Source organism: Leucopleurus acutus, assembly GCF_964270905.1.
Source record: "Leucopleurus acutus genome assembly, chromosome: 2".
Taxonomy (NCBI): Eukaryota; Metazoa; Chordata; class Mammalia; order Artiodactyla; family Delphinidae; genus Leucopleurus; species Leucopleurus acutus.
The window spans coordinates 98,087,170-98,231,348 of NC_139143.1; the positions used below are offsets into that span (position 1 = coordinate 98,087,170).

General features: G+C 39.3%; 3 protein-coding genes and 1 pseudogene across 4 annotated transcripts in view; 1 reads left to right on the forward strand and 3 right to left on the reverse strand.

Moving 5' to 3' along the window:
* The window catches only part of HENMT1 (HEN methyltransferase 1), a gene marked incomplete at both ends in the record, with an annotated part of 9,585 nt that extends 6,780 nt beyond the window's left edge, over positions 1 to 2,805 (forward strand). The window contains 3 exons of the mRNA XM_082834346.1: positions 825 to 1,004; positions 1,555 to 1,729; positions 2,395 to 2,805. Coding sequence (XP_082690472.1) covers positions 825 to 1,004; positions 1,555 to 1,729; positions 2,395 to 2,805 — 766 coding nt within the window. The remainder of the gene's footprint in view (positions 1 to 824; positions 1,005 to 1,554; positions 1,730 to 2,394) is intronic.
* Positions 2,806 to 4,259: 1,454 nt separating this feature from the next.
* On the reverse strand, positions 4,260 to 5,852 carry LOC309958458 (importin subunit alpha-1-like; the record flags this gene model as incomplete). Its single annotated transcript, XM_082834344.1, is given in 2 exon segments — positions 4,260 to 5,759; positions 5,763 to 5,852. Coding segments are annotated over 2 exon segments (1,590 nt in total).
* An 8,212-nt stretch (positions 5,853 to 14,064) lies between these two features.
* EEIG2 (EEIG family member 2) lies at positions 14,065 to 118,727 on the reverse strand. The gene is made up of 11 exons (XM_082834345.1): positions 118,561 to 118,727; positions 69,796 to 69,916; positions 60,744 to 60,773; positions 55,778 to 55,894; positions 52,593 to 52,639; positions 26,901 to 27,004; positions 23,499 to 23,594; positions 23,184 to 23,373; positions 22,956 to 23,083; positions 22,080 to 22,149; positions 14,065 to 16,005 (listed from the first exon to the last, which is right to left on the reverse strand). Exons 1-11 carry the CDS (start codon positions 118,698 to 118,700, stop codon positions 15,963 to 15,965), a joined length of 1,086 nt encoding a protein of 361 aa, XP_082690471.1. The 5' UTR covers positions 118,701 to 118,727; the 3' UTR covers positions 14,065 to 15,962.
* On the reverse strand, positions 62,413 to 63,481 carry LOC309958101 (pleiotropic regulator 1-like; annotated as a pseudogene). Its single transcript has one exon. The product of its transcript is annotated as a pleiotropic regulator 1-like (transcript).
* Positions 118,728 to 144,179: the final 25,452 nt, after the last annotated feature.

Sequence of the window (144,179 nt, forward strand, 5' to 3'; positions counted from 1 at the left end):
CCCCCCCCCAAATTTCCCTACATTATATGGTGGCAAATGGTTTTTGCAATTTCAGCACTTCTCTATATTTACTAGTCAGTAGCCCTCCCACCTCACTTAATTATCATCAGTATGAACTCATAAATTTCTATTTTTTTAAATGGTTTGTAACTTACTGTATTTTGTTGCTCAGATCTTCCCAAGATTGGTCAGTGGGGGTCCCTTCAGGCTGGCTCCTGTGTCCTTGTGATATGTCTGTCCCTTTTTGAGCACTTTATTTCTGGCGTAGCAAGATGTACCAGGCTGGTTGTCTACTTTTCCTTCCCAGTCTGCCATTTCTGGTTCCTTTTAATGGGAAATGGTATTCAGAAACCAAGATGTCTCTTAATGACCTTTTAATAGTAGTTAAGGGTCTTATTCTGGGGTCAGTTTACCTGGTATTGTGTTCAGATTTCCAGTTTTTAGTAATGTGTCCTCTAGAGCAGAGTGTTTTCCTTTTGTATTTCCTGTTGTCTGGCACGTCGTAGGCGCCTAATGTTTGAAATTACTTATGGAGAACATTAGAGCATTGGTTGAAGAGCCAAGGAGCAATGATACGTGTCATCCGCGTGCAGCCTGGGTCTGAATTTCCTTTTTAAGGCTGAATATTCCATTGTATGTATCACAGTTTGCTTATCCATTCATCCGTTTACAGCCACCTTTTGGCTATTGTGAATAATGCTGAACCATATTTCTCTTATCTGGTCTGAGAGGTCCACGGTTAGAAGTTGTTTTGCTACATCAGTTAGGAAACTACTTGCAAGTGAAGCTAGGTTTACTCATATCTTTCTCACTTACCATTTTAGAATAGAACATTTTGATTCAGAAGATCTGGCGAAGTTTCCTGAAGTCGTATTTGGGTACATGTCTCCAGCCATGATTGTCATGAGCACACCGAACTCTGATTTCAATTCCTTGTTTCCATCTGCAGTCTTCAGAGATTCAGATCACAAATTTGAGTGGAGTAGAATGCAGTTTCAGACCTGGTGAGTTCTTAAGTGTTTTTGTTTTTTTGTGACTGTGCTGGAGTTTTAAACCCTATGAAGTAAATCTTATTATCTACAATTTATTTCTTATTTTATTCCCAAAGTGCAACTTAGCATATAATCATTAAGAAACCACCACATTTGGGCGTTATTTTCTCTGTCAGGTCCCACAGGCAGGCACGTGTGGAAAGGGTGTGTGGGCAGCAGGTACCTTTCACGTGAAGGTATCAGGAGTTACCTCCCAGGAGCACGACAGATGGTCATGTTCTGGCATAATTGCAAACCCAAATAGGAGTTGGGATTATAGCCCTTCTGGTTTCCTTGTCCATCCCTGCATACTGCTCCATATTCTGGTGGTTACTGGGAAACTGACACTGTCATTGCCTTAACGCTCTTAACGGAAATAAGCAAACCCCGTGATATGGCATTAGGTGGTGTTGGAGGAATTGCAGCTTGTTTTTTGTCTTGTAATTTTCATGTCCTATTCTACTGGAAATGGTTGTTTAACAATAGTTTGGAAAAATGATTTTTCTCTTTGTTTTGACTTTAGGGCTTTAGACGTGGCCAATCACTACAGTTACTCTGTGGAGTTTACTGGTGTGGGAGAACCACCAGCAGGAGCTGAGGATGTTGGATGTTGTACCCAGATAGGGGTCTTCCGGAAAATGGCAAAGGCACCTGAATCTGCTGTTTTGGAGCACCATGGCGAACATGTTTATGAAGTTGTGAGTATTCTTTGTGGCTCTGAGAGCAAGTTCATTTATTGGGATGGTGAAATGAGTCCCTACTATAGAGAAGTGTAAATGACCTTTTTTGAGGAGAGTCCCGTGCCCCACAGTGTCTCCAAGCATGTTACAGAGAATGATCTGCTGTTGTCTTAGAAATACTTCCAGGCTGTTTGCTCCAGCAAACCACCCTCCCGCTTTTGTAATCTGTTAGGATTAGCAGTTTCTGGTTTTGGGAGGTATGTATGATGAAGAATATGGTGGGGCTTCCCTGGTGGCGCAGTGGTTGAGAGTCCGCCTGCCGATGCAGGGGACACGGGTTCGTGCCCCAGTCCGGGAAGATCCCACATGCCGTGGAGCAGCTGGGCCCGTGAGCCATGGCCGCTGAGCCTGCGCGTCTGGAGCCTGTGCTCCGCAACGGGAGAGGCCACAACGGTGGGAGGCCCGCGTACAGCAAAAAAAAAAAAAAAAAAAAAGAATATGGTGAAGAGTGTCTATGTCAGTAGTTCTGGACTCCCATTATAATTGTAGCATTCACAAAGGGTAGGGTTTGACATGTACATATGCTTAATCTGTACATAGTTAATTCTAATGTGGTGACAGGTTACTAGTGGTTTTGAAAATTTTCTTCTATTCCCAGTCCTTTGCATTTTTTTTCTCTTCAGATTTATACGACCTCATACCCGAGTTTACAGCAAATGGATTACTGTAGACGTGTAGTGACTTATCTAGTGTACCGAGAGGTGAACAGAATGAAACGGAGATATCAAGTGAGTCTGAGACAGCATGAATTGGAACCTGAGTCTGCAGACACTGGCAACCCAACAAGAAAATTCATCTCAGACCCTCCAGTTCCAGTACTCACAGAGGCAGACAAAGCCATGGAGATGATTCCCCAACCCTTCTGTATTGGAGATAAGTTTTACGTACCCCTGGAGAGAATCATTGCTTATCCCAGGCTGGGGCACATATGTGGTAATGTAGAGAAGCTGAGAGAGTTCCTTGCTGATGTAGTAGAACTGAACTGCGATGGTTCTGCAGTGAAGGTTGACTTGCATGATTGTGGTGACTACTGAGCCTTCTTTATTTCCTGACATTCACGGTCTTAGCAATAATTGGGCTCATTTAGAATTTAAACTTTGTGCAGCCATAATTCAGGTAACTTTTAATTTAAAAATCACCTCACTTTTTTTTTCTTGTGTGTTGAATGTGACATTAAAGAGTTTTTAAAGAAAACTGAATTATCTAGTAGTGTTTAAAAGCTTTTCCTAGGGGTAGAGTAACTTTAAAACTTCTACCTACCCTGGGCTAAATTCTAACCTGTAATACTTAGCCTAAAACACATACAAAACAGGAATGCAGGTATATGAAAGGAACAAAACTTCATAATTAAAACATTGCCTGTGGTCTTTTTTTTTTTTGCGGTACGTGGGCCTCTCACTGTTGTGGCCTCTCCCGTTGTGGAGCACAGGCGCCGGACGCGCAGGTGCAGCGGCCATGGCTCACGGGCCCAGCCGCTCTGTGGCATGTGGGATCCTCCCAGACTGGGGCACGAACCCGTGTCCCCTGCATCGGCAGGCAGATTCTTAACCACTGCACCACCAGGGAAGTCCTGGAAGAAATGTTTTACATAATTTAAAAATCTTTTCATTGATGGAATTTAAAGCAAACTTTGCACCGCACAGCTTGAGGGATCTTAGTTCCCTGACCAGGGACTGAACCCTAGCCCTTGGCAGTGAGAGCGGGGAGTCCTAACCACTGGACCACAGGGAATTCCCTAAACGTTGTAGACTTTAAACTTTTTCCTTAATGCCTGCCATTGGGAACACCACTGAGAACTTCCTGACTCTCAAATTCACTGCTTTTCTTAGAGAGTCCACCATTCCTCATAGAATTCCAGTGGATAAAATATCTATTCGGATATCAATTATTTCACTTATATGGTATTATACATTTTGATGCAGCTTTATCATTAGTAATATATTTTATAAATTCACTTCCAACTATTTGTACTCCATTCTTTTTAATGATTACATCTGCTTTTTTTTTTTTTTTTTTTAGCGGTACGTGGGCCTCTCACTGTTGTGGCCTCTCCCGTTGCGGAGCACAGGCTCCAGACGCGCAGGCTCAGCGGCCATGGCTTATGGGCCCAGCCGCTCCGCGGCACGTGGGATTTTCCCGGACCGGGGCACGAACTTGTGTCCCCTGCATCGGCAGGCGGACTCTCAACTACTGCGCCACCAGGGAAGCCCACATCTGCTTCTTTTTTTGAAGTAAAGAAAAGGGTGGAATTTAATCTTTATTTACAGGGCACTGCAAGATATGAAATTACACATAGAAATAAGAAACCCATTGAGAGGAGAAGCTTCATACAGTATGTACAGTTTAGAACTGTTCAAGTATAGTTTCTTTGTAAAAAGTGCTACAATAACAAACCATGTATAAAAAGAGTTCTTAGTAGAGAAACAGTAAGACAAACTTCTACCAAACACAGTACACAACAAACAACTTAATGCCTCAGGTGTACAGTCTAAAAGTTGAAGGTCCCAGCAGTGCCATCCTGAACTTGGAACGTAAACCCTTCAGAGGTAGTTGCTGGCACAACATTTTGGTCTACCTCTTCCTCCACAGAGAAATACGTCTCAATCAAGTTTAATGAAGCTTTGTACACAGACTCATTTTCATGGTTTTGTAGAGCTTCAATTTTGTCCAAACCTCCACATTCTTCAATCATTATACTAAGTTTCTCAGTTTCACCTAGTTTCTCAGCAGCCTGAAAGATATTTGAAATGGCATCCGAAATAACCAGAATAATCTTGGTGTCTTTCGCAGTTAGGAGGTTCATCAACGGCTCTATTACGCCACAATGAACAAGGTATACGATCTGCTCAACTGTTCCGCCACGTGTATAGTTGGTCACAGCCCATACAGCTTCCTTCTGTGCCTTAAAGTCTGCCTTGGAGAGAACGCCAACAAGGAACGGGACTAATCTATGATGTACAGCTTGTTGTATTTGGTCCTGGCGGCCAGCCATGATGTTTGACATTGTCCACGTAGCTTCCTTCTGAGTATTTGTTTTGGAGTTTGTTTGCAGGCTGGGAAAGATGGCAAGTGCTCCTGCATCTGTTACAACTTGAGTCTGTTCATCTGTCCCAGTGACGATATCGTCTATGGCTCTTTGCGCGGGAGTCACGATTGGCAATTCCGTAGCTCCTAAAAGCTTCACAAGTTGGGGTACAACCCCAGTTTTCACAACCATTTCAATCTGTTCATTTGGACCATCGGTAAGGTAGGAAACAGACCAGCAGGTATCAGCTAAAACTTCTGGATCATCGTGATGCAGGAGACGAACTAAAGTAGGAAGAACTTGCTCAACAGCGTCTAAGGGGGGTTGTGCAGGATTCTTGTTAGGACGAGGATTTGAAAGTGTCCAGGTGAGATTACGTAAGTAACCACGTGCTAAAGATGACAAATCAGGAACCTCCAGGAGTGCCAACAGCGGGTCAACTGCACCATACTTGATAACCAAGTCTCGGAAAACCAAGCCATCACCTGCAATGTTTCCTAGAGCCCATAGAGCTTGTTCACTGATGTGAGCGTGGGGAGATGCCAGCAGAGAAATGAATGCTGGGATAGCACCTCCATCTACCACAGCCTTGGTCTGTTCTGATGTCCCGGAAGCAATGTTAGTGAGGGCCCAAGAAGATTCAAACTGAATGGGACTACAGTCAGTTCTGCCCAAGCAGGACACAAATTTTGGAATCAAACCCGCCCGGATTATGTTGTCTATGGGGGGCTGTTTTTCCCTAGAAAGCAGTTTCCTAGCAGCTTGAGTAGCTTGGAGCTGGCTTTCCAAGTTGTTGCTACTTATGCCTTTGACAGTGTCATCAACAAACCAATTTACAGTGCCCTGGTTGTTGTGGTTTTCCTGCAGTGGAGAAGCAGCATCATCTGGAAAAGAGCTGACATTTCTCCTTTTCAGCATCTGGTCACCCTTCTTAGCTTTCCTGAGCCCCACATTAACTTCTATTCAGCACTGCCTCATTTCTGTACTGTCTTTCCCCTTGTTCTTGAATCTGTTAAGGCGGGCGGCTGGTGAATTAGCATTCTCATTGGTGGACATGGTTATGAGACAAAGGGAGAAAGCTACACAGCCAGTTCAAGCTTCCACAAGAGGCAGCTCGGCTGCCCTCAAAGCATCCACCATGGTCAGCCCTACATCTCCTTTTTAACAAAACGGTAACAGTAATTCAAGTTCATGCTAAAAACCCAGACTGCTCATAAGGATGTAAAGAAGAAATTAAATCTCCCTCAACAGTTTGCCCCCAACCCTTCCGTTTCACTTCCTAGAAAGCTATTAAAGGTTTCTCGTTCCCAGTTAGGTGCAAGTAAATTCCAATTTTGCAAGAACTAGTGGCCTTTTGGGGGGCAGGCTGTTCCATTTTTTTGGAAAACCACCTGAATGGGCCACAGTTTTGTAACTATAAAGGCCTTACGAATAGCGAACTTTGCTCCAAGGAGTTAAAGTGCACTGTATGATGATGAAAAATGTGGTTCTGTAAGGGGGAAGAGTTTTATCTGCAGATTTTTGTGGGAAAATTACCACCACTGGCACCACCATGGCCCACCCACCAGAGCAGGTTGAAATTTGTGTTGCCAGGTATTAGGTGGAACTTCCCTCCCCCTTGTTCTGAGTAAGATTTGCCTGTAATTCCTATTTCCACGGTCTGGGCAATTCCAAAACCCCTTTAAGAATTTCTGAGAAGTTCATAGGACTTCGCTGGTGGCGCAGTGGTTAAGAATCCGCCTGCCAGTGCAGGGGACACGGGTTCGAGCCCTGGTCCGGGAAGATCCCACATGCCGTGGAGCAACTAAACCCGTGTGCCACAACTACGGAGCCTGTGCTCCAGAGCCCATGAGACACAACTATTGAGCCTGCGTGCTGCAACTACTGAAACCCATGTGCCCAGAGCCTGTGCTCTGCAATGAGAAGCTACCACAACGAGGAGCCTGTGCACCACAATGAAGAAAGCCCGAAGACCCAGAACAGCCAAAAATAAATAAATATAAAAAAAGAATTTCTGAGAAGCTCACAGCACTCCTTCTGGTGCAATTGCCACACAACTGAGATGTGAAATCCCTTCAGTGTCTCCACAAGACTCACAGAGCACTTCTACACAGCACCAGTCTCCACATCCTTCCCTTAGCTTCTCACCTCCCCACCCTCTCTTGCCTTTCTAACCCTCCTGTCTACAGCATACCCAGCAGTTCAGCTCTCTTTAAAGTATTGCTCTCAAGCCCCTGGGGCTCATTTCTGTCAGGAAATTATTCCAAATGAAATTAACGCCCTCAGCTAGAGTTTAGGTGCCAACAAAATCACCTCATTACAGCTGGTACTGTGGAGACTGAGCTGAGCAGTTGTAGACTGGAGGTCAGGGACTAAGCACTGCCAGCAGTGCCATGGTGGAATCTTGATTATATGTTCATGGAAGATGCAGGTGTTAACTATGGTCACCATGATTTATCATTGAATACGGTGCACATCTTTGGGGATATCTTGAAATAGGGAACATTTAAGAGTATTGGTGAGATCTAGCAAGCCAGCTTGTAGGAGCTGGAAGTCAAGTTGGTACAGTAAATGTTAATTTCACCTCTTTTGTGACTAGTTTTTGAAGCCAGGGGAAGGCTAGTTATACACCTGTCTTTTGAAAGTTAACTGTCAAGGGCCTATGCCCATTTATCTGTTGGTTTCTAAGTTCCTGTCAAACTGTATGTACTCTGTGCCAGCATGGCTGCAGTTATTGGTACCTACTCCATTTCATCCTGTATGCTGTGACCCTACCTGGAACTAGTCAAATTAAACTCTGGTCATTCTATTCTTACCTGGAAACACCGCATTGCTCCCTACTTTCACACCTCATCCTTGACTCAGATACTTTGCTTTCATTGAATAGGCTGTGTTTTCCCATTGCTATGTCTTTGTCCAGCCCTGCCCCTCTGTCTGGAATCCCTTTATCATGCTGATCACCCAGTCTCTTCTAGGAGGAATCATATCACTGAACTTACAGCATCTTTCATTAATCCCATACTAAAAACAATTTTGCCTTATTTAAGCAAAGTACGCAATGCTTTAAAATCTTTTTAAGTATTTCAAATTTTTAAAATTTAGTACTGAAAAAATATAAAATATGTTTTTCCTTTAGTCTTAATTCCAAAGAATATAGGCGAAAGAAGAGCCAGACACAGGATCATGTGGGAGAGGTAGATTTGAACTGAATCATTGAAGTTCAGTACCAGAAGGTGGCACACTTTTCCCACTTAAATGCATTCATTTGCTTTGAGGACTCCCTGATATAAATAAGATGCAAAAAAAAAAAAAAAAAAAAAAAAAAAAAAATCCTATTTGGGCTTCCCTGGTGGCACAGTGGTTGAGAGTCTGCCTGCCGATGCAGGGGATGCGGGTTCGTGCCCCAGTCTGGGAAGATCCCACATGCCGCGGAGCAGCTGGGCCCGTGAGCCATAGCCGCTGAGCCTGCGCGTCTGAAGCCTGCGCTCTGCAACGGGAGAGGCCACAGCAGTGACAGGCCCGCGTACCACCAAAAAAAAAAAAAAAAAATCCTAGCTATGCCCATTTTCTTTAGAGGTTTGAAACTCTTTGCCAAGCATACGCAGGAAACTCACTGCTGAAATGGTTTAAAGATCTAGCGGTGAAGTCAATTTCTTAAGAGAAATGACTAAGGAGATATCTCAACCTAGCTGAGCTGTAATTGCATAGGAATGGGGTCTAAACTAATTCATACAGGATGGTCTCAGATGTTTCCTTATTAGGTTTGAGATCACTGACTCAGGAAATGTCTAAATTTAAGGCTTTTCTGTATGTTTCCTAAATTTGTGTTACATTTTGTGTAATGTGTGATGGATTAGCTCCATCAAAGATTTCATATCATGCAAATGGAAAGAAAGGTTTCATCTCCTTAAATGTGCAGCAACCAGGTATGTGCCATGTATGTTCAGGAAGGAAAAGGTAAACTAAGGTAAAGGAAGGGAGAGGATGTAGGGAGGAAGGGAGAAAAAACACTAGGTGTTGAAGAAAGATGGGTTAAGTCGTAAGAAGGCTGGGCCTGGGAACCTCATGCCTGAGACGTGGGCAAGGTCTGAGGGGACAGGACACAAACATATGGATTGGAATAATATTGTTAAAATTACCACACTACACAAGGCAATCTTCAGACCCAATGCAATTCCTATCAAAATACCAAGGATAGGGACTTCCCTGTGGTCCAGTGGTTAAGACTCTGTGCTTCCACTACAGGGGGCATGGGTTTGATCCCTGGTCAGGGAACTAAGATCCTGCATGCCATGTGGCACCACCAAAACAAAACAAAACAAAACAATAACCTCCCTCAAAAAAACCCCAAACAACCAACCAAGGACATTAGTCACAGAACTAGAACAAAAATGTAAAAATTTGTATGGAAACACAAAAGACCCAGAATTGCCAAAACAATCCTGAGGAAAAAGAGCAAAGCTGGAGGCATAACCTTTCCAGACTTCAGACTATACTACAAAGCTACAGTAATCAAAATAGTGTGATATTGGCATGAAAACACACAAACAGATTAAGGGAACAGAATACAGAGTCCAGAGATAAACCCACACACCTATGCTCAATTAACCTATGACAAAGGAGGTAAGAATATATGATGGAGAAAAGACAGTCTCTTCAACAAGTGGTGGTGTGAAAGCTGGACAGCTTATCTATCAATCAATGAAATTAGAACTCCCTCACACCATGTACAAAGATAAACTCAAAATGGTTTAAGGATCTAAATATAAGAAACGATGCCATAAAACTCCTAGAAGAGAACATAGGTAAAACATTCTCTGACATAAATCATAGCAATGTTTTCTTAGGTCAGTCTACCAAGGCAATAGAAATAAAAGCAAAAATAAACAAATGGGACCTAATCAAATGTAAAAGCTTATGCACAGCAGAGGAAACCATCAATGAAAGGACAACCTACAAATGGGAGAAAATATTTGCAAATGATATGACTGATAAGGGGTTAATATCCAACATATATAAAGAGCTCATAAAACTCAACATCAAAAAAACCCCAAACAACCTGATTAAAAAATGGACAGAAGACCTGAATAGATGTTTTTCCAAAGAAGATATACAGATGGCCAAGAGGCACATGAAAAGGTGCTCAACGTTGCTAATCATCAGAGAAATGCAAATCAAAACCACAATGAGATACCACCTCACACTTGTCAGAATGGCTATCATCAAGAACACAAATAACAAATACTGGAGGGAATGTATAAAAGGGAACCCTCGTACACTATTGGTGGGAATGTAAATTAGTGCAGCCACAGTGGGAAACAGTATGACAGTTTCTCAAAAAACTAAAAATAGAACTACCATACGACCCAGCAATTCTGCTCTTGGGTATATATATATATGAAAAAAATGAAAACACTAATTTGAAAAGATAAATGCACCCCAATGTTCAAAGCAGCATTATTTACAGTTGCCAAGATATGGAAGCAGCCCAAGTGCCCATCAACGGATGAATGGATAAAAAAGACATGGTATATATATATACACAATGGAATACTACTCAGCCATAAAAAATGAAATCTTGCCATTTGCAACAACATGGATGGACTTGGAGGGTATCATGCTAAGTGAAGTAAGTCAGACAGAGAAAGACAAATACTGTATGATATGACTTATATGTGGAATCTAAAAAATAAACTAGTGAATATAACAAAGAAACAAACTTACAGAGAACAGACTAGTGGTTACCAGAGGGGAGAGGAAGGGGGAGGGGCAAGACAGGGGTAGGGGATTAAAATGTACAAACTATTAAGTATAAAATAAACTACAAGGATATATTGTACAACATAGGGAATATAGCCAATATTTTATAATAACTATAAATGGAGTATAAGCTTTAAAAACTGTGAATCACTATGTTGTACACCTGTAACTTACGTAATATTGTACATCAACTATATTGAAAAGTCTGAGGGGACAGATCAGAGGCTCCTGCTAGGTTCTGCTGTGATCAGCACAAAGTTGTCCCAGATGATCCCGTACAATCCTGTGTACTGGGGAGGAGGTTTGAGGGTTTCCCCTAGAGTGGCCATAACCCCACCCTGCTTCTGCCAGCAAGTGGGGTACTTTCTCCTTAACTTATGTAACCTTTCTTAATCTGCACTGTCCAGGGAAATCATGACAATCTACATAGAAAGATCAGGTTCAAACTCATATTGAACCATAGTTCTTTATTAACTTGAAGTTGCTGCTGTAATTTGAATATCAGCAGAGAGAATTTGTTGGCATTGTTTTTCCGCTCTGTGAGGACATTCTAGTCAAAAGGAAAAGCAGTCTGTACAAGGGTGTGGTGATTATGAATATCATTTAAGTCATGATTTTAACCTCTAATAGTGCCACATTTATTGACCATCTTCCATATGTCTAACACTAGAATTAAGGTATGTATGTAGATGCTACACAAAGACAAATTTTTGGCTTGATCAAACACTTGAGTGCCTATGGCATATTCCTTACATTAGCTTTTGTGTTCTTCATCACAACCCAAAAGAGTTGGTGGTATTATCACCATCTTAGATTAGAAAACAGGTTCAGAGATGAGTTTGAATTCAGACTCAGGTCTGTCTTACTCCAAAGTCCATGCCCACAGGATGGCAGGGGCTGCCTCAGGTCTCAGAGAAAAGTCTTTCACTGGAGGCGTTCAAGCCTGTAAACTGGCTACACTACCTGGTCATAAATAAAGGGAAGCCCTCAGGGAGGAGTTACATGCTGGTCTTTTCCCTTCGGTTTTCTTTCCTTGGCAAGCAACTGACAGATTTCTGACAGAATCTTAACTGAATTTTTTTTTTTTTCGGTACGTGGGCCTCTCATTGTTGTGGCCTCTCCCGTTGCGGAGCGCAGGCTCTGGACACGCAGGCTCAGCGGCCATGGCTCATGGGCCCAGCTGCTCCGCGGCATGTGGGATCCTCCCGGACCGGGGCACGAACCCGTGTTCCCCACAGCGGCAGGTGGACTCCCAACCACTGCGCCACCAGGGAAGCCCCTTAACTGAAAATTTAAAGTACAAACAACATTCTAAAGTTAAAGATATGATTTTTATTGAACATGTATAAGATTCACCTTTACATTACTCAAATATTTTACAATAAAAAAATTTGGCAAAGAAAAGGAAAAAATTTCCTGGATTAATAGCTGGGAGGTTAAAATAAAGAAATATATAAATATGAAGGTCATTCTCCATGTATTAGAGATTAGAATACTAATGGAATCACTTCAATAAAAAATTTTTCATAAACATTTACATGATTACCCACAACTGTATCAATTTCCAGAGGACCAAATAAATGCCTAAGAGGAAGGTGATCCCCCAAGTAAGATGTATTTCCAAAAAAACAAACTGAATATACCGTAAATGTCTTCCTGTATGTGGGATTTGGTCAATGAATATCAGCAAGAGAATTCATTGTTATATGCATAAGAGGAACATAAACATTTGTAAATGTGGAGTTTGTTGTCCACGTAAATAAAAAATTTTGCCAGTTTTGTCATATGGAGAGTAGCTAGAGACCACCCACATGACCATTTAAAATATACTGTGTATATACTATCTTCTGAAAAGTCACATATATAAGGGAATAAGGCCTTTATATCTAAAGCAGTCTTAAAACAGGTTAATATAGGCATGTTTCATCCTTTGTATTTTTAGACTTCATCTTCTTTAACATCTCAGCTATTAAGACTATGTACAGTACCTAAGCCAACACATGGGTAACGGCACAACACAATTTCAACTACAGTACTAGGTTACATTAACATGACATACCATCCAAGAGAACTGACCAAGCATAATTTCTGAACTGCCCCAGTTAAAGGTCTGTTAAAATAAAATGCAACCCTGTCATATAAGCCCAGTATCTTTTAGAGCATTATCATATATAATGGAAGCCTAACACTTCAGAGAATTTCAACGAAGTATTTAATAATACCATCAGCTTGAACTTGTAAGGTAGTCTAGTTAGCATGGAAATCTTAAATTCTAAAAATACTTCTGGATGTTTTAATATATTAAAACTCATTGATACCTGAATGTGTGGGTGACTGGAGGCTAGTAGGAGATTTTTTTCCCTTCTAGCAACAAATGGGCTAAGTGGTGGACCTCTGTGGCTCATGGTTTCCATTTAAAAAACCAAAAAGCACATATACAGAAGAATCTAGTTAGGACATCATTACTCTGATAGTATTTTGCTGAAATGGGTTGGTGGACTTTAGGATTCTTGGCCAAGACTTTCTCAGATTATAAGTACCAGTCCAAATTAGTTGTCTGTATACAGAAGCCTTCACCATCACCATCGCAAAGGGGGAGTCAACCATCAGAGTGTAAACTAATGGCCCAGGGCCTTCTCTGCCCTCTGCTACCCTTCACATCCTCTCTAGTCTTGGTCACCAGCACAAGTCACAGGAAGTGGGCTCCTGACTGGTCTCTGTATTTCCCCCAAACAAGGTATTTAAGACACTTCATTATCTGATCAGAAATACTTAGCTTTAAAAATACCATCAATCTTTTTCTCTAGGGTAAGATTAGAAAAAGAAAATGTTATATATCTGCAAATTCTCCAGGACTAGGTGATTTAAAATTCGACTTTAATATTAAAAAAATAAAATATTTAATATTTGAAAATTTATTAAGATTTAATTTTTCAGATTTATTTTTGAAACTCAAAATGGAACCAAAAGTAGACTTGGTATTTAATAAGCAGATTTTTTTCAATAGCTATATGGTTAAGATATTACTAGTATATACTCTAAGAAAAACTAGAAAGTAAGACACTTAGGTCCTTTAACAAATATTTTCAAGGACTGTAATGAAATCTGATTGCAAAGTATTATGATAGAACACAAAATAGAATAAAATAAATCCAGACTTTCACTGAAGAAAGCGGACACTGTCATCTTTTTTCTTCCTAATGTTTCTACTTATCAAAACATATGTTATACTTACTAGTACCTTAAGCAAGATGTATCTGGTGGCTGCTCAAATGGTAAAGGCACGATTTTCAAAATTTCTCCACATTTTGTTCTTAAAAAATAATGCTATATCATCTTAAATACCAAGGGCCAGTCTTGTATAAAGGTATTGGGCCAAGGGCAGCCAAGGATGAGTAAGATGTGGGCAGTGCCCTAATCACAGCATCTTTTACATATCTGAAAAATGTCCTCACTGAACAATCTAGTTTGTTCAATCTAGTTGAACAATCTTACAATCTAGTTTTTATTATCACTTTCAAAACTGCAAAATCATCTGCAGAAGTGCCAATAAAAAACATAGCTTAGAAATAATACTTTGAAAATAGAAAAATATGTTTTTAAGACATCATAATAAATATCTCTCTAAACAATATCTTCCCATCTCTATTAAAAACTTTGATTGTTTTTTTCTTCCCATGATATATAACGAATGGATCAATTCACCTGTTTATTCGCAGACGGCATGTCTTTACCATTAAGGTAATATTTTCCTTGGTTAGACTAAAATGTTCAGGTCAATTTTTTTTCTTCAAAACAAATCTTAAAAAATAAAAAAGCATGACTAATGAGTCAGAAAATCCTATCTTTCAACATTCAAGATATTCTAAAACGGGGTGTTATCTCTTTAAAAAAATATCAGAATCTATTTATAAAAGTAGTATTGAATTAATTTGGAATACCCAATCCTTGAAATATTAAAAAAAAAACCCTAACATGAACTATTCAAAAATTTTCAAACCTCTAAATCTGGATATTAAAAATAAATTAAACAAAATAATATATTTTTCCCTCTGACTTTGCCAACATGGCAATATTAGACCAAAGTAATTCTAACACAGCACATTTCTTGGACATGGTTTTGAAAGTAAGGACTGGGAATGACTGGTTCTACAGAATCAATATTTTTCTTCAGTGACTGAGTGATTCCAAGAAAATTAAGATCTTTCCATACAGACACTGTCATGTAAGACCAGAAAAACTCTTAAGGTTTATCTGCTGTGCTATTTAACTGGATCCAGATCAGATATTCTTATTTTAAAAGCTCTATCTGATGTATGTTATATTCTATTCTTGCCTCAAAATAACTAATTTCTGATACAGTAAAGAAGAAAACAGAAAACCATGGGTCCATGTCAGTGATGTCAAGTGGCTGTCCCCTGTCCTTTATCCACTACCTCCTTGGAATAATTTTCAGTTTCATGTAAGCCTGAACTTACAGAGAAAAGGCACCTCTGTTTCTGACCATATCACAATTTTCCTCCTGTTGTTCTAAATTTTGACTCCTGAAACCATCAGATATTATTCTGTTAACAGAGCTCTTACATTAGGGTGTCTTATGGCAGCCTAACAATATGGAGTCTTAAACTTCGGTCTCTCATATAGTGCTAGTGGGAGTTCTGTAGCTCATCTAATATTAACAAGTAATGATACATACTGCATAATAATAGCATTATACCCATTCACATATCTCAGACTTAAATAACTCACATTTGTTATTCAATTTATGACTAATACATTTAGAATTAAGCATTTTACATGTTTAAAATGTAGTATAACACCTTCCCAAATCACGAATACCCACATTTTATATCAAATATTGCATCAAAAAGAGTGAATGAACTTAGTACAATACCGTGATAGTATAATATGGAAGATTTCCTTCACAGGAATTATATCTATTCTTGGCAAAGTTTATAGAGTTTAAATTATTTTCACTTATTGTCTCTCAAACATAAAATTAAAAAATTAGAGCCCAAATCAGTCAAGCACTTCTGTCACACGTTTTACACTTCAACATTAAAATTATACTCAGATGTATAGTGCTGTTTTTCCCACTGGATGTTTTGAAAAAAAAGAAGGCTTTTCATTATTATGTGCAGTGACCACAGAAGCTGTGTACCTATAAGCACACGCGGCACACTGCCCTGATACTACCATTCCGATGTTCCCTGTGGGTGGGTGAGAAAGGAGAGTGGTGGGCACCTTCAGAGAAGAAATCAGTGTTGGCTTTCCTCTTGATAGATGAACATGCCGCATTTTTTTTAATAGGTTCACTTTCTCATAAGTGCTTGAATAAAGTGCCTTGACAGCTCAACTGACCACATCTTAAACCCCTAGGGAAGCTTCAGTTCACCAGCTTGATTTCTAGCGTTTGATCACAACTTGTTCATAAGCTCCAGACCCCACCCTAAAAGTAGGGAAAAAACAAAACAAAACTTCAAACTTGTGAGCTGTAGTGTTTGAGATTGTTCCACTTAATTTTGTCCCCAAAGAGATAGTGCATTAGGCATTTTCTGGTTGATTTGATATCCACAAGGTTTATATCAGATATCACAGAGAGAAAGTACTTGAAGTATTGAATGTTTATAATTGATACACTGGGATTAGTCTAGTCCCTGATCACCTCATACTTATTCCCACAGTAATCTAGTAATGTTTCCAAATTCTTAACTATCAACACACTGTGGCAAACATGTTTATATGTAAATCCAGGAGCATATATTGACTCTAGCAGTTCAGGTCTTGCGCTGACTTAATGGATGATAGTTTTTAGTTGCATTAGTATTGTGGCGTCTTAACGTACTTAACAAGGAAGCGCAAAAATTATTTTAGTCAAATGCAAATGTCTTTATAGGTGGTCAGTATTGTAAATTATATCTATGCTAATGCAGATTAAAAGGGAAAATGATCTTGAAGAGGGCTTTATTTCTTCACGAGCATGGTTTGTCAGACTGCTGGCTGTCCTCCCACATCTGCTCTCCCCTTTTCCATGGTTTTAGCTAGGGACAGCCTGCTTGGTTAGAGACCACATTTCCTGAACTCCTTTGTCTACAGGTGTGGCCTTGTGACTAAGTTTCACCCCCAGGGAACGTGAATGGAGATATGCCAACTTCTGCCTCACTTGCTTTAAAGGGACATTGCTTGCCTTGGACTGGTAGCAATTCTGATAACACAGGTAAGGAGGATGGTAAAGGACAAAATGGAGGTACCTGCACCAATGAATCATTTCTGGGGCAAAGCTGTCCCTCCAGGCTGGCCATTTTATTTTTGGGTCTCTTTATTATAGCAGCTTAGCCTTTGCCCTAATATGCCAGGTACTAACTGACCTCTATTAATGAAATATGGAGAATACTAAAAGACTTAAAATTTGCAAGCTTTGTGAATAAAGTACTTAGAAATACTTAAATTAAGTAAAGACCTCAACAATAGGTTTTTTTTTTTCTATTGTTGATTCACCTGGTACCTTGGCCTTACATTATAATGGAATGAACACATGTTCCGTCTATTGTTTCTTGGTCTGGGAGGTTTATCTGGATAAGGTTTTTGTTTTTGTTTTTCTGGTGCTGAAGGAAAGTGCAGCGCTTATTGCAGTACACCATGTAAGGAGTCCAGGGCAGGTAGTGCCCAAAACATCCAAACTGGGAATTTCCTGGCACTCCAGTGGTTAGGACTCTGTGCTTTCACTGCCAAGGGCGCGGGTTCAATTTCAATCCCTGGTTGTGGAACTAATATCCTGCAAGCCTTGCAGCACGGCAAAAAAAACCAACCAAACAAACAAACAAAAAAAACACGAAACCAAACCAAAAAAAAACCCCGAACTCCCCTGATAAAGGTTTTCTATGAGCCTATAAACACAGTGTCTTTTTGAGGGAGCTGGATTTATTTTTGGATGAGGATCATTCTACCCTTTCACTGACCCCTCCTGAGTGATAAGGAGGAAAGCTAAAGTGGTATTGCATAGTGGGAGGGTATTACTGCTTAAAGTTATCACCAGGCGCCTATCTCCTCATTTGTCAAGATGCCAGGGACTACTACCTGACATTTCACTCTGAGTATGCCAGAGATCAGTAAGACCAGAAGCAACCACCATGACTGGTCTCTGCCCTTCATGGAATTTTAAGGGGAAATTCTAAAAAATGGAAGTAAGGTAGTAGTTACTAGTCCACCAGGACTGAACTGGAATTCTCAGTTGATTGCTCAGAGACTTCTGTTCTTACAGATTCATTCTAAAGAAGAAATAGGAACATCCTCAACAGAATACCAGTGAACACTCTTTCACAGCTGCAGATAATCAGAATTTGAAGGAACCTTGGTGAGCACCACTGCACATAGGCTTTTAGATGCCCTAAAATGGTTCTGCTTCAGGCAGTGATGGAGTGACAGGAACCAGACTTTCGCTCCTGCTTCAAATAACTAGAAAACTGGATAGACTATATGAAACAACAGTTTTCACACACTGGACAACAGGCAGCATGGGACTGGCCCTGAGATAAGGGAAAGAAAGAAAGAAAAGCCAGACAAACTGCCTCAGCTTGCTGCCTAAAGCCATCTCCTTCTGGACCCTCCCAGACTACAGCACAGGGAGGGAGGACCCAGATACAGCTAGGTGGTCTCTGTCAGTGGAGGACTCAGGTCAGAGCTCAGGGATGCAGGAGCTACAATTTGTAAGTCCGGGGTACCAGAAGGAGTGGAGAAAAATAATGGCTGCAGAATTTCCAATTTTGATGAAAATTTTAAACCCACAGATTCAAGAAAAGCTCAATGAACCCTAAGCAGAATAAACACAAAGAAAAACACGCCAAGGCACATCATAAGCAAACTGCTAAAAACCAGAGATAAAGAGAAAAGCTTAAAAGCAGTCAGAAATGAAAGATAAATCACAGAGGAATAAAAGTAGAAATGAAAGCAGACTACTTGTCAGAAATTAAATGTCCCAAAGGCAAGCAAGGAGGTACATGCAGGGTTCTGTAAGCAGCCCTGAGCTGGCCAGGCTGTATCCACTAGACTTAAAATGGATTACTGCAAACAGTCCTCCCCAAGTCTCTATCACTTGTTGCCCTGTTCTCTTCAATCTCACAGGTTCCCTTTTGGAACTGTGGTTCTTGTGCCTCTTCTGTGCCCTAGGTAAATGATTCTGGTTTCATCCTGTGCTACTAGTTTATCTTACATAATGGATCTAACACTAACACATTAGCTTCTCTGATGAATACCCACTATTTATGGAGGGCCTACGTGTACAAGTACTTGCTGGACAGTTCAAATTAACTGCCATAAGAACTCTGAAAGACAGACCTTTAATTAGTATATATAAAGTACTTGAGTGTTTACTGCATACCAGATTTTGTCCTAAGCATTACCATGTCTTCCCTCGTTTAATTTTAACACTATTAACTCTTATGAGGTGGGTTCTATTAGCATCACTATTTTACAGGTGAGGACACTGAGGCAGAGAGAAGTGAAGTAACTTACCAAAGACACACAGCTAATAAATGGTGGAGCTTGGGACTGAACACAGGCAGCCCACTCCAGAGCGTGTGTTGTTCTCCCAGGGATGCATCTGTCTTTTTGGTAGCAAGTGAGAGATGCAGTATGTCAAGATCATGGCTAAGCTGGGTAATTATGGCTAAGCCAGGAACAGAACCCATATCTGACTCCATGGCCCATCCTCCTTTCACCATGACACATTGTTTCTGACATTCTTCAGCATGTAATATGAATCTACTTCAACCCCTAATTGTCCCTTTAGGCTTTCACGTATTGGGTGATTTTTTTTAACATTCATTTGGAAGGAGGACGGGAGCCAGAATTCTTAACTACATAAATGCCCTTATATCCTAGGTTCTAGATTCTCTCTCAACTAGAAATTATCTTTCTTTTCTCTGAGTAACAACACAAATAGCTAGCATATATTGAGAACCTTTTATGTGCCAGGTACTGTGCTAAGTAACTTTACATAAGTGATCTAAACCTAACCCTCACAAAAATCCTATGAGTTACATAACTTATTTACCATTCCCATTTTACAGGTGAGGAAAATGAGGCTTACAGAGAGCTTACTAACACTGTAAAGTCAATAGTGGAAGAGCTATGACTGGACCCTGAGTAGTCTAATGAGATAGCCCATGTGTTTATTATTTTGGTTCCTTTTGGTTGGAACTGTAGCTTTTGCTGTTTCTCCACCTAAAATAATAATAGCTAGGGCTTACTGAGTATATCATGTCATTTATACTTTATAACAACTCCAGGAAGTAGGCATATGATCACATTTTTAATAGAGTTCAGTTCAACTGAAGTTAAATGATTTATTCCCAAAGTGGTCTGGTTAAGATGTGAACCTGTCTCTTTAGCTCAAAAATACATTTTCTCTACCATACATGTCATTGTCCTTATAAATGTCATTCTTCTACCTAGTTCCCTGCTACTAGTCTTTCCCTGCTCCCATCTACCCTCAAAATTATGGCCAGTTACTTTTCTAAAATGCCAATCTGATAGGTCAGTTCCCTGCTGAAGAATGACCAATGGCTCCCCAGTGTACACAAGAAGGGTAAACATTTTGTTATGGGGACGGAGGCTCTTTACAACCTGTCTTCAAGATACTTCCCAGCCTCATGTCCCACAACTCCATTTCACATGCCCCGCCTCCTTAGAAAAACCTGTTTATGGGCATTCTCTAAGTAGGTGGTATTATTCATAAACCAGTAAGATAAAATGATTACAATGAATGGGCTTTAGACTCAAGAGACATGGGTATGACCTTGGTTTTAACACTTACTAGCTTTAAGGCCTTCCTTGGGTAAACTTCCTTAACCTCTTTTTATCTTTGCTTCCTCTTTTAAAAAACTAATAATAGTGTTGAAAGGGGTGAGAATTGAATGAAACATACACATGGTGCTCAGCACATAACTAATAAAAGTTCAATAAGTATTGCCTATAATTATTATATATTCACTACTATATAATTATATATTATAATTATTATGCCTGTTAAGTTCCTTCTATTTGTCCCTACTACCAGGAATATCTGTCTTCCACATACCCCTTCGTAACCGCTCACTTATCTTTTATTCTCCCAAAGACCCTCTTCAAGTGTCAACTTTTCTCTGTCTGAGTAAGGTGCCATCTCAGTTTCCTCTACTTCTCTATGTTATAGAATTTATCATACTACTATAAAATTTAGTCTATCTCACCTGCTAGAAAGGGTCAGATAACAAATATCTTAGGAGGGCCACATAGTCTCTGTTATACTGCTCATGGCTCCTAGTGTAGCACAAAGCAGCCAATTCAGACAATATGTGTAGACAATACGTAAACAGGTGGGCTGTATTCCAATAAAACTTTGTTTACAGAAATAGGCAGTGAGCCAACAGGGCCCACGGGCTGTAGTTTTCCAAACTCACATGCTAGACTATAATCTAGCTGAGGGTAAGAGCTGGGTCTTTCTTCTTTGCACCCTTAACCACAAGTTGGCCCAATAAATTGTTACTGAATTTAATAAGTGCATAAGTAAATGAGAGTTACAAAAGGTCTAAATTGTGTGACTCCTCTATCCTCCACAGCACAGTTTTATTCCCACTTATCACATCTGAACGTAGTTAGTTGCTGATGTAGGTGTTTGCTCCTTTGGGCTCTGCAATGTGATGGACGCATAGGAGGTACTCAATAAAATGAGTATTGGTAGAAGAAATGAATTAAACATTCTTTCTGGTTTTGAGCATTAGAGAATAAAATAACTGTCTTGGACCAAGGGGGCTCCCTCCCCCTGCAACTCTGACTTAGACTGTCGTTGTGCTGGAATTCTACATAAATACTCCACAGAAATACTGGGTACTGGGTGCACAGGGATCAGGCTGCGGGCAAGCAGTGGAGTGATCAGAATTTCTACGGTGTCCTCAGCATCTGTGCTCACTATCATCTGCTGCAGTGCTGGGAACCAGAATGCGAAGTTTGGCAGGTGCCTTTTCTTCATCTGAATCTAAATAACTACCAACATGAAAATTAGCTTTCCAAACTTATTTTTCTTAATATGTATGTTAGGCTCTAGTGGGGCGCAGAAAAGAGAGTACAGAAAAGATTAATATCAGTGTCTGCTACTGAGTGGTTGTGTAACTGCTCATAACAGATCACTGATTGAAGATATGATTTTGCTTTGCTGTAAGATATCAGACTAAGAACTCTTTTCTAAATGTCCTTTGTATACTGCAGCTTGCCCAGTGCTCTACCAGTTCTCTACTAACACATTCTAAAAATACATCTAAGGAAATCAACAAATAAACTTATAAAATACAATTTCAAACATACTCAGGATAAGGAAAACTAAGAGCTACACTAAGAGCTGCAATTCTTCTCATGGAACTACTAATATTGTGCTTTCTAGCCTCAATCTAATACAAACTTTGTAACCTTCATCTTCTACTCACGAGCATTTAAAAGAAAAAGTCAGTCTATTCTTTATTTTAGTGAGATACTCTTTGGACTACATACCTGTTTGGAAGATGATGACTGCCAAAGGTTGTACTTCCCCCAGGACCCACAAATAACCTCAGTCCTTCTTCTGCAATACACATTTACAATATTTGTTACAGGTACAATTATTAGATTGTCAAATAATATTCATATTATAATAAATTCACATTTTACATTCAGTTTTGTTAAAGAAATAAAAACTTAAAAAAAGAACTACATACATGTTTTAAAACAGGCAGTTTAAAAGATATCCTAATAGTTACTTCTTGTTAACTTTCTTAAAGCTATTTTCCTTAAAGCCCAGTAAAGAAGACAGCTGTTCCTACAAACTTCCTCAAGCAGGGTTTAATTATTTTTCTTTACAACCAGTTACATAATGAAACTAAGTCCATTGTTAACTGCTCTCTATCCACACCAGCATGAATAATTATAACTTTCAAATTGGTGGCACGTAAATTTTCAGTTTCAGTGAAAATGCTAAAGAGGGAATGAGGCATTCTGTTACTCACTATCATTTTAAGATCACCACCTAACCTTCCAAATTGCAATAGTGACTTGAGGTACTCATGCCCAGTTATGACAAAGCAGATGTAGATATCTGTCATAAGGTATATAATCATGGCAGACATTGATGCATAGTTAAAAAATACAATAAAAGCTTTCTTTAAAATTGATATTTTTAAACTAAAGTTAATTCTTTTCCAAATTTAATATCCATTAAACTAAACTATCCAAGAACTAAAAAGTTATCTTCAGATTTTTATGGGTGTGAAATTTATTTTACAAATACCGAACACTCAGTATCATAATGTACTGACTCTTTACTGCTGACCACATTGATTATACAAACCCGGGTCACATACATCCATATATACTTAATGGTTATCTACACACCTTCTGCACTGGAATCTAGGCTGAAGTCTTGACTTTGTAATATTTTCTCCACAATATCATCTGCATCCACTCTGGTGTCATCAACTCGCTTCAGCTGAGATTCTACAGAATCTTGTTTCACTGGGCATCTTTGAAAATAATTTTTAAAAATTTCCTTTTTTATTATGTTATGAAAAAAAAGTGGTTTTTTTTTTCTTTTTTCCATTTAAACTGAGACCAAAATGATACCTGTTGAGTGTTTCCGAAGCTGTATCTTCTTTATCAGCTGTATCAAGACTTGGTCCAGCTATCTTTTGCTCAATTTCATCACATGGCTCTAGAATACTTTCAATTCCTGTTGATGTACTTCCCACTGAGGTATTTCTCCTGTGGCAGAACTCAGAGAAACTAGATGACCGGGAGTGGCAAGAGCTATACCCTGTCAGAGAAAATCACTCTGGATGTAACACTAGTATCAAACACACTGCAACCAAACATTCTCCTCCCGCACCATAGCAATTCCAAGACCCTTCAGAGCAATTCAACTTCACTCTTAGCCTCTACCTGATACTTTTGACTGCTGGCTTGCATAGCTTGATGTTCTAGAATGTCCACAGGCACCAAGTTCATCTGGAACAGAGGCACTCTTTGCTGAGAGATCTGCAATATGTCATAACATAATGTTACTATTACTGTCAACAAGTCAATGGTCAATTTGTATTCTAATCTACGTATTTTAGAAACTAAGTTCATTATCAAGTTACAGAGTGAAAGAAATCCCTTTAAATCAGTACAATGTAAACAACTGTGCTGCAAGAAATACTGTGCAAAGAACTTAAATACCTCAGTTTACTGAAGTGCTATAGTACTTTTCATAAGATTTAATAGCACTCTATCTTAAATAAAACTATTTCAGTTTTTATATTTAGTATTTCTCTTATAAAAAGGAGTCAGATGGATTTTTATAAATTCTCACAAAATTGCCAGGTTTTTGGGTGGTTTTTGAGGAAATCTTTCCCCAGATCCATCACGACAGTAGACACTTTGTTACTTTTGTGTTAGTGATGCTGGTGCTAGGCTATAATTTGGACAAATGTCTGTGGTTTAAATCAACACAGCGTGTGATGTAGCACTGAGAATAAGGTTCTTCAGAAATTGACTATAGTATTCAGTTTCAAAGTCAATGTACAAAAAAAGCAGTGTCAAAGCTATTTCTATTATTTTCCTAATAATGTGCATATTCCAGATGCCAATTATGTATTTCCAGAACTAGGCTTCTTCCACAGAATGCAGAAGGGTGACCATTTTCATTAGGGTGAAATATTTGGAAACTAGAACTGTTTTTCACTTAGAGGCAAAAGGAAACCAACTGAGTAACACAGCAATTATAGCAGCAGTTCTATAAATGATATTGAACACAGATGGGCCAACGAATGCTGCCAAATAAGTAAGCTACTGGAGCGACCTGGCCCTTCTGCAAAGGGTTTCTCATTTCTGGACAGACTGTAAGGTACAAATCCAAACCAGCATCCCTAGTCCTGCTTGACAGTGGTCCTAAGCCCAAATGTTTGGCTACAGCAAATTCTGAACTAAAAGAGTTGGTTCATATCAAGAGTTATATACTTTACTCCTAGCATTGGCTCAGATCTTAATTCATCCATTTATTTATTGGTTTTCAAAATGTATTCATTCAATAAATATTTATTAAGCTCTTACCAGGTCAGTGCCCAATACTGTACAAGATATAGGGGTACAAAATAAATAAGATAAAATATATGCTTCACAGTTTAGAGTAGAAGCAGTTATAATACAACGTGGCAAGTACCAAAATACAAGCACCAAAAAGAAGCTATCAAGAGCTCCAAAGGACAAATGCATTGAACACTACTTGGTAATGAAGGAACAACCTCATAGAGGAGGTTAACTCCAGGTCTTTAACAATGCATAGGAATTTCTCGGCTAGACTAGGCAGGGAAAAGCATGCCTTGCCTGTAGGAAAGCAAACAGTCTGGTAAAGTTGGCATATAGGGTAGTGGTGTAGATGACTGAAGGAAAGAGAGCGATGAGCAGATGCCTGCTAATGAAGGACCTTCTCCTATGGGTTTAAGGAAGGAAATAATTCAATGGCTTTAAGAAAGGGTGTGGCTTGACCAGACTGACATTTTGGGAAGATCACTTTGGCAGCAGAATGAACAGGGGGTGAAGGAGTGAAGATTTTCATAATAATTCAGCTGAGATATGTTGAGCAGACACAAATGACAGTACTTAATTACTAACTAGAAGTGTGTGCCAGGATAACTGCAACAGAAAATACAGGGGGAAGAGTTAGGAAGACGACGTGCTGAGTATGTGGAATCTGAGACGCCTGAGGACACCCATTCACTATTCATGGAATTTCTACTGTGTCCCTGGCCATTATGCTGTTGATACAAAGAAAAATTAAGACCTGATCACGAAGAACTTAGAAGCTTGCTGAGAAAAAAAGATAAACAGATGAGTTTCAGTCTAATGTGACATAAAGTGGACCTTTCCAAAAAGCATTTGGAAATAATGTGCCTGTGGTCAGGACGGAGGCCTGGAGGCAACATGAATTTGTAAATCAAACATATTAACTCATATTTACATGATCACATTTACATTTATGTGATAGTTAAATCCCAGGTACAGATGCCGTCACCCAGGGAAAGTGAGTGGAGGGAACCAAATCCTGGCCAGTATCGATATTTTAACAGGAAGGTGGAAGAAGATAAAGAAGCCTCTGAGAGGCCAGAGAAAAGAGGTGGGAGCCAAGGCAAGAGAAAGAATAAATGGCCAATTTATTCAGATGAGAGCAGAAAAAATGCCCACAGGATTTGACAGTCATGTTCTGGGAGACATCATCAGGAGAGGGCAGAATGTAGAAGCCAGACCACACATGAGTTTAGGAATAAATGGGCAGTATATTCTTCCTAGAATTTTGGCTATAACTTGCTCCCCTGAGTCTGAGAGAAAGAGGGTGGGGGATGGTGGGGGAAGGAGAGTGCGAGCCTATGGGAGAGCAGTACATGGAGAAGGATGTAGGGCTAATGAGTGTTTGGTTTCCAACATGAGAAAGAATTCATAATATTTAAATACTGAAGACAAGGAGCTAATGCAAGAGTTAAAAGTACACAAAGGATTCACTGATCCCAAATCAGGAAATTTGAGAATCCTTATTACGCATAAGAAATCTTATCTTTGCAATCTGAAAAGTGGTGAAAATGTTAACCACATCACTACACCTTTCTTTTCATTCTTTCAAATAATAACCCTGGTCACATGGCGTGGGAGAAAAAAGGAAGCTCATAAATGCTTTTTCCCCAGCCAACTTGACATTCCCCCACCTGCTTTTAGCTCGGGGAGCAGCCTATGACTGGGTGTTTGCCTGGAGAAGTGGCCCCCAAGGTGTGGCCTGGGCCCAGCAGCAGGAACAGCAGCATCACCTGGGAACTTAGTCATGCAGCTTTCAGGCCCCAACCTAGATGTACTTAATCAAAACCTCTGGCTGCAGTGTCAGCAATCTATGGTTTAACAAGCCACCAGGCGATTCTGATGTGCACTAATGTTTGGGAACCAATGAAAGAGGGTATGTGATTCATGGAAGAGAAGCACCACCTGAGAGATGACTGGCAGAAGCTGCTGGGCATGTGGAACGGGAACAATCCTGTCGTGTCCTGTCATTTCTGTGGGGAGTAGAGGCATACAATGGTGGGGGTGGGAGTGTCACTGCAACATTTAGCTTTTAATTGGTCAGAGGATAACACACCCTTTAGACAAAATGAAGCATTGGCTTAAACAAAAATTGCATAATTGAAACTGCTGATAATTATTGGCCCATTTCAAGTTATATATACCCACAGAATTTTAAATCTGGGAGGGACTTTGGGATACTTTTAGGGTAGTACTGTTTCTTACAAACTGAAAAACCAGTAAGCGACACATCCATACCTGCTATCCCAAGATGAATTTTGAGAGTCTCTCCACCTTTTCTATCTTCTTCCAGAGATTCAGATTCACCAGCAATTGGTATAGACGTTGATGTAGAAGGAGGCCTGTAAATAAACATTTCTAAGGGTCAGAACTTGATTTCTGGTGAATCTGAAAGTTCGAAATATTGTTAAGAGATTGGTTGCGTAGTTACTACACAGCCTTAGTAAGGTGCCAGGTGATGTTGCCTCCTTGAGGATGAAAGTGACAAAAATCAACAATGTATGAACATCCTCAAAACCTGAATAACATTCACTGGGGAAAAATGGGTTTTTACACAACAAAAAAAGTGAGACCAGAAAGGGCACTGCTTTGGGAAAAGAGAGGAGGTATTGTTCTCAGCAGTGTCGGTGGAGGGCGCTTTGTCAGCTCTACTCTCAGGCCAGGCAGGGATGTTTCTGTGAGACGGAGATGGCGGCACAAGCCCCTTGGCAGCTGAGGCTGGAGCGGATACCTCATGCCTCCGGCTCCGGTGCCTAAGATCTCTTGTTGGCTCCATTAACTTAAATTATCCATGATTTTATCTTCTTCCTTCTTCCCTGTAAACAGTCCACTTGCCCCAGGGAGAGTCTATAAAGAGCCCCAGTTGTTTAGATTTGATATTTTGGGCTGGATTCTCTGGGAGTAGATGATGGATAGATTTTCACTGGCTCATTCAAGGCTCCCATCTCCACGTAGAAGGTGTGAAGCAGGGAGGGGCAAGATTGAGTTCTAAGAACTTCTTTTTTTTTTTTTTAAGAGGACATCCTTAATCTTTTGAGTTGGTTACTGAGAGGAAAAATCACATCTTCCTAGAGACTATCCCTTGGTCACCTGAAATAAAACAGGAAGGCGATTGAAGGGGGATCATGAAGTTGATCCATTATGCGGCAATTCTTAAAATCTTACTGTATTAGTTCAATTCAGGCTAGTCAGGTCCTTGGGAATATAGACATTTAAGACTGCCATTAAACCTATTTAATTGATAGATTATTCCTATCCCAGGGTCTCCTAAATTTCAAAACTACATATCCTACTGGAATATGCAGGATATTTATCCTGCAAGTTTTTGTCCAACTAAACTCATACTCTTTCCCCAAATCTGTTTTCTTCCTATATTCCTCTTCTCTATGAATGCCATTATAATCCAAAAGTCACCAAAACTAGAATCCTAGATATTGCCTCTGTCTCCACACAAAAACTATTAGAACAAATAATTGAATTCAAAGGTAGCAGGATACAAGATTAATATACAGAAATCAGTTGCATTTCTTTACACTAACAATGAAATACAGGAAAGAGAAGGTGAAAAAAAATCCTGTTTAAAACTGGCTAAAAAGAAAAACAATAAAAACAACCCTAGGAATAAATTTAACCAAAGAGGTGAACGACTTACATGCTGAAAACTATAAACACTGATAAAGGAAACTGAAGATGATTCAAAGAAATGGAAAGACATCCCATGCCCTTGGATTGGAAGAATATTGTTAAGATGGCCATACTACCCAAAGCGATCTACAGATTTAAAGCAATCCCTATCAAAATACCCATGAGATTTTCTTTCTTTTTTTAAATGGATTTTTTAAAAAGTTAATTAATTTTTTTGAATTTTATTTTATTTATTTTATACAGTAGGTTCTTATTAGTTATCTATTTTATACATATTAGTGTATATATGTCAATCCCAATTTCCCATTTCATCCCACCACCACCCACCCTGCTTTCCCCGCTTGGTGTCCATATGTCTGTTCTCTACATCTGTGTCTCTATTTCTGCCTTGCAAACCAGTTCATCTGTGACATTTTTTCTAGATTCCACATATATGCGTTAATATATATTTGTTTTTCTCTTTCTGACTTACTTCACTTTGTATGAGTCTCTAGGTCCATCCATGTCTCTACAAATGACCCAATTTCGTTCCTTTTTATGGCTGAGTAATATTCCACTGTATATATGTACCACATCTTCTTTATCCATTTGTCTGTCGATGGACATTTAGTTTGCTTCCATGACCTGGCTATTGCAAATAGTGCTGCAATGAACATTGGGGTGCATGTGTCTTTTTGAATTATGAGTTTCTCTGGGTATATGCCCAGTAGTGGGATTGCTGGGTCATATGGCAGTTCTATTTTTAGTTTTTTAAGGAACCTCCATACTGTTCTCCATAGTGGCTGTATCAATTTATATTCCCACCAACAGTGCAAGAGGGTTCCCTTTTCTGCATTGGGTCTTCGTTGCTGTGCACAGGCTTTCTGTAGTTGTGGTGAGCAGGGGCTACTCTTTGTTGCGGTGTGCAGGCTTCTCATTGCGGTGGCTTCTCTTGTTGCAGAGCATGGGCTCTAGGTGTGTCTTCAGTAGTTGTGGCACAGGCTCAGCAGTTGTGGCTTGCAGGCTCTAGAGCACAGGCTCAGTGGCTGTGCTGCATGGGCTTAGTTGCTCTGCAGCATGTGGGATATTCCTGGACCAGGGTTAGAACCTATGTCCCGTGCATTGGAAAGCAGATTCTTAACCACTGCACCACCAGGGAAGTCCCGCCCATGACATTTTCCACAGAACCAGAACAAATGCTCCTAAAATTTATATGGAACCACAAAGACCCAGAATTGCCAAAGTGATCCTGTGAAAAAAGAACAAAGGTGGAGGCATAACTCTTCCAGACTTCAGACTATACTACAAAGCTACAGTAATCAAAACAGTGTGGTACTGTCACAAAAACAGATATACAGATTTAATGGAACAGAATGGAGAGCCCAGAAATAAACCCACACACTTATAGTCAATTAACCTGTGACAAAGGAGACAACAACATATGATGGAAAAAAGGCAGTCCCTTCAACAAGTGGTGTTGGGAAAGCTGGACAGCTACATGTAATCAATGAAATTAGAATACTGCCTCACACCATACACAAAAATAAACTCAAAATGGTTTAAAGACCTAAATATAAGACATGATGCCATAAAACTTCTAGAAGAGAACATAGGCAAAACATTCTCTGACTTAATAAGCACCCCAAAGTTCATAGCAACACTATTCACAATAGCCAAGACATGGGAACAACCCAAGTGCCCATCAACAGATGACTGGCTTAAGAAGACGTGGTGTACATATACATATACATACACACCTATATATATATATATATATATATATATATATATATATATATATATATATATATATATATAAAATGGAAAATTACTCAGCCATAAAAATGAAATACTGCCATATGCAGCAACATGGATGAACTTGGAGAATATTACACTTAGTGAAGTAAGTCAGACAAAGACTAACATTATATCATTTAAATGTGGAGTCAAAAAAATAATATAATGAATCTATATACAAAACAGAAAGAGACTCACAGACATAGAAAACAAATCTATGGTTACCAAAGGGGAAAGGGAGGGATAAATTAGGAGTATGGGATTAACAGACACAAACTACTATACATTAAATAGATAAGCATCAAGAATTTATTGTATAGCACAGGGAATTATATACAATACCTAATAATAACCTATAATGGAAAATAATATGAAAAAATATACATAACTGAAGCACTCTGCTGTATACCTGAAACTAACACAGTATTGTGAATCAATTATACTTCAATTAAAAAAAAAAGGAGTTCCCTGGTGGCCTAGTGGTTAGGATTTCACGCTTTCACTGCCATGGCCCTGCAAGCCGCATGGTATGGACCACAAAAAAAAAAAAAAGTCACCAAAACTAGAATTCTAGATATTGCCTCTGTCTCCTTCCTATTCACTTTTCTTCATATCCAAACAATTTCCACACCCAGCAGATTCTCTCTTAACATTTTTTTTTTTCTTTTTGCGGTACGCAGGCCTCTCACTGTTGTGGCCTCTCCCGTTGCGGAGCACAGGCTCTGGACGCGCAGGCTCAGCGGCCATGGCTCACGGGCCCAGCCGCTCCACGGCATGTGGGATCATCCCGGACCGGGGTACGAACCCGTGTCCCCTGCATCGGCAGGCGGACTCTCAACCACTGTGCGAAGCCCTCTCTCTTAATATTTTTCCTATTCATGATCTCTTCTCTGCCTCCACCAATTAATTGAGTTTGGCCTTTGTACCTGGATGAGTGCAAGTGTCTCCTAGCTAGTCTGCCTACCTCTATTCCATGCTACTCTTACTGTGGTCTTTCTGAATGTGCATATGAACATATTACTGTCTGATTTAAAACACTTCAATAGTAGGGGACCTTAAAGATGGCAGAGGAGTAAGACATGGAGATCACCTTCCTCCCCACAAATACATCAGAAATACATCTACATGTGGAACAACTCCTACAGAACACCTACCGAAGGCTGGCAGAAGACCTCAGACCTCCCAAAAGGCAAGAAACTCCCCACGTACTGGGTAGGGCAAAAGAAAAAAGAAAAAACAGAGACAAAAGAATAGGGACGGGACCTGCACCAGTGGGAAGGAGCTGTGAAGGAAGAAAAGTTTCCACACACTAGGAAGCCCCTTCGCGGGTGGAGACTGCGGGTGGCAGAGGGGGAAAGCTTCAGCGCCACGGAGGAGAGCGCAGCAACAGGGGTGCGGAGGGCACAGCGGAGAGATTCCCGCACAGAGGACCGGTGCCGACCAGCACTCACCAGCCTGAGAGGCTTGTCTGCTCACCTGCTGGGGCGGGAAGGGGCTGGGAGCTGAGGCTTGGGCTTTGGAGGTCAGATCCCAGGGAGAGGACTGGGGTTGGCTGCGTGAACACAGCCTGAAGGGGGCTAGTGCACCACAGCTAGCCGGGAGGGAGTCTGGGAAAAAGTCTGGACCTGCAGAAGAGGCAAGAGACCATTGTTTCAGGGTGCACGAGGAGAGAGGATTCCTTCCCTGTCTGCCCACAGAAGGCAGAACACCGCCTAAATGAGCTTCAGAGACGGGCGTAAGCCACGGCTATCAGCTCGGACACCAGAGACAAGCATGAAATGCTGCTGCTGCTGCTGCAGCCACCAAGAAGCCTGTGTGCAAGCGCAGGTCACTATCCACCCCACCCCACCCCACCCACCCCCCCGCCCCAGGAGCCTGTGCAACACGCCACTGCCAGGAACCTGTGATCCAGGGACAAGTTCCCTGGGAGAACACAAGGCGCACCTCAGGCTGCTGAAACATCATACCCGCCTCTGCCTCCACAAGCTCGCCCCGCATTCCAATTATAACTACCATAAGCCTCCCTCCCCCCAGCATGAGTGAGCCAGAGCCCCCTAATCAGCTGCTCCTTTAACCCCATCCTGTCTGGGCTGGAACAGATGCCCGAGGGCGGCCTACACACAGAGGTGGGGCCAAAACCAAAGCTGAACCCCAGGAGCTGTGTGAACAAAGAAGAGAAGGGGAAATCTCCCCCAGCAGCCTCAGGAGCAGCGGATTAAATCCCCACAATCAACTTGATGCACCCTGCATCAAGCCTTAATAGACAACGAACCATCCCAAAATTGAGGCAGTGGACTTAGGGAGCAACTGTAGACTTGGGTCTGCTGTCTGCGACTGATTTTTATGTTTATCTTACTACAGTTTTCAGTGTTTGTTATCATTGGTGGATTTGTTTATTGGTTTGGTTGCTCTTTTTTTTCATTATTATTATTTTAAAAATACTTTTATTTTAATAATTTTCTTTTCTTTCTTTTTTTCTCCCTTTCTTCTGAGCCGTGTGGCTGACACGGTCTTGGTGTTCCGCCTTGGTGTCAGGCCTGAGTCTCTGAGGTGGGAGAGCCGAGTTCAGGATATTGGAACACCAGAGACCTCCCAGCCCCATGTAATATCAATCAGTGAGAGCTCTCCCAAAGATCTCTGTCTCAATGCTAAGACCCAGCTCCACCCAATGGCCGGCAAGTTCCCGTGCTGGATGTCCCATGCAAATCAACTAGCAAGACAGGAACACAACCCCACCCATTAGCAGAGAGGCTGCCTAAAATCATACTAAGTTCACAGACATCAGAAAACACACCACCAGACGTGGCCCTGCCTACCAGAAAGACAAGATACAGACCCACCTACCAGAATACAGGCACCAGTCCCCTCCACCAGGAAGCTTACACAACTCACTGAATCAACCTCACCCACTGGGGGCAGAGACCAAAAACAAAAGGAACTACGAACCTACAGCCTGCGAAAAGGAAACCCCAAACACAGTAAGGTAAAGAAAATGAGAAGACAGAAAAACACACAGCAGATGAAGGAGCAAGATAAAAACCCACCAGACCAAACAAATGAAGAGGAAATAGGCAGTCTACCTGGAAAAGAATTCAGAGTAATGATAGTAAAGATGATCCAAAATCTTGGAAATAGAATAAACACCAGAAACGTTTAACAAGGACCTAGAAGAACTAAAGAGCAAACAAACAGTGATGAACAATGCAATAAATGAAATTAAAAATTCACTAGAAGGAATCAATAGCAGAATAACTGAGGCAGCAGAACGGAAAAGTGACCTGGAAGATAAAATAGTGGAAATAACTACCGCACAGCAGAATAAAGGAAAAAGAATGAAAAGAACTGAGGACACTCTCAGAGACCACTGGGACAAATTAAATGCACCAACATTTTACTTATAGGTGTCCCAGAAGAACAAGAGAAAAAGAAAAGGTCTGAGAAACTATTTGAAGAGATTATAGTTGAAAATTTCCCTAACATAGGAAAGGAAATAGTCAATCAAGTCCAGGACGTGCAGAGAGTTCCATACAGGATAACTGCAAGGAGAAACATGCCAAGACATACAATAATTAAACTATCAAAAATTAAATACAAAGAAAAAATATTAAAAGCAGCAAGGGAAAAGCAACAAATAACATACAAGGGAATCCCCATAAGGTTAACAGCTGATCTTTCAGCAGAAACTCTGCAAGCCAGAAGGGAATGGCAGGACACATTTAAAGTGATGAAAGGGCACTATGAGGAACAGTATGGAGGTTCCTTAGAAATCTAACAATAAAACTACCATACGACCCAGCAATCCCACTACTGGGCATATACTCTGAGAAAATCATAATTCAAAAGGAGTCATGACCCACAACGTTCACTGCAGCTCTATTTATAATAGTCAGGACATGGAAGCAACCTAAGTGTCCATCGACAGACGAATGGATAAATCAGATCTGGCACATATATACAATGGAATATTACTCAGCCATAAAAAGAAACGAAATTGAGTTATTTGTAGTGAGGTGGATGGACGTAGAGACTGTCATAGAGAGTGAAGTAAGTCAGAAAGAGAAAAACAAATACCGAAGGTTAACACATATATATGGAATCTAAAAAAAAAAAAGGGTTCTGAAGAACCTAGGGGCAGGACAGAAATAAAGACACAGACTTAGAGAATGGACCTGAGGACACGGGGAAGGGGAAAGGTAAGCTGGGACGAAGTGAGAGAGTGGCATGGACATATATACACTACCAAATGTAAAACAGATAGCTAGTGGGAAGCAGCTGCATAGCACAAGGAGATCAGCTCGGTTCTTTGTGTCCACCTAGAGGGGTAGAATAGGGAGGGTGGGAGGGAGACATATGAGGGAGGGGATATGGGGATATATGTATATGTACAGCTGATTCACTTTGTTATATAGCAGAAACTAACACACCATTGTAAAGCAATTACAGTTCAATAAAGATGTTAAAAAAATAAAGTGATGAAACCAAGATTACCCAGCAAGGATCTCATTCAGATTCAACAGAAAAATTAAAACCTTTACAGACAAGCAAAAGTTAAGAGAATTCAGCACCACCAAACCAGCTTTACAACAAATGCTAAAGGAACTTCTCTAGGCAGGAAACACAAGAGAAGGAAAAGACCTACAATAACAAACCCCAAACAATTAAGAAATGGATATAGGAACATACATATTGATAACTACCTTAAATGTAAATGGATTAAATGCTCCAACCAAAAGACACAGACTGGTGGAATGGATACAAAAACAAGACCAATATATATGCTGTCTAAAAGAGTCCCACTTCAGACCTAGGGACACATACAGACTGAAAGTGAGGGGATGGAAAAAGATATTCTATGCAAATAGAAATCAAAAGAAAGCTGGAGTAGCAACTTTCATATCAGACAAAATAGACTTTAAAATAAAGACTATTACAAGAGACAAAGAAGGACACTACATAATGATCAAGGGAATCAATCCAAGAAGAAGATATAACAATTGTAAATATTTATGCACCCAACATAGGAACACCTCAATACAGAAGGCAAATGCTAACAGCTATAAAAGGGGAAATCGACAGTAACATAATAATAGTGGGAACTTTAACACCCCACTATCATCAATGGACAGAACATCAAAATGAAAATAAATAAGGAAACACAAGCTTTAAATGACACATTAAACAAGATGGACTTCATTGATATTTATAGGACATTACATCCAAAAACAACAGAATACACTTTCTTCTCAAGTGCTCATGAACATTCTCCAGGATAGATCAAATCCTGAGTCACAAATCAAACCTCAGTAAATTTAAGAAAACTGAAATCATATCAAGTAACTTTTCCAACCACAACACTATGAGACTGGACACTAGATATCAATTACAAGAAAAAAAATGTAAAAAATTACAAACACATGGAGGCTAAATAATATGCTACTAAATAACCAAGAGATTACTGAAGAAATCAAAGAGGAAACCAAAAAATACCTAAAAAAAAAAATGACAATGGAAACACAACAACCCAAAAACCTATGGGATGCAGCAATAGCAGTCTTAAGAGGGAAATTTAGAGCGAAAAAATCCTACTCCAAGAAACAACACAAATCTCAAATAAACAACCTAACCTTACACCTAAAGAAATTAGAGAGAGAAGAACAAGAAAACTCCAATGTTAGCAGAAGGGAAGAAATCATAAAGATCAGATGAGAAATAAATGAAAAAGATATGAAGGAAAAAATAGCAAACATCAATAAAACTGAAAGATTGTTCTTTGAGAAGATAGACAAAAATAATAAACCATTAGCCAGACTCATCAAGAAAAAAACGGGAGAAGATGCAAATCAATAGAACTAGAAATGGAAAAGGAGAAGTAACAACTGAGACTGCAGAAATACAAAGGATCATGAGAGATTACTACAAGCAACTATATGCCAATAAAATGGACAACCTGGAAGAAATGGACAAATTCTTAGAAAAGTCCAACCTTCTGAGACTGAACCAGGAAGAAACAGAAAATATTAAAAGACCAATCACAAGCACTGAAATTGAAACTGTGATTAAAAATCTTCCGACAAACAAAAGCCCAGGACCAGATGGCTTCACAGGCAAATTCTATCAAACACTTAGAGAAGAGCTAACACCTTTCCTTCTCAAACTCTTCCAAAATACAGCAGAGGGAGGAACAGTCCCAAACTCATTCTATGAGACCACGATCACCCTGATACCCAAACCAGACAAAGATGTCACAAAAAAAGAAAATTCCAGGCCAGTATCACTGATGAACACAGATGCAAAAATCCTCAACAAAATACTAGCAAACAGAATCCAACAGCACATTAAAAGGATCATACACCATGATCAAGTGGGATTTATCCCAGGGATGCAAGGATTCTTCAATATATGCAAAGCAATCAATACACCATATTAACAAACTGAAGGATAAAAAACATATGATAATCTCAATTGATTCAGGAAAAGCTTTTGACAAAATTCAACACTCATTTATGATAAAAACTCTCCAGAAAGTAGGCATAGAGGGAACCTACCTCAACATAATAAAGGCCATATATGACAAACCCACAGCCAACATTGTTCTCAATGGTGAAAAACTGAAACCATTTCATCTAAGATCAGGAACAAGACAAGGCTGCCTACTCTCACCACTATTATTCAACATGGTTTTGCAAGTTTTGGCCATAGCAATCAGAGAAGAAAAAGAAATAAAAGGAATCCAAATCGGAGAATAAGAAGTAAAACTGTCTCTGTTTGCAGATGACGTAATACTATACATAGAGAATGCTGAAGATGATACCAGAAAACTACTAGAGCTAATCAATGAATTTGGTAAAGTAGCAGGATACAAAATTAATGCACAGAAATCTCTTGCATTCCTATACATGAATGATGAAAAATCTGAAAGAGAAATTAAGGAAACACTCCCATTTACCACTGCAACAAAAAGAATAAAATACCTAGGAATAAACCTACCTAAGGAGACAAAAGACCTGCATGTAGAAAACTATAAGATACTGATGAAAGAAATTAAAGATGATACAAACAGATGGAGAGATATACTATGTTCTTGGACTGGAAGAATAAACATTGTGAAAAACACTATACTACCCAAAGCAATCTAAAGATTCAATGCAATCCCTATCAAACTACCAATGGCATTTTTCACAGAACTAGAACAAAAACTTGCACAATTTGTATGGAAATACTAAGGACCCCAAATAGCCAAAGCAATCCTGAGAAAGAAAAACGGAGCTGGAGGAATCAAGCTCCCTGATTTCAGACTATACTACAAAGCTAGAGTAATCAAGACAGTATGGTACTGGCACAAAAACAGAAATATAGATCAGTGGAACAGAATAGAAAGCCCAGAGATAAACTCATGCACATATGGTCACCTTATCTTTGATAAAGGAGGCAAGAATACACAATGGAGAAAAGACAACCGCTTCAGTAAGTGGTAATGGGAAAACTGGACAGCTAAATGTAAAAGAATGAAATTAGAACACTCGCTAACACCATACACAAAAATGAACTCAAAATGGATGAAAGACCTAAATGTAAGGCCAGACACTATAAAACTCTTAGAGGAAAACATAGGCAGAACACTCTATGACATAAATCACAGCAAGATCCTTTTTGACCCACCTCCTAGACAAATGGAAACAAAAACAAAAATAAACAACTGGGACCTAATACAACCTAAAAGCTTTTGCACAGCAAAGGAAAACATAAACAAGACGAAAAGACAACCCTCAGAATGGGAGAAAATATTTGTAAATGAAGTAACTGATAAAGTATTAATCTCCAAAATATACAAGCAGCTTATCCAGCTCAATATCCAAAAAACAAATAACCCAATCCAAAAATGGGCAGAAGACCTAAATAGACATTCCTCCAAAGAAGATATACAGATTGCCAACAAACACATGAAAGGATGCTCAACATCACTGATCGTTAGAGAAATGCTAATGAAAACCACAATGAGGTATCAACTCACATCAGTCAGAATGGCCATCATCAAAAAATCTACAAACAGTAAATGCTGTAGAGGGTGTGGAGGAAAGGGAACCCTACTGCACTGTTGGTGGGAATGTAAATTGATACAGCCACTATGGAGAAGAGTAGGGAGGTTCCTTAAAAAACTTAAAATACAACTACCATATGACCCAGCAATCCCACTACTGGGCATATACCCTGAGAAAACCATAATTCAAAGAGAGACATGTACCACAATGTTCACTGCAGCACTACTTACAATAGCCAGGACATGGGAGCAACCTAAGTGTCCATCGACAGATGAATGGATAAAGAAGATGTGGCACATATATACAATGGAATATTACTCAGCCATAAAGAGAAATGAAATTGAACTATTTGTAGTGAGGTGGATGGACCTAGAGTCTGTCATAGAGAGTGAAGAAAGAAAGAGAAAGACAAATACCGTATGCTAACACATATATATGGAATCTTAAAAAAAATAAAAAAAGGTTCTGATGAACCTAGGGGCAGGACAGGAATAAAGACGCAGACTTAGAGAATGGACCTGAGGACACAGGGATGGGGAAGGGTAAGCTGGGACGAAGTGAGAGAGTGGCATGGACATATATACACTACCACATGTAAAATAGATAGCTAGTGGGAAGCAGCCGCATAGCACAGGGAGATCAGCTCGGTGCTTTGTGACTACCTAGAGGGGAGGGATAGGGAGGGTGGGAGGGAAACATAAGAGGTAGGGGATATGGGGATATATGTATACATATAGCTGATTTACTTTGTTATATAGCAGAAACTAACACAACATTGTAAAGCAATTATGCTCCAATAAAGATGTCAAAAAACAAACAAACAAACAAAAAAATGCTTCAATAGCTTCCTATGGGATAAAGCTCAAAGTCCTCAGAATGGCAATACAAGGCCCTTTTCAGTCTGGCCTAGACCTACCTCTTCAATTACCAAAATGCATATTTTTAAACAATGTCAAACAGCTTGGTGAAAAACCTCCTGCATTCAATATTCTATAAGAAATACTAACATGTAAAGGAAATACACTTACAAAGAATGGAGTCTGTAGTCACAGTCACTAATCACTGATGGCGATGCATTCCTGCCTGTCTAAATTCTTATTTTTAGTTTTTTGGCCATGCCGCATGGCTTGTGGGATCTTAGTTCTGTGACCAGGGATTGAAGCCAGGGCCACAGTAGTGAAAGCACCCAGTTCTAACCACTGGACGGCCAGGGAACCTCCCTACTTATCTTTCTAATGCCACTACCTTTTGTTTTTCCTTTCACAGCTGGCCTGATTACAGTGTCTCCAACCATCTACCTCTTAGACCTGTTTTCCAGCCCTTCAGAACTCCCCCCCGTGTGGCCTCTTCCCTTTCTCCCTCTCCATCAGTCTCCCTCTGGCTCCGCTCTTCCCTGTCCAGCCTGACTTCACAGCCATATCACTTTGAGCAATACCTTCAGTTTGGAGCTACTCATTCTGCAGTCTCAAAAAATCTGAAGAACCCCAATCCTTGATAATTTCAGCCATCTGTACAAACTGATCTAACACTGGGGCAACTAAGCATTATGGAGAAAATTCATTAACCACAGGGACTGATATTAAGGCAAATTTAGGATCTAAAATTTTAGCAAATTTAGAATTTGAAATCTCCTAACATCTATTAGGAAATATCTCCTAACAGCTATTAGGAGAAATCTCCTAATCTCCTAACAGCTATTAGGAGAAATCTCCTAACAGCTACTAGGAGAATTTCAAATTGTTGAATAAATAATCACTGAGTGCCTATCACGTGCCACTTTTTTATACTATTATCCCTTTTGTTCTGAAAATGTTTTTATATCTCTTATCAGAAATTGTTTAATGTAGTTCAATTTCAGAATGAAAGGGATGGGATTATTTTAATTTCATGTACTGTTAAGAGTATGTGAAAAATGACCTCCTAAAATGACACTACTACCTACTTGGTATTTCATAAATAGTCTCTCCATGCCCTGTAACAATGCTATAAACTTGTGCAAGCTGTTTTCTCTTCCTGGAATGTCTCTACCCACCTCCCCTGCTTAGTGATTTCCTATTCATCCTTTAAAACTTAGCTCAGTGTCACCCCCTCAGTGAAGACTTTCCTGGCTTTCAAGGAAGAGTAGTTAAGGACTCTCCTCTATGCCTCAATAACATCATATGTTGTGCCTCTGTCTCCCATATAAATAGTGAATCCTTCAGAGCAGGGGGTTGGTCTTATTGAGTTTGGTAAATGTTAGCAAAGGGTAGGCGATCTATGCACATGTACTGAATGAGAGAATACTGGGGAGTTGGACAAATTAGTTCTGTAACCTCTGAGCCTCAATGTTCTCACACCACAGAGTTGTTTCAAGAATTAAATTGGGACACAGTAATATTCATTAAATCATTTTGACAAGTGGTAATTTCCTCCTTTCTAGAATATGAATGCTCCAGAATCCTAGCTATTCAAGAGAGTATATCATCCCTAGATCTGCTTTACCACAAAATCATTAAATGCCAGTACATATAATTTCTCCTTTAAAATATCCCTTTCATAGGCATTAGTGGTTGGCTTTCTCTTCAGAGTCAGCTTCATTCTTTTTGAGAGCTGCTGGGTATTTGACAAATTGTAGAGAACTATAAAGCGGAGTTTAGGGCAAGTGGTTAGAGGCTGACTTACCAGTTGTCTTCTTCATAAGTACGGGCTTTAGTATAAAATTTGTGTTTCTGAAAAATTGTTCGATTTAAGTCACAGATCTGTTCATAGAATATCAAAACTAGAATTTAACTCAGAGTGCTAAGAATCTGCTACACTCTTGTCTGTTTCTCTGGAAGGTTTTTGAAAACTTGTATCATGAAAAATTAAAAGACAGACAAAAGCAGAGAGAAGAGTACAATGACCCTCTCCAGCAGTTATTTACATCCTTGTCTTACAGACAAATACTCAGTCAAGTCCCTCAATTGCTCTGTGCTTTAGGGTCCTCATCAGTAAAAAGTGAACTTGCATTATACCCATACCTTAAAAACTGGCTTCATTAGGGACTTCATTAGTCCCTTAGGGACTTCAGGGGTAGTAGGGTACTACACCTTTTTTCTCCCTCAATAGACAAATATTATATACAGGATTCATAATGTATTTGTGCAAAGGGATTCTGTGGCTAAATATTCTGGGAAAGAAAGTCACCAGACTAGACAACTTCCAACTTTCAGCTCTTAAGTACTGTGATTTTTTTTTTGGGCCACGCCACTCGGCTTGCAGGATCTTAGCTCTCTGACCAGTGATCAAACCTGGACCCTTGGCAGTGAAAGTATGGAGTTCTAACCACTGGACCGCCAGGGAATTCCCAAGTACTGTGATTTTACGTATTTGATATACACTGAAATACAACCTGGTAAAAAGAATTTACTTTTCACATCGGCAGTTCAAACATTTTTCTATTCAATCCATACTCAGTAAGTACATGGATGTTAGAGCTGTCCCTTTTCTACTGACAGTTGCACAATTTCAGATACTCAAAGAAAAGAGGAAACAGATATTGGGAGTTTGATTCTCCTGAGAAATACTTTCACGTTTCTGGGGATGAGGTAAAGTTCGTTTATTTTAATGAGTTAATGAAAGTCTTTCTCTAGCCACCCCGCTGTGTGTGAGTGGGCTGTGCTGGGGATTCTTAGCTCTGATGCAGGGGGTTTGCTTATTCCTTTGAGCCCCCTGAGGAGAGGTGACATGGAGAGCCGATAATCAGCATGCAGCACTGAGATGAGCTGCATATGGGATAGATGATAAAACGGCACAGGACAGACCTTCAAGATGGCGCAGGAGTAAGACGTGGAGATCACCTTCCTCCCACAAATACATCAGAAATACATCTACATGTGGAACAACTCCTACAGAACACCTACTGAAGGCTGGCAGAAGACCTCAGACTTCCCAAAAGGCAAGAAACTCCCCACGTACCTGGGTAGGGCAAAAGTAAAAATAATAAACAGAGACAAAAGGATAGGGACGGGACCTGCACCAATGGGAGGGAGCTGTGAAGGAGGAAAGGTTTCCACACGTTAGGAAGCCCCTTCGCGGGCGGAGACTGCGGGTGGCGGAGGGGGGAAGCTTCAGAGCCGCGGAGGAGGGAAGCTTCAGAGCCGCGGAGGAGAGCGCAGCAACAGGGGTGCGGAGGGCAAAGCAGAGAGATTCCCGCACAGAGGATCGGTGCCGACCGGCACTCACCAGCCTGAGAGGCTTGTCTGCTCACCCGCTGGGGCGGGCGGGTCTGGGAGCTGAGGCTCGGGCTTCGGAGGTTGGATCCCAGGGAGAGGACTGGGGTTGGCAGCGTGAACACAGCCTGAAGGGGGCTAGTGCGCCACAGCTAGCCGGGAGGAAGTCCGGGAAAAAGTCTGGAGCTGCCAAAGAGGCAAGAGACCATTGTTTCGGGGTGCGCGAGGAGAGGGGATTCAGAGCACTGTCTAAATGAGTTCTATAGATGCGCACAAGCCACGGCTATCAGCGCGGCCACCAGAGACAGGCATGAGACGCTAAGGCTGCTGCTGCAGCCACCAAGAAGCCTGTGTGCGAGCACAGGTCACTATCTACACCTCTCCTCCCGGGAGCCTGTGCAGCCTGCCACTGCCAGGGTCCCGTGATCCAGGGACAACGTTCCTGGGAGAACACATGGTGCACCTAAGGCTGGTGCAACGTCACACTGATCTCTGCCGCCACAGGCTCACCCTGCATTCCGTACCCCTCCCTCCCCCGGGCCTGAGGGAGCCAGAGCCCCCTAATCAGCTGCTCCTTTAACCCCATCCTGTCTGAGCGAAGAACAGACGCTCTCAGGTGACCTACACGCAGAGGCAGGGCCAAATCCAAAGCGGAATCCCAGGAGCTGTGCGAACGAAGAAGAGAAAGGGAAATCTCTCCCAGCAGCCTCAGGAGCAGAGGATTAAATCTCCACAATGAACTTGATGTACCCTGCATCTGCGGAATACCTGAATAGACAATGAGTCATCCCAAAATAGAGGCAGTGGACTTTGGGAGCAACGATATATATATATTTTTCCCTTTTTCTCTTTTTGGGAGTGTGTATGTGTTTGCTTCTTTGTGTGTTGTCTGTATAGCTTTGCTTTTACCATTTGTCCTAGGGTTCTGTCTTTCCTTTTTTTTTTTTTTTTTAAGTATAGTTTTTAGCGCTTGTTATCATTGATGGATTTGTTTTTTGGTTTGGTTGCTCTCTTCTTTCATTATTTTCTTTATTACTTTAAAATTATTTTTAAATAAATTTTTATTTTTTTTATTTTAATAACTTTATTTTATTTTATTTTTTCTTTCTTTCTTTCTTTTCTTCTCCCTTGTCTTCTGAGCGATGCGGCTGACAGGGTCTTGTTGCTCTGGCTGGGTGTCTGGCCTGTGTCTCTTGAGGTCGGAGAGCCAAGTTCAGGACATTGGTCCACCAGAGACCTCTCAGCTCCACATAATATCAAATGGCGAAAGCTCTCCCAGAGATCTCCATATCAACGCTAAGACCCAGCTCCGCTCAACGGCCAGCAAGCTACAGTGCTGGACACCCTATGACAAACAACTAGCAAGACAGGAACACAACCCCACCCATTAGCAGAGAGGCTGCCTAAAAGCATAATAAGGTAACAGACACCCCAGAACACACCACTGGACGTGGTCCTGCCCACCAGAAAGACAAGATCCAGCCTCATCCACCAGAACACAGGCACTAGTCCTCTCCCCCAGGAAGCCTACACAACCCACTGAACCAACCTTAGCCACTGGGGGCAGACACCTAAAACAACGAGAACTATGAACCTGCAGCCTGCAAAAAGGAGACCCCAAACACAGTAAGTTAAGCAAAATGAGAGATGGAGAAACACAGAGCAGATGAAGGAGCAAGGTAAAAACGCAACAGACCAAACAAATGAAGAGGAAATAGGCAGTCTACCTGGAAAAGAAATCAGAGTAATGATAGTAAAGATGATCCAAAATCTTGGAAAAAGAATAGAGAAAATACAAGAAATGTTTAACAAGGACCTAGAAGAACTAAACAGCAAACAAACAATGATGAACAACACAATAAATGAAATTTAAAATTCTCTAGAAGGGATCAATAGCAGAATAACTGAGGCAGAAGAACAGATAAGTGACCTGGAAGATAAAATAGTGGAAGTAACTACCACAGAGCAGAATAAAGAAAAGAGAATGAAAAGAATTGAGGACAGTCTCAGAGACCTCTGGGACAAAATTAAACCCACGAACATTTGAATTAAAGGGGTCCCAGAAGAAGAAGAGAAAAACAAAGGGACTGAGAAAATATTTGAAGAGATTATAGTTGAAAACTTCCCTAATATGGGAAAGGAAATAGTCAATCAAGTCCAGGAAGCGTAGAGAGTCCCATATAGGATAAATCCAAGGAGAATCACGCCAAGACAAGTATTAATCAAACTATCAAAAATTAAATACAAAGAAAAACTATTAAAAGCAGCAAGGGAAAAGCAACAAATAACATACAAGGGAATGCCCATAAGGTTAACAGCTGATCTTTCAGCAGAAACTCTGCAAGCCAGAAAGGAATGGCAGGACATATTTAAAGTGATGAAAGGGAAAAACCTACAACTAAGATTACTCTACACAGCAAGGATCTCATTCAGATTCGATGGAGAAATTAAAACCTTCACAGACAAGCAAAAGCTAAGAGAATTCAGCACCACCAAACCAGCTTTACAACAAATGCTAAAGGAACTTCTCTAGGCAGGAAACACAAGAGAAGGAAAAGAGCTACAATAACAAACCCAAAGCAATTAAGAAAATGTATATAGGAGCATACATATTGATAACTACCTTAAATGTAAATGGATTAAATGCTCCAACCAAAAGACATAGACTGGCTGAATGGATACAAAAACAAGACCCATATATATGCTGTCTACAAGAGACCCACTTCAGACCTAGGGACACATACAGACTGAAAGTGAGGGGATGGAAAAAGATATTCCATGCAAATGGAAATCAAAAGAAAGCTGGAGTAGCAATTCTCATATTAGACAATATAGACTTTAAAATAAAGACAAGAGACAAAGAAGGACACTACATAATGATCAAGGGATCAATCCAAGAAGAAGATATAACAATTGTTATTATTTATGTACCCAACATTGGAGCACCTCAACACATAAGGCAAATGCTAACAGCCATAAAAGGGGAAAACAACAGTAACACAATAATAGTAGGGGACTTAAACACCCCACTTTCACCAATGGACAGATCATCCAAAAGGAAAATAAATAAGGAAATACAAGCTTGAAATGACACATTAAACAAGATGGACTTCATTGATATTTATAGGACATTCCATCCAAAAACAACAGAATATACTTTCTTCTCAAGTGCTCATGGAGCATTCTCCAGGACAGATCTTTTCTTGGGTCACAAATCAAGCCGTGGTAAATTTAAGAAAACTGAAATGGTATCAAGTATGTTTTCCAACCACAACGCTATGAGACTAGATATCAATTATAGGAAAAAAATCTGTAAAAAATACAAACACATGGAGGCTAAACAATACACTACTAAATAACCAAGAGATCACTGAAGAAATCAAAGAGGAAATCAAAAAATACCTAGAAACAAAAGACAATGAAAACATGACAACCCAAAACCTATGGGATGCAGCAAAAAGTTCTAAGAGGGTAGTTTATAGCAATACAATCCTACCTCAGGAAACAAGAAACACCTCAAAAAAACAACCTAACCTTACATCTAAAGCAATCAGAGAAAGAAGAACAAGAAAACTCCAAAGTTAGTAGAAGGAAAGAAATCATAAAGAGCAGATCAGAAATAAATGAAAAAGGAATGAAGGAAACAATAGCAAAGATCAGTAAAACTAAAAGCTGGTTCTCTGAGAAGATAAACAAAATTGATAAACCATTAGCAGACTCATCAAGAAAAAAGGGAGAAGACTCAAATCAATAGAATTACAAATGAAAAAGGAGAAGTAACAACTGAGACTGCAGAAATACAAAGGATCATGAGAGATTACTACAAGCAACTATATGCCAATAAAATGGACAACCTGGAAGAAACGGACAAATTCTTAGAAAAGTACAACCTTCTGAGACTGAACCAGGAAGAAATAGAAAATATAAACAGACCAATCACAAGCACTGAAATTGAAACTGTGATTAAAACTCTTCCAACAAACAAACAAAAGCCCAGGACCAGATGGCTTCACAGGCGATTTCTATTAAACATTTAGGGAAGAGCTAATACCTATCCTTCTCAAATTCTTCCAAAATACAGCAGAGGGAGGAACACTTCCAAACTCATTCTACGAGGCCACCATCACCCTGATATGAAAACCAGACAAAGATGTCACAAAAAAAGAAATCTCCAGGCCAATATCACTGATGAACATAGATGAAAAAATCCTCAACAAAATACTAGCAAACAGAATCCAACAGCACATTAAAAGGATCATACACCATGAACAAGTGGTGTTTATCCCAGGAATGCAAGGATCATTCAATATATGCAAATCAATGTGATAAACCATATTAATAAATTGAAGGAGATATTCTCAATAGAGAATTTCTCAATATGATATTCTCAATAGATGCAGAAAAAGCTTTTGACAAAATTCAACATCCATTTATGATAAAAAACCTCCAGAAAGTAGGCACAGAGGGAACCTACCTCAACATAATAAAGGCCATATACTACAAACCCACAGCCAACATTGTTCTCTATGGTGAAAAACTGAAACCATTTCCTCTAAGATCAGGAACAAGACAAGGTTGCCCACTCTCACCACTATTATTTAACATAGTTTTGTAAGTTTTAGCCACAGGAATCAGAGAAGAAAAAGAAATAAAAGGAATCCAAATCGGAAAAGAAGAAGTAAAACTGTCACTGTTTGCAGATGACGTGATACTATATATAGAGAATCGTAAAGATGGTACCAGAAAACTACTAGAGTTAATCAATGAATTTGGTAAAGTAGCAGGATAAAATATTAATGCACAGAAATCTCTTGCATTCCTATACACTAAGGATGAAAAATCTGAAAGAGAAATTAAGGAAACACTCCCATTTACCATTGCAACAAAAGGAATAAAATACCTAGGAATAAACCTACCTAAGGAGACAAAAGACCTATATGCAGAGAACTATAAGACACTGATGAAAGAAATTAAAGATGATTCAAACAGATGGAGAGATATACCACGTTCTTGGATTGGAAGAATCAACATTGTGAAAATGACTCTACTACCCAAAGAAATCTACAGATTCAATGCAATCCCTATCAAACTACCAAAGGCATTTTTCACACAACTATAACAAAAAATTTCAAAATTTGTATGGAAACACAAAAGACCCCAAATAGCCAAAGCAATCTTGAGAAAGAAAAAAGGAGCTGGAGGAATCAAGCTCCCTGACTTCAGACTATACTACAAAGCTACAATAATCAAGACAGTATGGTACTGGCACAAAAACAGAAAGATAGATCAATGGAACAGAATAGAAAGCCCAAAGATAAACCCACACACATATGGTCACCTTATCTTTGATAAAGGTGGCAGGAATGTACAGTGGAGAAAGGACAGCCTCCTCAATAAGTGGTGCTGGGAAAACTGGACAGGTACATGTAAAAGTATGAGATTAGATCATTCCCTAACACCATACACAAAAATAAGCTCAAAATGGATTAAAGACCTAAATGTAAGGCCAGAAACTATCAAACTCTTAGAGGAAAACATAGGCAGAACACTCTATGACATAAATCACAGCAAGATCCTTTTTGACCCACCTCCTAGACAAATGGAAATAAAAACAAACATAAACAAATGGGACCTAATGAAACTTCAAAGCTTTTGTACAGCAAAGGAAACCATAAAGATGACCACAAGACAGCCCTCAGAATGGGAGAAAAGATTTGCAAATGAAGCGACTGACAAAGGATTAATCTCCAAAATTTATACGCAGCTCATGCAGCTCAATAACAAAAAAACAAAGAACCCAATCCAAAACCGGGCAGAAGATAGACATTTCTCCAAAGAAGATATACAGACTGCCAACAAACACATGAAAGAATGCTCAAAATCATTAATCATTAGAGAAATGCAAATCAAAACTACAATGAGATATCATCTCACACCAGTCAGAATGGCCATCATCAAAAAATCTAGAAACAATAAATGCTGGAGAGGGTGTGGAGAAAAGGGAACCCTCGTGCACTGTTGGTGGGAATGTAAATTGATACAGCCACTGTGGAGAACAGTATGGAGGTTCCTTAAAAAACTATAAATAGAACTACCATATGACTCAGCAATCCCACTACTGGGCATATACCCTGAGAAAACCATAATTCAAAAAGAGTCATGTACCACAATGTTCACTGTAGCTCTATTTACAATAGCCAGGACATGGAAGCAACCTAAGTGTCCATCAACAGATGAATGGATAAAGAAGATGTAGCACATATATAGAATGTAATACTACTCAGCCATAAAAATAAATAAAATTGAGTTATTTGTAGTGAGGTGGATGTACCTAGAGTCTGTCATACAGAGTGAAGTAAGTCAGAAAGAGGAAAACAAATATCATATGCTAACACATATATATCGAATCTAAAAAAAAAAAAAAAAAAGAAAATGGTTCTGAAGAACCTAGGAGCAGGACAGGAATAAAGACATATATGTAGAGAATGGACTTGAGGGCATGGGGAGGGGGAAGGGTAAGCTGGGACGAAATGAGAGAGTGGCAAGGACATATACTACCAAATGTTAAATAGATAGCTAGTTGGAAGCACCCACATAGCACAGGGAGATCAGCTCAGTGCTTTGTGACCACCTAGAGGGGTGGGATAGGGAGGGTGAGAGGGCAACACAAGAGGGAGGAGATATGGGGATATATGTATATGTCTAGCTGATTCACTTTGTTATAAAGCAGAAACTAACACCATTGTAAAGCAGTTATACTCCAATAAAGATGTTTAAAAAAAACCCAAAATGGCACAGTCCTAAAGGAAAGGAAGGGATGGGTAATATGTTATATGAACATATTCTGATATACGTGCATGTCTAGGAAAGGAAAAGGCTAATATGTGATATCCTGTTTGTTAAAAGTAATAAAAATAGCAAAGTTTACCCAAAAAAATGTCTTTCTCTATAACTATAATCTCTAAATTATCAGAATCACATTTGTGGAGATAATACAGGACATAAGAGAATCTACTTTTTGAGCTCTTCAGTATTTGAGTTTCACAGATAGAGAGAGAAAATGGCAGAGAAAGGGCCAGAAAGCGAACATTCATAAAAAGCTCCTAAGAAGGAATGATGAATACATTTTCTTCTACTAAATTTTAATGCTCATTTTCTCATTTCACCCTAAACATAATCCACTAGGAAAACATATTGTTACCTAAGAAACCAAAAATTGTTTACTCTCAAAAGAGCAGGAAATAAATAAAGCAGCCAGGAAATTATGGTTTGAGAGAAAACAGCACAGGAAGGCTAAGTTTTACGAAAATGCATAATTTTAATCAAGAATTGATTTGTGTTAAATATATATATTTTCATCTTTATAAAGTAGTATGTAAATAGAGAACTACATGGATGTTGCTACATGGAAGTTGATGCTTAGGGAATTAATTGTTTTCTTTTCTAGATGTGTTTTTTTCTCAGATATTTAAATGATATCTGATTAACTATTTTTTGGTATAAACTTATTTATTTTTGGCTGCGTTGGGTCTTCGTTGTTGCGCGTGGGCTTTCTCTAGTTGTGGTGAGCGGGGGCTACTCTTCTTTGCGGTGCGCGGGCTTCTCATTGTTGTGGCTTCTCTTGTTGCGGATCACGGGCTCTAGGTGCACGGACTTCAGTAGTTGTGGCACGCAGGCTCAGTAGCTGTGGCTCGTGGGCTCTAGAGCACAGGCTCAGTAGTTGTGGCGCACGGGCTTAGTTGCTCCGTGGCATGTGGGATATTCCCGGACCTAACCCGTGTCCCCTGCACTGGCAGGCGGATTCTTAGCCACTGTGCCAACAGGGAAGTCCCTAACTTTCATTTTTAACTATTAAGTGTCTTCAAGATTGCTGACAGGCATCCTATTGCCTTTTCCCATTCAGCTCACTCTCTTGCTCTCTGAGAAGACTTTTACACATTTTTTCCTCTTTGCTCAAACCCCCACCTCCATCTTTCCCATCCTCGCTCTTCAATGATTAGCTCATTTCCTGTATCACTAAGAAAAGGAGCAATTTGAAAATAACTTCTATATGTTTCCACTTCTCATATATATGCATCTGTATCCACACTCTCCGTCTTCATCCCTCTTGACAATCCAAGGACACTGTTCTAGCAATTGGCCCTTTTGTCTTCTGCACCACATTTCTCCTTGTCTACTGGACCATTCATATCAGGATACAAGTATGCTGTGCTATCTCCCATTTAAAAAAAAAAAGATAAAATCTGCCCTTAACCCCACATCCTCTTTTTATTTATGACCCCGTTTTTCTGTTCCTTTTTTGTAGCAAAATTCCCCCTAAGAATTGTTTACACTCACTGTCTCCAATTTTCCTCCTCCAAAACTTTCTTTAATCCACTCCAATGTGGCCGTAGTCTAAAAGCATTCCACCAGTGCTTGTCAGAGTCACCAATGGTCTCTATACCGCAAAATCCATAGGTCAATTCTCAGCCCACGTCTTCCGTAGTGTGTGGCACAGCTGATTACTCCGTCCTTTTTGAAACACACTCTTTACCTGGTTTCAGGACAGTAGTCTCCTTTGGTTCCTTCCTCCTATCTCACTGATTGCTCCTTTGCTGGTTCTTCCCTATCTCACCGACCTCTAACATGCAGGAGTGTCCCACACCTCAGCCTGTGGTCCTTCTCTTTATTTATACTCATTCCCTGTAGGTCATTTAATCAAAGCTCATGGCTTTAACCAGTACCTATGTGCTGATGATGTCATGATTTCCAAATTTGTATCTCCAGTCTGGGCCTCCCCACTGAACCCTATAGTGATATATCCAGCTGCCTACTCAAAATGCCTGGCTGGGTGTTAAATAGACATCTCAAACTTAACATGTCTGATACCCAAGCTCCCAACCTGTTCCTCTTGTAGGCTTTCTCATTTCAATAAATTTACACCATTCTTTACTCAGGCCCAAAACCTTGGATTACAAAACAGCCTCCTAACTCATCTACCTATTTCTGCCCTTGGCCCCTTCACTGCTCCCACAAATTGTCTATTCTCTACCTAGCAGCCAGAAGTTTGATAATCTTACATTGTACTCCTCTGTTTTAAAGCCTCCAGTACCTTTTTTTTTTGGCTGCGCCGTGCAGCACACGGGATCTTAGTTCCCTGACCCGGGATCCAAGCCGGGCCCCGGCAGTGGAAGCATGGAGTCCTAACCACCGGACTGTCAGGGAATTCCCAACACTCCAGTAGCTTTTTACCTCACTCAGATTATAAGTGGCCTATGAGACTATTACTATAATGGCCTACAAGATCCTTTCTCATCTGGTCTCATCTCTTATCACCCTCCTCCTCACCCACTCTGCTCTAGACACACTGGTCTCCTGGCAGTTACTTGCACATGCCAAACACCCACCTCTCTCAAGGCCTTTGTCCTTGTTACCGCTGCCTCAAATGCTCTTTCCCCAAATATCTGCATGGCTTTCTTCCTACCTCCCTCAGGTCTCTGCTCAAATATCAGCTTTACCAGGAAGGACTTCCTTGACTATATAAAATAGTAACACTTCTCGCACCATGCCTCTCCTACCCTGCTTTATTTTTCTCCAAAGCATTCATAACTATCTCTATAGTATATATTTACTTGTTAGCTTGTTGTTCATTTTCCTCTTAGAGTATAAACTCCAAGATGTCAGGGACTTGATCTATTTTTTTCACTGCTGTTTCTCTAGTGCAGCGGTCCCCTACCTTTCTGGCACCAGGGACCTGTTTCCCGGAAGACAATTTTTCCATGGATGGGGGTGGGAGGGTGGGGGGGTTCAGGTGGTAATGCGAGCGATGGGGAGCGATGGGGAGCGGCAGATGAAGTTTCTCTGGCTTGTCCGCCCCTCACCTCCTGCTGTGCGGCCCAGTTCCTAACAGGCTGCTGACCGGTACTGGTCTGCGGCCCGGGGGTTGGGGACCCCTGCTCTAGTGTCTATAGATTAGGGCCAAGCACATGGCACTTAATAGGTATTTATTGAAGAAATGACAAATCTACAGAGATCAAATTAAAAAGTTAAATTTGTATAATTTCACCCAAAACCTGAAGATGACAAAAGACCCATGGCTTAAATAATTTAGAGCATGGAGAGTTTGTTTGGTAATAAGTAATAGTAACTTCTGTGAGGGTCAGTTCAGTCTCCTAAAAGAGGAACTATTCCTTCACTGGTATTAGCCTACAAACACTACATAATATGAATGTGAAAATTTAAACAAATAAATCACTATTAAACTTTCAGACAAATAACTCATTTGCTGAGCATCAACTTACGTTTTAAAACATGGGTCACCAGACATCAGTTGCATACTGATTAAAACCTAAACATAAGAAAAAGAAATATTGTAATTATAAAAATCTTGAGAGGAAAAGCCATATTCTGCTAATCTATGCACCTTCCACATCACCTAGTCCAGTATTTCCTATTTATAAATAAAATGATTACTGAATTGAGTTATATCCAATATTGAATTGCTGCTTTATACAGACATAGGTGAAAAATCATTTTCAACATTAACAACTCTGTCACTGCAAAAATAAGAGTGGAAAAGATGGAAACAAAAAGCAAGGGCTTCATCAGTAACAATCTTCTGGGTGTGTGCTGTTCTGGTCTATTTTATCTGTCTTTCCTCCCAGACTCCTGTGGTGTTTAAGTGTCTGGAATGTTTTCCTCCAACATGCTTGCCATAATGATGCTTTCAGGGGTGCCTGCTGGTGGCCTGTAAGAGTAGAATGCTTCTGGCCTTTGCTCTAGCTTTGGACAAGAATGAATGAATGTAGTTTTTAATCATTCATGATTTTATTCATTCATGAAGCAATTATAATATTTTGTAAAGATCAGGCTTAGAAATATCTGATCTTCCTGACACCCCGAGCTATTCAAGACCTCTCACCCACAGTAAGAGGCATTTCCTCTGGAGGATCTCTATATGTGTTTATCCTGAAGACTAAATGCTTAATTCAAGTCTCCACATACCTATTAGCAGCATCTGAAATATGAAATGCACAGGGTTATCTCTGCAGTTCCCCATTCTAAGAAGCTAAAGAACAAAAGGACCCGATATTTGGAGAAATGTGAACTCTCATACACTCTGCTAATGGGAATGTAAAATGTTTCAGCCACTTGAAAACCAGTCCGGTAGCTCTGCCAAAGGTTAAAAGCAGAGTTACCATGTGACCCAAGAATTCTGCTCCTAGAGTACTTACTCTTGGATACATGCCCAAGAGAAAAGAAAATATATGCCCACAAAGAAACTTGTATATGAATGTCCATAGCAGCATTGTTCATAATAGCTAAAAAGTGAAAACAACAAGCCAAATGACCATTAACTGATGAATAAATAAAATGTGGTATAGCCATACAATGGAATATTACTTAGCCACAAAAAGGAGTGTAGTACTGGCACATGCTACAACATGGATGAACCTTGAAAACATTATGCTAAGTTTAGAGAAGCCAGACACAAAACATTACATATTCTATAATCCCATTTATATGAAATGTTCGGAATAGGTAACTCCATAGACAGAGTAGATTAGTGGTTGTTTAGTCTGGGGGGAAGGGAGGAGAGCTGGGGCAAAGTGGGAAGTGACTGCTATTGGGCACATACGAGGTTTCTTTTTTGGGGTGATGAAGATGTTCTAAAATTGATTATGGCAATAGTCGGACACACCTATGAATATACTAAAAACCATTCAACTGTGTACTTTGAGTGAAATGTATGGTAAGTGAATCATAGCTCAATAAAGCTATAAAAAATTTAGAAGTACTCAATGTCCTTCTCTACCTACCAAATGCATCAGCTTCTCTCTCAAGGTACTTACTATGTGACTTTAATGTTCTTGCCACCTTCTAGAAAGAAGGAGTTAGCATCTGTAGAACATCCACCCTACCCCAGAGTATACTAGGCTCTGTGAGGACACTACTGCAAACACATTCTGGGAAACCTACCAGGCCAAGACCTTTTAGAGAAGGTCTCTGGAAACAGCCTCCCCCGCCTCCCAGATTCTGCTGACGTCATCACAAGCCAATGCCACTTAGCAGCTGAAGTTCTAGGGAGGGCAGGGAAGCTGTGAGTAACCACAGGAAGTTGGTCTACAGACAGAATGATAATGCAGAGAGGCAAGAACAGTCCCTGAGAGGCCTAGAAAGCTCCTTTAGCTCCTGGGAGTTCAGGTCTGGTTGTCACTTCCCACCCTAGGGCTCTATGAAATGTCCCTGTGTTTGAACTAAAGTTCTCTTCTACATGAGCTAACCTGAGAGATTTCTATTCCATACAACTAGTGTTGGCAAAATCACATACAGTAACTCATTTAGGCCTCAAGAACAGGTCCCTGGGGTAAGTACTGCAATTCCCCTTTTACAGAGGAGGAAACAGTTGGGCTGAGGTGAAGTGCTTACACAGGGCTCCAGAGATCTAAGAACAAACACAGAGCCCTGATGCCATAATCCACGCTCCTGCCACGTGGCTGGGGTTATGCTCCTTAAGCTCCCTAAACCTCTGGCTACTCAAAAAATTCTAGTTGAATGAATGAATACCTAGAGTACTATTATTCAGAAATGGTATATTTTTGTTGGACCAGAATTTAAAGCTTTGCTAATGTTTTCTGAAATGCTGCTATTCTCTAGGTACTGATTGCCTTTTAAGAATCAGCCATAGGAGCTTATTGTGTTCTGGGAATAATAATGATAATGGTAATAGTAACAAAAACCTTAACAGTAGTCATGAATTAAGAATCTATTAAGTGCCAGGCATAAACTAAGTGGGTTTGAAAACTGTTAGATATAGGGTAATTCTTTTGTCCACTAACTTCTGACCATTCAGTTTTTATTCAGGATTATTTTCCTTTCTTATCATGAGATAACTTACCATAATGGGGTAAGCCTAACTAAAACACAGCAAAAGGTTTATCCAGTGAGTTTTACCAGATGCAAGGTACCTTACAAACATTTTCTCTACTGGTTTCATTTAATACTCCAGCTCTCTGAAGTGTGTATTCCCTCTGGGTTCACCAGAATACATGGCTCCTGAAGGTACTTGGAAACAGTAGGGCAGATGCCCAAAGTGAGTTTCACTTGTTGCGAGAGAACCCAGTGACTTCTATGTGCCCACCATAGCTGCTTTGGAAATCACCTCTTGGGAGCTACAAGCATATTGTAAGGTATTCATTTACGATGCTCCTTCCCTTCCACTCATCGAGCCCTTATGCTGTAGTGGTTGTGTGTACTCTTCCCTGAACGCTTACAGCACCATGTGATCGTGAAGGTGAACATTTGTTACTTTTCAGTGCTTCTGTGATTTGGATAGTTTTTTCTTCTACATGGTGAGTATTTCAGTGGTATGTTCAGCTCATGATTTCAATACTGATTCCCATCTTGCCCTTGACAGTATATACCTATGATTATTTAAAGGCAGAGAATCTCATTTGTTGACATGTAAATCTAGAAACGTGCTTACTTTAAGAATGGAATTATCCTGTCTTGTATTTTTGGTATCATAGCCTTCCAGTAAACAGCGACGAGTGGTATTTCCTGATCCAGCAAACTCTGCCAGGTTTAGATCTGCAAAGCCCAGCTGTGAAAAGAAAGATAATTATATTAATAGAATATCTACTAGGCTTCTATCATATTATCTTTAAAATAAACATTCAATCCATGCTCTAGCCAAGTGGTCTCAAACTTTAGTTATTTGCAGTTTTTGCCAACTTAACAACACCTGTTCTATTCTTTGCTTAATATTGGGTTGGCCAAAAAGTTTCTTTGATTAATGAATATGTTGTTCAATCAAGTTCTTGGTGAAAATGAAAAATGTGTCTTTTTACTTAAAACCGAACGAACTTTTTGGCCACCCCAAATGTTTGTTAAAAAATTGGCTCCCTTTTTGCAAAAATGTACCACCTATTCTACTCTTGTCTTAAGCAATATGATCTCTGAAATCACATATTTGATTGCTAAATGTATTTTTCTGCACACATTAAAATATATAACGTAACGTAAAAATAATGCATATTAAACAACTGAAATCGCTGCAAGTTAGCAGTGGTGCTCACACCGCTCTATGGGAAATACTAGCAGACCAATCATGGTCATTTGCACACACATAGAGAAAACCAATCAGACTCTCCTCTCCCTGTTCTGGTCTGGCTCTATTCCCAGTTAACCACTGGTGACTGCAGATAGTTAGTTGCAGGTTACTAAGTTCTCACTGCCCACCCAAGAGCGAAATGATTTAAGTGTATCACATACTTCCTTTGGTACCAGCTCCTCCTCCTTTACCACCTTCCACAACAATTGCCTTGCTGGTCCCCCATGAGCTGAATCTCTCTTTATGAAGCCTTCTTCCTTCCTTCCCCACACCAACCTTCTCTGCTGTTACCCAGAAGCTCAGCTCAAACGCATTCCTCCCTCTTATTACTACTCGGGTTTGGTCCCCATTTTCTGCAGCTACCAAAGATTACCCTATGGTCTTTCCTCTGATGCTGCTCAACCCTATTTCTCATTTCCAAGTGGTACAAAAAATCACTCCTTTATATCATTATTTTTTGAACAGTCTATTCTATATGACTAAGTGTATACAGTCTTTTATTAACAAAAAAATGTGTTGAGCTTGCAAGTACATCTCCTTGAATATATAATAAAAAGTATTATACACGTCAAACCCTGCTTGATTTTAAGTTGAGTGCTGTGATTTTAAGTTGCCTGCTTTAATGCTTTAAAACATGCAGTGAAGAACATATGAATGGCATTTAAGATGAAGATTTTTATTGCAGGATGGAGCATTATTTTAGTGGTTTTTAATTGGTATAAGAAGAATAAGAACTTAAGAGACCAGCTGAAGGACCACAAGCTCCAAAAGCAGTAAGTGAGGAACATATCAAGCCACAGGTAACATCTACCTAATCTTCACACGATTACTCTGGTCTTACTGCCTCTTTTAGGGGTCCAAGAGATCAGCAAAAAGCCTGGATATGTCCAGGGCAAAGCCACATCCAAATGAACATGGGAAGACTCCTGTGGCTGTGTGATCACACATCATCCACATGCCTTATTTCGTACATTATCCTTTCTCTTTGAACCTCCAATACCTTTTCCATCCACACTCTTTGCTGATGCCTTGCTTCCTATTTCACTCAGAAATAAAAGCAATCAAAAGAGCATTCAACTTCCACAAGCTCTTATCACCAGCCACATCTACTCGCCTACCTGAATCTGTGCCCACATGTTTACCTTCCCACTTACTGTAAGTGAGCTGGCTGTGCTCCCATCCAAGGCCAACCACTCTCCTCTCGCCTATTCAAGTTCATCGCTTCAGGGATTCTTCCCTCTCTATGGATCACTCCCAGAACACAAACATGCTGGATTTTCTCCCATCTTAATGAATAAAAGAAAACAAAACCTCATGCCATACCTCTCTCCAGTCTACTGTAATATTCTTCTGCTCCCCTTTGGAGCAAGACTCCTCAAAAGACTTGTCTATATTGACTGTCTCTGATTCCTCTGTCCATGGCCACCTCGTCTACTTCATTTCCCCCTCTCCTCCTCATCCACTCTTCCAGCCACAAGGTCCTCTTCCTTGAAAAATGCCAAGATCACCTCAAGGCCTTTAGCACTTACTGTTCTTTTGCCTGATACATTCTATCTTAGATCTTCTCACAGCTTTCTTCCTCACTGCATTAGGGTCTATGTTCAAATGTCATCTCTCTACAGGGGCCTCCCCTGACCATTCTAGAACATGCCTGGCTCCCCCCTCCCCTCCCCTGTAGCTGTCACTACAGCTTATCTGCTTTATTTTTCTTAGTAGCTATCATCACATCATGTATATACACATTTCATATTTATTTTATTGTCTGTCCGCCTCCCTCAATCCCCCATTAGAATGTAAGCTCCCCAAAGTCAGGGATTTTTGTCTGTTTTGTTTACTGCTGTATCTCTAATACTTAAAATAGTGGCAGGAACAATGCTTGGCACATGGTAAGCAGTTAACATGTATTTTTTGAATAAAAAACAGCCCTTTGGCTCACGATCCACTGTTGGAATGCTGGTATTACAGTCACTAAGCATAAAGCAAGTTTTTTTAAAAAAAGAATCTGGTCAGTCCCCATTAAGAAAGCATGCTAAGGTCAACATTTACTGAGCACTTTTTATGTGCCAGGCCCTGCTTTAAATACTGGAAAACAGTGATGAACAGGACAGATAAGAACCGTCTTGCAAGAGCTTACATTGTAATGAGGTACAAGAGTCCATATTTCCTTATGATTTTCTCTTTGGTTTCACTGAGATAACTGTCTCAGTAAAATGGCATATATATATATATATATATATATAAAATATAAATTGTAGGTATAACTGTGGTAGAGCTTCCTTCAATTGGCAAATAATTTTGAGCATCTTCATTCCAGATAATGTTAGGTATTAGGAATGTATATTATTCCTATTCTCAAGGAACTCATAGTTTAATAAGGGAAGATAGAAAAGGAGATAAATTCCTATAAAAAAGTATAAGTGCTGTGATAAAGGAAGGCACAATTACAAGAAAGAGAGGAAAAGAAAATTTCTCAGTGGGGAGGGATGACTAAGTTGAGTTTTTAATGATACATGAGTCTACAGAAGCACATGCATGGCAGGGAAAACATCAAGTCACAAGGCAACAAGGCTAAAACAGCACGGCACACTCCAGGAATGTTCTCTGGGCAGTATGTCTGAAGCATAAGGATGACTGAGTGAGTGGGTGAGTATGCAGATAGATGATCTGCAAACCAAGATGGGTCCAATATGCTAGGTTAAAGACTTTTCATTTCATTTTCCTTTACAGGCAATAGAGAGCTGCTGAAGGACTAAAAGTAGGGGAAGGATATGATCATCTTTGAATTTCAGAACAATCCCTCTGGCAATAATATAGAGGATGAACTGGTGGGAGATGACAGAGGCACAGAAAAGATAGGAGGCCAATGCAGGTTTTAAATAAGAAATAATGAAGGCATAACCTAGGGCAGTGGTCTTGGGACTGGAGAGAAGAGATGGTTTCAAAAGCTTTTTAGAAGGGAGAAATCAAGATCTGTCAGTCAAAGCAGACTGTTTTTTGCCTACCCATCATTCAATGCCCTGATATTCCTTGCTAGCAAGTCCTGATTTTATTCAAGTGTCCACTCCTAGCTCATCCATGTACACAAGGAAAGTAACCCAACCTCTAGCTGACTGTAAAATTATGATTAGTCTAAGCTAACCATGGCAATCCATTCCTACTGCCCATGACTAGTTGAGGAGTGGGCATATGATCCAGTTGTGTACAATCAAAGGTACAGGGAAATCCTCTGGGGGCCATGTAGGAAAAGTTTTCTCACTTGAAAAAGTCATAAGTGGGGAAACAGCTGAGCTTTGTCATATGTGAATGTGTTGACTAAAACTTGAGCAGCTAGCCACCTCCTGACCATGAAGGGAGCTAGCCAAGGACAAAGCCATCACATAGAGAATGTAAGAAAAAAAGAGAAACGTAACATGGATTCTTGATGATGTTCTTCAGTCAGTGGATTAACCAATCCTGGAGCAGCTCTATCTCACATCTATAGCTCTATCTCATATCTACCTGTTTTGTGAGATTAAAAAAATCTCTAGGTGAGGAGGGTTTCCTGTTACTTGTACCAAAGAGCATCCTAACTGATACTGTAGCCAACTAGTTTTAGAGGGGTTAGGTAGATTTGATAGTTGAAACTAGTGCCCTGGTTCTTGGCTCAGATGCTTAGATGACTAGACTGATGGAGCTACCATCACAGAGAAATACAAGAGGAGTATGTGGGGAGTTCCCTGGTGGCCTAGTGGTTAGGATTCCGGGCTTTCACTACCGTGGCCCAGGTTCAATCCCTGGTCAGGGAACTCAGATCCTGCAAGTGACACAGCGTGGCCAAAAAAAAAAAAAAAAAAGTGGTTTAGAGATTAAAGAGGTTTAGAAATAAGAGTTGGGTTTCTGGTAGTATTATTAATTACTAATTCCTTCTATCCAGCAAAAAAAAGTCAGCACATTCATTAGTAATTCCATATAGCTAGTAAAAGTATAAAGGACAGTAGTGATCATGTATACAGAGTGCTAAGAGAGCACAGAGGGGGAGTCCTATTCCACTGGGGGCTGGGTGGGACTGAGAATACTTCCCAAGGGAAACTGAATTAACAGTTGCTATTGCTTAATGCAAACCAGAGACTGTTTCCTAGTAAGGAAACTGAAACTTAAGAATAACATCCCATAATCAACATTTAGAAAGAATATGCCTATAATTTAATGTTGGATCCAACTATTCAACCTCTGAGTTGCTTTATTTAAAAACAGCCAAGCTTAAACAGCAATTAGAAAAGCAAACCATTTAATTTTTAAGCTTATAAATAGCAATGAATGATATTACAAATTCCAAAGGTGTTAAAGAACACCAACTTACCTTTGCATAAGCTTTTCCACCTTTTAATTCCTGCCAAAGATAAAAAACACTATAAGGATATCATATGACTAAAGATTTAAAATTAAATATATGTCAAATAATTTTGAGGTAGATATTTACAGGCTAGCAAATACAGAGTAAAATTCTGATGATCTTAAATCCAACTTAAATCCAAAAATTCTGAAAATAACCAGAATTTTTATTTAGAATTTAATTTAAATCTGAAGGAGACAAATGGTGAGAAGACAAGCTAATATTTAATCTATTTGCTGAAGAAGAAACTGCCAAAAATGTCCTGGACACATTGCAAGAACATGAATCACCAAAGAAAGGTTAAATTAATTACTGAGTTAAGCATATTAATAATATACTGTACAAAGATTTCAACAAGAGTTGAAACCCCGCCCCAGAGACACCACTGTTATGAATTTTTAGGAACTGTCCAAAAGATGTGTATATACATTTCTGCTTTACTCAAATGATAGCACACTACATATACTGTTCTATACCTTACTTTTTTCCACTTAATATATATGGCATTGTTCTATGGTAATACAGTAGAAACTCCCTTATCTAATTCTTATCTAAGTGAAGGAGACTGGCAAAAGTGAAAAGTAAAAAAAAAAAAAAAAAAAAAAAAAATATATATATATATATATATATATATATATATCTCTTAGCATTTTACTTTAAAATATATAACTACATTAATTTGCCAAATCCCTCAATTTAGGACATCACACAGATGCAAGAATTAAGTGTAAAACACTGAGAACACTGCTTAGCACACAGTATAGGTACTCTGTATTATGTGTTTGCCATTAAAATTAGGGCCAAATCCTCCTCTCCTCACTCACTTTTTTTTTTCTTGTGGGTTTTTTTCCCTTTAAGTTTACAAAATACATGCTTATAGAAAATTAAAACACTATAGAAATAAATAAAGCCAATCATGAAAGTTCTCCCATAATCCCACTCTCACAAAGCCACTGATAACAACGTAGTGTTACTTTTCCATTATTTTTTAGAGCATTAACAAGTTACTCTTCCAAAAAAAAAAAAATGCTTGCACAGCTTCCTTTTTTATATAAGAGTAAAATTTGGACATGTTATTCCAGAGATATTTCTCACTCTTAATGGAGAGAAACTACATGAAGATACCATAATCTATTATACCAGTCCCTTATTGTTAGGACATCTGGGCTAGTTTTAATTAAAGACAAAGGTGAAATAAACTTGCTGCGTACAGTTGTCAGATTATTCCCATTAGGCAGTTTCCTAGTAATTTCATTTCTAATGAAGAGTTAGCCAAAGATTCCAAGCATCTTCAGTATATTCTGGAAAACTACCCTCCTAAAGGTTGTAACAACTACACTCCCCCACCTACAGCATGCAAGATGGGATATGTATATTTGGAAATGCTTATTCAAAATTACAGTATAATTTCTTAATTTGAAACAAATTTTAAACTGATTGTTCCTGTAATTTTGTTTTCTAACTATAGAAAGTGAAGTGTGACAAATTTTCTTTCCTGATAGGGAATCAGGATGCTAAGGACAGGGTTTGTAAAACTCAGTATATGCCAGAAAGAGGCACAGGCATCAGAAACTTAGTCTTCACAAAAGACTGCAGCCCTTGCTATAGCTTCAAGTAAGTCCATTGGTATCTCCAGTTATTTCTCCAGGTTATTACTTCCAGTAATAATTTGTGGTTATGCAGCTTGACACCTCACTGCATTAGTATGTCCAGATAACGTGTGTACGCTGGCTTTAGTTCTCACATCCCAAATCCGTGCTGTTGAGTCTCGGCTACAGGTCACCAGCACGTTGATTGTTGGGTGCAGACACAAACCATATACTGTACTCAGGTGTCCATGACAGTGCCTTATAACCTTATTATACTCAAGATCCCAGCAGGTGACTTGTTTGTCTTCTCCACAGGAGAACAGGTATGCGCTCCTTGGGTTCACTATCACACCACGCACCGTACTGATGTGCGTTTTAACTTGCCACTAGCCAGTTAATGACAGTTATAACTTGCCACTAGCCAAGTCCCAGATCTTTATAGTTCTGTCAGCAGATCCAGTAACAAACCACTGATTTCCAGGTTCCACAGCAATACATCAAACCCAGGCAAGATGCCCACTGATCACTCTGTAGAGTTTCCACGGTGGGTGCCACTGAAGTTTTGGCATTGTAGGGGCTTTTTTAGCCATCAGTGTGGAGGTCTTGGCATTGTCACCATCCATAACAACTGCCCCTGCAGGTTGTGACTGGTCAGAAGCCCCAGGGTGTCGGTATTCACCTCCAGCAGGTGCACTATGGTTTGCATCGACCCTGGCTTGGGAAGTAGGTAATGCCACAGCTAAGGACTGTGCAGCTGATTCACTCAGCATTCTTTGGATCTTAGTGTCCGCCGTCAAAGCAACCCCAGGTCCTGGTGGATATGGATGTGTACCTGTCACCAAACATTGAACTTCTTGCCCTTGATTGGCAGGATACTGTTTGTGTCCATATGAATCTGATGCATTCTGAGGGCCTTTCTCTTTAAGATTTTCTTTTGAGGTAGGCATATGCAACACAGGACCATACTCATTATGCAGCTTGATTGCCATTTCTCGTTTGTGACTGTTCATCCAAAGGCACAGGTTTTCCATTATCAGCCACAAACATGACATGGGTCCTCTTCAATAACCTGAACACAAGTGTGTGCACACAATGTTTCTGTACCTCCTCGACCATGACGCCATGGTGTGTGTAGTCGCTCCGGCAGGGAAGAAACACTCATCAACAGGATGGAAACCGCCGCCACAGCTCTCCCTCACTCACTTTTAAAAATGTGTTTGCTGAATGGAGCTGTCTCTTATCTAAACCAGATACACAACGCATTATCTACCATTTCCATCTTTAAAGAGGCAAATTGAAATAAGCTGAAGAGTAATCTATGGTAAATTCTATTGTTCGTGAATATGTGTTATCCCTCCCCTTCCCTGCCCATTTAGTGAGGCTGCGGCCATGCCACCAGATCTACTCCATTACGAATTACCAAATTTTCCTTCTTTATTAGGTCACTGTCACATCATTAATAGTGCCTTTCATCAAACAAAGCAAAACAAAACTTTCTCCAGGTGATCCGTGTCTCTACTGGCTAATTCTTTTCTTTGCTCCCCTTTACAGCCAAACTCTTCAAAAGATTTACCCAAATATGCTGTATCCCACTCTCTATTCAATCTACTCTAATTGGGCTTTTGCCCTCATTTTTCCCTCTGCAGTGGCTCTAAGGATTGCCAATGATCTCCATTTTTATCAAAGCCAAAGGCTTTGTCTTATCTTACTTAATTTCACAACAGTATTTGACAGGCTTGGCCACTCTGCCTCCTTCCTTATACCATTTTGCTCTTTAAATTTCCAAGTGGCAACATTGCCTAGTTTTACTCCTACCTCTCTGGCTTCTCCTCACTGTCCTTGGCAAGACCTACTCCTTTATTCAACCTCTGTGGAAAGAATGCTAGTTGTATCCCAACTATCCATTCTCCCTCTCTCCATAATAATAGAATCCTCTATTTTTAGTTGGGCATTGGCTACCCAAAATAAAGTAACTGACTACATTTTCCACTTGCTTTTTGTACTATGGCAGTGTAACTAAGATCTGGCCAAAAGTATACAAGAAGTGATATATATGAATTCTTCCTCCCTTCTTGTACCTGCTAAGTACTTTTATACTACCTCTAAGTGTTTGGTCTAGGCCTCTTGTCTTCTCTATCTACACTTTCTCCCTGGTTTATCCCATTCAGGTCTATGGCTTTAAATAAAAATTGTATGCTGATGACTCTCAAATCTTTATCTCTAGTCTGAACTTCTCCCGAGAGTAGTATTTTAAATGCCTACATGACATGTCCACTTGATGTCACATAGACATCTCAAATTTAACATGGCCAAGACAGGCCTACTGATCTCTATTTATCTGCCCCCAAAATTGCTCCACTTTGAGTTTTTGCCATTTCAATAAATAGCACAATCATCGACCCATATGCTCAGGCAAAAGGTCTAAGAGTTATTCTCAATTCAGTTTCCCTCATTCACTATATCCAATCCATTAGTGGCAGTCTACCTCCAAAATACATCCTGAATCATACCACCTCCACTGTTATAACTCCATGCCAAAACATAAGCATTCCTCACCTGAACTATTCCAATCAGTTAAGTGGTCTCTGTAATTCATCCTTCATCTTAAAAGATCACAAAGTGATCAGCAAAAGTGATCTTAAAGGATCATGTCTCTCCTTATTAAAATCCTCAAATTGATTCCAAATCTAATTGGAATAAAATCTAAACTCCTATAAGGCTCTACCTGATCCGGTGCTTCCAACCTCTTCATCAAGGACTTCCCTTTCCATGTTTTCCATGTTCCAGCTAGGCTGGTCTTCTATCTTTAAACATGTCATATTTGTTGTTTATCCTGCATGAGGTTCACGGTACTTTTGAATCTGTGGCTCAGTATCTTTCATCAGTTTTAGAAGATCCTTAGTCACAATTTCTCACATCTCCTTCTAGGGCTCCAATTTTATGTGTGTGTGTGTGTGTGTGTGTGTGTGTGAGAGAGAGAGAGAGAGAGAGAGAGAGAAACCTTTACACTGTTTCCCATGTCTTACACTCTGTTATGTGTATCCCACCCTTTTTCTCTCCATGATTTGGTCTAGATATTTTACTTTGTCTTATTTTCCAAGGTTTTCTTCAGTTGTGACAAACCTGCTGTTAAATACATCTGTTGAGATTTAGTTTCATCTACTTAGCTTTGAATATCAGTTATTGTATTTTTCAGTTCTAGAATTCAATTTGATTTTTTAAATAGTTTTAAGTTCTCTGATTTCCTGTATTGATGACTAATTACACTTATTGTAAAAAGTCTGTCTTAGATCTTCTCCAAATCTGTATCTTCCATGGGTCTGTTTTTATTATCTATTTTTCCTTTTGATTTTGGTCATGTAGTCATGTCTTTTAGTATGCTTGGTAATCTGTGTGTGTGTGACAACCTGAAGAAATAATTTTAGGCTCAGAGTAATGTTATTCTCCTCCAGATAAAATATATTGATACATTTGCTTCTGGCAAGTAGTAAGGTCAGGGATTGAGTTAACCTTCATCCAAGCAGCAACTGAGCTGATTGGAAGCTGAATTTCAGTTTTTGTAAGGGTTGATCTATAGCCACTACACTCCTTCTTCTAGGCTGAAACTCTTAGAGAGTCTTAGACTAAAAGCTAAGAGAGTCCCAACTTAAAGCTTAGAGAGTCCCAACTAAAAGCTTGGGGTATTTACCAAGGCTCCTTCTGCTGGTGGGCCCTGGACTCCATTTTTGTCCCCTTAGTCCTGTAAAATTGCCAGAATCTTAGCTCAGCTTCTTAGTCTCTCCATCACTGCTTTTGGCTCAGCTCCTTAGCTACTGCTTACAAATGAGAAAATGCTTTGAGGGTAAAAGCAATGCCAAATGTCAGGCTCATCTCTTTAAGCTTCCCCGGTCTATGATTCTAAGCCTCTTAAATCCTTACTGAAGCAGCTTCTGATGTCTTCAAGCAGCTATTTTTAATATTTTGTCTAGCTTTTCTGGTTGTTCTCAGAGGGAAGGGTGGCCTGTAACAAGTCAGTCCATTAATTTCAGAAGCATAAATCCCCAGGTTTATTATAATCTTAGTGCCTGTTACAGAGTGAATTGTGCTCCCCACAAAAATATGTTGACATCTTAACCCACAGTACCTCAGAATATGACCCTATTTGGAAACAGAGGAGTCTTTACATAGGTAATCAAGTTAAAATGAAGTCCTAATCCAATATGACTGGTGTCTTAATAAAAAATGGGAAACCTGAACATAGACATGCAGTGGAGCTAGACAGCTACAAGTCAAGGAAAGCCTTGTCTTCAGAGGGAGCATGGCCCTGCTGACACCTTGATTTTGGACTTCTGGCCTCCAGAACTGTAAGACAATAAATTGTGTTAAGCCACCCAGGTTGTGGTGCTTTGTTACAGCAGCCCTAGTGATCTAACAAAGGGCTTTTTAACTTTCAGGTCTGTGACAGTTAATTTTATGTGTCAACTTGACTGGGTCATGGGGTGCCCAGATATTTGGTTAAATATTATATCTTAAGGTATTTTTTGCAATGCAGAAAGTATTTATACAGTTGACTTTACTAAATTTGCTTTATGGGTTCTCACTTTTACATAATAATTAGATAGGATAGGTAGAGTAAGTTCAGTAAATATTTCCATTTACCAAGCATGGTAAGAGAATGCTAGTGGTTCACCAATATCTCTTCTCTCCTTCTTCAGTGTTGGAATCTGACAGCCACTCGGTTAGAAACTACATTCACAGCTTTTCTTCCAGTTTGTCACGATCACATAGCTAAGTTCTAACCAGTAGGACATGAGCAAAAGCCATTAGCACCACTTTTGAGTCACGTACTAAAAAGGAATACATTTGTTCTCATGTGGCTTTTTCTTCATTCTCACTGGTGGAGAGATAACAAGACTAGAGCAACTTCCTTGGATCTAAAAATGGGCACCATAGAGTGAAGATGGCAGAGCTGCTCTACCAGCTCTGGATCCCTTGGCTACTACCCTAGAGAGACATACACTTCTATTTTGTTTAAGTTATTGCATATTTGGGTCTCTGTTTTAGCAACTTATCATATATGCCTTAACTAATACACCAAACCATTATAGTCTGAAGAACTGGTTTATTTCAGTTGAATAAGCCCTACCTTAAGTAGCAAAAAAAAAAAAAGAAAAGTTAAAAAAGGAATTCTGAGTTATCCTCTACCATAAATTGGTTACATATTTTCCTTTTCTTAAAATTCAAAGACAGATCATCTTTCAAAAATCATGATTTAAACTCCATTTAGAAAAGGTTTCTAAAAAACTAAAGATAGAACTACCATATGACCCAGCAATCCCACTACTGGGCATATACCCTGAGAAAACCATAATTCAAAAGGACACATGTACCCCAATGTTCACTGCAGCACTATTTACAATAGCCAGGACATGGAAACAACCTAAATGTCCAACAATAGATGAACAGATAAAGAAGATGCGGTACATATATACAATGGAATATTACTCAGCCATAAAAAGGAATGAAACTGGGTCATTTGTAGAGATGTGGATGGACCTAGAGTCTGTCATACAGAGTGAAGTAAGATAGAAAGAGAAAAACAAATATCGTATATTAACACATGTATGTGGAATCTAGAAAAATGGTACAGATGAACCTATTTGTAGGGCAGGAATAGAGACGTAGACGTACAGAATGAACATGTGGACACGGGGGGAAGGGGAGGGTGGGACGAATTGGGATATTAGGTTTGACATAAATACACTACCATGTGTAAAACAGACAGCTAGTGGGAACCTGCTGTATAGCACAGGAAGCTCAGCTCGGTGCTCTGTGATGGGTGGGATGGTAGGGGTGGGAGGGAGGTCCAAGAGGGAGGGGATATATGTATACATATAGCTGATGCACTTCATTGTACAGCAGAAACTAACACAATATTGCAAAGCAATTTTGCTACAATAAAAAAAAAAGAAAAAGTTTCAAAGTAAGAGTCACAGCAGGAATTAAGGTAGCAAGGGAAGAAGGTAGAATGATTTACTTATATCTTGGTTAATCCTAATAACTCAATGAGGAAGTTATTATACCCTTATTTGGATGAGGAAAACTGATTCTTAAAAGTCAGGAGAGAGCTTCCCTGGTGGCACAGTGGTTGAGAGTCCACATGCCGATGCAGGGGACACAGGTTCGTGCCCTGGTCCGGGAAGATCCCACATGCTGCAGAGTGGCTAGGCCCGTGAGCCATGGCCGCTGAGCCTGCGCTCCACAACGGGAAAGGCCACGACAGTAAGAGGCCCGCGTACCGCAAAAAATAAGTCAGGAGAACTGCTTAAGGTTTCACAGTTAATAGATGATATATCTGGGATTCAAACCCAGGTCAATATGATGCCATACACACTTTCACAGCACCATCCTTCCCTTAAAAAAGCCTCCATTCAACTATTGCTGCTCCAAATGACTATTTTAGAGGTCTATTTTCATTAAAGGCTTAAAACCTATAAAACGTATGTATGTGCTTGTGATATATTTTAACTGAGTAAATTAAGCAGTATAAGAGAAATTAAAATACAATCATATACATCATAGTGCTATCAGTTCACTCAAAAAACAGAATAAAAAAGCTAAAAACACAACTTTTTATCCGATACAGAAGGATGCAAAACTGGAGTGGAAAAGAATGAGGCAAGGGACTCTTGCTTTTCATTCTAAATAGTTCTCTATTTAATTTCTGAACATGTATATGTTATTACTTTGGCTATTTAAAAAATGTATATAAAATGTAAAACATGAAGTTTACATTTTAAAGCAAGTAGTTTAATTCACCAGTAGTGGCTTCCTAATGGATTTCTCTTTTTCACCCCAAAGAGGTAGGATATATATATGATATATATTAAGTTGAAACAATCTGAGATTGCAATTTTTTTAGATTATTGGTAATATGCTTCCACTTAATAAGTGGAAAAGGAACTATATAAAAAAGAAAACATGGACTTAGAATCAGAAAGATTTGTGCTTGAGTTCCTACTTTGTCAGTTATTAGCTAAGTGAATTTGGGCAAGTAACAACCTCTCTAAGCCTTGGTTTTCCTGAAAATGGAAAAAATAACACATATCTTCAGGGTTGTTATTAGACACAAAATACGTAAAGTCCCTAAAACCAGTGCCTAATAAAGAAGAGAGACTTAATGAATGGCCGGATGGAGACATTTACAGTCCCCAAACTAATACAAATAATTATATGTACAGTGATGATGAGATGAAGGTTCTTGAATAATATTTTAATTTATAACTTCAGATTCCTCATATTTGTCATAGTAATTTAAATTATGCTGCAAGTGTGAAGCGAAATTACATATAACAGTTCTAACAATAAAGTACAGCTAAATAAAGTGAGTCAGTGACTATGGAACTTATCATGGTTTCTGAAAGGGGAGAAGTACTAGGCTGTTTTTGTACCTTCCTCACAGATACTCTGTAGATACAAGGGTCTAGGATGCCTGTGGCGGCGCTTGCACTCATTTTGCACATAAATGAGAACTTCTTTCTCCAGTGAACACAGTTTGCTTGCACCACCTCCCTGAGGGAAAAAAAAAAAAGAACCAGTTAATTAACTAGTATTGATGACATGTTAAAAAATAAAAAGCACACACACTCTTTCACTCAAGTCTGTAATGCAAACATGACATATTAAAAACCAGTATTTGGAAACAATGAAACTTGAAGAAAACAAATTCCTAACAATGTGATCTGAAAATCTTTAGAAAGTTTTATTATCCACAGGAAACTGAAAAAAAAGTGAATTTACTTATCAATTTAATCAATATAAACTGATGCTTCACTATTCATTCATTCAACACACACTACACATTTGTATTAGATGTGATGAGTATGTGCTAGGTGATTAAAATACGAAGATCAGAATGACAGTGTGTCTAACGTTATATGGCTTACAGTTTACTTAGTGTAAGAGACAGAAATATGAACAATACTTATTCTAAAATGAGCTACTGTCACAGTTTCACTCCTATTCCAGCCATAAGAGCAACAGCAGCTACCATTTATGGACAGTTTACCACATGCTATTTAATCTCACAACAACCCTAGGAGGTAGCTGGCATTATCCTCACTTTACAGGTAAGGAAACTGAAGCACAAGGAGAGAAGATAACTCTAGGTCATTTAGGTAGGAAGTAGCATAACTAGCATTTAAACTAGGCTCATTTAACTCAAAAGTCCACTTGTCTATTTTGTCCAACAACTCTGCTCTTTCAAGTTTCCAGGCCTCTGTACATGCTGTTCCCTCTACCATTCCCTTAGAAAGGAAGGATAATTATTCCTCTAACATCAGAAGAAAAGAAAGGCAGTGGGCAAAAATAAAGACAAAGCTGGAGAAAGCAAAACGGAAAGGCAAGAGAGCCCAGGTTAGTTTTCATTTTCTTAGGAAAGTAATAGATGAGGTTACTTCTACAGGATGATTGATAGTAGCTGATGGGCGAGCTGTAAGTTTAGATAAAGGCTGAGGACGGTGAATGTGACAGGGAGTCAACTTAGTAGCTGCCTCAGTGAATAAAATGAGTTTGTATTGGGACAAATCAATCTGGTTTTATGGATTTCTTCATCAATGCACAGAAATCCAAGAACAAGAAGTGCAAAAACAAATATAATTTAAAAACCAAGTATGTGTTTGTGTGTGGTACGTGCACGCATGTTTACTTATATACATGTAAACAGACATGCAAACAGAGAGGAGGGTGTGTGTTTTATCATAGGTTTAACTGTCATAACTTTAGCTTTTTTTTTTTCATTAGGAAGCTTTAGGTGATTTAATGAATTATGATATGACAAGAATGTATATGTGTTCCTAGGGGAGTTTCCCTAGCAATCCAGCAGGGGTGCAATTTATCTGTATGGTCACAACACAGGCAGATTGAGAGTTGTTTGGCAAAGGACAGATCTGAAGGTGTTTGTCAGGCAACCTAAGGCATCCACAGTAAGATGAGAAGTAGCTAACCTGTACACTCAAAAATAGTGAATTAAAAAAAAATCATTGAATAATAATGAAAATAACAAGCAAGAAAAAATAAAACCAGAACTTTTTTTATTTTTGTTTCTCTCTCTTGGCCTCAAGACTTGGGTCAAGACATCAGCCATGGCCTCTGAAGCTTCCCCAAAAAGGTATGCAGATATAACAATGTCCCAGTACTCCTGGACCCTTCAAGAGTATGCTGGGCTTCAAGGCACTTTGCTGTTCCTGTTACTGAGACCACCGATATAATGATCAAGAATCAGAGATAACAGTAAAAAAAAAAAAAAAAACCTGTTATTTTACTTTTCTGATAAAATTACATTAAAACTTCTGGTTAAGGATGGCAGTTTGGGTACCTGTATTAGCCTCTGCTCCCTCCCCAAAATCTTCTAAATTTAAAAAAAAAAAAAATTTGAAGTCACCATCACCAAGGACAAAGAGAACCAGACAGGAGACAAAAAGAAGTGGACAGGGACAGACAAGTGATAAGTGATTAAGCAAACTGAAGAAAGCTGAACCTTAAGCTGGTAATAATGAAAGCCATGAGAAGGAATCTAAAATTGGTCTTGAAGTAGAATGAAGGAAGCCCAAAAGGCAGAAGGATTGATTGAAAACTGTTTTAGAAACAGAACCTCAGATCCTGTGACCCCTGCAGAAGACTGAGATCATTCTCCTGACAAGGTAAGACAAAGGGATCTCTGAAACACCTGACTTGAGGGCAAGGTATTGAAAATGGCATGATAGCATGACCATATTGGGGGAGGTGGATTAAAGATGACTCACTGAATGCTGAAGCCTCCAATCTTCTCCCTTAACCTGCCTCCTCAGAATGCTGGAGCCAGGGCATATTCTTCAAGATGCGGAAAGAATATTCCCTGGGGAAGCCAATCAGCCCCAAAGAAAATGAGACGGATGTTGAGGGTTCCCAACAAAACAATCTACAGTGAAAATCTGAATCAATGAGCACCCGCCATATGCACAAAGCTAATTAACTTTTAGTGCTTCGTAGTAAATGAGCAGACACTTATCTTAATATGAAAGACAGAGATAAAAAAAGAGCAAAAAGCAACTTGAAGAAAACAAAGTCTATGCTGGAAGAAGAAAAGATTCTCAGAGAGAAAGAAAGTACATCTACCATACAGGAATAGGACGCTGTTAAATTTTAAAAAAGGAACATACGGGAAACTAAAAAGTACTCATGGAAAACAAAACTACTGGGCTTGATATTCTGTTTGTGATTCCAGATCCACTCTGCCCTTTGCTGTGGCCCAGGAGGCTGGCTTTTATGGACTATATCAACCAGGCTCCCCTGCCCTCTGCCTCTGCATGTGCTAAAGGGACAAACAACGCAAAGATGGAGCGCAGGAGAGAGAAGTTGGTGTATTTTTCTCCTGCTCCTTCCCTGTCAGGCCATGTGAAAAACAGGGAAGTGGCTGGGGACTGCAATTTTCCACAATATACCTTGTAGAACTTAGACTCTAAACTATATACGTTTAGGGACTTTCCTGGAGGTCCAGTGGTTAAGACTCCATGTTCCCAATGCAGGGGGCATGGGTTCTATCCCTAGTTGGGGAACTAAGGTCCTGAATGCCGCATGGCATGGCCAGAAAAAAGCCAAACAAAAAAATAAACTATATGTATTTATAACTTGGTTAAAATAAAAACCAAATTTAAAAAGTTGTCTAGTATTGAATAATCTGAAAATGGGAACAAAAGTATATAACATTGCAAGCCATTTTTTTCTAACTGCTTAAAAAAAACAACCCAAGAACCTTCTTTATTGGCTAATATATGAAAATTAAATGGTATCTTAAAACGTTTTTCAGCCAATTATTCTAGAAATTATGTCATAAGTATAAAAAAATCCATTAATACTCAGTGCAAAACCCTAAAACTTTGCTTTATATTCTGCTCCTTTTCATTACTTTGTGAAACAATTCCTCAGCAATACTAATTACAGAAATACATCTGTAGATTTTTACCTAGTTTAAAATGCCCTTATAATGTAGCAGCCTTTACATACCAAATGGTATATGCTATCACAAATGGAGGGCAGCTTTGGCCTGAGTAATGAAAATAAGAGAAATCAAGCAAACTTCATATGTAGGTGTTTTTCTTTAAAAAACACATAAGTAGGGCTTCCCTGGTGTGCAGTGGTTGAGAGTCCACCTGCCGATGCAGGGGACAAGGGTTCGTGCCCTGGTCCGGGAAGATCCCACATGCCATGGAGCGGCTGGGCCCATGAGCCATGGTCACTGAGCCTGCACGTCCGGAGCCTGTGCTCCGCAATAGGAGAGGCCACAACAGTGAGAGGCCCACATACTGCAAAAAAAAAAAACCCAAAACCCCAAACAAACAAAAAAACACATAAGTAGGAAAGGAGTATCTACAGAAACATTGGTCTAGTTTGGCTAGAGAGTGGAGGAAGGCAACATTAAGTCTGGTAGACTTGGGAAGAAACAAGAGATTAAAAAACTTTACCAGTACAAATACAGGTAGATAATTGATATCATAGTATAGAATAGAGGTAAAGAATAAGTTTTCATAAAGGATATAATGTTAAATCTTAAGGGAAAAGAGTATGCTTCTATAACCCTATGTGTTCCCATCTACTTACTACCATCCTCTTTCCCTTCAGACCCAAGCTCTTTGAAGATCATGACGACAACAATGACAGCATTTATTGAGTGCTTATTATACAACAGGCATTGTTGTAAATACTTTACATGTATTAACTCATTGAGACCTCAAAACAACGTTATGAGGAAGGTACTATTAGCTCCATTTTATAGATAAAAGAAAAGGAGAAAGTCAGTGACTTGTTTGGAACTGGAATTTGAAGACCTTCTACAGTGTAGACAATTTCCTTCCATTTCCTCACCTCTTAGTTACTTTTCCATGCCCTCACTCAGGCTCCTGTCCTCCACCACTCCCCTGAAACTGCTCACCAGTGAACAATTAAGTGCCAAATCCAATGAGTTCTTTTTTATTATCGTAGTTGACTCCTCTTATATGTTCTGGAAATACTCTAGTCCCTTTCTACTTCTGTGACTAGTTCTTCTCAGTTTCTTCTATCACCTGAAAATGCTGATGTCCACCACTTAAAATGTTGATGTCTCTATCTCTAGCTTTCTTTTCTTTTTACTTTTATGGCCTTAACTACTATGTATACACTGAGAATATATAAATTTGAAGTCTTCTACTTTAGTCATTGGATTAATATATCCACCAATTTACTAGCAATCTCCACCTAGAATTCTTAGTCTCTAGGAAAGGCTTTAGGCCTCTGACCGCTGTCCATAATGGTACTCACCAGTAGGCTGGTTACCCACCAGCTTAACTAGTTAGCTAAACTAGTCAATGGATTGCCCAGGTGCATATGTGATAGAGATTGCCAGTTGCTTATCCAATATCCAGTCTTGTCTCTTCTGTAAAAACAGAAACCTGGGACTTCCCTGGCGGTCCAGTGGTTAAGACTTTGCCTTCCAGTGCAAGGGGTATGGGTTCGATCCCTGGTCAGGGAGCTAGGATCCTACATGCCTCATGGCCAAAAAAACCAAAGCATAAGACAGAAGCAATATTGTAGCAAATTCAGTAAAGACTCAAAAAAAAAAATTGTCCACATTAAAAAAAAAATCTAAAAGAAACAAAAACCAAAACAAACAGAAACCTGATTTTATTCAGAATGGCAATGTGTCCAGTTAAAAGACTGCATTTTCCCATTCTTCCTTGCAGCTTGGGGTAGCCATGGGATTGAGTACAAGCCAATGATATAAATGGAAGTTACTGGGTATAACTTCTAGAAAGACACAAGAAAAGAAATATAGTTAAGATATGTCCTTTTACCTTTCCTCTTTACTTCCTTCCTCTACCTAGAAAACTGTAATGACAACAGTTAGAGTGTCAACGGCCATCTTGGACCATAAGGTTACCTTGAGGAAAAGCAATGTGATGATAGTGCACAGAGACAGAAGAAAGATGGGTCCCAATAATCATGCAGCCCTGTCTCCCTCCAAACTTACACCTTATTATTTAAAATGCTTATCTGGGGTTTTGTTATATGCAGCTTAACCAAATCCTAATTGATATAGCCTAAGACTGATCATTCCCAAATAAAGGAATCTGTAAAATTCAAATGTTATTCTCATCATGGTAGGTGCTCCAGGAATCCCACAGTCCTGTTCTCCTCATTTAAAATTACTGTATGAAGCAAGACAGAGTAAGAGGTTCCTAGCCCTCATCCTCTTACAGAAAAAACTATTTGGCAGACATCCACAAACAAAAGTGGCTTTGTGGGAACCTTGGGGTCCAGGTAGGAGGCTGTGACACTCTGATGGAGCCCAAATACTAAGGAGGGCTGCTTTGAGAAGGCAGGCCTGCACTGCAGTTGGTACTAGATTTATTAATTTCCTTTGGTGATATCATGTTTACCTGACTCTTTGTGATCCGTGTAGTCTTGCATGGTGTCTGTGCGTTTGAAAGAGAAGACACCTCTTCCAGTCTTTACAGACTGGTTTTGGCAGGTAAAGACCTTCTCCTGCCAGAAGACTTCAATATCTCACTCACTATAATGGATCGATCATCCAGACAGAAAATCAGCAAGGAAACAGAACTGGACAACACTATGGGACCAATGGACTTAACAGATATATACAGAACTTTCAATCTATCAGCAGAAGAATACATGTTTTTCTCAAGTGCACACCGAACATTCTTCAGGATCAATCACAAGTTAGGTCAAAAGAAGTCAACAGATTTAACGAGATCTAAATCACTCCAAGTATCTTTTCCATCCACAATGGAATGAAACTATATACCAATAACAGTAAGAAGATGGGGAAATTCATAAATATGTTGAAACTAAACAACATACCCCTGAACAACCATTGTTCAAAGAATAAATCAAAAGGGAATTAAAAAAATATCTCAAGACAAATAAAAACAAAACCACAACATACCAAAACTTATGGATTGTAGAAAAAGCATACTAACTTTACAGCAATAAACACTTCCATTAAAAAAGAAAGATCTCACATAAACCTACCTTTATACCTCAAAACCTGAAGAAGAAGAAACTAAGCATAAAGTTAGAAGACTGAAGGAAATAATAAAGATTATAGAGGACATAAATCAAATAGAAAAGCAATAGGAAAAAATCAACAAAAATAAGAGTTGCCTATATAAAAAGTAAACAAAATCAACAAACCCTTGGCTAGATAAATTTGAAAAAAGAGAGAAGACTCAAATAAAACCAGAAATGAAAGTGGAGATATTACAACAGATGCTTCAGAAATAAAAAGGACCATAAGGGGCTATTAGGAACAATTACATGCCAATATACTGGATGACCCAGAAGAAATCAATAAATTCCTAGAAATACACAACTTATCAAAACAATCAAGAAGAAAAAGAAAACCTGAACAGACCAATAAAAAATAAGGAGATTGAGTCAGTAATCAAAAACCTCTCTACAAAAAAAAACCCAGGACCAGCTAGCTTCATGGGTGAATTTTACCAAATACTCAAAGAGGAATACCAATCCTTCTTAAACTTTTCCAAAAAACAGAAAAGAGGGAACACTTTGAAACTCATTTTATAAGCAGCAGCATCCTGATACCAAAGCCAGACAAAAACACCACAAGAAAATAAAACTACAGGCCAATATCCCTGGTAAAGATAGATGCAAAAATCCTCAGTAAGAGTGTTTCCTGTGGGCACCACGGAGTTGATATTCAAGTAAGAAGAGCTCTCCCGGCCGTCGGTTCTGGATGCCCTCCACCCGCACGGCTGCCAGCCTGTGTCCACCCTCAGGGCAATGACCACGCTCTCTCCATCTGTGATCCTGACCCGCTTCAGCTCCTAGAGCTGCTCCAACGGGTCGCGGTTCTGGCGCATGGCGGACAGGGAGGAGGCCACAAGGTGTGTCACCAGCACGTGCAGAGGACTCGCCATCGCAGTGTTCACTTCGAGGAGACTGGCGCCACCCAAGGAGGCTGAAATCAAAGGACTCCAAGAAAGCACAGTCACAAGAGAAAGGAGGGCGAATACCTAGAAGCATCACTTAGAGGAGAGCCACGTAAGAGAGCTGTCCCATGAAGACAGCTGAATCGACTTTTGTGTGAAATGAAGGCATGAAGATTTAGAGGCACCTCCAGTGTGAGGGCTTTTAAACTGCCACCCCTCTCCTGAGCCCTCTGGAAGGAAAAGTCAGCCCAGCTGAAGGCGGGGGGGAGTCAAGGAAAACCCTCTGGACTTGTGTACATCGTATCCTTGGCTTTGGAGTTTAAGAACAAGAGAGAGTTAACCACGTCGCAAGAGAATCCATTGCAGAATGTTTCAAGATGTAGAACCCTTATATGTGAAGTGTCCCTAATGAAGTTGGAGCATCCACACTGAAATTTCTTCGTGTTGTGGAATTGAAGACTGCTACTGGAAAGCTGCATCATGAGCTGCTTGGGCTTCTAAAGTGTCCAGTGGATTTTTAATTACATAAGCCGTGTGGATGAAAGGCTCTTGGTGCTGCAGCCAGGAGTCAGTGCTGTGCCTCTGAGGTGGGAGAGCCAACTTCAGGACACTGGTCCACAAGAGACCACCCAGCTCCATGTAATATCAAACGGCGAAAATCTCCCAGAGATCTCCAACTCAACACCAACACCCAGCTTCACTCAACCACCAGCAAGCTACAGTGCTGGACACCCTATACCAAACAGCTAGCAAGACAGGAACACAACCCCACCCATTAGCAGAGAGGCTGCCTAAAATCATAATAAGTCCACAGACACCACAAAACACACCACCAGACGTGGACCTGCCCACCAGAAAGACAAGATCCAGCCTCATCCATCACAACACAGGCACTAGTCCCCTCCACCAGGAAGCCTACACAACCCACTGAACCAACCTTAGCCACTGGGGACAGATAGCAAAAACAGCAGGAACTACGAACTGGCAGCCTGCAAAAAGGAGACCCCAAACACAGGAAGATAAGCAAAATGAGAAGACAGAAAAACACACAGCACATGAAGGAGCAAGATAAAAACCCACCAGACCTAACAAATGAAGAGGAAATAGGCAGTCTACCTGAAAAAGAATTCAGAATAATGATAGTAAAGATGATCCAAAATCTTGGAAATGGAATAGACAAAATGGAAGAAACATTTAACAAGGACCTAGAAGAACTAAAGATGAGGCAAGCAACGATGAACAACACAATAAATGAAATTAAAAATACTCTAGATGGGATCAATAGCAGAATAACTGAGGCAGAAGAACGGATAAGTGACCTGGAAGATAAAATAGTGGAAATAACTACTGCAGAGCAGAATAAAGAAAAAAGAATGAAAAGAACTGAGGAAAGTCTCAGAGACCTGTGGGACATTAAATGCACCAACATGCGAATTATAGGGGTTCCAGAAGAAGAAGAGAAAAAGAAAGGGACTGAGAAAATATTTGAAGAGACTATAGTTGAAAACTTCCCGAATATGGGAAAGGAAATAGTTAATCAAGTCCAGGAAGCACAGAGAGTCCCATACAGGATAAATACAAGAAGAAATACGCCAAGACACACATTAATCAAACTGTCAAAAATTAAATACAAAGAAAACATATTAAAAGCAGCAAAAAAGGGAAAAACAACAAATAACACACAAGGGAATCCCCATAAGGTTAACAGCTGATCTTTCAGCAGAAACTCTGCAAGCCAGAAGGGACTGGCAGGACATATTTAAAGTGATGAAGGAGAAAAACCTGCAACCAAGATTACTCTACCCAGCAAGAATCTCATTCAGATTTGATGGAGAAATTAAAACCTTTACAGACAAGCAAAAACTGAGAGAGTTCAGCACCACCAAACCAGCTTTACAACAAATGCTAAAGGAACTTCTCCAGGCTAGAAACACAAGAGAAGGAAAAGACCTACAATAAAGAACCCAAAACAATTAAGAAAATGGGAATAGAAACATACATATCGATAAATACCTTAAGTGTAAATGGACTAATGCTCCCACCTAAGACACAGATTGGCTGAATGGATACAAAAACAAGACCCATATATATGTTGTCTACAAGAGACCCACTTGAGACCTAGAGACACATACAGACTGAAAGTAAGGGGATGGAAAAAGATATTCCATGCAAATGGAAACCAAAAGAAAGTTGGAGTAGCAATTCTGATATCAGACAAAATAGACTTTAAAATAAAGACTATTACAAGAGACAAAGAAGGACACTGCATAATGATCAAGGGATTGATCCAAGAAGAAGATATAACAATTGTAAATATTTATGCACCCAACATAGGAGCACCTCAATACATAAGGCAAATACTAACAGCCACAAAAGGGGAAATCGACAGTAACACATTCATAGTAGGGGACTTTAACACCCCACTTTCACCAATGGACAGATCATCCAAAATGAAAATAAATAAGGAAACACAAGCTTTAAATGATACATTAAACAAGATGGACTTAATTGATATCTATAGGACATTCCATCCAAAAACAACAGAATACACCTTTTTCTCAAGTGCTCATGGAACATTCTCCAGGATAGATCATATCTTGGGTCACAAATCAAGCCTTGGTAAATTTAAGAAAATTGAAATTGTATCAAGTATCTTTTCCGACCACAACGCTATGAGACTAGATATCAATTATAGGAAAAGATTTGTAAATACAAACACATGAAGGCTAAACAATACACTACTTAATAATGAAGTGATCACTGAGGAAAACAAAGAGGAAATTAAAAAATACCTAGAAACAAATGACAATGGAGACACGACGACCCAAAACCTATGGGATGCAGCAAAAGCAGTTCTAAGAGGGAAGTTTACAGCAATACAATCCTACCTTAAGAAACAGGAAACATCTCGAATAAACAACCTAACCTTGCACCTAAAGAAATTAGGGAAAGAAGAACAAAAAGACCCTAAAGTTAGCAGAAGGAAAGAAATCATAAAAATCAGATCAGAAATAAATTTAAAAGAAATGAAGGAAATGATAGCAAAGATCAATAAAACTAAAAGCTGGTTCTTTGAGAAAATAAACAAAATTGCTAAACCTTTAGCCAGACTCATCAACAAAAAAGGGGAGAAGACTCAAATCAATAGAATTACAAATGAAAAAGGAAAAGTAACAACTGACATTGCAGAAATACAAAAGATCACGAGAGATTACTGTAAGCAACTCTATGCCAATAAAATGGACAACCTGGAAGAAACAGACAAATTCTTAGAAATGCACAACCTGCCAAGACTGAATCAGGAAGAAATAGAAAATATGAACAGATCAATCACAAGCACTGAAATTGAAACTGTGATAAAAAAATCTTCCAAGAAAGAAAAGCCCAGGACCAGATGGCTTCACACGTGAATTCTATCAAACATTTAGAGAAGAGCTAACACCTATCCTTCTCAAACTCTTCCAAAATATAGCAGAGGGAGGAACACTCCCAAATTCATTCTATGAGGCCACCATCACCCTGATACCAAAACCAGACAAGGATGTCACAAAGAAAGAAAACTATAGGCCAATATCACTGAGGAACACAGATGCAAAAATCCTCGACAAAATACTAGCAAAAAGAATCCAACAGCACATTAAAAGGATCATACACCACGATCAAGGCTGCTTTATTCCAGGAATGCAAGGATTCTTCAATATATGCAAATCAATCAACGTGATACACCATATTAACAAATTGAAGGAGAAAAACCATATGGTCATTTCAATACATTCAGAGAAAGCTTTCGACAAAATTCAACACCCATTTATGATAAAAACCCTGCAAAAAGTAGGCATAGAGGGAACTTTCCTCAACATAGTTAAGGCCATATATGACAAACCCACAGCCGACATCGCCCTCAATGGTGAAAAACTGAAAGCATTTCCACTAAGATCAGTAACAAGACAAGGCTGCCCCCTCTCACCACTCTTATTCAACTGAGTTTTGGAAGTTTTAGCCACAGCAATCAGGGAAGAAAAGGAAATAAAAGGAATCCAAATCGATAAAGAAGAAGTAAAGCTGTCACTGTTTGCAGATGACATGATCCTATACATAGAGAATCCTAAGATGCTACCAGAAAGCTACTAGAGCTAATCAATGAATTTGGTAAAGTAGCAGGATACAAAATTAATGCACAGAAATCTCTTGCATTCCTACACACTAATGATGAAAAATCTGAAAGTGAAATCAAGAAAACACTCCCATTTACCATTGTAACAAAAAGAATAAAATATCTAGGAATAAACCTACCTAAGGAGACAAAAGACCTATATGCAGAAAACTATTAAGACACTGATGAAAGAAATTAACGATGATACAAGTAGATGGAGAGATATACCATGTTCTTGGATTGGAAGAATCAACATTGTGAAAATGACTCTACTACCCAAAGAAATCTACAGATTCCATGCAATCCCTATCAAACTACCACTGGCATTTTTTCACAGAACTAGAACAAAAAATTTAACAATTTGTATGGAAACAAAATAGACCCCGAATAGCCAAAGCAATCTTGTGAACGAAAAATGGAGCTGGAGGAATCAGGTTCCCTGACTTCAGACTATACTACAAAGCTACAGTAATCAACACAGTATGGTACTGGCACAAAAACAGAAAGATAGATCAATGGAACAGCATAGAAAGCCCAGAGATAAACCCACGCACATATGGTCACCTTACCTTTGATAAAGGAGGCAGGAATGTACAGTGGAGAAAGGACAGCCTCTTCAATAAGTGGTGCTGGGAAAACTGGACAGCTACATGTAAAAGTATGAGATTAGATCACTCCCTAACACCATACACAAAAATAAGCTCAAAATGGATTAAAGACCTAAATGTAAGGCCAGACACTATCAAACTCTTAGAGGAAAACATAGGCAGAACACTCTATGACATAAATCACAGCAAGATCCTTTCTGACCCACCTCCTAGAGTAATGGAAATAAAAACAAAAATAAACAAATGGGACCTAATGAAACTTCAAAGCTTTTGCACAGCAAAGGAAACCATAGACAAGACCAAAAGACAACCCTCAGAATGTGAGAAAATATTTGCAAATGAAGCAACTGACAAAGGATTAATTTCCAAAATTTACATGAAGCTCATGCAGCTCAATAACAAAAAAACAAACAACCCAATCCAAAAATGGGCAGAAGACCTAAATAGACATTTCTCCAAAGAAGATATACAGACTGCCAACAAACACATGAAAGCATGCTCAACATCATTAATCATTAGAGAAATGCAAATCAAAACTACAATGAGATATCATCTCACACCGGTCAGAATGGCCATCATCAAAAGGTCTAGAAACAGTAAATGCTGGAGAGGGTGTGGAGAAAAGGGAACACTCTTGCACTGCTAGTGGGAATGTGAATTGGTACAGCCACTATGGAGAACAATATGGAGGTTCCTTAAAAAACTACAGATAGAACTACCATATGACCCAGCAATCCCACTACTGGGCATATACCCTGAGAAAACCATAATTCAAAAAGATTTATGTACCAAAATATTCATTGCAGCTCTATTTACAATAGCCAGGAGATGGAAACAACCTAAGTGTCCATCATCGGATGAATGGTTAAAGAAGATGTGGCACATATATGCAGTGGAATATTACTCAGCCATAAAGAGAAACGAAATTGAGATATTTGTAATGAGGTGGATGGACCTAAAGTCTGTCATACAGAGTGAAGTTAGTCAGAAAGAGAAAGACAAATACCGTATGCTAACACACATATATGGAATTGAAGAAAAAAAAAAGTCATGAAGAACCAAGGGGTGGGACGGGAATAAAGACACAGACCTACTGGATAGTGGACTTGGGGATATGGGGAGGGGGAGGGGGAGGCTGTGACAGAGTGAGAGAGTGGCATTGACATATATACACTACCAAATGTAAAATAGATAGCTAGTGGGAAGCAGCCGCATAGCACAGGGAGATCAGCTCAGTGTTTTGTCACCGCCTGCAGGGGTGGGACAGGGAGGGTGGGAGGGAGGGAGACGCAAGAGGAAGGAGATATGGGAACATGTGTGTATGTATGGCTGATTCGCTTTGTTGTGAAGTAGAAACTAACACACTATTGTGGAGCAATTATACTCTAATAAAGATGTAAAAAAAATCTATTGGCAAGAAATTGTTATTTGTTATGTTTACAGAGAAAAAAATCAAAGGGGTTAAAATTTCACCAGATAGAATGTGGACCAGAAGTGTTTCTGCTTCCTGCTATTTTTTCCGTTATGGGTTTATGTTTATTATTTCCCTGATTTATTTTGTTCAGATTTCAGGTTGAAGTGGAATTAACTATGAGGGTTCAGTCTGCCAACTGTAACCAGAGGCTCCAACCACTCCTCCTTTTTTTTTACTGAAGTATAGTTGATGTACAATGTTATGTTAGTTTCTGGTGTACAGCAGAGTGATTATATATATATCTTGTTTTTCATATTCTTTTCCATTATGGTTTATTACAGGATATTGAATATAGTTCCCTGTGCTCTACAGTAAAAAAAAAAAAATCCTCAGTTAAATAGTAGCAAACCGAATTTAACAAAATATTGAAAGGATAAACATATGCAAAATCAATGTGATATATATACCACAGTAACAGAATGAAAGATAAAAAAACACATGACCATCTCAATAGGTGCAGAAAAAGCATTTGACAAAATTCAACATCCATTTATGATAAAGACTCTCAACAGAAGAGGTGCAGCAGGAGCTTACCTGAACACAATATGGACCATATGTGAAAAGCCCACAGCTAATACCATAATCAATGGGGAGAAACTGAAAGCTTTTCCTCTAAGTTCTAGTACAAGTTCAGAAAGCTCAGTCTCACCACTTCTCTTCAACATTGTACTGGAAATCCTAGCCAGAGCAGTTAGATAAGAAAAAGAAATAAAAGGCATCCAAATTAGAAAAAAGAAGTAAAATAATCTTTATCTGCATGTGACATTATCATATATGTAGAAAACCGTAAAGACTCACCACCAACAAAAAAGATTAGAACAAATATATGGATTCAGTGAAGCTGTAGGATACAAAAATCAACATAAAAAAAAATCAGGGTATTTTCTAGACACAAGCAATGAACTGCCCAAAAAGGAAATTAAGGAAACAATCTTATTCACAATAACAACAAAAAGAATAAACTACTTAGGAATAAACTTAACCAAAGAGGTAAAAAACCTGTAAACTGAAAATTATAAAACATTGATGAAAATTAATGAAGACACAATGGAAAGATATCCTGTGTTAATAGATTGGAAAAATGAATATTCTTAAAATGTCTGTACTTCCAAAAGTGATCTACAGATTCAATGCAATCCCTACAAAAATCCCAAAGGCATTCTTTACAGAAATAGAAAAAAACAATCTTAAAACTCACATGTAACCACAAAAGACCCTGAATAGCCAAAGCTATTTTGAGGAAGGAGAACAAAGCTGGAGGCATCACATTTCCTGATTTCAAAATGTATTACAAAGCCACAATAATCAAAACGGTATGGTATTGGCATACAAACAAATATAGACCAATGGAACAGAATAGAGAGCCCAGAAATAAATCCACCTATGTACACTCAACTGATTTTTGACAAGGGTGCCAAGAACACACAGTGGAGAAAGCAGAGTGGTGCTGGCAAAACTGGTTATCCAATGCAGAAGAATGAAATTGGATCTGTAATTACCTCACACCATTAAAAAAAAAAGTCAACTCAAAATGGATTGAAGACTTAAACACAGTACCTGAAACAGTAAAACTATTAGAAGAAAACAGAAAAAAAGCTTCTTGATATTGGTCTGGGCAATGATTTTTTGGATATGATATCAAAAGCACAGGCAACAAAAGCAAAAATAGACAAATGTGATTGCATCAAACTAAGAAGCTTCTGTACTGCAAAGGAAACAATCAGCAGAGTGAAAAGCAGCCTATGGAATGGAAGAAAACACTTGCAAACCATATTATGTGATAAGGGGTTAATATCCAAAATATTTAAGGAACTCAAACAACTCAATAGCAAAAAACCCAAATAATCTAACTAAAAAATGGGCAAAGGACTTGAAAAGACATTTCTCAAGTGAATATATACCAAAGGCCAACAGATATATGAAAAGATGCTCAACATTGCTAATCATCAGGGAAATGCAAATCACCACAATGAGGTATCACCTCACACCTCTTAGAATGGCTATTATCAAAAAGACAAAAGATAAATGTCAGCAAGACTGTGGAGGAAAGGAAACCTTTGTACACTGCTGATGGAAATATAAATTGGTAAAGCCAGTATAGAAAATACTGTGAAGGGTCCTTAAAAATTAAAAATAGTATTATCAGGGGATATATGTATATGTATAGCTAATTCATTTTGCTGTACAGTAGAAACTAACACAACATTGTAAAGCAACTATACACCAATAAAAAAATTAATTAAAAAAATAGAATTTTCATATGATCCAGCAATCCCACTTATGGGTATACATGCAAGGGAAATGGAATCAGTATCTTGAAGAGATAGATGTATTCCCATGTTTACTGCAGCATTATTCACAACAGCCAAGATATAGAAACAACCTAAGTGTTTGTCAGTGGATGAATGGATAAAGAAACATATATATATATATATATATATATATATATATATATATATATATATATAATTCCACCACAAAAAAGGGAATGCAGTAACATGTATGGACCTGGAGGGCATTATACAAAGTGAAATAAGCTAGACATAGAAGGTCAAACACTGCATGATCTCATTTACACGTGGAATCTAAAATAGTCAAACTCACAGAAGCACAGAGAATGGTGGTTGCCAGGGTTGGGAAGTGGGGGAAATGGGGAAATGTTGGTCAAAGCATATAGAATTCAGTTAGGCAAGATAAGTAAGTTCTAGAGATCTAATGTACAGCATGGTGACTATAGTTAACACTACTGCATTGTATACTTGAAATCTGCTAAGAGAGTAGATCGTATCGGTGAGGTGATGGATATGTTAATTAGCTTGATTATGGCAGTCATTTCACAATGTATATGTATATCAAAACATCAAGTTGTACACTTTAAATATAAACAATTTAAATTTGTCAATTATACCTCAATAAAGCTAAAAAAAGTTACTGTTTGAATGAAATGCTTTGGAACCTATCCATATTTTTCATGACTTGTATAGCCTCACCTCATGAAGTCACAGATAAACTCAGGCCCACTTGCTAGGGATTAAGACACTATCTAGACACATGAATATCGCCTCCCAAGCAGCAGACTGACATGTGAGCTAGGACTTTGGAAGAGATTCTTATGTGAGAGTAAGAAAGTCTAAGGAGCCAAGAGATCAGGCTGGGATGAACTGGGCTATGAAAAGTATACTAATCTATTAATTAACTCACAATGTGGCACAGTAAAGAATCCTTACTGGAGGAGAAACCCAAAAATGATGAAGGCAGAGCATAATATTCTGGACAATATACTGCCAACCACAGTAAACAATAAATATTTGTGAACTGAACACATAAATGTCATTCATGGGCTACAAATGAACAGTCCCAGCTACCAATTCCTGCCTGTATTACTTCACACCTATTCCTAAATCAACCTCTTTCATGTGTCTAGCCCCACTACCCTAATTCCGTCCCTCAATAGTTCTTCCCTGAAATACGGCAAAGGTTTCCTAAATGGCCCCCATTCAAACCTACCTTCCTCATGTTACCAGAGAGCTTCTTCTAAGATACAAATTTGGTAATGTCGTTCCTCTGTTTAAAATTCCTCACGGCTTCCCCATCTCAGATTAGGTCCAACCTCCTTCACATGGCATCTGCATGATTAGGCCCCTGACTATCTTTAGTCTCATCGCTTGATGCTTTCTGTCTCATACTAATTGTAATTTTCCATTTACTTCACACTACTTCTCATCTGTATGTATGCCTTTGTTCATGATGTTTTCTTTCCCTCGTACTCTATCTACTCTCCCTTTCAACTACTACATTCACCAGTTTAATTTTAACTCATTTAGATTAGTTATTACCCACTCTAGGAATCTTTCCCTGACTCAGCCTCCAGGTGAAAGCCTGGTGTCCTGTATGACCTGGCCTGCCTTGGTCCCCTGAATACCTCAGCGACCACCATTCCCTGTCCTAGAGCACTGCCATCCAGGGGAGCGGCTGACAGGAACTGGTTGAGTTGGCCTCCTCCATCATTACATTCAGTCCTCATCCCCCAGGATGTGGTCCTAATTTCCTTTATCCTTGCCTTGTTTCTGGCAGATTCTCCTATGATTATATATTTCAAATGAACCAATATTGTAAATAAAAAAATTTATAAGCCTAAGATATTCCTGACTATGCTCTTTCTTAACAGGAACTCAAGTAGAAATAAATATGTTAATTTAAATAATCTTTTAGATTTTGTACTATCAAAATAATAGCCTTGGAGTTTGAAACAATTTATCCAAATAAAAAAATTTTTGTGTGCTTAAGGCAATTACTCAGAATTTTTTTTGTGGTAATCTTTAATGCATACACACACACACACACACACACACACACACACACACACACACACACACACAGCTGGCAGAAAGCTGTCCAGACAACACAAACAAACAAAGTGGCCAAGTTAGTTTGTGACAGTTTGTTATACTGATGGGTTACCATGGAAACAAACTCAGACTACTTGGCAACCGAGACAAAAGTCACATTAGTAAATGCTTTCCATTTTGTGACTCATTGATTTCCTATGAGTCTTATATGGTTGCTTAACCATTTTCAAGCAACAAAGGAACAGAATATGATTCGTGTTGATACTGTGGAAAGCCAAGTATTTGTAAGATAAAATGATAAAGCTGCTGATTGTGAAGTATGTAAGCAGGGGACTTAACAGAAGATAAATGTTGCTATTGCCATTGTTTATACTTCAAAGAGTCAAAGAAAATCTAAAAAGTCTTAAAAAAATAAAAATAATATAAAATGAAATGAAAATTATGGATCTATTTTTTATGACTGCTTAGTTACTGTACCAGCGAACTGCATTACTTAATATTCTAAGAATAACTTGCACATGTATACTCTAGGCATAAAATTATGCCATATCTTGGTAACGCAAAGCAATTTTTTTTCTGGACTTTTTTCTTTCTATTTAATATTTTTTAAACTAATTTTTATTGGAGTATAGTTGCTTTACAATGTTGTGCTAGTTAAAGCATTTTTAACTTATTAAAAACAGTGATAAAAAATTGCTATGAGGAATGCAAGCTGTTTTGCCAGACAGCATTATTGCACGCATGTTAAGAGCTTGTATCCAGAGCCAGTCTGCCTGCGTTCAAATCCTGCTTCTGCTACTTGCCGGTTGTCACTCTGGACACAGTCCTTAAACTCCTCTCTGCATTTCCGTTTCCTCCTCTGTGAAACAGGGATGGTAATAGTACTTATACCTCATGGGAATTTTGGGAAACCAAGTGAATTATTACACTTGGTATTTGAAATAATGCCTGGTTTATAATGGACCTCAATAATAAATGCTAGAAATTGTTACTATCAAGGATATAAGTAGTTCTAAGTCCATTTACATTTGCCCTCCACAGAGAAATAATGGTTAAATTTGTGAGAATTTTCTTCAGCATTAATGGAGATTTCTATTTTATGAAAGATATATAGATTCCTGAAAAAATGAACCTTTGGAAACTGAGGCAAAAACAATATTTTGAGACTCCAAGGATAAATTAGATCTATAAAGTTGTGACTTTAAAATATAACACTAAGGATTAATAAATCTCTCATACCCCAGAGGTTATTTTTGGCTTGAGGAACTCAGAGGACAGTACCACCGTTCAGTGGAAAAAACTGAACACAAGATTTTTTTTCATTCATTCATTCACTCAGCTGTACATTCATTCATTTTGCTGGTAGTGTTAGTGAGAGAAATTATAATCCAGTTTTGGACATCTTGAGGTTGAGGAACCTGAGAGTCCCTGTGATACTGTAACTTATCAGAAATATATATTTGTTCATTCAGATGACCAAAATATACTTCTCATTTATATTTGGTCTTCATCCATTATTCCTGGCTCACAGCTCCCCAAACCCTTGGAATGTCCTATGCTGATATTGATAAAGGTGTCTTTTGCTTTGTGAATGATGTGACTTTTGGATTTCGTGGGAGGTTGGGGGCTGGTAGACAGGAGAACTGACCACGTGATTAGAGGATTGGAACTTTCGGTCCCACCCCCTGATTTCTGTGGAGGGGAGAGAGGCTTTAAGGTTGAATCAATAGCCATTGACCAATGATTTAGACAATCCAGACTATATAATGAAGGCTTCATAAAAACCCAGAAGGATTGAGTTTTGGTCCTTTTCCTGAGAGCTTCCACATCAGGGAACCAGAATGTTTCCATGTGCCACCATGCTAGAGTCTGGAAGTCTATGGAACACTGACACATAAGATATAGGAGAAGAAGGGGGCAGGCAAAGGAGATTCAAGTGTAACAGAGAGAAACAAAGGAGATCATGTTATCACCAAAAGGTTTTTAAGAAGGAATTGCTCAACAAAATCAAATGTGGCAGAGAGATCAAGTAAGATAAAGATTAAAAAGAAGCAACAATGAAGTCACTGATAACAATGACAAATGCAGTGTCGGTGAAAAGGTGGGGGTGAAGGCAGATTACTATGGGAAGTAGAGACAGGGAACACAGACAATTGATTTCAAATATTTTAGTGATAGAGTGGAAAAAATTAGGGTAGAAGCCAGATGGGGATATGGGGTAGAGTGAGGATTTCATTTCAACATGCTTTAGTGTTATAGGAGAGAACCAGGAAAGAGAAAAAGTCAAGGATCTGAGAGGATATGAATGATGGAGCCAGAGGGGACTCACTGCTGCGAATGTCAGACGGGATGGGATTCAGACAATAGCTGGGGAGACTGGCCCTGGACAGAAGGGGCTCCTCTTGCATCATGAGGAGGGGAAGAGAAAGGACCAAGCTCCAAAGCAGGTGAGTTTGTCAACAGATCACTGTTCATTGCTCAGAACTGTTCTAATGAGAAATTTCATACAAAAAACAGTATTGCTTGGTATATAGTAGGTCCTCAAATAAATGTTTGCTGAATACTTGCTTGTTAATAATCTGCTGTACGTAACAAAAAAATGTTTGAAAGACTGCTGTCCAGTGACTTGGCAGATGTCCTAATGAAAAATTTCATTTTTAAAAATGTAAAATTATGCCCATATTTATAGTATGATAATTGACTAGTTAATAATTGTTTTTATGAGTAAAAATGTTTAAACTCAAATATGAATTTATGTTTACCTAAAGAGACATGTATTCTTTAAGTTCCCTCATATATACTCACAGATCACTCTTTCTATAAACTTTTGGATCACATTTCTAAACATTTAATACAATTAGAATAATATAAAAAAGGAAGACTAGCACCCAGGTCAGTTTACATATAGTTTAGTTTCTTTCTTTTTTTTAATAGAAGTATAGTTGATTTACTATACTTGTGTTAGTATCTGGTGTACAGCAAAGTGATTCAATTATATATATACTTTTTCATATTCTTTTCCATTATGGTTTATTATAGGATATTGAATATAGTTCCCTGTGCTATACAATAGGACGTTGTTGTTTATCCATCCTATATACAATAGTTTGCGTCTGCTAGTCCCAATCTCCTAATCCTCTGCACCCCCACCCCACCGGCAACCACAAGTCTGTCCTCTAATACATAGTTTCCTATTCATAACTTTTCAGCCTATCAGCCAGTCAAAAGAAAAGCAGGATGGCATAATGGAAAGAGAAAAGGACAGAGAATCAAGATGTTTTCTAGTATAAACTATATAAGTGACTTTGGACAAGTCATTTAACCTGTTGGGACCTCAATTTCCTCATCGAGTAACAAGTGTTGAATTAGGAGCTATGTAGAATCAAAATGAATTTTTTTTTTTTTTTTTTGCGGTACGCGGGCCTCTCACTGTTGTGGCCTCTCCAGTTGCAGAGCACAGGCTCCGGACCCACAGGCTCAGCAGCCATGTCTCACGGGCCCAGCCGCTCCGCGGCATGTGGGATCTTCCCGGACCGGGGCATGAACCCGTGTCCCCTGCATCGGCAGGCGGACTCTCAACCACTGCGCCACCAGGGAAGCCCCCAAAATGAATATTTTTGACAAATATTTTATCATACATGAAAATTAATTTATTTTTCTGTAACTATACACATTTTACATAGCATCACTTCTTTAGTTTCTAGCAAGGACAGTACAGATGAAAACGTCACAATAAAACATGAAGTAACAGGAAAAAATATCCTAATCTAAGAAAAGACCCATACTAAAAATTTAAGAATACTAAAAAATTAAGAAAATTTAAGAATAGTCTAGGAAATTTTAATGAAAAGAAAACTACACAAAGCTTCCCAACTTTCATCAGGTAAAAGTCCTTCAATATATTGAAAATTAAAATCAGGTTATATACATAGGAATGAAAATATGTCCTCCACAACCCTTAAAAACAAAGGGACAAGGGACTAACTACAGAACTCAGAAGCAGATGTGAACTATGGATTCTGTATCTAGCCAAAAAATGTATTGTGTATGAAGGAAAAAGAAATATTTTGTGAGGTATGCAAGGACTAAACTAAACAAAACAAAGCAAAAAACTATTGCAAAAAACTATCACAGGTACCCTTTCTGAATAAGACATTTAAAGAATTGTGCAAGAACAAGAAAAATGAATTACAAGTTAGAGCTTAAGAATCAAAAAAGGCAAGAAACCAATTCAGTAGGTTACCTGTTCTCTAAAAAATATTTTACTTTTGAACAAGAGGACTTTTTTTTTCCTTTCCTTTCCTTTCTGAATTGTCTAAAGGCATGTTTGAAAATAACAGCTGTAAACAGTTTCTTCAATCACTTATTCAATCAGCCAGTTTCCAGATCAAGAAATGAATGGCCCCTTTTTTGTCTGAAGACTAAAGGCCAAATTCTTCAACTACACATTTACCCCTCCAAGGTCTGCCCTCAGCCTCTCAAATTTGACCCCCTCTGACTACCTTCGGTGACTTCACCAAACTGAATTATCCATTACTCCCTACCCAGACTCTGCACACCTGCCTGCATGCTGTTCTTTTCATTTAGGATGCTTTCTAGCCTTTTCCTATGATCCAACCTCATCCACATGATATAAGAAAGGAACAAATCTTAAGACTCAGAGTACCTGTGCTCAAGTCTAATTTCAACACTGAATGATGTTGCACAAATTACTTTCCTTTGCATAAGTTTCCTCTTTTATGAAATGCTTTGAATTGAGCTAAATGTATTAATATAAATTATATGTATAGATACTTATATACCATATAAATTGGTAAACATGTTGCCTGAATCTATAAAAACTTACTGCAAAGGGTAATTTAGAGACACAAAGGATGCAGGCACACAGAGAAAAGACATAACAAGAAGGCAGGGATCTGCAAACCAGAACCAAACTCAACCACACCTTGATCTTGAACATCCAGCCTCCAGAATCCATTGTTTTAGTCACTCAAAAAAAGGGTAATTTGAAATTAAAAATATATATGTATGTACAAACATACATATATCACTGTGTAAATATCTATATATATCTATATAACTGTGTAAACTACAAAGAGTTACGAATCAAGACTTCACTCAAAAGCTCTTTCTATGATGCGTTTCCTGAGCCCCTGGGCAAAATTATTCTCTTGTTCCTATAAACTCCTGGGACATTTTACTTGCACATCTGGAGCTGCCTTGCAAATGAAAGATACTGAGAGCAAGAGAAATAGGACTTTACAAAGTTTTGCTGTGTGTCAAAAAAGTACTCCTATGCACAATTAGGGCACCTACCAGGAACTGGTGGGGAACCACGGACACCTAAGGGGACGACTGGGTAGGATGTGGGGCGTGGGGAGAGTGAAGGGGGAGGAGAAGTGGAGGCCGGACGGGACTGGCGCCCCTGAGGGGCGGCTGGGGGAGACGAAGGGATCCCACACCCAAAGGGGGAAATTGGGGAACCACTGGGAGGGCAGAGCATCAAAAGGCAGCGTGGCCAGGTTCCCCTGCCCACTTGGGCTCCCAGGGACCTGTTGAGATCCCAGGTCTGATCCTCTGCCCATCAAGGCCCCCCTCCAGTGACGTGGGTCCTGAGGGAGCGGGAGGGAGGGAAGGGGGAGCAAAAGTAAAGGCCGGACCTCCGGGACCGGCACCCCTGAGGGGTGGCTGGGGGAGAGAAGGAATTCCTACACCCAGTGGGACCCACCCATGGTTAGGGGTCCAGTGGTGAGGGGGGAGACCCTGGGGGAGACGGTGGGGGAGGGGCACAAAGGAACAGAACTGGGCCAGTGCCTTCCCTGTGAACTGAGGCACCAAGAAGCCTGTTGGGCTCCCAGACCTAATCCTCTGCCCTCCTCCTGCCCCACAGAGGCCAAGCCCCGCCCCTACGCCCCCACCCAGGGCCCTACCTCTACACTCAGAGACCCCCTCTGAGACCCCCCTCCAAGGAGCTGGGCCTAAACCCCACCCACACACCCTCACTCAGCGCACCCTACCTCCAAACTCCGAACTCCACACACCAGAGGCTCTCCTTTCCAGATGCTGCCTTTCCCCTTCTGCACAGGTCCTAAGCAGAGGCCCTGCCTCACACTTGAACATCGCCCCATCCAAAACCCTGCCTCTGCCTAAGTTCCACCCCCTGCCTAAACTCCACCCCTATAGCCAAGGCTTGTTTTTTCTTTTCTTTTTTCCTCTTTTAGATTGGGGTTCTGTTATACCTTGTTGATTCACTGCTGTTGATTCTTTTATATTTTTATTTTTCCTAATAAATCTTTTATTTTTCTAACTTTATTTTATTCTTTATACTTTGTTAGTGATCTCTCCTTTTGGCTTGTTCCACCCCCCCCCCCACCACTTTTTTTTTTTTTCTGTTGAGGTTTTATTTTACTTTGCTGCAGTTGTTTCAATTATAGTTTTATTTTTCCAAATACAATTTTTATCTTTCTAATTTTATTTTGTTTTTTTATTCTTTGATACTGTACTTCTCCCTTTTCCTTTCCTTCCTCTTTTTTTTTTTTTTTTTTTGTTTTTCGTTTTTACTATGCCACAAAGCTTGTGGGATCTCGGTTCCCAGGCCAGAGGTCTGGACCGAGCTCCTGTGGTGGGAGCTCTAAGTCCAAACCACTGGACTAACAGAGAACCTCAGACCCCAGGGAATATCAATTGGAGTGAGGCCTCCCGCAGGTCCTCATCTTGGCACCAAGACCCAGCTCTATCCAACAGCCTGAAAACTCCAGGGCTGGATGTCTCAGGCCAAAAACCAGTAAGACAGGAATACAGCACCACCCATCAAAAAACAAACAAAAAAAACGAAATGACAAAAATATTTCATACAAATGAAGGAGCAAGGTAAAAACCTACAAGACCAAATAAAAGAAGATGAAACAGGCAACCTACCTGAAAAAGAATTCATAGTAATGATAGTAAAGACGATCCAAAATCTCGGACACAGAATGGAGAAAATACAAGAAACATTTAAAAAGGATCTAGAAGAACTAAAGAGGAAACAAACAGTGAAGAACAACACAATTACTGAAATTAAAAATACTCTAGAAGGAATCAATAACAGAATAACTGACGCATAAGAACGGAGAAGTGAGCTGGAAGGTAAAATGGTGGAAATAACTGCCAGGGAGAAGAATACAGAAAAAAGAATGAAAAGAAGTGAGGACAGTCTCAGAGACCTCTGGGGAAACATTAAACGCAGCAACATTCGAATTATAGGGGCCCCAGAGGAAGAAGGGAAAAAAAGGGTCTGAGAAAATATTTGAAGAGATTATAGTTGAAAACTTCCCTAACATGGGAAAGGAAATAGTCGATCAAGTCCAGGAAGCACAGAGAGTCCCATACAGGATAAATCCAAGAGAAACACGCTGAGACACATATTAATCAAACTTTCAAAAATTAAATACAAAGAAAACATATTAAAAGCAGCAAGGGAAAAACAACAAATAACACACAAGGGAATCCCCATAAGGTTAACAGCTGATCTTTCAGCAGTAACTCTGCAAGCCAGAAGGGAGTAGCAGGACATATTTAAAGTGATGAAAGGGAAAAACCTACCCAGCAAGGATCTGGGTTACTCTACCCAGCAAGGATCTCATTCAGATTCGATGGAGAAATGAAAACCTTCACAGATAAGCAAAAGTTAAGATAATTCAGCACCACCAAACCAGCTTTACAACAAATGCTAAAGGAACTTCTCTAGGCAGGAAACAGAAGAGAAGGAAAAGACCTACAATAACAAACCCAAAGCAATTAGGAAAATGGTAATAGGAACATACATATCCATAATTATCTTAAATGTAAATGGATTAAATGCCCCAACCAAAAGATATAGACTGGTTGAATAAATACAAAAACAAGACCCGTACATATGCTGTCTACAACAGACTCACTTCAGACCTAGGGACACATACAGACTGAAAGTGAGGGGATGGAAAAAGATATTCCATGCAAATGGAAATCAAAGGAAAGCTGGAGTAGAAATTCTCATATCAGACAAAATAGATTTTAAAATAAAGACTATTACAAGAGACAAAGAAGGACACTACATAATGATCAAGGGATCAATCCAAGAAGAAGATATAACAATTGTAAATATTTATGCACCCAACACAGGAGCACCTCAGTACAGAAGGCAAATGCTAACAGCCACAAAAGGGGAAATTGACAGTAACCCAATAATAGTAAAGGACTTTAACACCTCACTTTCACCAATGGACAGATCATCCAAAATGAAAATAAATAAGGAAACACAAGCTTTAAATGACACACTAAACAAGATGCACTTCATTGATATTTATAGGACATTCCATCCAAAAACAACAGAATACACTTTCTTCTCAAGTGCTCATCGAACATTCTCCAGGACAGACCACATCTTGGGTCACAAATCAAGCCTTGGTAAATTTAAGAAAATTGAAATCATATCAAATATCTTTTCTGAACACAACGCTAGGAGACTAGATATCAATTACAGGAAAAAAAGTGTAAAAAATACAAACACATGGAGGCTAAACAATATACTACTTAATAACCAAGAGATCACTGAAGAAATCAAAGAGGAAATCAAAAAATACCTAGAAACAAATGACAATGAAAACACAACGACCCAAAACCTATGGGATACACCAAAAAGCAGTTCTAAGAGAAAGTTTATAACAATACAATCCTACTACAAGAAACATCTCAAATAAACAACCTAACCGTACACCCAAAGCAATTAGAGAACGAAGAACAAAAAAACCCCAAAGTTAGCAGAAGGAAAGAAATCATAAAGATCAGAGCAGAAATAAATGAAATAGAAACAAAACAGTAGCAAAGATCAATAAAACTAAAAGCTGGTTCTTTGAGAAGATAAACAAAATTGATAAAGCATTAGCCAGACTCATCAAGAAAAAAAGGGAGAAGACTGAAATCAACAGAATTAGAAATGAAAAACGACAAGTAACAATTGACACTGCAGATATACAAAGGATCATGAGAGACTACTACAAGCAACTATCTGCCAATAAAACGGACAACCTGGAAGAAATGGACAAATTCTTAGAAAAGCACAACCTTCCGAGACTGAACCAGGAAGAAACAGAAAATATGCACAGACCAATCACAAGCACTGAAATTGAAAATGTAATTAAAAATCTATGAAGAAACGAAAGCCCAAGACCAGATGGCTTCACAGGCGAATTCTATCAAACATTTACAGAAGAGCTAACACCTATCCTCAAATTCTTCCAAAATATAGCAGAGGGAGGAACACTCCCAAACTCATTCTACGAGGCCACCATCACTGTGACACCAAAACCAGACAAAGATGTCACAAAAAATGAAAACTACAGGCCAATAGCACTGATGAACATAGATGCAAAAATCCTCAACAAAATACTAGCAAACAGAATCCAACAGCACATTAAAAGGATCATACACCACAAACAAGTGGGGTTTATCTCAAGAATGCAAGGATTCTTCAATATATGCAAATCAATGTGATACACGATATTAACAAACTGAAAGATAAAAACCATATGAACATCTCAATAGATGCAGAAAAAGCTTCTGACAAAATTCAACACTCATTTATGATAAAAACTCTCCAGAGTGTAGGCATAGAGGGAAGCTACCTCAACATAATAAAGGCCATATATGACAAACCCACAGCCAACATCATTCTCAATGGTGAAAAACCGAAACCACTTCCTCTAAGATCAGGAACAAGACAAAGTTGCCCACTCTCACCACTATTAATCAACATAGTTTTGGAAGTTTTAGCCACAGCAATCAGAGAAGAAAAAGAAAAAAAACGGAATCCAAATCAGAAAACAAGAAGTAAAACTGTCATTGTTTGCAGATGACATGATACTATACATAGAGAATCCTAAAGATGCTACCAGAAAACTACTAGAGCTAATCAATACATTTGGTAGAGTAGCAGGACACAAAATTAATGCACAGAAATCTCTTGCATTCCTATACACTAATGATGAAAAACCAGAAAAAGCAATTAAGGAAACACGTGCATTTACCGTTACAGCAAAAAGAATAAAATACCTAGGAATAAACCTACCTAAGGAGACAAAAGACCTGTATGCAGAAAACTATAAGACACGGATGAAAGAAATTAAAGATGATACAAACAGATGGAGAGATATACCATGTTCTTGGACTGGAAGAATCAACATTGTGAAAATGACTCTACTACCCAAAGCAATCTAAAGATTCAATGCAATCCCTATCAAACTACCAATGGCATTTTTCACAGAACTAGAACAAAAAATTTAACAATTTGTATGGAAACACAAAAGACCCTGAATAGCCAAAGCAATCTTGAGAAAGAAAAACAGAGCTGGAGGAATCGGGCTCCCGGACTTCAGACTATACTACAAAGCTACAGTAATCAACACAGTATGGTACTGGCACAAAAACAGAAATATAAGTCAATGGAACAGCATAGAAAGCCCAGAGATAAACCCATGCACATATAGTCACCTTATTTTTGATAAAGGAGGCAAGAATATACAATGGAGAAAAGACAGCCTCTTCAATAAGTGGTGCTGGGAAAACTGGACAGCTACATGTCAAAGAATGAAATTAGAACACTCCCGAACACCATACACAAAAAGAAACTCAAAATGGATCAAAGACCTAATTGTAAGGCCAGACACTAAAAAACTCTTAGAGGAAAACATATGCAGAACACTCTATGATATAAATCACAGCAAGATCCTTTTTGACCCACCTCCTAGAGAAACGGAAACAAAAACAAAAATAAACAAATGGGACCTACTGAAACTTAAAAGCTTTTGCACAGTAAAGGAAACCATAAACAAGATGAAAGACAACCCTCAGAATGGAGAAAATATTTGCCAATGAAGCAACTGATGAAGAATTAATCTCCAAAATTTACAAGCAGCTCATGCAGCTCAATATCAAACAATCCAATCCAAAAATGGGCAGAAGACCTAAACAGACATTTCTCCAAAGAAGATATACAGATTGCCAACAAACACATGAAAGGATGCTGAACATCACTGATCATTAGAGAAATGTAAATCAAAACTATAATGAGGTATCACATCATACCTCAGAATGGCCAGATACCTCAGAATGTCCATCATCAAAAAATCTACAAACAATAAATGCTGGAGAGGGTGTGGAGAAAAGGGAACACTCTTGCACTGTTGATGGGAATGTAAACTGATACAGCCACTGTGGAGAACAGTATAGAGGTTCCTTAAAGAACTAAAAACAGAACTAACATACGACCCAGCAATCCCACTACTGGGCATATACCCTGAGAAAACCATCATTCAGAAAGAGTCATGTACCACAATGTTCATTGCAGCACTATTTACAACAGCCAGGACATGGAAGCAACCTAAGTGTCCATCGACAGATGAATGGATAAAGAAGATGTGGCACAAATATACAATGGAATATCACTCAGCCATAAAAGGAAACAAAATTGAGTTATTTGTAGTTTGGTGGATGGACCTAGAGTCTGTCATACAGAGTGAAGTAAGTCAGAAAGAGAAAAACAAATACCACATGTTAACACATATATATGGAATCTAAAAAAAAAAAAAAGGTTCTCATGAACCTAGGGGCAATACGGGAATAAAGACGCAGACGTAGAGAATGGACTTGAGGACACGGGGAAGGGGAAGGGGAAGCTGGGACGAAGTAAGAGTAGCATTGACATACATACACTACCAAATGTAAAATATATAGCTAGTGGGAAGCAGCCGCATAGCACAGGGAGATCAGCTCGGTGCTTTGTGACCACCTAGAGGGGTGGGATAGGGAGGGTGTGAGGGAGGCAGACGCAAGAGGGAAGAGATATGGGGACATAGGTATACGTATAGCTGATTCACTTTGTTATACAGCCAAGACTAACACAACACTGTAAAGCAATTATGCTCCAATAAAGATGTTAAAAAAAAAGTACTCCTTTGGTATTTTCACAAGTATAATTATTGAAAGGGAACTCTATAGTAGGGGTCCCCAAACCCCAGGCTTCGGACTGTTACCTGTCAGTCCTTGGCCTGTTAGGAACTGGGCCACACAGCAGGAGGTGAGCGGCGGGCAAACTTCATCTGCTGCTCCCATCGCTCCCATTGCTCACATTACTGCCTGAACCCCCCCCTCCCCCACTAACCCCCATGGAAAAACTGTGTTCCATGAAACCAGTCTCTGGTGCCAAAAAGGTTGGGGACCACTGCTCTATAGTAACAGAGGAGGTTTTCTGGCAGAGTAATATTAAATGGTGAATTCCAAAGGCCATGCATAGGTCATGAAGACCGATTTGGAGATATAAATAAGTAGAAGAAAACTGCAGAATGTTTACATTCTTGAGATCCAGTGTGAAATGAGCCAGTAACACAGCTGCAATATGACAAAAAAGCACAAACTAATATTAAAAATGTACTATGAAGGCTCTACTCTGGCTGTCTTGGTTATCTGTAAAATAATGATAATGATACAATAATGAGGAAAACTCACACAAGTGAAGTAAATTAAAATCAAAGGCACAGCAACACAGTCTAGATAACTCTACTTGAAGGGAGGTCTGGGGAATAGATTGGAAGATTTTCCATTGTGCAGCAACGGAAAAATGAGACTACAAGGAGGTTGTATATAAAAGGACTGTACTGAGAATACGGTGGGATGTTTCTTGAGTAGCACAGACCTGCTGAGGTAACTCCTGCTGACTCTGACCACAATCAGTGTATAAACTTCATGTTTATGCATCACATTGCATTACTTGACATGTCTGATACCATTCCTCACATGGAAGGAAACCCCAGTGGCAGCAGAGTAGGTGAGTTAGAGAAACTGCAATAAATATTTTACATAGCTTCTCAATTATTTTGTGTGCTGGTTTTATAAGGGTTAACCTTAGCAGATTCTTGACTTACTATCAGTTGGTTCTAATTTACAGTTTCTCAAATTAGGAAATAGCCAGTGCTAATACGGCAGTTATTACTGAGTTCCTGATTGCTTCAGGAAGACTTACTTAATTAGTATAATGAGAGAGTTTACAGTTCTCAATTGCATATAATTACAAATGCATATTACATTACAAATTATAATTATATTATAGTATAGTATAATTATAATCACATTATATTATTATATGATTATAATTACAAATGCATATTAGCATTGCATTAAAAATGCAATGATTGTTTATTTTTTCCATTAATACAAATGCATTAACAGAAATTATTAAGGTAACTTATGGTTGCTTATAAAACGTTGTTTACTGATGCAGCCTACAAGCAATTTTGGAAACAATAACCTTCTTCTGCAAGGAGACAATCTTTTCTAACTACCTTCCTGGGGCTGTTATTTCTAAAACTTTTTCTGCCTTGTACATAGAGTAAATAGTAATGTCCACAGGACAGTTCAAGTAAGATACTCATCTGAACTTTCTGGAAGTCAATCCTTAACCATAAGGAATGACCAAAATGGGGAGACCTTCATGTCGAGATGGTACCCAGAGGAAACACTAAAAAACAAACAAACAAACCAAAAAACCTTAAGGGACTCTGAATTGGCCTCAAAAGATAACCAAAGGAGATAAAATGTTAATAACTTTATGTTTAAACACCAGCAGTAGAGAATTCCCAGAAATTGCTATTGAAATGTGGCTGCAGTCTCTGAACAAGGAAATATATAAAACTGTAACTAGAAAGAAAATGTCACTAAATGAGTTCACTCTAATGCTATGTTAGTGATGATTCACTATGATGAAATGAAGCAAACATGTAAAGCCCAAAATCAGTACTATGGGTAGTTCATTATTTCATTAAGATAAAATAAGTCTTGGGTGTAAGCTAGTTTCTAAGCCACAGTGCTTGGAAATAGCATTTGATTAGGAGAAGCCTAAGAATTTCTTCTGAAACCAGTAAACAGGTTTCAGGTCAGAACAAAATATTTTTCTTTAAGACAAAAGAAAGACTTTCAATCATGGGTTTGTTTTTAATATTTGTATCCCTGTTTTCTCTTACACTATTCCTTTGCCCCGACCTATAATCATGTTCAAATCTCTATCCTAAAAATAAAAACATAAAATAAAATTGTTTGTTCCTGATTTCCCCGTTTTAACTAATTCTCCTTTTCTCCTTCTCTTCATTAACGAACTTTGCAAAAGAACAATTACACACAATGCTTCTGCTGCTTTACCACCTGCTCACTCCCTAACCCCTTGGAACCTGGTTTCTACTCCTATGACTCCAATGAAACTACTCTCTCAAGTTCATCACTGGACAGTCACATGCAAAAGAATGAAACTGGACCACTATCTTAAACCATACACAAAAATTTACTCAAATTGAATTAAACTGAATGTAAGATCTGAATCCATAAAACTTACTGAGGAAAACATAGGTGGTAAGCCCCTTGTCATTGGTCTTGCCCCTGATTTTTTGTATTTAACACCGAAAGCAAAGGCAACAAAAGCAAAAATAAGCAAGTGGGACTACATCAAACTAAAGAGCTTCTTCATATCAAAGGGAACCATCAACAAAATGAAAGAGGAACCTACTGAATGGGAGAAAATATTTACAAATCATATATCTGATAAGAGGTTGATATCTAAAATATATTAAGAATTCATACAACTCAACAGCAAAAAACAAACAATCCAATTAAAAAATGGGCAGAGTATCTCAATGGACATTCTTCCAAAGACATACAGATGGCCAATAGGTACACAAAAAGGTGCTCAACATCACTATTCATCAGGGAAATGCAAATCAAAACCACAATGAGCTATCACCTTACACCTGTTAGAATGGCTATCATCAAAAAGACAAGAAATAACTGTTGGTAAGGATGTTGAAAAGAAGAACCCTTGTGCACTGTTGGTGAGAATGTAAATTGGTGGAGCCACTATGGAAAATAGTGAGGATGTTCTTCAAAAAATCAAAAACAGAACTACCATATGATTCAGCAATTCCATTTCTGGGTGTTTATCTGGGGAGGGGGAAGAAAAGGAAACATTAACTCTAGAAGATACCTGCATCCCCCACCCTCCATGTTCACTGCAGCATTATTTACAATAGCCAAGATATGGGAGCAACCTATGTGTCCATCAATGGATGAATGGACAAAGAAAATATGAGACACCTACACACACACACCCCCCACACAATGGAATATTATTCAGTCATGAATAAGAATATTGCCATTTTCGACAACACGGATGGACCTTAAGAGCATTATGCTAAGTGAAACAAGTCAGAGACATATGGACAAATAGTGCATGATCTCACTGATATGTGGGTGGGTGAAATGGGTAAAGGGGGTCAAAAGGTACAAACTTCCAGTTATAAAATAAATGTCATGAGGTCATGGTGACTACAGTTAATAATACTGTATTGCATATTTGAAAGCTACTAAGAGTAGATCTTAAAAGTTCTCATCCCAAGAAAAAAAAGTTTTTTGTAACTATGTATGGTGATGGATGTTAACTAGACTGATTGTGGTGATCATTTCGCAGCATATAAAGATATTGAATTATTATGTTGTACATCTAAAACTAATATAATGTTGTATGTCAATTATGCCTCAATAATTAAAAAAAAAAAGTTCACCAAAGACTTGCCAATTGTCAAATAAAGAGAGCAGTTCTCACACCATTCCACCTTTCCACTCTATGGCAGGGCTGAACACCCTACACCCCCGTCAAGTTTTTTTCTTGTTTAGCTTCTGTGATGCCAAATTCTCTCCAATGTTTTGGTCTCATTTTTCTTAATTATGACTTCTTCTACCAAGGTTCTATCTTCTGACCCTTGCATTTTGTTCTATATGCTATCCTGGGCTTTAATTATCTTGTCCATGTGGATTATCTTAAGATCTAGGTATGAAAGAAATCCTGACTACCATGCTCAGTTTAAGATATAAACTCTTGGGGGCTTCCCTGGTGGTGCAGTGGTTGAGAGTCTGCCTGCCGATGCAGGGGACACGGGTTCGTGCCCCGGTCCGGGAAGATCCCACATACCGCGGAGTGGCTGGGCCCGTGAGCCATGGCCGCTGAACCTGCGCGTCTGGAGCCTGTGCTCCACAACGGGAGAGACCACAACAGTGAGAGGCCTGCGTACCGCAAAAAAAAAAAAAGATATAAACTCTGAGCTGCCTACCACACATCATCACAGACCCTGCTTGCACCTCACATTCAAATATTCACAGGAAAGAGCTCAGTATTGGCAAGAGAAGGAATAAATTGAAAAAATAGGAACATCTAAAACAGAAGAATTATTACTTAACTTATAGTACATTCATGAAAGAATATTACATATCGCATTATCAGAATAATATGCTGAAGTGTTTAATAACATGGAAAATGCGTATATTATAATGTTCAGTAAAAGAAAAAAGTAGGATAAAAATGGATTGGAAGAAACTGGAAGGGAATATTTCAAAATTTTAACAGTAATTGTCTCTGATAGGTAACATTTTCTTCTTTGTAATTTTATGTATTTTCCAAATGTTCTACAGTGATCTTGAATTAATTTTAGAATCAGAAAATAAGAGGGATTCAGGGTCATATTGCCTACAAAATAAAACCTGGTCTTCACGAATGGCATCCAAGGCCTGACAAAATCTGGCCCCCAGTGCAGTCTTGTCCTTAACTATAGGCCCCGAACATTCTCTGTTCCGCTCCACCACCTAGCCACCAAGTGCTCAACACCGTCCACTTTTATGGTTCTGTATTCCTGTTTATCAGGTCTGTTCTTCTCCTACCCCAAAGCAGGACATATAGACCCTGAACACCTTTGATCCCTAAACCATAATATAGAGCGGGAGGCAATGCTCAAAATTTTCTGTTGGATTAGCTAAGAAACAAAAATTCTACAAGTCTTTTATCCAGCTCATAATGAATATTAATGGTACCAATCATAAACATAAAATTAGCTAAAACAACTCACTGGTTAAGATATCACACGATAAAGACTGCTATTGACTATAAATTGTCACAAAAATTAAGAATTCTTAACAGAATTTAGATAATGTAAAATCTGATCCTGAAAATTTGGACTTTATAAAAACAATAGCCACTATACAGATTAGGTTACACTTGTTTTATAACTCATGTTCATTTTAAAATATACAGAGAAGAGAATAAACACCAAGGAAAATAACTTCATAAAATAAAGACTGAAGTGGAGACTTCCCTGGTGGCACACTGGTTGAGAATCCGCCTGCCAATGCAGGGGACACGGGTTCAAGCCCTGGTCCGGTAAGATCCCACATGCCGCGTAGCAACTAAGCCCGTGTGCCACAACTACTGAAGCCCATGAGCACAACTACTGAAGCCCACACGCCTAGAGCCCATGCTCCGCAACAAGAGAAGCCACTGCAATGAGAAGCCCGCGCACCACAATGAAGAGCAGCCCCCTCCTGCAGCAACTAGAGAAAGCCTGTGTGCAACAACGAAGACCCAACACAGCCTAAATAAATAAATTTATTTAAAAAAAAAAAAAAGGCCTGAACTGAAAAATAATAGAAATAGTTCAAATGCCTGGAACAGTGCCTGGCACATAGTAGACACTCAACAGATATTTGTTAAATAAAAGAATAAACTGGTATAGAAAATTATCCAAGGAGTTAATTAGATTGGCTTAATGGAGTTTTGTCAGAAAATGCTTAGCCTTATTGAAATATAATTCACATACTATACAATTCTCCCATTTAAAATTTACAGCTCAATGGTTTTTAATATATTCACAGAGTGCGAAACCACCACCACAATCAATTTTAGAACATCTTCATCACCTCCAAAAAAAAGCTCATACCATGAGTAGTCACTCCCCATTTCCCTCCAACCTCCCAATCCTAGGCAACCACTAATCTATTTTCTGCCTCTGTAGACTTTGCCTATTCTGGACATTTCACATAAATGGAATCATAAAATATGTGGTCTTTTGTGACTGGCTTCTTTCACTTAGCATGAAGTTTTAAAGTTTCATCCATGTTGTAGCATGTATCAGTACTTTCTTTCTTTGTATTGCCAAAATATTCCACTGTATGGATTTTATTTACCCATTCCTCAGCTGACAGACAATGCGGTTGTCTTGGATTTTTGGCTATTATAAATAATGCTATGAAAATTCATGTACAGTTTGAACAACATGGTTTTGAACCACACGGGTCCACTAATACACAGATTTTTTTTCAATAGTAAATACTACAGTACTACCCAATCCATGGCTGGTTGAATCCTCGAATGTGGAACCACAGACACTGAATTTCTGATAAGGAGGGCCGACTAAGATAAGTTGACTTGACTGCATGGAGAGTCAGCGTGTAATAGGGAAGAACAAATCTGACTCATTAGATTTATTCCTTTTGCTTTAACCTTTGTGCTTTGTTGCCTGTGCTTAGTCATGCTGGCTCTGAACCTTTTGTAAAAGAATGTTGCCCATAGTCTGAAATATACAGGATAGCCTATTCTCAGGGCTCTGACCTCTAAGAGTCCATTCATACAGAGATAAAAAGTTGTAGAGCAGAGAATAATATTTGTTTTGTTACACACAGGAAGATCATGACCTGACCTACCCGGACAGCTGCAAGAACAAAGGATTCCTTCACCAAGAAGTTTGCAACAACTAACCACGCTTCTCCCTCACTTTGCCTTTAAATGGTCCTGCAATAAACCTTTCTCTGCTCCAAACGCTCCGAAGTCTGACTTTTCAGTTTGTTTGGCCTCATTGTGCGTCAGGCGAGTGCTCCGACCCCCTACCCCTGTGTTGTTCAAGTGTTAATTGAACAAGTTTTTGTGTTGATATGTTTTCATGTCTTTTGGGGTATATTAGTGGAATTGCCAGATCATATGGTAACTGTTTAACATGTGAGGAATTGCCAGTCTGTTTTCTAAAGTGTTGCACTAGAAAATGCTTTCTGATGAAGATACAGTATTGATGTACCACTCTTAAAAATAGTTTTTGATAATAAACACAAGTCAAAACATTATCAGAGTCAAGATGTCTGACATTTTCATCCCATTTCCCCCCTACTGGTTAAATCCTACTAATCTTTCAAAGCTCAGCTCGCAGGCCGCCTCTTCTAAGGAGTCTTCCCTACTTTCTCAGAATTAATAGCTCCATTCCTCCTTTCAACTGCTGTAACAATTTTATTTGTACACTTACTATATATAGGCTTTGTCACTCTGCCCTATATTGCATTTAACAATATATGTCAATATCTCCCAATAAAGTGCAGGCTCCTGGATGGTAAAAATTATATTTTATACCAATGTTTACAGTAATGATTATTGTGAAGAATATATCATTTGAGATGATGAAAAGAGCTCATGCAAAGGATGTAAGTAAGCATCATACATACTATTTTCACAAACAAACTTATCTTCAAGGTACTATACTTAATAAAAGATAAACTAGAGATAATTTTATCAATAAATGCTGACATTTGTTGATGAGCAACAAATAACATATATCTCAAGACATATAATCAGCAAAAATAATGACTTAAATAAGCAGAAACACAAGTAGGGGGAAAAAAAGAGGGACTTTCTTAAAACTGTTAAATAAAAATTAATTACCAAATAAGCCAATATGTCTATATTTTGTTAAATCATATTAGTTGGTAGAATGACTGAACGGACTCATCAATGCTCATTTTGCCCTGAATTTGCAGAAAATTCAGGGCAAAATGTCTCTAAATTGAGAAGTTAAAAAAAAAAGAAAACTTTCAGGACTTCCTTGGTGGCACAGTGGTTAAGAATCCACCTGCCAATGCAGGGAACACGGGCTCGAGCCCTGGTCCGGGAAGATCCCACATGCTGCGGAGCAACTAAGCCCGTGCACCACAACTACTGAGCCTGCGCTCTAGAGCCCGCAAGCCACAACTACTGAGCCCCCATGCCACAATTACTGAAGCCTGTGTGCCTAGAGCTCATGCTCCGCAACAAGAGAAGCCACAGCAATGAGAAGCCCTCGCACTGCAATGAAGAGTAGCCCCTGCTCACCGCAACTAGGGAAAGCCTGCGCACAGCAATGAGGACCCAATGCAGCCAAAAATAAAATAAATTAATTTTTTAAAAAAGAGAGATAAAACTTTCTTTTTAATACTAATTCACTTTACTTGAATATATTAACATGTAAATAGTTGGCTTGGCCTAATAAAAATTGGGGGAAGAGTGTAAGATATTTATTCATTTTTAATAATTGTGGAAAAATATAACAAAATTTACTATCTTAGCCATTTTCAAGTGCACAGTTCAACAGCTTCAAGTACATTCATATTGTTGTGCACCAAATCTCCAAGAACCCCTTTCACATTGTAACACTGAAACTCTGTACCCACTGAACAACAACTCCCCAGTGCTCCCTCCCCTCAGCCCCTGGCAACCATCATTTTACTTTCTATCTCTGTGAATTTGACCACTCTAGGTAGCACATATAAGTGGAATCACACAGTGAATGGTAGGTGAATGGATAAAGTATGGTACATCCAGATAAGAGAATATTATTCAGTGTGAAAAAGAAACGAGCTATCAAGCCATGAAGACATGGGAGAAATCTAAACGTATATTACTAAGTGACACTAAATTATTTTATATCCATATTAGAAATCTTAAGCCATTCAGTTGTATGTATACTTTTCACCCCTGTAATCCACAGGAAAAGACCATAGTGCAAGTCCTGGTCACCTATTCTCCCTAAATCCCCAGACTGCTCTTTCCTACAGTTCTTTTCTTCCTTACCCTGATTCATTCTTCTGTTGCTGCTCTCTTTCCCAACTCATTCTACCACACCACCTGAAACCCTGGTTCCAGGGTTGAACAAACTCTACATTCTCAACCTCTTCACCTAACAGTCTACTCACTGCCTAAGTGAAACCTGGCTAGCTCGTGAGCACACTACTTGTGTTGAAGCTGTATAGGGGGTAGTGTTCTCCACTCCCATCTTCCACTGGAGGCAGCAATAGCATTTTCCAAACTCCTCAGTGCCACTTACAGGCTGTTACCTCTTTTCCTTTCAGCTTGAGGCACATGACATATGGCTATGTCACACTCTTCTTCTCCTAGTTAATGTCACACAGAAGTACCTTTCCCTCTCTCTCTCTCTCTTCACTCCAACACCTGCAATCATACTGGCTATTTTAACACTGTGCAAATAACCTAACACCCTAGACCCAGAGTTCTTTGCCCTATGCCTAGCCTCATACCATTTCAGTAACACCTATACCCTGGACCTTGCCTACTCTCTAGACTTTCTCTAGAGAAAGATGCAGGAACATGCATGTTGCCATCACAAAAATTCATGTTCTAAATTTCAGTTAGGCCTTATCTTTGGTCAGCTGCTTCTCTCATTCCCTATAGAAGCTTTTCTGATTTTTTATCATTATCCTCATATCCCTCACTTCATCTTTTTTGGCTCCTACTGAGAAAGCTAAGGTCATCAGATGAGAATTCTCTTAAATTCCAGCCCTACCTAAGCTAACCTACTAACTTTGCATAAGTCACTCCTTTGCTCTTGGTTCCCTAGATGCTTGAGTATCCAAGCAAGCCCAGACTCCGTGAAATGACCACTCTCTCCTGCTCTTTATGTGGCAGCAGTAATACACCACTCTACTCACAGTACTTCCAGCACACACCATGCCGCTGTTCCTTGCCGCTGTGTGTACTGTTCCTTCTACTGTTCCATCTCCTTCTCCAGCTAGACTTTTTTCGAAACCTTGCTAAAAAATTATCTTCCATGACACTTCCCCTGATCCACCCCCTCCAAAAAAGAAAAAAAAAAAAAACCGTTAAACACTTCTTCCTACCTTTTCTTGTATTTCTACTACTGTAAATTTTACACTGCATGGAAAATTTTTATAGGTAATTAAAAGAACAAATTTGGGTGAAATGAATGGTAGAAACAAGAAGTACAGGAATTGAGTAAGAGGTGAAATCATAGTAGGGATGATGAAAAAAGATTTCGTTCACTCAACAAACAATGAATATTTATTGAGGACATAGTATATGAAGTAAGTGTTGGAGGAAAGCAGTGGGTGGATTGTAGGCTGGGACAGATGTGGGCATAAAGCTGATGAGACATTTGCTCTAGATCTTGAAGAATGCTTGGAATTTCAATCAACTAAAAGAATGGTAAAGAAGAGGTGGAAATAGGAGAGAGTACCAAGGAGACAGAAATGCACACATATTTGGCTAATATAAACTGACCGGTCTTGGCTAAAATGGGAGGTTTAGAAAGAGCAGTATTAGGAAATAAAATTGAAAGCTTAATCATAGAAAACCTAGAGTTAGCAAGGGCCTTAAGAATCACCTAGGTCACCCATCCTTCTAATGAAGGATAACATTCCTGACAAATGGACAAGGTAGCCAATTCACTAACTACCGTCTTCTTTTAAATGTTACAGATTATCTTTTCTGTTATTATATTGAATAGAAACATGCCATCTTTAACATTTCCCCACTGGTCCTGTTCTCTCCTCTGATGTACCCAGCATAAGTCTATTCCCTCTTTATGGGACAGTCTTTCAAATATCTTTCATTTAATCGACGTGTGATCTTGAACAAATTGTGTTGCTTTTCTGCAGATCAACTTTCTCTTCTCTAAAAGAGAGGAGTGGCAGAGGCTAACTGTCCTCTGATAACGGTCTTCCCCTTCTCTTTATTGTAACTGACTCTTTTGCTGGGCACATGGACACCCAGCAAAGACGGCATTTCTTATCCTTCCTTGGGGCTGGATGTGTCCTCGTGCTCAAGTTCTGGTCAACAGGCTGTGAGCAAAAAGGATCTCCCATTCCCCTTTCCTCCTTCCCAGTGGCTGGAATTCGGACGCGGGGTGAGCCAACTTAGTCCCCGGGGATGAGAACAATATCTGGTTGGGTATAACAGAGCAACCAGATAAAGAGTCAGGGCCCCTGATAACCTGATGGGTCAGAGCCACCACATCAGCCTGGGCTTTTTATATGTGAGAGAAATAAATTTCTACCTAGTTTAAGCCACTTGTTATTTTTCAAATATGTGTTACAGAACTTGATCTATATCTTAACCCAACAGGAGGTAACACATCTATAAAAAGGATTTTGTAATACATAAAATTAGGAATGTAAAATATACATGTACACATGCTCAATTTTTAGTATTTGAACACCATCATCTTCCCTTGAGACTCACCCCAGTCTCCTGTTATGAACACAGTTCGGGATTCCTCAGAATCTTACTTGATCTTACTGGATCTCTACTTGATAATATCCCTCAAAGGCTGACACCCCAAATTGAACATTAATTCTTTATAAGCTGTGTACATAGGACAGCATATACTTCCCCATATGACTTCCCCATGTATTTAATTTGGGAATCTCTGTGTATTTGTCATTCTTAGCAAAGCTACAACAGATCCTTTCTCCAAATATCTGCATTCTTTCAATAAATATTTATAAACTGCCTAGTGTGCAAGGCTTAGACATACAATAGTGACTATTAACTTACTAGTGGAAAATGGCATTAATAACAGTTTTATAAGGTACAACAATCCAGTAATGAAACAATTTTGAGGACTTACAACTGGAAAGTCACACCTTGAAAAAAACAGTACGTGCATGAGTACTATGTTTCTCATCTTTCATATACAATAACTTTGGACAAATCTAAAGGGGCCAGGTCTAGTGACTTGTTTAGTGGTGTCACACACTGGAACCAGCTTTCTGAGACTAGCATTCAGAAAAAGTCATACTATATATATTTATCTACTGTTTTGTTAAAACATAAGAATGAGAAAACATGTAACATAAAATTCGAGAGGCAACAGAGTGTTGTGATTAAGAGCATACCCTGGAGCCAGACTGCCTCCCTCCCCTGCCACTTACTAGCTGTGTTAACTTTCAGCACCTCTTTGGGCTTGTTTCCTCAGGTATAAAATGCGAGTAATAGCAGTAGTAATAATAGTGATAATGTAGTAATAGTACCTTCCTCCTAGGATTATTTTGAGGCTGTAAAGGCTCAGAAAAGTTCCTGACACATGGGCAAAATGCTAGCTACTTTTGAAAAAGTACTAGCTCAATTAAGCGTCAGCTACCATTTTTATAGCTATTATAATAATGTGAATAGATGACCTCATTTCTGGTCAGGGTATAAATAATTTTGTGCCATATGGTCAAACAGCATTATTGTTTGTATTTGTTACTTATTATTAATTTTTTCATCTTAAAAAAGTCAATTTAATGTATCAAAGGGCAAGTTAATAATATACATATATCAAAAGTCTTAAAACTGCCCTTTGACTCAATAATTCCATTTCTAAGTGCGAATCCTAAAAAAATAACAATGATGTGCACATCTTTAAGGATGCTCAATTTAGTGTGTTTATAAAAATGTTAATAAAAAAGAAAGCAAAGAAGACTATTTCAAAAGGGGCTTTGTCCAGCAAACCATGGAAATCCATACAATGGAATGGTATGCATCTATTAAAAATAAGTCTGTAATTGAATACTTAATGATATGGGAAGATATATTAAATGAAAAAAAATATAAGTATAGTATGATCCCACTTTGGTTTTTTAAAAAAAAGTATGTGATAAGTGTGTGTGGAGGGTATGTGTGTATATATATGTGTGTGTACGGATCAATAAAGTCTCCAAGGTTATACATCAAAATAATAAGTGATTATCTCTAGCTGGTTCATTTATATGCAATTTCTGTTCTTTTTGCTTTTCTATTTTGTAAGTTTTCCACATGAATATGTGTTATTTTTGAAATAAGGAAAAAAGTTACTAAAAAGAAGTACACAATGTGCAGTGAATTAAAATCTTGAAAACATGAAGATACTCTGGCCAAAGAGAAAAAAACGCCTTCAACTTGTTTACAAAGTAAAAGATCCAACACAGATATGCTCATAAACTTCCCAGACACTCCCTGAATTCACATGTGGTTTTCTCCCACAAGCTCATGTGAAACTTAGAGAAGTATTTAGCTATGAGCACAAAAAAAGATGAAAAAAATAAAGCAAACTTGGAAATCCTAAAAAAATACAGGAAAATTTTCTCATTATATTTCTTTATTAAAGCAGACCAGAAATTATTTAACTTGTTCTGATAGTCTTAGTAAACCTCTAAAGTGATGTGACTGCTTTTACAAAGGAAGAGTGCTCTGAAAAGATTTTAATGTAACATTCTGTCTTTTTGAAAGGTCTTCAAAAATATTTTATTAGGCAATAATTTGGCTTCAGTTTATTAGATTATTATAATCATACAATGTATTTTCTGAGTGTTTTATTAACTATCATATGTAAAAATCTTACCTTTTTAATAACATGTATTACATATAAATACCTTTTTTTAACATCTTTACTGAAGTATAACTACTTTACATCGCTGTGTTAGTTTCTGCTGTATAACAAAGTGAATCAGCTATATGTATACATATATTCCCATATCCCCTCCCTCTTGCGTCTCCCTCCCACTCTTGCTATCCCATCGCTCTAGGTGGTCACAAAGCACCAAGCTGGTCTCCCTGTGCTATTCGGTTGCTTCCCACTAGCTATTTTACATTTGGTAGCGTATATATGTCAATGCCACCCTCTCCCTTGGTCCCAGCTTACACTTCCCCCTCCCCGTGTCCTCAAATCCATTCTCTACGTCTGCGTCTTTATTCCTGTCCTGCCCCTAAGTTCTTCAGAACCTTTTTTTTTTAGATTCCATATATATGTGTTAGCATACGGTATACAAATAAGTACCTTTTAAGTCTTTTTTTTTTTATTCTAACATCTTCACTGGATACACCTTCCCAGGAGAAACTGGATCCTTCTAAGATTAATTTTCATTAATAATCTTTAAAAGGGCAAAACGGTGTAAGGAAATTTTAGATGAAAAATCCAGTATGCAGGCTTACTTACAATAGACCAGAGCTAAGAAATCCACAGTAAATATGTCTCCAACTGCTTATCAGGCTGTCACTAAGTGTAGTATGTTAAACATATAACTGACCTCCTCATATCTCCCCAACGATATGTATATTCCCCTTGCAAAATAAAACAAAGATTCTTCCTGACTTCTTTACTCTGTCATGTCATCAAGGCATCTGTCATAGCATTTTCATTTCATCACTTACTTCCATGAGAAGCCTCCAAGTTCAGGTTCTTATTCACTTCTGCATGGGTTATTTTAATAGACTCCTAATTTGTCTCCTCATTTCTAATCTATCCCCATTTGAATCCAAAGAGCATCAGCCCACCAGCCAGCTTAAACATCACTTTAATTACATTACAACCTAGTGCAAGAATCTTAGATTGACTTTTTTTTTAACATCTTTATTGGAGTAATTAGATTGACTTTTATCCTATAAGCAGTGGAAAGTAAATTCTTTATAATTGCATTCAATGTCTCTATCTTCTGCTAGAAGTTTAACGTGAACTCTCTCAGTAGTCAGGCTGATCTATCACCAACTGCTATTGCCAACTTGCTCAATCAGTCCTCCCACCCACACTTCCCTGTCGACGCCACTTCATCCTTCCAGCATGCACAACTGAAAAGATGATGTGGTTTTCAGTAACCTTTACAGCTGTAAACAAACTCTTAACCTTCAGAATTTCAACAACACTCACATTGTGTGACCCACTGATTAGGCACTAAATCATACTGTCTCCTATCACCAAGCAATTATCCATGTATGATCTAATTTCATTAAGTAGAGGTAATTGCCTTATAGGCCTTTATATTTGTTGTACTTATATTTGTTGCCCTTGACAGGCAGCTAGAAACTTGGTAAATGCTCAATTAATATTTGGTAAACAATGAATGATCTTCATCTTTAGTTTTCACACAAAACAAAATATATTTAAATATATTTATTATTTGCTATGTACCTCCAAGGCTTTTCTTTAACAAAATGAATTATTCTTTTACGTAGGTTCATGCATCAGGGGTCCCCACAACCACCCCCAGGTTCAGTGATCCATTAGGAGGACTCACAGGACTCAGCATATAGTCATACCCATGTCTAAGATATATCGTACATGTACTACAGCAAAATGATACAAGGCAGAATCAGCAAAGGAGAAAGGGGCACAGAACAAAGTCCTCAGAAACCAAGTGCAAGCTTCCAAGAGTTCTTTCTCAGTGGAGTCATCCAGAACACAATTTCTCCAACATCAAATTGTGACAACACATGTGTCTACCAAGGAAACTCATTAGAAATGCAGTACCTAAGGGTACCCTCCCCCCACATAGGCAACTCTGGGCTGGTCACGTAGGCACCCTCTGCCTAGAACAGGCCAAAATTCCAGACTCCCAGAAAGTATTCAGCACAAATCACACTGTAGTCTAGGCACAATGAGCCACTCCAAATTTGATTCACTGTAGGCAACTGCTGAACATTCAGGTTCCCAGATGCCAGCAAAAACACTGTAAACAGGCCTTTCTCAGGAAAGCAGTCTTGGGCCTGCTAAGTTAACCCTTTTCTGTGTAGTTCATTGCATATTTTTATGGGAGAAATTTTAAGTGTTAACTATATTTGATTTTTGAGAGGTACAGGTGATTTTTTAAAAAATTAAAATCTAGCATTTATTTAGAGATGCACTGCCTAGACTGGTACCCAAGAATGAAAAGTTATAACAATTTTTTTTTAACACTTAAAACTTAAATGCCTTTAAAAAATTTTTTTTATTGGGGTATAATTGCTTTATTTTTTTAGTTTTTTAAAGATTTAATTTTATTTATTCTTGGCTGTGTTGGGTCTTCGTTGCTGCACGCGGGCTTTCTCTAGTTGCGGTGAGCGGGGGCTACTCTTTGTTGAGGTGCATGGGCTTCTCACTGCGGTGGCTTCTCTTGTTGCGGAGCACAGGCTCTAGGTATGTGGGCTTCAGTAGTTGCAGCACGCAGGCTCAGTAGTTGTGGCTCGTGGGCTCTAGAGTGCAGGCTCAGTTGTTGTGGCCCACGGGCTTAGTTGCTCCGCAGCATGTGGGATATTCCTGGACCAGGGATAGAACCTGTGTCCCCTGCAATGGTAGGTGGATTCTTATCCATTGTGCCACTGGGGAAGTCCCAGAATAGTTTCTTTACAAAGTTGTGTTAGTTTCTGTACAGCGAAGTGAATCAGCTATATGTATACATATATCCCCTCGCTTTTGGATTTCCTTCCCATTTAGGTCACCACAGAGCACTAAGTAGAGTTCCCTGGGTTATACAGTTAGGTTCTCAAGTTATCTATTTTATACATATTAGTGTATATATGTCAATCCCAATCTCTCAATTCATCCCACCTCCCCTTTCCCCCCTTGGTGTCCATACGTTTGTTCTCTATGTTTCTGCCTTAAGTTATGCAATTTTTAAATAATTCACATCCTTAAGTATTTCTGGTTTTCTTTCTTTTTTCTTCTAAAATGAGGTAGCTTTTTGAAATCAATATTTGCATAGTTGCCAGGAGAAAAAAATTAAGTATAACATGTAAAGGAAACAAACCCTTTCAGACAAGCTCCTTGTCTTCTTTTTAAATGTCAGTTGGTGCCAGAGCACTGTGGTAGCTGTTTTAGGTGCATCGTCTTACTAAATCCTCACAACACCCCCATAAGCGAGTGATGGTTTCTATTTTATAGATGGAAGCTTGGAGAGGCTAAGTAACCAACCCAGGTTTGCCATTGTGGAGCCAGGATTTAGGTTCAGATCCACCTCATTCCAAAATCTTGGTCTTAGCTTTACACCAACTACCTGTACCTAACAAGGAACACGCTCCTTCTTATGAATCACTTCCCTCCAAACTATATGGGTGTTGTTTGGTTGGTTATACAGAGCACTACTCTTAACCTAACTGACTTTGATTAAAGTCACAGTTTAGTTGGAAGAAAAAGGGGTAAATTTAATACAGGATACTCTGCTTTTTCCTTTCCAATCTTGCAAATTCCAAATCAAATTACACCCCTTGCTTGTTAAAACCATTGGGAAACTCCATCTTCAGCACAACACACAATTTCCTCCTTTACATGGCATCAATCTGCTTGAAATTAGAGAGACCTGTATTATAATTTTGGCTTTTCACCTACCAGATGTGGGGACCTTGGGAAAGTTAGTTATGCTGAATCTCAGTTTATTCATCTACAAAATGGGGATCCCTACCTCATAGGCTTGCTGTGAGAATTAAATATGATATTTAAAAGGTTTAGCCTATACCTAATTGCTGAATAAATGACTGTCTGCAATACCAGAATAACTGATTTACAAGCAAGCCAAACCAATAACCTGAGGGAGAAAGGAGGGAGCAGGGAAGTACCCTGACCACCAGGTGTCACCACTGGCCCAGAAGAGCTGGTCTAACTGCCAGAGTGGTGGGTGGGACTTTGCCACAGAACGGGGCAAGACTCTCATTTGCACCTACAGAACATTCAAGAATTGGCTTTGGACTTCAGCACCTTAAGAGCTGGTACAATATTTGCTCAACCATTCTGAGTTACAGTGTTCTCTTACCAATGTGTTAAAAATGACTGTGTAGATGTGTCATCATAGTTTAATCTAAAAAACTACGCTCAGCTGATTTTTTTTTTTTTTAATTCTGAGAATCAGTATTGCTTCATACGTCCTTTGCTTTGGCCAACTAGACATTTACATTTTTTGGCTTTCATAGGCTTCAATATTGCCACTGCGGACAATTTTCTGGTCCCAATTCCTTTACATTATTAAAAGGAGTGACAGATAAAAGTAAAGCAGAATATTTTTTAGGGTAAAAATGAAGTCCATGAACAGCACATCTAAGCAAAATAAGCATTAACTATGAGGCTTATTCCTTGATCTCAGGAACTTAAAAGTTCATTTTTAAAAATTCCGCAAATTTTCTCTTTTCTTAAGGAACATTTACCCTAGGAGAGATCTGTCAACCTACAAATATCCCTGAAATGACTCAAGGAACACTACCACTCCTGACTTGATTCTGTAACCTGCCAACGACACTCCCTGGGAGTGCCCAGGGGCTCATTTCAAAATGAGAGCAGGGCATTGGCTCTCCTTCTGGTTCTAATTCCTCCCCACTGAGAGCCATTAGCGGTCGCCTCAAGACGGGCAATTCAGTGCGTGTTAGCGCGTAACTGGACACGCAGCTCTGAGATGAGGCACAAACTGTTGTCCTGTCTGTGCCAGGGAACACTTGACTCAAGCTTGACCAGGCCTACCCCGGCCTCATCCCGGACTCCAGCGCCCCCCAGTAACCAACACGGAGAAGAAGAAAGGCTAAAAGCACAGGCTTCGGTTTAGAGCGGGCGCTCTTGGAACTCGAGCAGTTTGGGTTATTTTTGTTTTAACAACAGCTCAAGTTCCACTTTGCATCTCACAAATATGGAAAGGTCTAAAGAGAAACCAGAAGCATCCTCTCCCTTCTGACCATCGCTCCCATTCCAAGAGAATTTAGGAGGGAAGAACAGATACCAGGAACCATCTGGAATCACGAGCACAGGTGGCTTACCCCAGCCGAGAACCCATTTGCAAAGCACTTTCGCAGATCGATACATTCCCGACAGATCTCAGACGGGTCCCTAGAGAAAGAAGAGCTCACGAGGCTGGCCGCCCTCCTGGAGCAAATGGGCCACGGAAAGAGATGCTGCCCATCCAACAAGCCCCTGCGGGGCAGGCGAGGGCGCAGCTGCTCGGGAGCAGCGGCCGGCGCGTTACCTGGGGGACTCGGCGGTGAAGCTGCCGCCGTCCAGCAGCCGCATCTTGCAGAAGAGGACCCCGTTGACGAAGGGCACCGAGGAGAGCTCCTCGAGCTCGAAGTCCACCTTAAACTTAAACTTCTTCTTCTTCATCATCATGAGAGCCAGACGCCGGCGAGCGGGGTGCGGGGGCGGCCCCAAGGGGCGCGCGGGCCGGCGCCGCCGCTTCAACTCGGCCGAGCCGCGGGCCCGCCCAGCCCCATGGCCGGGGCTGCGAGCTGCGCGTGGAGACGCTGCCGGGGCCGGTGCCGCCGCCGCCGCCGCCTCTAGCGGCAGCCCCGGCCGCAGCGAGGCGGCCGTTGCGCGGGCCCCGCCCACCCACGGGGAGCGGTCGTGCTGCAGCTCGTCTGAGCGGTGGGCGCCCTTTCGGTGTGCAGCTTGCAGCCGGCGCCGCCGCCCGTCTGGGAGGAGGGGAGGCGAAGCTCCGAGAACCGCCGCTGCCGCTGCCGCCGCCTCCTCAGCGCCTCGGGGTCGGAGGCGCCCCTAGCGGCAGCGTCCAGCAGCGCACTGCCGGGCGGAAGAGGGAGGGCTGGCGTGGAGGTTCTGGGCGTTAGAGCGTCACCCCTCTCTGGGGTTAAAAAAAGACAAATCCTACCAAAAACGAACTTCCTTCTACAGCTTCCTCTCTGCCTTTCTTTCAGTTTTTGCTCCGCCCCCTTTCTTCCCCTTCCCCTCCACTGATATATTTTTCCCTTGGGTTTGAGAGTCATGGGTTAATAGGGTTAACCAGAATCTCCACGACGTTGTTTTCGTCAAATTGAAATCCTAAAACTAAAATTTCTTTTAGGTACTCTAACTTCATGTGCCTCCTAATATAAAACGAGGAAGAACAAGGAAAGGATTAAAATGTGTTGAGGACTCAGGCACTGTATTGCTACAGGCGTATTCTCTTGTTTCTTCTATAATTCCTGTCATCCCGGATAAAAGAGTACAGACGGGATGAAAGTAGTACCTTCCTTTCTAAAATTTGTCTGTCTATACCGGGAACTGAAAAGCCTAAAAATAAAGTCTCCATAGATGCATAACAATTACCTGCCCTCTATAGGCAGGTAGGTGTATGTTGTTACAATGTATATTGCCTACTTGGTTACATAATCGTGTTTTCAGTCTGAGTTATAACCCTCTCCGTAATCTCTCTGAAAGGCTACCATAGAAGAGATTCTCGTTCCCAGTTCACTCATTTATTCATGCATTCATTCACATAAAATTTTTTTAATCGCCTAAAATATTAGTCACTGTCTAGACCCAATGATTTATTTTAAAAAACCGCAAAAAACAGAAAAACCCTGACCTCAAGAGTTTTACGATTTAGTGAGAGACATACAAATCTGTCGTTAAAAAACAAACCTAGCATGTGTGTTTAGAATGAAGAAGCAGTTTGTCTCGAACTCAGAAGCAGCAGCAATTAATTGAAGTTAACCAGTGTTCTAAATTTCAAAGAATGAATAGGATTTGGGACAAGGTGGGGTGTGGGAGGAGGGGAGGTGTTCCAGGTGGAGGAAATGAAGGTAAAGACCCAGGGACAGAGTTTAGGAGTTTGGAGCTGGGGGGTTGGTAGTGAACATAGCTGGTTGGCCAGCAGGACAAGAGTAAGAGGAAGTGAGAAGAGTTAAACGGGACTTTGAGGTTTGTAACTTGGAAAACTAGTTGGATGGCTGGAAGCAGGAGGAAGGCAGGTTGGAACTGGAAACGATAATGAACATTTATTTGAACTGGGAGACATCCAGGGAGAGAAGGGCAGCCTTAGCTCAGGGGAGAGGTTAAGCCTGAATATATGCATTTGGGATTTAGAGCATTTTCCCTGATGGCTGAAGTCCCAAGAATGGATAAAAATGAGTTACTCTGAAGAATATTTAATGGGTAGATGCAGGAAGAGGAGCTTGTGAAGGCGCCTGAGAACAAACAGAGAAAGAGGAGATCAAGGAAGATAAATGGCCTGGAAGCCAAGAAAGAGTTTTAATCATTTAACATTCATATTTATTAATACCTACTGTGTGCCAGGCACTGTGCTGGGGACTAGAGATACAAATGAACAAGACACACAGGGGCTTATAATACAGATACGCAAGCAGATCAATTAGAGAGGGGGAGAGAGAGGTAGGTCTATGATCTATGGAGAGTAGAGGAGGGTAGTCTGTATTGCTGCGGAGCAATCCTGGAGGATTTGGACTGAAAAGAAGCTATTAAATTGAAGTACTAGGAGGTCATTGGTAATCTTGGCAAGAGAAGCCTCCATAAAAGGTGATGGCAAAGTAAGATTAAAATGGTCTTGTAAGCAGATAGGGTAGGGGGTCCCTGGAGAAAAAAAGAACCAGGCATGGTTTTCTTAACATAAGAGAAGCCGTTTTTGGCCTAAGCCATTTTGGGATCTAAGCCTGGAGAAAATAATTGCCCTTGAACAGGTGTCAGTAATTAATGATCTTAAGGGAAGTGAGGGAATGCAGGACAAAGGGAAAGCAGTCAAGTAACAATAGTTCAGCAATAAAACAGAGTCCCAGTTCCTCCTCAAGGGATATACATTACAATCTGATACTTATTTTCGAGTTCTGCAGGAACTAAGGCCCCTCACCCAGGTGGAGGATGGTAACTACATGCTGAGACCCCAGACTGATCAGAACCTAAGGAATGATGACTTTTTCTGGCTTCGACAAACTAAAGCCTGGGCTCTGTCCACCTTTGCCCCAATTCTATGCTGAATTCTCCTCTGTTCAAGCCCTTTTATGAATATGCATGTACCCTTAGGTTAAAATTTCCCCAGCTTTGCTGTTGGGGAGATACTGCTTTGGAAAGATCCCCAGTATTCTCCTTACTTGTTGCAAGTAATAAATCCTTCCTTCTCTTTGTGTCTTTTGGCTCAACACCCAAGAGGCAAACCCAGTTTTTGGGTAACAATCTGGGAAGTGAATGGTAGGTAGTCATGTGGGGTAGGTGACTTAATTTTTTTTTTCTGATTTGTCAGTGAATGAAAAGAGAAAGGACAGTAGCTAGAGCAGGAGGGTTCAAGCTTTTTCAACGACATTCAGGAACTATCCAAGATTTACTGAGTGCTTAATATGTGCCAAGCACCTTGATAAGTCCTAGAGATCTAAGATGCAGTCTCTGTGCGGAATCTTAGGGTCTATCGGAGGACACAGGTAAGTAAGCAGGCAGTTGTGGTACAGTGTAACATTGAATTCTATCTTTACATGACAATGGGTTAACAGAGGCTGCTGGGGGAATACAGTACATTGAACTAGGATAAGTAGGGTTGTGGAAAACTTTCTGGGCTTATGTCTGAATGGCGAGAGTGGGGGTGGAGAGCAGTCTCCAGGAAGAAGGTACTGCGTGTGCAAAGGCTCAGAGGAAGAGAGACCATGCTGCAGGAGGAACTGAAAGTAGTTCAGTCTGGCTGCAACTTAGAGTGGTGTGTGGTGCCGCGAATATAATAGGGAGCCATTGAAGTTTTAAAACAGGAATGATCTACTCAGATTTGAAGTATATGAAGATCTCCAGCTTCAGTAAAACTGAAGGAAGGGAGTCTAGTATTCTTTTTTTAGACTCGTGGTTTGATTATTAAACAGCGTGTATGGGTCAAGGTCCAGGCAAGAAACAGACATCATACTCAAAGTGTTTAAATGAGGAAATTTTAATGAAAGGATTCTTTACAGAACTGCAGAGTAAGGAACCCATAGTCTGGTGGGGAGTTGAAAGGAGGGGGGATAAACATCCTGACCTCTCTCACCTCCTGCTTTCTGATCTCCTGCTGGTACCTCGCATGATCTAAAACCAACCAAAGCAAGAGGGCAAAGGAACCTGGAAGATGCAGCTGGTAGAGGATAGCCTCCTGAGGCACAGAAGGGTGGAGAGTGATGGAGTTTAGGGGACAGAAGGCTACCAGCGCACACCTGATTCAGCCAGGGTTCCCTGTAGAAACCTGAAACAAAGGGATATCAGTCAGGCAATTCAGTGCTTCTGAAACCTTTGGAAGGGCTGGTGGAGTAGAAGTCAACAGACTGTTGAATTCAAGTCACATCATTTGTGGCAAACATTATCAGATGCCACTAATATCTGGTCCTTCTTTACTTCTTGGGCATATGGGAGTTTACATTTCCCAATCCCCTTGCAGTTCAGTAGGGCCATGTGACTAGCTCTAGCCAATAAAATGTGAGAAGTAATATGTCATTTCCAGGATGAGACAGTGACAAGCTTTTGAGCAGTTCTCTAGACTTTCTCTTCGCTGCTACAATTATCATGGAGGAAACCTTGTGTTAAGATGTGGTAGCCACAAGATTGAAGCAGCCCAGATCACTGAGTCAGCCCCTGGAGAACAACTGCCCACAGCAGCAATAAACTTTTGTCCCCCAGTTTTAATGAGATATAATCGACATGTAACATTGTATTAGTCCAGGATGTACAACATAATGATTTGATATAGGTATACATTGTGAAATGATTACCATAATAAGTTTAGTTAACATCAATCACCTCACATGGTTACAAATTCTGTGTTTTCGTGTTGAGAACTTTTAAGATCTACTTTCTTAGCAACTTTCAAATACACAATACAGTAAATCTATAGTCATCATACTGTACATTACATCCCCAGAACTTATTTCTCTTATAAGTGGAAGTTTGTACCTCTTGACCCCCCTTCACCCATTTTGCCTAGCCCTCCATCCCCTGCCTCTGTCATCTACCAATCTGTTCTCTGTATCTGTGTCTTTTTTTTTTAGTTTTCACATATAAGTGAGATCACATGGTATGTCTTTCTCTGTCTGACTTATTTCACTTAGCATAATGCCCTCAGTGTTCATCCATGTTGCTGCAAATAGCAAAATGCCCTTTTATATGGTCGAATTATATCTATATATAACATTTTCTTTATCTGTTCATCCATTGGTGGACACTTAGTTTCTTTCTATGAGTTGGCTATTGTAAATAATGCCGCAATGAACACATGAGTGCAGATATCTCTTGAGGACGGTGATTTTCTTTCCTTCAAGTATATACCCAGAAGTGGGCTTGCTGGATCATACGGTAGATCTATTTTTAATTTTTTGAGGAAACTCCATACTGTTTTCTGAAGTGGCTGTATCAATTTACATTCCCACCAACTGTGTACAATGGTTCCCTTTTCTCTACATCCTCGCCAGCACTTGTTATTTCTTTTCTTATTGATAATAGCCATTCTAATAAGTGTGAGGTGATATTTCAGTGTGGTTTTGATTTGCATTTCTCTGATGATTAGTGATGATGAGCACCTTTTCATGTACCTGTCAGCCATGTGTATGTCTTCTTTGGAAAAATGTCTATTTAATTCCTCTGCCCACTGTTTTTTTTGGCCGTGCCTCACATCTTGCGAGATCTTAGTTCCCCGACCAGGGATTGAACCCAGTCCCCAGCAGTGAAAGCACCGAGTCCTAACCACTGGACTGCCAGGGAATTCTCCCTCTGCCCATTTTAAAATTGGATTTTTGTTGTTGTTTGCTATTGAGTTGTATGAGTTCTTTATATATTTTGGATATTGACACCTTATCAGATATATGATTTGCAAATATTTTCTCCCATTCCATAGGTTGCCTTTTCATTTTGTTGATGGTTTCCTTTGCTGTGCATGCAGTTAACTTTTGTCAGTGAGAAAGAAACTTTTGTTGTGTTAAGCCACTGAGGTTTGGGGGATTGCTTGTTACTAAAGCATTAGGCTAGCCTATTCTGACTAATTTACAATGTAGCTGGGATGAGAAACTGACAATAGGACACTGCTGCTGCTGTTGCCACCACCATGGAGCCCATATGAAGGGTCTAGATGCCACAAACATGTCATCACACCTTGCTTGCAAGGTGCTCTGTACTTCAAAGAAAAGGAAATAAGATTGAAAAAGCTTTTGAGCACCCACTTGCCACAGCAGCCAGAAGATAGCCTGAATTTCACTTGCACCTATTTTTTTCATAATTGCATCTATTTGGCTGGCCTTATTTGCATCTAGAATTCAAGTGGCAAGGGAGTCTGAGGAATATAATTTTTAGCTTTCCAACTTCTTCAAATAGAATAATGGAATGGAAATTGAGGCAGCAGATCTAAATATCTACCCCAATACCTATAATAAATTTCCTCAAAGGCAGGGATGGTTTGCTAATCATCTTTGTATCTCTTGTATCTAGCCCAATACCTGGCATTAGTGGGTATTCAATAAGTGTTTCTTGAAATGATATGAATTTATGGACCAATCCTAAGTGCTTTACTTCTCAGGTAAAACGATAAAGGTGCTAGTCATGTGCTAAGACTACTTGTATCAGAGATTTGACAGATCTTATAGTACCCTCTACTGTGAGAAGGAAGTATAAGTGGTCTCCAACTAAGAGGAGTGGGCAGAAGAAAAAGTAACCATACCGAACAGTTAGCGAATAGTTATGTAAGTTAAAGTTAGGTTCAGCTCCAAATAAAAGAAAACTCAAAACAACAGTGGCCTAAATATGACAGAAGCTCATTTCTTTCTTAATTGAGTAAAGACAGGAGGTACAGAGTCCAGAGCTGGTAGGAGAGCTCCATGATCATCAGGAACCCAAGCTCTGTTGCTCCATCATCCTTAACATGTGGTTTTTACCCTGTGGTCTAAGACGGCTGCTCTAGCTCCAGCCATTTCTCAATTCCAACCAGCAAGAAGATGCAAGGCATGCTCAGAGGGAAGAAAGGTATGCTCCCTCCCTTTAAGAACACTTCCTGGAATATGCACGCCCTACTTTTACTTACATTCCATTGGCCAATGGAATGTGATCAGAAGTGATGGCACCAATTCCAGGCCTGGCCCATAAAACCTCCCACAGGTGGTCCTCCCTCTCTTCTGGCATCTACTGTTTGGAATTTGATGTCAAGGGAAACTTTTTTTTTTTTTTTTTTTTTGCGGCACGCGGACCTCTCACCGACGTGGCCTCTCCCGTTGCGGGGCACAGGCTCCGGACGTGCAGGCTCAGCGGCCATGGCTCACGGGCGCAGCCGCTCTGCGGCATGTGGCATCTTCCCAGACCGGGGCATGAACCCGTGTCCCCTGCATCGGCAGGCGGACTCTCAACCACTGCGCCACCAGAGACTCCCCAAGGGAAACTTTTGAAGTTACATGTTGAAGATGACAGAGCCTGTATAAGCCTGGGTCCCTAGGTGACTGTATGGCAAAGGGTTATTCTCTCACTCCTCCACCCCTAACCAGGAACACTAGTATTGAACTGTTATGTGACCAAGAAACAAACTTTCACTGTGACTTTTTGAGGTATGTTTGTCACAACAGCTAGCTTTACCTTAATTCAGAAATTGTTACAGAGATAGAGTGCTGTTGTAGAAATCTAAAACTAGTCAGACAGGCAGTGGGCAACAAGAAAACTTATTAGGAGCCGGAAAATGGAAACCCATGGCAAGACATTTGGTGAAAGAGTTGCCTGTGATAATTCAGAAGGCAAATAAGGTGCCTACAAAGCTCATAGCTCTAGAAGAGGTTGGAAGTTATGTCTACTGGATGCATTTAGCAAGATATTAGAAAATGAGATGAGCTCATGCAATAATGAGTAGGTTTGCAAGCATAAATGAAGAGGAATATAGAGAGTACAGCAATTTGGAGACTCAAGGGATGGAAAAACCTACTGCTCTGTACTTCAAAGAATAGGAAATAAGATTGAAAAAGCTTTTGGGCAACAAGGGCCCATTAAAACTCAGCCATGCAGCAAAGATTACATTCAGGGTGTGGCCTTCACATTTAAGTCTGATGGACTTTTAAGTTGAGAGGAAGAGAAGCATGGGGTGAAAAAGCAAAGAAATAAATTAGGATCAAGAATTATCTCTAGGAAAAACTTTAGTGTTATTGGCATTATGGAACTGACTGGATGCAGATAGATCAGAAGTCTTTCAATTTTTGAGGGACTGTATTGCTAAAGAAATCAGGAGCCTGTATTAAAAGCTGTACTTTCCTCAAGGAAGTCATGATTCCCAACACCCACTTCACATGTGGGCTTAGAGGAAAAACTCCCAGAGGGAGAGTCAGTGACCACAGAGGACAATGTACAAGGGGAAGGGGGCTCCTTGCAGAAAAGAGTAATATGGCCTAGCCTAGGAGCTTCTGCCACTGCCAGTTCAGGGCCATCACAAAGCCTCCATGCAGAATTTCATCTTTGCAGTGGGCCAGTGTCTCCCTTTCTCCCCTGTCCCACCTGGAAGTATCTACTGCAATACATTTGTTCCATCATTATATACTGGGTGTGACTGGGGAAGATATCTTATTAGTCCACAGGTCACAATGAGTTTCTCATCCTTGACACTATCGACGTGTTGGACCAGACAATTCTTTGGGGTGGGGGTGAGTCTGTCCTGTGCATTGTACAACGTTTAGCAGCATCCCTGGCCTCTACCCACTAGGTGCCAGTAGCATCTTCCTCCTTCCCAGCTGTGACAATCAAAAATTTCTCTAGAACTTGCCTACTGTTTCCTGGGGGACAAAAATCACCTGTGGTTGAGAATCACTAGGTCACAAGATGATGTGGAATTATATCCAGACCTGATGGAGAAGCCCATGTGGTTACCTGGAGATCCTGTACTTTGAACTTGATGAAGTAACTGAGTGAGATTTTAGATTCTCTCTCTTGGGGATTATCTATTTGGGGAAAAAGGGTGAAATGGATATCTTATGACCAAATGGTGGGACTGTGGCATAGAGTGCTAGGTCACCACCAAACCCAAAGCTGTTTTCTCTTCTTCCTGAGTACACAGATAATATTTTCCAGTCTCCTTTGCAATTAGGTGCTGCTGCAAGCCTGAGTTCCAGCCAATGAAATGCATGCATCTTCCAGGCCTAGTCCAGATAAAACTCCCATGTGTGATTCTTTCACTCTTCCCCCATCTGATGGCTGAATGTTGATGTTAAGATCTCCTTGGAAGCCAAGTGCTGAAGGTGAGAAAGGCTCTATCAGCCTGGGTGTTTCTATTAGCAGCTTATAGCAGAGTCCCTCACTCACTCTCCCAAACCCACTGACCAAGGTATTGGTCTGTGAAGTGAGTGAGAAATTAGCATTTAATTTTTTGTGTGATTTTAAAAATTATTTTAAAAAATTGTGGTAAAATACATATAACATACCATTTACCATCTTAACCATTTTTAAGTGTACAGTTCAGTGATATGAAGTATATTCACACTGTTGTACAACCATCACCACCATTCACCTACAGAACTTTTCTGTCATCACAAACTGAAACTCTTTGCCCATTAAATAATATCTCCCTATGTTTCCGTTCCCCAGCCTCTGGCCACCACCATTCTACTTTCTGTATCTATGAATTTGACTATTCTAGGTACCTCATAGGAATGGAATCATACAGTATTTGTCCTTTGGTGAGTGGCTTATTTCACTGCACTTAGTTTTTAAAACCACTTAAATTTGGGGTGTGTTTGTGGTACCAGCTAGTATTGTATACTCTATGCCTGGAACAAAGTATATCCTCAAATAAATATTTGATGAATGAATGAATATTCAACTATTGTCGTTAATTTGAGACATTTGTTTAGAATATTATGATACATTTAATTTGTAAATTGTACTGTTTTAGAGTTATATAAAAGTTATAAGATCTAATTTGATGTTTAAAATACATTTATGAAATCTTTTTTTTTTTTTTTTTTGCGGTACGCGGGCCTCTCACTGTTGTGGTCTCTCCCGTTGCGGAGCACAGGCTCCAGACGCGCAGGCTCAGAGGCCATGGCTCACGGGCCTAGCCGCTCCGCGGCATGTGGGATCTTCCCGGACCGGGGCACGAACCCGTGTCCCTTGCATCGGCAGGCGGACTCTCAACCACTGCACCACCAGGGAAGCCCCATTTATGAAATCTTATAATAATTTAAATTAACATTGGGAGTTCATGGCTTTTTTTCCTATATGTTATTCATTTTTGGGAAGCACTCCTATACTGGGTTGTTTGCAAAAGCATACATTCTAAGAATGGTAAATCAAATACTTGCCTTAATTTTCCATTGTCTAAAACCGAACTATACTAGCTTTATTGAGGAATGATTATAGGAGAATGACACAGGAGTTTGAATAATAACATTCCCAGCCAAGCAAAATCTTTTTAATTTCACATCAAAGGAAATATGGCAATAAAAACACATCTTCCTTTTTTGGTTCTGTAGTTAAATAAGAATGTTATTGATACCTAAGTACTGACATTTAGTTGTCTTGAATACTAGTCTGCCTGGATAAAAGGATAAAAGCTTTCAGTGAAAGAAACAGATTACTTTCCGAGGTGCCTCCTTTAATTCTGAAACTTGATCTCTTCAGTACTTCTTTTTACCTTTTTTCAAATTTCTGTGGAAAGATAGCAGATTGCCTTTGTGATTCTTAAAAACAAACACTAGATTGTACACTTTTCTATCAGAAACCACAATGTTTATTCAACAACTTCTTTCCAGTCGGGACATAACTAGAGTGGATTAAGAAGTGTTCTTTCACTGGGCGAGTGTGATAGCCTAAGTACCCTAGACTGATAGCACTTGGGGGATTCTTAAATTTTCATTTGGTCCTTCCTTTCCATGTCTCCTTCATAGTCTAATATAAGGGTAGCCATGGGAATGATTACTTCCTTACCTCTTTATAATTATTCCTATTGGGCAGAACCAGATTTCTCTTTCCAGAGAACACTAAATACTAATTTCATAAACAAATAGATTATGGAAGTTGTAGAAAATGAGGCTCTTTCTCTAAGAGCATTTTAGAAATTACTGAAGCTCTCAAAAGCAGGTGAGAAAATCTTCTAAGAATTCAAACCAAATCAACCTTGAATCTCAAATCTGAACAAACCTTATTAATTTGTTGATTTAGATCCAAGTAATTTTTATAAATTAGTAAACCAAAGAGGAATGCTTTAAAGAAATGAAACCAAAAAGCAACCATTAAACCAGAACCTATTCTATGCATTTTCTAATTCAATTGGCACAATAGAATATTATGATATTTTGTGTAGCTAGGCACCTGGAAAGCATTTTTAAAACTAGTGTTATTTTCTCCTTTATGCCAGAGGTACAGAGAACTTCTTGTTTATAACACCTGCAAATTGATCAATTACAATGCAAAAGTTAAATAGCTTCTATGGCAATCATAAGATAAAGACCACGCTTCTCATAATATCACTAGCCCTAAGTTAGAATGAATCAGAGTTGCGACTTAACAACAATGAACACTGACTTAGGAGTTCCAGGTTTTAATCCCAGTTCTGCTTCTGATGGTTTAATTTTGAGCAGGTGACAACTTCCATTAGCTCATTTTGTTCTGCAAAATGAGGGAAATAGTCTAGACCAGCACAGTCCAATAGAACTTTCTGCAATGATGGAAATATTCTCTGTTCTGTTCAATATGGCAGTCACTAGCCACATGTGGTTACTGAACACTTGACATATGGCTGGTATGACTAAGGAATTGAATTTTAAATTTTATTTAATTATAAATAACTTAAATAGCTACATGTGGCTAATGGCTGCCATATTGGGTGTCAGAGGTCTAGACCAGCTCTCACTCACTCAGCAAGCATTTGAGCGCCTACAATCTGCCAAACATCAGGCTACCTGGGGAAGGTGGGTCATCACAATATCTTTGCCTTCAAGGAGTTAACATGGAGAAAAGCTAAATAAATACTTGCTAATACTGTGCTTCAATAAACATATGCAAAAGCACTGTGTAAAGATTGAGGAAAGAGAAATTAACAGAAGGCAAATCATCTCTAAGATCCTCTCCAGCTCTAAAATTATATTAATTAAATTCAACAAATATTTACTGAGCACCTATTTTCTGTCCAGCTCATTATTGGCTTGATTTCTGAGTACAGCACTATTACTCAGAGTTAGTTGCTGACAAATTCTATCAGCACTCTTATTTTGTAGATTCATTCATTCAATATTTAGTGACTGTTTCTCTATGTACTAAGCTCTTTGCTGGGCATGTGTGAAAAAAATGAATTTGATGATGTTTTAAAGGTGATCTCAAAAGTTTAGAGTAAAACGAAAACAGACTTTGACTCTATTTTTCAGGAAATAAATCACCAGGTGATGGGTTTGGTTACATTTGGATTGATGGTGTTTCAATTCAATTCAATTTTATATTTGTTGGCCTGAATATGAACTGATGATGTTTCAAATGTTATTTCAACTACCTAGAGCCAAATCAGCAGCACCAGCTAGTATTAATAATAAAGAAAGTAGAAATGAAAGGATTAGGCATGTTTGTCCATTAAAAACTCCTCGTAAAATTTTGCATCAGTTAGAATAAATACTCTGAGGAGATATTTCTCAGAAAATATTATTTTATATTATTACCTAGATATAAATATTTATTCATTTCCAATGTTCTTTTTTTTAACTGGTGTCTAGCTATAATATCGTTCAGTATTTTTCTGTGCATTAGATCATGTCTTCCTTTACATGAAATTTGTATTTGCCTTAAATGCCTCTTGTTTATTGGATTTATTTATTTATTTATTCAATTCTTATTTGTTTAGTTGACTAAAATGCAAATATTCAATTCAAGGATACAAGAGCAAATAAGAGTTGGATCTTCTCAAGGAGTTGAGAGTAGGGAAAATAAAACAGAAGAAAGTTGGGAAAGAGGCATTTACATAACTACCAGTGTACCTCAGAAGAAGCAGTTACTTCCAGAGGAGACATTAAGAGAAGGCTTTGTGGAGGATGTGGCATCAGGCTGGACCTTGAGCCTTGAAGGAAGCGTAGGATCTGCAAATACAGAGGAGGAAGGAAAGGCATTTCCGACTTGAGCCAACAGAGAGAGGCAGGAAAGCACGAAGTTAGGGAGGAGAAGAGTCTGAGTTGAAACAAAGGAAAAAGTAGCTATGAAAAGGAGTAGAAAAAAACAGGTTGGAAACATAGACTGCGGCCAGAACCTGGTTTTAAATGCTAGGCTGGGTAGTCTAGACTTTATTTTGTAGATTGTGAAGTATTTGAGCAAGGGAATGAAAAATCAGAGTTGTTCATTAGGAACATTAACCTGACAGGTGTGTTTAAGATAGATTGGGCTAGGGAGAGGCTAATGCAAGGGCCAGTTAGAAGGTTAGTTATTACAGCAGTGCAGACAATAGGTTATGAGGCTCTGAGTTAGGATATTAGCAGAGTCGTTAGAAAAGAGAAGACTCATGAGAGGTTATTGTAAAGCTAGAATCAATAGACCCTGGCAACTCATTGCATATGGTGGTGGAATAAGGAAAGAAGTTAAAAAAAAAAAAAGACTCTAATATTATAAACCTCCATGATAGAGAGGATGGTGGTACTTCAAGCAATTTTAGGGAAGGAGGGATTAAGATTGATACAGAAAGTATGCTCTTGTAGGGAAGAAATATATTTATACTATATTCTTGAAATTTATATATTCATTTCACTTTAACTGATGCCAGTGATGAAAATGTGAAGTGTGCTAGGGGACACCTTGAATTTTGCACTATGGTAATAATGAGTGTCCAGGTTACTTATATTCAGTGTTGTTTCCTTTATTACTTGAGTATATTTACGGTCTAAAACTGAGAAGTTGGAGAAGTGCCTCTTGCAACCTTAACCTGACCTTCTTGTTTAGCCCAGTGTCTGAGACGTATAGATTTTTCACTGTGTTCAAAATCTTTAACCAAGGAGATTCTTAAAATAGCAAAAAGATCTTTTCTTTAACAACAAAAAAAGCATCCATCCATGGATGGACTGGATTTAAACTTTTAGCTTACATATTCTTTGAACACTTAAACTCAAGGGCTTTCTAGTTTAAATCTGATGCAGTTAATATATTTCAAATAAATAGCCCATAGACAATTACTGTCATTATCATGACTAATGCAATCCAATATAATTTCACAGTTGGAAAGCATAATTTTTATAATCTTTCTAACAAGGAATATTTAGGTTTCAGTAGAATTGGTTAAGATTAAAAAACATTTTTTAAGGGTTTAACAATTGTTTTACCAGAGTACTTCCTAAATAAGTGGATAGGGAAGATCTGTTACGAAAAGTGAGTCCATTTATAACACAAATTGTTCTAAGCAGAACCTTAGTCCATATCTGTGGTTTTTCACTTTCAAACTGAAAAGAATTACAGTAGTAATATGGGGTGGGCCCATTTAGCCTGATATTTTAATGCTACATTTAATTTTACTCGTGTAAAGTTATCCTTTAAATCCTAAGAGCTATCTTTATAAAAATGCTTTTTTTTTTTTTGAGGTAGAGTGGGGTCAAGACTTAAGGTATGTCGAGACAGCCAGTATCATTTCCCTTCTTTGGCACGCTTCAAAATACTAGGTAAGAAAAGATGGGAAGTTGCTCTGCGGGAACAAGAAGACCACTACATGTGCGGCAAGTCAGTTTGGCCAAAGGAGATTGTGTCAAAATCTCACCCTGATGGTTTTACTCTGAAGCAAAACAAACAAAAACAAAACCACAAAAAACAAAACAAAAAAAAAAACCCGAAACAATAATAATGTGGATGATAAAAAATAAAGGAAAAAAATCTTTTTCCAATAACACGTAAGAAAGGAAACTGAGGTAAATGCACAAGCAACAGATTTAAAAGCAAGTTTATCAAAGTTATCCAGTGACTTCCTTCAATTTTTGGTTTTATCTTTAGAGAAGACTTGATTTCTTAACACATATCTTAGCTAATCAAGCACCTGCAGTTGTGGAAACTCTTTTTTTTCGGCCAAATATATTGGCCTTGCACTAGTTTGATAAGCCTGGGCTACAGTATAAGTGATGTTGCTGATTCCCAGATAGAAGTCGTCAGTAAAAGGGGGATATGGTGGTTATGCGATGTAGAAGGGGCAGGGGCAGGAGGAAAGGGCTCCCATCTGTCTTTGCTGATTAGGTGGGTGTTTGGTATTGAAAAATACAGATGTGCTTTAACTTTACACTGATGTGTTCTTGAAAAGTGGTAATATAAACTGATTATTTTGATTTTTAATCAAATCTGAATGGCTATGTTTTCTATTCAGAATTCCTTTACTCTTATTGCTGATTGATCTTTAATTGGCAGAAGTTTCTAAGCCTTTAATTCTAAATTTCTCTGCTACTTCTTACCTCACACATAGTCAAGTCCTGCTCTGTTCATCCTAATACATGTTTATTGGTTATGATTTTAAAATTCCTTTATAATGTGAAAAAGGTCTGTTTTCTTTACCTTTATCAATTTAAGCCTTGCAAATCTGTATTTCTCTTATTTCATATGTTTGCTGATATCATTAGTTATTCCATAATAATAAAATTCCATTATAACAATATTATCAGCATTTATTGAGCACTTACTATGTACTAGCCATTGTTCTAGTCTAAGCACCTTCATTTATTCATTTATTTAAACCTCACCCTTCAGTGAGGTAGATATTATTCTTCTACTTTACAGATGAAGAAAGTGAGGAACAGGGAGATTAAGCAACTTTCTCAAGGTCACACAGTCAGTAAGTGGCAGAACCCCTGTCCCCTGGGGTTTCCTAGATGAGGTTCACAATGGTAATTGAGTCAAACTTGGAAGGCTTTCATACCTGGAAGTGGTCTTTTTCTGCCTCTATTCCATTGGCTAGAACTTGTCATGTGGTTGCCTCTAAACTGCAGGGAGGCTGGGAAATGCAGTCCAATCGTATGCCCTGGAGGAAAATGGAAATGCTTGGTAAATAGGTGAGCAGTCTGTGGCCATATGGCCACAAACTAGTAAACACACAATTATATATCTTGTGATAAATGCTGTAAAGTAAAATAGTATATATAAGAGAGAATAATGGATTGGGGGTGGGAAGCTATTTCAGGAAAGTCGTTTGTAATGAGGTAATAATTAAACTGAGACCTGAAAAATGAGGAGACAAAGAATGGTAGGAGAAAGAACATTCTAGGCATTTTTGAAGGCTGTGAGGTAGGAAAGGCTTAGAGAATCTAAGGACCTGCAAGCCCAGTGTGACTGAGCCCAGGGAAGAGTGACAGGAGACAAGGCTGGAGAGGCAAGCAGGGGCCACATCACACAGCCCTCCATAGAACATGTTAAGGAGTTGGCATTTACTCCTAATAGCCATGGAAAGACATAATATTTTTGTATTTCTAACCAGATGTTAAAACAGGACTCTTTCTAACTTACTTTCAGCTGAGGGCCCCACTTATCCCCATATTCCAGAGTTCAGCGTTAGAATCAGATCATCAATGCCAGAATTACAAAGAAGGTCTAAAAACCAGTTCTGTGGATCCTTACTCCCCTGCCTATCTTAAGGCTATACAAGGGCTAAAACCGAAGGGGCTGAGGAGCTAGTTGAGATTTGGAAGATTCTCATGGAAAGAATCTTCAATGTGTCGTGCGTCTTGCCTGCACCCCTGGGAGACTGGTGGGACAGGTGTTTTTCTTTGCCTCAGGCCTAGTAAGGAAGGCTTTAGGGAGACAACATGGAGAATTTGACTTGCATCCTCTGGATTCCATGGGACACAGAAATACTTGGAAAAGTTTGCTGGCATTAGAATAAGGAACTGTATTTGGAAAGTAACTTTAACCCTTTCCTTGGCATCTTAAAGGTATGAAACCCTTAGTAGGAATATATCTCTGGGGTCATTTAAAAAGAATCATGCCCAAGAAGCCTTCTGCCTAAACCAGTCAGCCTTAGCACAAAGAAGGGGGAGATGTGCCATCAGATTCAGAGGCTGAAGGTGAGGCTGGGGGTCGGGTGGGGGTAGAAGTGTCCAGCTAAGGTGGAGGTCTTGCCTGCTTCAAGGAAGCTGTGGTCAGAGGAGCCCCCAGGGGAATATCCAAGGTGCTCATAAAAACAACCCTGAAAACAAGAGTCAATTTGAAATCCTGCCACAGCCGGAGTGTACCAATGCTAGGTTACATCTGTGCCTGTCGAACAAGAACTTTCCTTATCTCTCTTCCTTCTCTGGCTTCTCCACCCGTGGCTGGCCCAAGGCCAGCTGAGAGAATGAAGAGGAAAAGGGCAAGAAGAGAGGAGCTGATCCCCACCACCAAGGCCTCCAGCCCAAGCAGTTTGAGTGGGTGGTGGGAGGAAGCATTAACTGTAATGAAATGCAGGTTTTGACAAACACACTGGACTGGGCATTTTTATTATTGAAATGGGACTACTTTGTGACTAAAAAGAAGAATTTTTATTAACTGAGAGCACCAAAAAAGTCAAGGGACTTCTCTTAGGTACTAGGAAAGAATCTGGCCTGCAGAGCTGGCTTGATCAGGTTTTTTGGGAAGAAAAGAATAAAGCTGTTTTCTGTTCTCACCTTATGAGAGTTTCTGGTTCTGGTGAGAGTTAAGTGTTTCAGACAATCACACTGGCTGCTGATTGGACATCCGATCAGAGGGTGACAGGTGTGAATGTGGAGTGTAAGAGGTGATTGCTGGCTTCTCCACAACGCAGATGTGTGACTTTGGGCAAGTCACTTAACTTCCCTGTGCATACTTCCTCATCCTGAAGTGGTGGTGTACTAGAACACCTTAGAGGGTTGTGAGAGGAATAAATGAGCTAATATATGTAAAGTGCTTAGAGGGGTACCTGACCCATAGTAAGTATTATGAAGTGTTTGTTACCATTTTCACTTCAAAAATTATTATTGTAGCAGCCCAATTGAGAGATAGTGATGAGCAGGAATATGTTTAATTAGAGAGCATGAGAAGGTTCAAGATGTATTTTAGAATTATAGTCTAGGACTTTGTAGGGGGTGATTGGATAGGGAGAATAAGGGAGAGGGAGAGGGCAAGAATTGCTCCCAGGGCTCTAGTTTGGACACCTGGTTGGCATTGAGATCACTGAGACTGAGGACAGGAATTGCACATATGCTTAGTAGAGATTCCTGGTTACTGATGCTTTAAAAGTCTACGTTTTAACAGCATTGAAAGATTTGGGCATCACAGGAATTTTTTTTTTCTGAAATTTAAAGTACTTAAAAGCAGAGTCACCTTCTGATCTTTTGTCCCACTATTTGAGAAAATGGGGGGGGGGTAAGTAATTATGTGATAATATGGTTTTTCTTTCAAGAACCAAGACTGACCTCAACTGACAATCAATCCTTGTATAATAAACATTGTTAGGGAAAAAATGGCATAATATTAACACTTCTAAAACAAACATTGTCATCTTTGATAGATGTCCTCCAAAATTTAATTGTCCTAAGTGTAATAAACTTAATAAACTACATAATAAATTTACCCAATGGGGGCTGCAATATAGTCTTCAGACCTTTTCTCAAAAGCACACACACACAAATGCACAGATACAATTTTAGCACTTACTGCTTTAAATGCCTTGAATGGCTTGTCAACTAACCTTTGCTGTAGTAAGTTGATCTTTAACCAGGGTAACAGCAAGATTGCCATCCTAAAGATAAACTGTGGAGATAAAGGAACACTTTGTTCTTTGGTATTAACTCCTTGTGTCCTCCCCACACCTTCCCCCTAACCCCACCCTCTGGTGACACAATCAGTGTTGAGAACCAGAATTTCTCTTTTGCCTGAGGTCTGGCCAGGAGCTATCTTTTTTTTTTTTTTTTTTTTTAATTTATGGCTGTGTTGGGTCTTCGTTTCTGTGCGAGGGCTTTCTCTAGTTGTGGCAAGCGGGGGCCACTCTTCATCGCGGTGCGCGGGCCTCTCACTACCGCTGCATCTCTTGTTCTCTGCGGAGCACAGACTCCAGACGCGCAGGCTCAGTAATTGTGGCTCACGGGCCCAGTTGCTCCGCGGCATGTGGGATCTTCCTGGACCAGGGCTCGAACCCGTGTCCCCTGCATTGGTAGGCAGATTCTCAACCACTGCGCCACCAGGGAAGCCCCCAGGAGCTATCTTTATCACTCCCTCCAGTCTTGCTAGGGATTGGGAGAATATTGGTATCATACTAGGGCTGACCATAACGGCCATTTTTAGTTTCAGCCCTTGAGTTTTGCAGAACTCTGTGTAGATGTGTATATCCCCTCATCATCAGAACCTTCCTCGCAGTTCTCCTTCTTGACAGCACTGCAGAAGAAGAGACTGCATCCTTCAGGGCTTTGTGAGAATGGGAAGAAGCAGGCTGTTCCCTGAGACCTTGAGGTCTAAGGTTACACCATCACTGAGACTGGGCCTCGTCTTTGTTTAATGATTACAGTATTTCTGTCTAACAAACATTCTTTTAGGTAAAAGTAAGAAATCTCCTGCTGTTTAGTAACAAATGTTTGGTCTGGCGTGTTACTTTTTTTTTTTTTTTGCGGTACGCGGGCCGCTCACTTCAGCGGCCTCTTCCGTCGCGGAGCACAGGCTCCGGACGCGCAGGCTCAGCGGCCACGGCCCACGGGCCCAGCCGCTCCGCGGCATGCAGGACCCTCCCGCACTGGGGCACGAACCCGTGTCCCCTGCATCGGCAGGCGGACCCCCAACCACTGCGCCACCAGGGAAGCCCCGGGCGTGTTACTTTTGCTTTCGGCAAACCCACAAAGAGGCAAAGCCAACCCCTATGATCCAAAAAGAAGAAAATAAGGTCAAATGCTAAAATACTGGACTAATTTCTCTAGCAGCTGACAGGTGGATACGAGAGGAGGTCTTTGCTTTCAAATAGAGACAATTTTAGATAATAGATGAACATTTTGAAATCCATACAGATATATATCAGAAACTTAAAGTGCTTAAAACCAAATGTTTAGTGTTATTTCATCTCATTTTATTTTTTATAACCATGGTGATCAATTGGTAACACTCAACTTTGAAAATTTCCGAGCCAACATCATCTTGGCCATGATGGTATTTGGGGAATCTATTGGGTATTTGTTTTATGTGCTAGAGTGAACCTAGACCTGTTTATTCTTTTCCTTTTTTTAAAAAAATTAATTTCCTCTTTCAATTTTATCACAGTAATACATGTACATGGTAAAAATAAAATATTATTGAAGAATTTATACTGAAAAACAACAGTTCTTTGCCCCACTTCTCAGTCCCACTTTCCAGAGGCAAATGACCTCCTTTGTTTGGTAAAAGGATTAAAATCATGATAATTACTGATTTTTACCCTTTTATTCCTTTTTATTTTATACCCCTTTATGTCCTGAGAATTTACAATGGCAGGTAATCTTGTGCGTATCCTTCAAGTCTTTGTTTCTATGTTTACACCAGACATATATATACACACATGCAGGTAGCAGCCACTTCTGAGTAACTTTTTCTTTTTAGTATGCTAGTAATCATCTCCAAGCTTTCAGTTATATGCTGTTGCTGCCACTTCTTAGTTTCTCAATTTAAAAGCCATTATCTATTCACTGCCTATAATAAAAATAAGAATTTAGCTATCCCCTCTGGATTTTGATAGTTATTATTATAGTTTTATTTTCCATGTTTTTATATTTCTAAATAATATACTTAAAGCTTTAGGTTTTGTCCCATCAGCCTTATATAATCTCTTGACTCCTAAGCTATATTTATTCATTTAATGATTACTTACGGAACACCTGCTATGGTGATAGGCACTATCCTAAGTGCTCAGTGAGCGGAAAAAAAAAAGATCCCAGCCTCATTGGCACTTACATTCAAGTGAGAGGAGGGATGTTGAGATATTTACATTATACTGTAGACCAGCGGTCCCCAACCTTTTTCGCACAGGGACCCGTTTCGCGGAAGACAATTTTTCCAGAGGGGCGGGGCAGGGGGATGGTTCAGGCAGTAATGGGACCGATGGGGAGCGGCAGATGCAGCTTCTTCCTAGCCTGCTGCCCACCTCCTGCTGTGCAGCTGGGTTCCTAACAGGCCACGGACTTGGGGGTTGTGGACCCCTGCTGTAGGCGTTGATACGTTCAAGGAAAAAGAAAAGTAGAACAAGGTAAAAAGGGATCTGGAGTCAGGGAGGTGGGAGTAACAATTTTAAACAGTGTGGTCAGATTTGGCCTCATTGAGAGCTGACATCTGAGCAAAGACTTAAAGGCAGGGAGGAAGTTATCCATATGAAATATTTTAGGGAAGAGGGTTCCAGGCATATGAAATAACAAAAGCCCCAAAGCTGGAATGGGCCTGGCACATTCAAGGATTGCAATGGAGGCTAGTATGGCTGGAATGGAGTGAGCAAAGGGCCTTGTGGTGGGCGATGAGATCTGAGAGATGACAGAGGGTGAGATGATGTAGGGCCATATGGACCAATATAAGGACTTTCTCTGTACTCTGGGTGAAATGGGAAGCCACTGCAAGGTTTTGAGCAGAGATATAACATGGTCTGACTTGTATTTAGGAGGATTTGCATAGCTTCTATGTTGAGAATAAGTGTAGGAAGTGTAGGAAGGCATTGGTGGAAGTAGGCAGGCTAGCTAGGAGGCTATTGCAGTAAACCAGAGAGATGATGGGAGTTCTGAGCAGGGAGTGCTCATGGAATTGGTGAGAAGCAGTTATATTCTGGATATACTTTGATGAGACTAGTAGCTCCTTTTTTCCACCTTCCACTCTCCTAGGTGCCATATTCTGTCAACTATACTTTTGTTTTTACATTTTCAAGGTTAATGCTAAAATCAGTTTTTTTTTAGATTAAAAAATTTATTTATATTTTATTTATTTATTTTTGGCTGCATTGGGTCTTCCTTGCTGGGCACGGGATTCCTCTAGTTGCTGGGAGCAGGGGCTACTTTTCGCTGCAGTGTGTGTGCTATAACCCACCTTTCATGTAGTGTTTATAGGTTGATTTTGAAAGTTAAAAATCAACCTTTTCCCCAATTTATATTATTATGATTATTTAATTATTGTTCATTGCAGAGCCAAATAATGTTCACAAATTGTTTCTTTTTTTTAGAGGTCCAAGATCATGAGCTCTGGGCTCCTTAAAGAATGTTCTAGTGTCCAAATTACGTTCTTTTATAATTTCATAAATTGCTTAAAATTATGCCACGTTTTAGCTGACTTCATATTTGTATCATGAGTTTTTAGAATGCAATTCTTGTTTGTCTCTCCTGGAATTGCCAATTGTCTTTTATCTTGTTGAAAAAAAATGTTTTCTTTACCATATCGCTGATATCATCCAGTTCCATAATCATTCTATCTTTTGCAAAGACTAAATTTCATTTTTCTTCTTGAAGACATTGTACTTGAGGCCCACTGACTTCTTATTCTGATTTAGATTGTTTTATAAACCCAATGCACAGCCTCACCCTGGAATTGTTTTTCATTAGACTCCAGGGTTAATTACACTCTTTTTTATACTGCATATCTTCCTCTTTGTTCATTTGCACCTCATTTCTCTGGAAAATATTTTTAAAAACCTGCATCATGAAAAACAGATGGGAGATGAAATTTCTGAGTACTTGTAAATCTGAAAATGTCTTTAGTATGCCTTCACGTCAATTTATAGTTTGGCAGAGCATGGAATTCTATATTCAAACATTTTTCCCCTCAGAACTGTGAAGGTATTGCTCCACTATCTTCTAGCACAGAGAATTACTGATAAGAAGTTAGACGTTAATTTATGATTGTTCCTTGGTTAGTGAACTTTTTTTCTCTTCCTCTCTAAAGGCTTTAAAAAAACCCTTCTCTTCTCACGTTCATTGCAGCATTATTCACAATAGCCAAGATTTGGAAAGAACCTAAGTGTCCATTGATGGATTCATGGATTAAAAAAATAATACAGGGCTTCCCTGGTGGTGCAGTGGTTGAGAGTCCGCCTGCCGATGCAGGGGACACGGGTTCGTGCCCCGGTCCGGGAAGATCCCGCATGCCGCGGAGCGGCTGGGCCCGTGAGCCATGGCCATTGAGCCTGAGCGTCCAGAGCCTGTGCTCCGCAACGGGAGAGGCCACAACAGTGAGAGGCCTGTGTACCGCAAAATAATAATAATAATAATAAAGTAAAAAATAAAAAAAATACAATGGAATATTATTTGGCCCTAAAAAAGAAGGAAATCCTGCCATATGTAACAACATGAATGAACCTTGAGACATCTTGCTACGGGAAATAAGCCAGTCACAAAAGGACAAGTGCTGCATGATTCCACTTATATTAGGTATCTAAAATAGACAAATTCATAGAAGCAGAGAGCAGGATGGTGGTTACCAGGGGCTGGAGGGAGGGGAAAATTGGGGGTTGCTCTTCAATGGGTATAAAGTTTCAGTTATGTAAGATGAATGAATTCTAGAGATCTGCTCTACAACAGCGTATCTATAAGTTAACAATTTGCTAAGAAGGTAGATCTTGTGTTCTTACCACAGTAAAAACCATTAATTAATTTAAAAAATCTCAGTATTTGGTATTCTAAAATTTCATGATGTTGTGTCTAGATGGTTTTTTTCATTCATTTTTCTTGGCACTCATTTATCTCCTTTACTAGGAATACTTATGATCTTATGATTTTATTTGACTCTAGAGGATATATATATATATATATATATGGAAGCAAAACTTTAATTTTACACAACATATGCTATGATGAGCTAAGAAAATTTAAGGACTACTTGTTTTCTATTTTTTTTTCCCTTAACAAAATGGAATTCACTGTGTTGAAGACTTGATACTATGTGATTATCTAAACATTGAAAAAAATTAGAATGAAATCTAGTGTGATCATCGTTATTGAATGGATTTGTTTGGAAAGTTACATTTTATTTGTATTTTTAAAAAATCAGGGTAATTATGAACTTGACTGGTTTATTCAACTTTTCTTTGTATTGTTTTCTTCTTAGCTATAATAAAAATTGTGACCCATGGAGAATTACATTGACTAACATGATAAATGCCCAGTGCATTTTATTTCCGGGTGAATTGTATAAACTCTATTTTTGTTGAAGATTGTATGTTAAATCAACATTATATCCTCATACCACTTCTTGAGAAGGAAGTTCCTATTTGAAATTGTATCATTGCCTTTAAATGAAGGGCAGTTCTTAGTTAAATAAAAGATTGATGACATCTTTTAAACCATTTCCTCTTTACTGTGTCTTATTAAAATAAAATCTGTTAAGTTCTTTTGAAAAACTCTGTGAGGGGTTCCAATAAACCATATATTAAAGTTAACTGAATTAATATATTTTTTCTACTTGTATATCTTTCCCTGCCATTTTTGATCCAAATCCAAGCTACTCAGCCTAACTGCAATTATTTCTCAGAAAGTTAGTACGTATCATCTTTACGTTGCTCAGTAAACATTTTAATAAGTTCATTCAGTGACTGAAAGCCCTCCTTGCATTTACTGTGTGAGAATTAATTAGGCAAATATATATTTATTAATGAATATATATATATATTCATTCTTCCCTGTTTTTTGTTTTTTTTTTTGAACTTCTGTTTGCCGGATATTGGAACTTCTGGATTTTGTTTCATCTTTTCTTTCTCTAAAGTTTTCTCTCATCTTATCTTTTGCTTTATGTTCTATGAGAGATCCTAGACTTTGTTTTTCAACTCCTACTGATTTTTAAAACTTCAGCAATCGTGTGCATAATTTCCAAGAAGTCTTTCTCCTTTCCGATTTTTACTTTGGTGTGTAGGGGAGATAAGGGTGAGAGATAGGAGCATCCGATTCTAACTTTGTGGAAGCAATATCTTTTCAAATCTCTCTGATATGCTAATTTTTAAAATTTAAAGTTTCTTTGTCTATTCTGTAGATAATCTGTGCCTTTCCCCTAAGATCACTACTATTGATTTTGGTCTCTCTCTTTTAATGTTGCTTGTTTTCTTTTTTGTGATCTTATGATCTTTAGTTGCCCATCATATTTACGAATGGGACTGTTCTAGATAGCTTTTAGGAGCTTCTTTCTGTTGTATATATAGGTCTGTCTTCCTGTGGGATAGCTCTGTGCATACAGAAGGGACAATTGATTATTGGATTACCCAATAACCGTTATTGGGTTACCCAAACAAACCTCCAGATTGCAATGGCTTTCTGGAATAGATGTTTGTTTCTCATCTGTCACAGTCCAATGCAAGTTTTTCTGATTGGCAGGTGGCTTTCTTTCATGTGGTGATTCAGAGCCCCAGGCTCCTTCCACTGGTACTTTCAGCATCACCTTGGGTCTTGGTGCCTTCTGCTTCCCGCTGCCAGAGATTAAACAAGAAACTGAAAAGGCACACCAGCTCTCTCCAAAGCTCTGGTCAGGAAGTGGCACATATCAATCACTTTTACCCGCGTTTACTAGTTAGGTGACTACGCCGGAGTGCAAGAGAGGCTGAAAAATGAAGTCCCTGGCTGGGCAGTCACTACCCCAAAGAAGCATCACACTAAGGAACGAGGAGCACAAATTCTTGGTAGACAGCCAGCCGCTGCTTCTATAAATAGAATTATCCACTGGTTGCCTTCATTTTAGGGTAAGAATGCTAGAGACTTTTAGTTTTTGTGGGGGAGATTTGGCACTCCAAAATGCAAGAATGGGGAGAGCTTTACTTGGGGCACTAGCATCCAGCCTTAGCAGTCCTACTTCTCTGCAGTCAGTTTATTCAATTTTTCAAGATAAGAAAACCTTTTGTTTTTTTGGTTGGAGGGCAGCAGAAGTCAAATGCTAGTTGGTATTCCAGGTATTTAGGAACGGGAGGAGAGAGTAGGGAGTGTAGGCAGGTGTCTGGTGCAGTCAGGTGCTATGTACTAGACACATTTTCAAACATCCCTCTAGTGTAGCCTCCCCTCTGCCTCCTGC

What these genes read in the sequence shown, in the direction of transcription:
- EEIG2 (XM_082834345.1), bottom strand. Translation starts at nt 118,700, where the DNA reads ATGATGATGAAGAAGAAGAAGTTTAAGTTTAAGGTGGACTTCGAGCTC. An exon ending in GTGGAAAAGCTTATGCAAAG is followed by an intron (nt 55,895 to 60,743) that starts GTAAGTTGGTGT and finishes TTCTTTTCACAG; the next exon opens with CTGGGCTTTGCAGATCTAAA. An exon ending in CCTAGATTCCAGTGCAGAAG is followed by an intron (nt 22,150 to 22,955) that starts GTGTGTAGATAA and finishes TGTGTATTGCAG; the next exon opens with AAGAAGGACTGAGGTTATTT.